Source organism: Mesoplodon mirus, assembly GCF_964341445.2.
Source record: "Mesoplodon mirus genome assembly, chromosome: 11".
NCBI lineage: Eukaryota > Metazoa > Chordata > Mammalia > Artiodactyla > Ziphiidae > Mesoplodon > Mesoplodon mirus.
In genome coordinates, this window is record NC_138987.1 from 61,023,930 (window position 1) to 61,155,722 (window position 131,793).

The following is a 131,793-nucleotide window of genomic DNA, read 5'->3' on the forward strand; positions in this document are numbered from 1 at the left end:
AGCCGCCATGGCTCACAGGCCTAGCCGCTCTGCAACATGTGGGATCTTCCCGGGCACGAACTCGTGTCCTGTGCATCAGCAGGCGGACTCTCACCACTGCGCCACCAGGGAAGCCCTGAACCAGGCCCTTTTGGATCTGCATACCCTGGGTTCTGTCCACATAGACCCCCACCTCTGTGACTTCCTGGAGAGCCACTGCCTAGATGAGCAGATTAAACTCATCAAGAAGATGGGCGACACCTGACCACCTGATTAACCTCCACAAGTGGGCTGGTCCCCAGGCTGGCTGGGTGAGTATCTCTTCGAAAGGCTCACCATCAAGCATGACTATGAGCCTCCGGAGCCCAGTGGCCTTTGAGGAGCCCCTCTGGTATCAGGGCTTCTGCCTGAAGCCTCTCTCTGCAGCCACTAGGCAGCCTTTTAACCATCCTGGAGCTCTCTTCCAAGTCTTGGACCAAATGGAAACAATAAAGCTTTTTGCAGAAAAATGAAAAAAGTATATAGACGTTAGAATTAGTAGACAAGGATATTAAAACACTTATTATAACTTTATTCCATATGTTCAAGAAGCTAGAGAGAATTCTGGGAAGATGGTGGAGTAGGAAGGAACAGAGATCTGTCTCTCCTTCTAGACAACAATTGCATTGGCAGCATCTGTCTGATGTAACTATTTTGGAATTCTGGAGTCTACTGAAGGCTTAGAGAGTAAATTGTAGTTAATTTTGGTCATTTTAGCTCTTAACACGGTAGCAGCTACCCATCTTCCACTCCCAGTCCCATGGCAGGCAGCTGTGCACACGTTCAAGGAGCAGCTTACAGGCAGCTTGTGGGATCCAGAGTGGGCAAAAAGGGCCCCCTCCCCCAAATGTTGGTGATCTGTGCTCTGATCTCTGATTGCTGTTTCTGATCACAGAGGTGCAGACAAAGACATGGGTGACCATTGTTGTTGCACCTCCCGTCACTTTTCTCTTTTCCCTTTTTGGAAACCAAGTAAAGACAAGAACATTCAAAGGTAACTGCCTATATGGGGAAAACTAAAAAGTGACCGCACATGCTCAGAGAAAGGTACAGGCCCAGAAAAGTCTTAAGAAAACCTTAAGTTTACACCTAGGCTGATCTTGCCACAGAGAATGAATTTGGACTTCTATGGACCAAAGACTTATCATGTAAGACCTAACACTATAAAACCCTTAGAAGAAAACATAGGTGTAAATCTTGGTGACATTGGATTAGGCAATGGTTTTTTGGATTTGACACTAAATGCATAAGCAACCAAAGGAAAAAAGTAGATAGACTTCAGTAAAATTTAAAAATCTTATGCTTCAAAGGATACTATCTAGAAAGTAAGACAGAATGGGAGAAAATATTTGCAAATCATATATCTGATAAGGGTCTAGCAACCAGAATATGTAAAGAACTAATACAAGTCAACATTCAAAACACAAATAATTTAATTAAAAAATGGGCACCGGGCTTCCCTGGTGGCGCAGTGGTTGAGAGTCCACCTGCCGATGCAGGGGACATGGGTTTGTGCCCTGGTCTGGGAAGATCCCACATGCCGCGGAGCGGCTGGGCCCGTGAGCCATGGCCACTGAGCCTGTGCTTCTGGAGCCTGTGCAACTGTGCAACAGGCTGCAACAGTGAGAGGCCCACGTACCGAAAAAAAAAAATTGATGGAATGTGATGAGAAATAGATAAACCTACAGTTAAAATAGGAGATTTTAACGCCCTTCTCTCAATAATTGATAGAATAAATAGGCAACAAACTAGCACAGATAAAGAAGACCTGGGATTTCCCTGGTGGCTCAGTGGTTATTCGAGCCCTGGTCTGGGAAGATCCCACATGCTGCCGAGCAACTAAGTCCGTGTGCCGCAACTACTGAGCCTGCGCTCTAGAGCCCGTGCTCCACAACAAAAGAAGCCACCGCAGTGAGAAGCCCGCACACCCCCGCTTGCCACAATTAGAGAAAGCCCGCCCGCAGCAACGAGGACCCAACGCGGCCATAAATAAATAAATTTAAAAAAATAAAAAAAAAATAAGACTTGAACATTACAAACCAACTTAAACTAATTTACATTTATAGGATATTCCACCTACCTCCACCAGAACACACACTTTCTAGGTGCACATAGCACTTTTACCAAGATGGAGATTAATTCCCTGGTGGTCCAGTGGTTAGGACTCCGAGTTTTCACTGCCGAGGGCACAGCTTTGGTCCCTGGTCGGGGGGACTAAGATCCCTGCAAGCCGTGTGCTCCCACTTCTTTTCGTACTCTAGTCCAATTACAGTGATATTATAAGGCTGAGTAGTAAAGGCCTAGTTTCTTCAACCAGAGTTTTATGTTAGGATGCTAATTAAGACTTACTTTGGGGGCTTCCCTGGTGGTGCAGTGGTTGAGAGTCCGCCTGCCGATGCAGGGGACACGGGTTCGTGCCCCGGTCCGGGAAGATCCCACATGACGCGGAGCGGCTGGGCCCGTGAGCCATGGCTGCTGAGGCTGTGCATCCGGAGCCTGTGCTCCGCAACGGGAGAGGCCACAACAGTGAGAGGCCCGTGTACTGCAAAAAAAAAAAAAAAAAAAGACTTACTTTGAACAAAAAAAAATCATGACTAAAGTTTGAAAGTTGCTGTTTTATTCACAAATGGGATATAATCAAACTTAAAAGCTTTTGCACAGGAAAGAAAACCATAAGCGAAACAAAGAAACAACCTATGGACTGGGAGAAAATATTTGCAAACAATGCGACCAACAAGGGGTTAATTTCCAAAATATACAAACAGCTCATACAACTCAATATAAAAAAAAAAAAAAAGTCAAAACAATGGGCAGAAGACCTAAACAGACACTCCCCAAAGAAGACATACAGATGACCAATAGGCACATGAAAAGATGCTCAACATAGCTAATTATAAGAGAAATGCAAATCTACAATGAGATATCACCTCACACAGGTCAGAATGGCCACCATCGAAATGTATAAATAGGGACTTCCCTGATGGTGCAGTGGTTAAAGAATCCACCTGCCAATGCAGGGGACACGGGTTCAATCCCTGGTCCAGGAAGATCCCACATGCCGCAGAGCAACTAAGCCTGTGTGCTACAACTACTGAGCCTGTGCCCCTAGAGCCCGTGCTCCGCAACAAGAGAAGCCACCGCAATGAGAAGCCCACGCACTGCAGCGAACCCCTGCTCACAACTAGAGAAAGCGCGTGTGCAGCAACGAAGACCCAACACAGCCAAAAATAAATAAATTAATTAATTTATTAAAAAGAAAAAGTACAAATAAATGCTGGAGAGGGTGTGGAGAAAAGGGAACCCTCCTACACTGTTGGTGGGAACGTAAATTGGTGCAGCCACTATGGAAAACAGTATGGAGGTTCCTTAAAAAACTAAAAATAGAGTCACCATATGATCTGGCAATCCCACTCCTGGGCATATATCCAGAAAAGATGAAAACTCTAATTCAAAAAGATACATGCACCCCAGTGTTCATAGCAGCACTATTTGCAATAGCTAAGACATGGAAGCAACCTAAATGTCCGTTGGCAATGAATGGATAAAGAAGATGTGGTATATATATATATATATATATATATACATATATATACACACAATGGAATATTACTCAGCCACAAAAAAGAATGAAATATTGCCATTTGCAGCAACGTGGATGGACTTGGAGATTATCATACTGAGTGAAGTAAGCCAGACAGAAAAAGACAAATATTATACGTTGTCACTTACATGTGGAATCTAAAAAACAGTACAAATGAATTTATTTACAAAACAGAAACAGACTCACAGACATAGAAAAAAAACTTACGGTTACCAACAGAGAAGAGGGGGAGGGATAAATTAGGAATATGGGATTAATAGATACACACCACTATATATAAGAATAAACAACAAGGATTTACTGTATAGCACAGGGAACTATATTCAATATCTTATAATAATCTATAATGGAAGAATCTGAAAAAAATATGTATAACTAAATCACTTTGCTGTATACCTGAAATTACCACAATATTGTAAATTAACTATACTTCAATTAAAAAATATAGTTTCTTAAAACAACAACAATAACAAAAAGTTGCTGCTTTATTCAATAGTGCTTTAAGTGGGAGAAGATTTTAGAACCAACTCACTTTCTGGAGGCAAGTGTGGAGGGATTTGGTGGGGAGGATAGAATAACAGTCAGGAGTCTCAATAAGGCTATTATATATTGAGACCCAGGTCGTTTTTTTTTTTTTTAATACTTATTTATTTTGGCTGCTCCAGGTCTTAGTTGTGGCATGCATGCGGGATCTAGTTTCCCGATCAGGGATCAAACCGGGGCCCTCTGCATTGGGAGCTTGGAGTCTTACCCACTAGACCATCAGGGAAGTCCTGAGACCCACGTAATTTTCAATTAAGGCAATGGCATTGGGAATGAAGGGAGGGGGATGAACTGAAAATAATTATAAAGTAAAACTAGTGGGGAATGGCTTTGAAGAAGGGAAACTGTGACACGATTAGGATGATATTAAGATTTCTTTCTTAAAAAATACTCTTAACATAAAATTTACCATCTTAACCATTTTTTAAATGTACAGTTCAGTGGTATTATATTCTTGTCATTGTGCATCCATCACCACCATCCATCTCCAGAACTTTTTCATATTCTCCAGCTAAAATTCTGTACACATTAAACACTAATTCTCCCTCCCCTTCTCCCCCGACCTTTGACAACCAGTTTTATTTTGTTTTTATGAATTTGACTAATCTAGGTACCTCATATAAGTGAAATCATACATATTTGTCTTTTTGTAACTGGCTTATTTCACTTAGCTTAATGTCCTCAAGGTTTACTCATATAGCATGTGCCAGACTTTCCTTCCTTTTAAGGCTGAATAATAGTCCATTATATGTATATACCACATCTTGTTTATTCATTCATCTCCGAGGGACACTTTGGTTGTTTGTACATGTTGGCTATTGGGCATAATGCTGCATGGATGTACAGATGTCTCTGAGGTCCTGATTTCGACTGGAGTATATACCCAGAGTGGAATTGCTAGTACTATCACATAGTAATTCCATTTTTGATTTTTTTGAGAATTGTCATACCATTTTCTTTAGCAGCCGCACTACTTTATATTCCTGTCAACAGTGCACAGGGGTTCCAATTTCCTCGCATTCTCACCAACACTCTTTTTTTTTTTTTTTTTTTGATAGTAGACATTCTAATGCTTGTGAGGTGGTCTCTCACAGTTTTGATTTGCATTTCCTTAATGATTAGTGATGTTGAGCATCTTTTCATGTGCTATTGGCTATTTGAATAACCTCTTTGGAGAAATGTCCATTCAAGTCCTTTGTTCATTGAGTTGAAGTTACTGTATTTATATATTCTGGATATTAACCCATTATTAACCCCAAAATTGTCATTTGCAAATCCTTTTTCCCAATTTGTGAGGTGCCTTTTTACTCTGTTGATTTGTGTCCTTTGATGCAGAGACATCTTAAATTGTGATGAAATCTAATTTATCTATTTCTTTTGTTGCCTGTGCTTTTGTTGTTATATAAATCATTGTCAAATCCAAGGACATGAAGATTTCCCCCTATGTTTTCTTATGAGAGTTTTATGATTTTAGGTCTTACATGTAGGTCTTTGATCCATTTGTAGTTTTTTATTTTTTATTTATTTATTTTTTGGCTGCATGGCGAGGCTTGTGGGAACTTAGTTCCCCGACCAGGGGTCGAACCTAGGTCCACAGCAGTGAAAGCATCGAGTCTTAACCACTGGACTGCCAGGGAATTCCCTGTAGTTAATTTTTGTACAGTAAGTCCCCTACATACGAATGAGTTCTGTTCTGAGAGTGCGTTCATAAGTCCAACAAAGTTAGTCTAGGTACCCAACTAACACAATCTGCTATATAGTACTGTACTGTAGTAGATTTATAATACTTTTCACACACATAATACATAAAAAATGAACAAACACAAAAACCAAAGAAAACATTTTTAATCTTACAGTACATTACCTTGGACAACAGCTGGCATACAGGGGCTGGCATCAAGTGAACAGGAAAGAAGGGTTACTGACTGGAGGAGGGAGAGGAGGTGGGAGATGGTAGAGCTGAAGGATCGTCAGCAATAGGAGACGGGCAAGCTACAATTTCACTCATGCCTGACGCTGATGGAACACATGTTTGCCTCTTTGAAAGTTTGTACATAGGGGACTTACTGTATATGGTGTAAGATAAGGGTACAACTTCATTTTTTGCATGTGGATATTTAGTTTTCCCAACACAATTTGTTGCAAAGACCAAGTTCCTTTTTTTAAAAAAAATTTTAAATATTTAATTTATATTTATTTATAATTTTAAAAAATATTTATTTATTTGGCTGTTCTGGGTCTTAGTTGCGGCCTATGGGATCCAGTTCCCTGACCAGGGATCGAACCCGGGCCCCCAGCATTGGGAGTGTGGACTCTTAACCACTGGACCACCAGGGAAATCCCTATTTATTTATTTTTGGCTGTACCACGTGACTTGCAGGATGTTAGTTCCCTAGCCAGGGATTGAACCCGGGCTCTCGGCAGTGAGGGTGCAGAGTCCTAACCTCTGGACCCAGGGAATTCCTTTTTTTTTTTTTTTTAATGTGACTGAATGGATAGCTGTGTCGTTCATTAGCTGTGTTAGCAGGAAATACATATGGGAAATTTTTGACAGGATAGATAATAGAACTAATTTTGGGTATCTTGAAACTGAAAATGAACTTGCTAAGTCAGAAAACTAATTTGAAGAAAGACAAATGCGGCCATGCATGAAGAGTATCCACTGGAATTAGCAACTAGGTGAACTGGACAAGACACATTTGCTGGAGAGGTAGAGTTAAACAGCAGACTACAGGGACTTCCCGGGTGGCACAGTGGTTAAGAATCCACCTGCCAATGCAGGGGAAATGGGTTCGAGCCCTGGTCCGGGAAGATCCCACATGCTGCGGAGCAACTAAGCCCATGAGCCACAACTACTGAGCCTGCGATCTAGAGCCTGTGAGCCACAACAACTGAGCCCATATGCCACAACTACTGAAGCCCGTGTGCCTAGAGCCTGTGCTCCACAACAACAGAAGCCACTGCAATGAGAAGCCTGCACACCACAATGAAGAGTAGCCCCTGCTCACTGCAACTAGAGAAAGCCCACGTGCAGCAACGAAGACCCAACGTGGCCAAATAAATAAATAAATATAAATAAAATCCTTAAAAAAAAAGAAAAATAGGAAATATTAAAAAAAAAAAGGAAGACTACAACGGACCAGGAAGAGAAAGAATAGAACTACATCTATCATCAGAGATGAATCTTGGAAAGTAAGTTGAAATGAAAGGCAATTTGCATGAAGATATGTAATGCACAATATAATTTTTTTTTTTTTTCGGTACGCGGGCCTCTCCTGTTGCGGAGCACAGGCTCCGGACGCGCAGGCTCAGCGGCCATGGCTCACGGGCCCAGCCGCTCGCGGCATGTGGGATCTTCCCAGACCGGGGCACGAACTCGCATCCCCTGCATCGGCAGGCGGACTCTCAACCACTGCACCACCAGGGAAGCCCTGCACAATATAATTTTATTTAAAGTTTTAAAACTAGCAGAACACTAACTTTTTGGGTATATTATAAATATGTATTAAGAGTAGGAACTCATGTACAGGAATTATAAAATATCAGTTTTTAAAAAATTAATTAATTATTGGTCGTGTTGGGTCTTCGTTGCTGCACGCGGGCTTTTCTCTAGTTGCGGCGAGTGGGGACTTCTCTTTGTTGTGGTGCGTGGGCTTCTCATTGCGGTGGCTTCTCTTGTGGAGCACGGGCTCTAGGCGCGTGGGCTTCAGTAGTTGTGGTGCACGGGCTTAGTTGCTCCACAGCATGTGGGATCTTCCTGGACCAGGGCTCGAACCCGTGTCCCCTGCATTGGCAGGTGGATTCCCAACCACTGCACCACCAGTTCTTGATAGTGTTTACCTTTAAGGGAGGGAAATAGGACTGAGGAAGAATATACAGGGGCCCCCAACTGTATCTGTAATGTTTCTTAAAAAGGAAACAGCTGTGTAGTAGGTACACATAACCTTTCATCTGCATGTTTTATGTATTTCCCAATTAAAAAAATCAATTTTGGGGACTTCCCTGTCAGTCCAGTGGTTAAGACTCTGAGCTCCCAATGCAGGGGGCATGGGTTCGGTCCCTGTTTGGGGAACTAAGATCCCATGTGCCTAAAAAAAAAACAAACCAAAAACTCCAAAAATCAAAGCCAAAACAAACCAAAAAAACTCCCAATAATCAATAATCACTTTTTAAGCGAATGGTAGAAACGTGAAAGTTTAGCTAAGTAACTAAACTGGCCCTTTAGAAGGCTTATTTTTTTTTCTTTTAAATCAGAAGGGTCATTTAGCAAATAACCTATGCCCATTTCAAATTCTTATCAAATGCTTCTAACCATCCTACATGTGTTTGGGGAGTATTAGGTCTATTGTTACAGATGGAGACAGAGATTACTTGAGATATTTTTATGTGGCCTATTGAGTATTTGAACACACATATTTAATCAGTTTGAGAACTAGGAAGGAGTAATTCCTCTTTAAAAGGTTTATTCAAACTATACATTCCCTAATTTGAGAACTAAAAATTTAATCTTTCTGTGGCAGAGGAAGTTAGTTGTACATTTTAAGTGTGGTGGATAAAAGATGGTTGAAAGAAAGGAATTACAGGCATACTTCGTTTTATTGCTCTTTGCAGACACTGTTTTTTTACAAATTGAAGGTTTGTGGCAACCCTGCGTCGAGTAAGTCTATTGGTGCCATTTTTCCAACAGCATTTGCTCCCTTCATGTCTGTGTCACATTTTGGTAATTCTCACAATATTTCAAACTTTTAAATTATTATTGTATTTGTTATGGTGTTCTGTGATCTCTGATGTTACTATTGTAGTTGTTTCAGGGCACCATGAACCATGGCCATATAAGACGGTGAACTTAATTGATAAATGTGTTGACTGCTTTACCAACCAGCCATCTCTCTTTTTCTCTCTCTCTCTCTCTCTCCCCTCAGGGCTCCCTATTTCCTGAGGCACAACAATACTGAACTTAGGGCTAATAAATAACCAAACAGTGGCCTCTAAATGTTCAAGTGAAAGGAAGAGTCCCACATCTCTATTTATTTATTTTTTAAAATTTAATTTTTGGCTGCATTGTGTCTTCATTGCTGTGCGCGGGCTTCTCATTGCGGTGGCTTCTCGTTGTGGAGAACGGGCTCTAGGCGCGTGGGCTTCAGTAGTTGTGGCTCATGGGCTCTAGAGTGCAGGCTCAGTAGTTGTGGCGCACAAGCTTAGTTGCTCTGCGGCATGTGGGATCTTCCTGGACCAGGGATCGAACCCATGTCCCCTGCACTGGCAGGCGGATTCTTAACCACCGTGCCACCATGGAAGCCCACATCTCTCTTTTTAAATCAAGAGCTAGAAATGATTAAACTTAGTGAAGAAGCCATGTCAAAAGCAGAGATAGGTCAAAAGCTAGGCCTAAATTACACTAAACAGTTGGCCAAGTTGTGAATGCAATGAAAAAGTTCTTAAAGTAAATTAGTGCTGCTCCAGTAACACACAAAAGAAAGCGAAACTATCTTATTGCTGATATGGAGAATTTTTAGTGGCTTGGACAGAAGACCAAACCAGCCACAACATTCCTTTAAACCAAAGCCTAATCCAGAGCAAGGCCCCAACTCTCTTAGATTTGATGAAGGTGCAGAGGTGAAGAAGCTGCAGAAGAAAAATGTGACGTTGGTGGAGGTTGGTTCATGAGGTTTAAGGAAGCAAGCCATCTCCATGACATAAAAGGGCAAGGTGAAGCAGCATGTGCTGATGTAGAAGCTGCAGAAAGTTATCCAAAGATCTAGCTCAGGTAATTAATGAAGGTGGCTATACTAAACAGATTTTCAGTGTAGACAAAACAGCTTTATAATGGAAAAAGATACCATGCAGGACTTTCATAGGTAGAGAGAAGTCAATGCCTGGCTTCAAAGTTTCAAAGGACAGGCTGACTCTCTTGTTAGGGGATAATGCAGCTGGTGACTTTTAAGTTGAAGCCAATGCTCATTTATCATCCATCCCAGAAATCCTAGGGCTCTTAAAAATTATGCTAAGTCTACTCTGCCTGTGCTCTGTAACTGGGACAACAGAGCCTGGATGACAGCACATCTGTTTACAACATGGTTTACTGAATATTTTAAGCCCACTGTTGAGACTTACTGCCAGAAAAAAAGATTCCTTTCAAAATACTACTGCTCATTGACAATGCACCTGGTCACCCAAGAGCTCTGACAGATGTACAGTGAAGTTAATGTTGTTTTCACACCTAACACATCCATTCTGCAGTCCAGGCATCAAGGAGTAATTTCAAGTCTTATGACTTAAGAAATACATTTTGTAAGGCTTATAGCTGCCATAGTGATTCCTCTGGTGGATCTGGGCAAAGTAAATTGAAAACCTTCTGGAAAAGGTTCACCATTCCAGATGCCACGAAGAACATTAGTGATTCATGAGAAGAGGTCAAAACATCAATATTAACAAGAGTTTGGAAGTTCATTCCAACACTCACGAATGACTTTAAGGGGTTCAAGATTTCAGTGGAGGAAGTAAATGCAGATGTGGAAACAGCAAGAGAACTAGAATAAGAAATGGAGCCTGAAGATGTACCTGAATTGCTGCAATCTCATGATAGAACGTGAATGGATGAGTTGCTTCTTATGGATGAGCAAAGTAGTTTCTTGAAATGGAATCTACTCTTGCTGAAGACACTGTGAAGATTTTGAAATGACAACAAAGAATTTAGAATACTACATAAACTTAGTTGATATAGCAGCAGCAGCGTTTGAGAAGATTGACTCCAATTTTGACATAAGTTCTGTGGGTGAAAATGCTATCAAAACAGCATTGCAGAGAAATTGTTTGTAAAGGGAAAAGTCAATTGATGTGGCAAACTTCATTGTTGTCTTATTTAAGAAAGTTACCCCAGGGAGTTCCCTGGTGGTCCAGTGGTTAGGACTTCACACTCTCACTGCTGAGGACCGGGGTTCTATCCCTGGTCAGGGAACTAAGATCCCGCAAGCCGTGTGGTGTGGCCAGAAAGTTACCCCAACCTTCAGAAATCCCCGCCTGATCAGTCAGTAGCCTTCAACATCAAGACCCTCCCCCAGAAAAAAGAAAAATTATGACTTGCTTGCTCAGATGATAGTTAGAGTTTTTTAGCAATGAAGTATTCTTCAAGTAATGTATGTACACTATTTTAATTATTTATTTTTTGTCCATGCTGCACGGCACGTGGGATCTTATTTCCCTGACCAGGGATCGAACCTGTGCCCCCTGCAGTGGAAGCGTGGAGTCTTAACCACTGGCCTGCTGGGGAAGTTCCTGTACAGTAAGTCCCCTACATACAAACCTTCAAGTTGAGAACTTTCAAAGACGCAAACATGCGTTCACTTGTCCAGTCACGTGTTAGTTCATGTGTCTGGTATACGTTGTCACGTGCGTTCATCCAAAAGTGGTTGTGCTTCTGTGTACTTTACTGTACAGTACTGTATACAGTGCAGTAGTACAGTATCTTTACCAAGCCCAGGATGTGAAGAAGCAAGCGTAAAAGCAGTGATGTAGCTGGTACTGCTAACAAGCGCCAAGTGGTAACAACGGAATTGGAGGCCCAGAGAAGGACCAAGAGACAAGAGGAAGAAGTAACTGAAGAACCGAAGAGATTCACGACACAGGAAATGGCAAGGGGATTTTCTTTACTTGAGGCAGCACTGTTAGTTTTTGAGGCACAGGACCTGAACGTAGAACGGTACATGAAGGCTGCAGCAGCCGTTCAGAAAGCAATCCAGTGCTACCGTGTCATCTATGACTAGAAAAAAAGAGCTATTACCCAGACATCACTGGATTTTTTTTCAAGGGGATAGATGGAATTGAAACCAGCAAGGAACCAGAACCTGTGCCATCAATGTCAGGTGAGTGAAACTGCAGCTTGCCCTCCTACTGCTGACGGTCCTTCAGCTCTACCATCTCCCACCTCCTCTTCGTCCTTTAGTAACTCTTCCTGCCTGTTCACTCGATGCCAGCCCCTGTATGCCAGCTGTTGTCCTGTACTGCTGTACTTTTCAAGGTACTGTACTGTAAGATTAAAAATATTTTATGTATTGTGAAAAATATTATAAACCTGTTACAGTACAGGACTACATAGCCGATTGTTAGTTGGATACCTAGGCTAATTATTGGACTTACGAACAAATTGGACTTATAAATGTGCTCTCAGAACAGAACTCGTTCATATGTAGGGGACTTGCTGTACACTGTTTTTTTAGACATAATGGTATCACACGCTAATAGACTACAATGTAGTGTATACATAACTTCTATATGCACTGGAAAACCAAAAAAAATTCATGACTCACTGTATTGTGATATTTGTTTATTGTGGTGGTCTGCAACCGAACCCACATCTCTGAGGTTTGCCAGTAATACATGGTAGAAGGGGTAGCAATAGCAAGGTCTTTGAGGTGGGAATAGAGCATTACAGTTACCAGTGGCAGTAACAACAGCCTTCAACAAGATACTTCTCTAAAAATGTAACCAAGAATTGGCAGTTTGTTAACCTGTAGAGGGAAGGGTGAGGAAATGAGTTAATATCCCTAATTTCTTCCTGAAATGAGAATTACTAGGCTGACTCAGACTTGGCAGACTTTAGCCTCATGAGACTTTGTTCATTTAATGATCTAATTTGTTCTACTCCAGTGAAATGTAAGCAGATCACCATCCTCCCCCAGACACCCATCTGTGCTTCTCCAGGGTAGCCTACCACAGCGAAAGGGCTCTGGTCTTTGTGGAAGTCATTTAACCTCTTTGGTCCTCAGCTTTTAATCACAACTGCTAAAATAATGCCTACTTTCTCAGAGATTGAGAAAATAATCAATAATAAAAAGATCTAAACTTTAGTTCCAAAAGCCTTCAGCAATGTTAGTCTAATTTATTCTTATTCTAATATTCGTTCTAAGTGTCTTACCACTTATTCATTTTAGGATTCTTGACTCTACATTTACTTGTAGGCTTCCTATTTCCAAATTTTAAGCCCTCCACTTCCCCCAAACCATTTCCTAACAACCTAAATGCAGAAATTTTATTCTTCTTAGGACTCCTATAGAGCTATCTATATTTATCACAAACTGGCTAATTGTATGTACCAGTTTGCCTGGTACAGTTCTGGTTTTCATTTATTATCCTAGCATAACTATGGCTACCCTAATCATAATTTACTTTGTAGATTAATATATGCCTGTACAGTGTATGTCTAAGAGCAGAGTGCTTGTACTGTATATCAATAGTCAAAATCTCTCCTTCATGAGGTACCTTTTCATTTGCTACAAAGTACTGTCATTTCACCCCCATCCATTATGCATTCTCTCCAACTCTGTCCCAAGCTCTTACATGACAAGATATAACCAACATGAAACGCTTGCCACAGAGGCCAGACGAGGCCCAATATGTATTCAGAAAGATTGCAAGTCAGAGAAGGGGATAATTATTAAATAAAGAAGAATCACGGACTTCCCTGGTGGCGCAGTGGTTAAGAATCCGCCTGCCAACACAGGGGACACAGGCTTGAGCCCTGGTCTGGGAAGATCCCACATGCCGCGGAGCAACTAAGCCCACGTGCCTCCATGCTCTGCAACGAGAAGCCACCACGATGAGAAGCCTGCGCACCGCAACGAAGACCCAACGCAGCCAAAAATAAATAATAAAAAATAAATAAATTTATTTAAAAAAATGAAGAAGAATCAGGATTTGCTACTAGTTAACATCTGGGAAAGAAATGAGAAACTTACAGTTGTCTCTGAGAACAAGAAGTTCCTAATAGGTAGCCTCAACAGTTATCTTCTCACAAGAGGTGAAAAGGCTGAGGTTTTAAGAGGGGAACCTGCAGTACTAAACCTTTTCATTTCTAGAGCTTTCATGTTTTTTGGGGGGAAGAGATCAAGCACCCACTGAGTTCATCCAACAAGAAGCCATAACTTTATTAATGATAGAAACAGTACAAATTTCAAACCCAGCTGCAGTTACTCTTTTGAAACACCAAAAAAAGGTCCTCTTTTCAAGATGGTTACATTGTTAACTCCTGTAAGAGAAAAGAGATCCATCAGAGGTGGTTACAGGCAAATTGAGAGAATTCAGGTCACTAAAACCTGAGGCAACTCAGAAAAGGCTTTGGAAAGAGGCTTCCTAATTGGCTGATATTAAGCACAGAAAATAAAGTCACCCACGATTGGTTAGGGCAGAGGGAGTCAAGGAATAAAGGCTTGGACACTTACCATAATAGCATTTACAATATCATTACTGTTGTTTTTCAGGGCTCGGACTGCCTTTGCTCTCGACACATTTGCTTGTGACATGACCAATTCTATGTCCTTAACTTCCACACCTGTTTCATCAACCTAAAAGAGAGAGAAAAAACACTTAATAAACTAAAGGCAAGAACAACTTCAGTAGTTCTGTCCGGCATCTCCTGAATCTAGTTCTTAATATAATTCAAAAGCTACTTAACTCAATGGAGTTCAAGAGCCTAAAATAATATAGAATCCACCCATCAATACAAACATACTATCTTGTGAGGATTAAAAGCACAAAAGATTTCCTTATATACCTCTTCCTCTTCACTCTCCTCTTGTACAGTTGGAGTCTGTGTGTTTTCTTGAATGTTTGAGACAGCTTCACCTTGAACTTTGAATTTCTCAGCAGCTGCTAACTGTGCTTGCTGAGATAAATCCTCAATCTATAGGGCAGAAAATAGATTCATGTGAGTAGACTGATCAGCAGCAAATCAAAGAAATCATTTATATCTTTTCCAAACTCCCGCTCTTAAACCCACTTCACATTAACTTACTACGTAGCTTTAAATCACGTGGCCTCACTTGGATTATATATTACTGCAGATAAAGAAATAACTTAGGTCTAAAGCAGTGGTTCTCCACTGGGGGGTGATTTTGTTCCCCAGGGGACATGTGTCAAAAGTCTGGAGATTTCGTTGGTCATCACAACTGCAAGTGATGTTGCTAAACAGACAGCCCTTCCACAACAAAGAATTATTTGACCCAAAATGTCAATAGCGCTGAGGTTGAGAAACCCTGGTCTAGAGCAACTCCCAAGAAAACTTTCCTTACCTTGGCTTCCCCAAAAACTATGTAGGTATCTGAAGCTGGGCTCTTGTATACATCTGGTTTTGTGATGACAAAAAGGATATTCTTAGATTTCCGGATAGTGACTCTAGTAACCCCTGTAACCTGTCGAAGACCCAGTTTGGACATAGCCTAAAGAATAAAAAAGAACATCAGGTTTCCAACTTCTTTAGAAGCAGCTTCAGGAAGTAAGGAACATAATAAAACTACATTCTAAGCAAAGACTTTCTGTGGGCTAAGAAAAGTTTATATAGCAATACAGAATTGATTTCCAGGCCTCCTGGGCTTTCTGCCACAGTTAACTTCTGTTAGTTCAACTAAACCTGATTCTACCACTACCAAGAGTTCCACTACAGTTTCCCCTCTCGAAAGGTGCTTCATCAGCACCTTTAATCCTTCTTTATAACTTAAACTCTTACCTTCCGTGCCTTCTTTTCACTCCGGCTCTGTTTTGCTTTACTGACTGGTTCTTCATCGATTTCAGCTGCCGCTGCCAGCTAAGAAGATCAAACAGCTATGAGTAAACTGGAATGTAAGGCCTGGATACCACAATCCCCATGTGGTTTTCCCTTTATGAAGGTTCACAGCTCCAAATACATAAGTCAGCTTCTCTGATCAACACTGGTTCTCCAATGCTTCCTTGACCCAAGTACTTACACTAGTAAGTTAAGAGAATACCCACCTGTCGCAGTAGTTAAGAATCCGCCTGCCAATGCAGGGGACACAGGTTTGAGCCTTGGTCTGGCAAGATCCCACATGCCGCGGAGCAACTAAGCCCGTGCGCCACAACTACTGAGCCTGCGCTCTAGAGCCTGTGAGCCACAACTACTGAGCCCACGTGCCACAACTACTGAAGCCCGTGCGCCTAGAGCCTACGCTCCACAAGAGAAGCCACCGCAATGAGGAGCCCACACACCGCAACAAAGAGTAACCCTCGCTTGCTGCAACTAGAGAAAGCCCACGTGCAGCAATGAAGACCCAATATAGCCAAAAATAAATAAGTAAATAAGTAAATAAGTAAATTTATTAAAAAAAAAAAAAAAGAGAATACCTACCTGGGCTTGTTGTGTGGTTGCCTGTGTAGAATCCTGTTCCTCAAGCTCTGGTACTGATTCATCACTATCAGATTCTGTTCCAGACCCTAAGAAGACAAGGAACTTTTACTATTTTATAGTAAAGATTACAAGGAAGAGGCACCTCACCATGGCCTCCCCAGACTAGAGGTCACTGGCTTATGCTAGACCTCGCAAAATTAAATGTAAACCAACTGACTTCCATGAAGCCAGGTCGTACTGATACGATAGCCCCCAACTCAGTCACAAACTAGTGTGTACACATCTATTAAAGACCCAGCCCCAGAAATGAGAGGTAATTACTAGATACAGCCGAGTGGTTTATGTAACTGCTTCCTTTCCCTCAAGGTCTTCACTTCTTGGCACAGGTAAACACCAATGACTTATGTAACGCTAAGTTCTACCCAAGAGCCCAACCGTCTTAGAAAGGTTCTGGTAAACAAGGTGCCTCCAGATATACTTAAGTGAAAAAAAAGTAAGATCACATTGTGGAGGCAGACTGGGGGCGGGGGGGAGGGGGATGATTTCCCCTCATCCTTTAAACTGGGTTGGGGGAGGCCAAAAGCAGTTGTGTACACACATTTAGCCTTATTTTCAAACCACTCACCCTAGCAGTTTGATCTAATCAACACAGCTTGAAGATTCTCAAAAATGCTGATCTACAGTTCTGTAGCCACCTCTACTAGATACTGTCCTGTGACCTCTTCCGTTTCTTCCAAAAATAATTCACATATTTAAGTTTCCCTCAATTCAAAGGCCAAGCATCAACAGACTACTAAGGGAAAAAGCATACACCTGCACCATTCCCAGGCTAGGAAAAATAGGTCTTTTAAGAAAAGGGAGTCCCTGGGCACTGGTTATTACTAAGTCTAAGATGTGAAAAGAAATTCAAGTAGTTCTAGATTTCCCAATATTTTAGCAAATCCCAGGCCCAGGGACAAAGTTAGTGACATAGTATAGAGCAAATTAAAGGTCTAGAAGGTCTTGGTTTTCAATGTCAGATCAGTTAGGTAAAAAAGATGACAGATCCAGAGTTAGTCTGAACCACATTACACAGGATGGTATACAACAGACTATCTGAGGTGAAAACCAAGATTCTGTTTCACATTCCTAGAGCTTTTGCATTTAAACTTATCTTTCTACGTCCAAACACAAGCAGATATACTGGAGAAAGCGGCGCATCCTACAGTTAGTATCGGTGGGTAGCCCCCGGAGGGTTGTGGGCAACACACCATGCACACGGCAAACCAAGGCAAATACCCTTATTATTCTTCAGAACAGGCTGCTTGGCAGAGGGGGTTGGGGCAGGGATCCCAGCAGGTTTGGGGGTGGGCATGTTGACGAGGACCGGCTGGAAAGGCACTCCCCCCGAGATTGGTTCCGGGGGAATCAGAGGCGGCAGCTCATCCTCATCAGCAGGGGCTGAGGGCTTACGGGGTGATTCCAGCACCAGCCCAGGTGAGGACGGCAGAGATTGCTGTTTAGGGAGCAGAGGGGGAACTGGGGAGGGAGCAAGAGGCAGAGAGACTGATGGGGTAGGTGCTGGAGAGACAGATGCAGATCCAGCTTTAGGAAGGACCTTCTCTGGGGCAGCTGCTGCTGAAGGGGTAGACGTCTCAGACTCAGGAGGAGCCAAGGGGCCCTTTGGGGAATGGAAAGAGTCTTTGCCCTTTAAGAGAGAAATAGGGAGGGCTTTTGGAGCCTTTGGAGAAGAACCTTTCTGAGTGCAGACTGTCAGCAGAGGAGCTGGAGCCACTGTAGGAAGGGATCCTTTAGTACCATTCTGAGCTGAGGGATCTGGGCACACAGGAGGTGAAATAGAACTCTTCTTCTGAGTGGGAGCTGTGACGACTGGTGCACTTTCTAGAGCTGGAGCATCAAGCACTGCTTTGAGAGCTGTGGGGCCTTTCTTTATTGGGGGCCCTTTAGATGCCTGAGGTGCAATGGACCCCAAGGGACATGTGACTGAAACTGGGGAAGTACAGGCCTCTTTGGGGGAGGGAGGAATCACAGCTGGGGGAGTGGGAGCCCCTTTGGAGGATGAGGTTGCTGGCCCCCCTTTGGGGGCTAGAGACTTTTGGGGGGAGGAAGGAGTTACAGCTGAGGGAGTAGGGACCTCTTTGAGGGCTGGAGTTGCTGAGGCTCTTTTTGGGGAGGAAGGAGTCACAGATGGCGGAGTAGGGTCTCCTCTGAGAGGTGGGGCAGCTGGGGCTCTTCTGGGAGATGGAGTTGCTGGGCCCCCTTTGGGGGAGGAAGGAGCCATGGCTGGGGAAGTGGGGACTTCTTTGGGGTCTGGGGTTGCTGGAGACTCTTTGGGGACCAGAGTTGCTGAGGCTCTTTCGGGGGAGGGAGAAGACACAGATGGGGGAGTAGGGTCTCCTTTGAGAGGTGAAGTAGGTGGGGCTCTTTTGAGGGATGGAGTTGCTGGGCCCCCTTTGGGGGAGGGAGGAGCCACAGCTGAGGGAGTGGGAATTCCTTTGAGTGATGGAGTTGCTGGGGCCTTTTTTGGAGAGGGAGGAGCCGCAGCTGAGGGAGTGGAGGCTCCTTTGAGTGGAGTTGCTGGGGCCTCTTTGGGGGTGTGAGGAGCCATAGCTGGGGGAGTGGAATCTCTTTTGGGAGGTGGGGAAGCTGAGGCTCTTTTGGGAGATGGAGTTGCTGGGCCTCCTTTGGGGGAGGGAGGAGTCACAGCTGGGGGAGTGGAATCCCCTTTGGGAGGTGGGGAAGCTGAGGCTCTTTTGGGAGATGGAGTTGCTGGGCCTCCTTTGGGGGAGGGAGGAGCCACAGCTGGGGGAGTGGAATCCCCTTTGGGAGGTGGGGTAGCTGAGGCTCTTTTGGGAGATGGAGTTGCTGGGTCTCCTTTGGGGGAGGGAGGAGCCACAGCTGGGGGAGTGGAATCCCCTTTGGGAGGTGGGGTAGCTGAGGCTCTTTTGGGAGATGGAGTTGCTGGGCCTCCTTTGGGGGAGGGAGGAGCCACAGCTGGGGGAGTGGAATCCCCTTTGGGAGGTGGGGTAGCTGAGGCTCTTTTGGGAGATGGAGTTGCTGGGTCTCCTTTGGGGGAGGGAGGAGCCACAGCTGGGGGAGTGGAATCCCCTTTGAGAGGTGAGATAGCTGGAGCTCTTACGGGGGCTGGAGTCCCTTTGGGGGAGGAAGGAGTCAGAGCTGAGGGAACAGGAGCCTCTTTGGGAGATGGAGTTACTGGGTCTCCTTTGGGGGAAGGAGGAGCCACAGCTGGGGGAGTGGAGCCCCCCTTTGGAGGTGGGGTAGCTGGGGCTCTTTTGGGAGATGTGGTTGCTGGGCCCCCTTTGGGAGAGGGAGGAGTTGCAGCTGACGGACTGAGGGGCTCTTTGGGAGATGGGGTTGCTGGGCCCCCTTCGGGAGAGGGAGGAACCGCAGCTGACAGAGTGAGGGGCTCTTTGGGAGATGGGGTTGCTGGGCCCCCTTTGGGGGAAGTAAGGGCTCCTTTGGGGGAGGAAGGAGTCACAGCTGGAGGAGTGGGGGTCTCTTTAGGTAATGAGGTTGCTGGTCCCCCTTTGGGGGAAGGAGGAGCCACAACTGAGGGAGTGGGGGCCTCTTTGGGAGATGGGGTAGCTGGGGACTCTCTGGGAGATGGAGTTGGTGGGGCTCCTTTGGGGGAGGAAGGAGTCACAGCTGGAGGAGTTAGGGTTTCTTTAGGGGATGGGGTTGCTGGCCCCGCTTTGGGGGAAGGAGGAGACACAGGTAGGGGAATGGGAGCCTCTTTGGGGGATGGGGGAGTAGGGGAATGCTTCTTGGCTAGTGATCCTTTATGGACATGAAAAGAAAGATTGGCCTCTGGAAGAGAGGAAGCTTCAACTGGAGAAATAGTGAATGACAGATTTCCAGCAGGAGTATCAGGGACAGCAGGTACACTTTTAGAAACAGGAGCAAGACTTAAGGTAGTAGTAGCTGAACCCTTCTTGGTTGGAGTTCTTTTGGTTTGAGGAGACACACTAGTCCCTAAAGGAGATGGGGAGTCAGTTAGGTAAGTTCCGTTGGAAGATGCAGTAACAGAAGCACCAGAGTCCTCAGTTGGGTACCCTTCAGGAGAGGAAGCCACAGGTGCCAATGCTGAAGTTTGAGAAATACCATGAACTTTCTTTGCACCTTGAGGAGTACCAGCTGGAGGAAGAGGGGGAAAAGACTCAGACTTGGGAATTTCAGGGACCTGTGCCACAGTAGCTGGAGAAGCAGAAACATTCTGGGGAGATAAAGTCACAGCTGGAGCCACAGGGCAACTTTCAGAGGTTGGAGGGACCAAAGGTAAAGTAGGAAGAGTGGAAGTACTCTTCTTGGCAGGGTGGCTTTTAGAATCTAAAGAGACAGCTCCTTCTAGAAAAGGACTGGCTACAGGTATAGGAGTGGAGGTACCTTTGGCAGTTGTAGGAGCCATCCCATCAACGGCAGTGCTTTCCAAAGGAAATGTAGTTACAGCTGGGGTAGTGAGAGAACTTTTGAGAAGCAGACTCGTTGGATCTGGGCTTGCATAAGAATCTGTCTTGATTATAGAGGTTGGGGAGTTGACCCCCAGAGACGAGGTAGTAGTACTGGCTGGCTTAACTAGAGGGAGAGGCTCTAGGAAGCTTTTCTTTGCCAAGGTGGCTTCAGGAGAAAGAGCTATCTCCAGAGAAGATGATGTACTTTGGAGAGAAGGGAGATTTTTAGGGGCGGCCAGGGCTGGTGAAACAGGGAGACTTTTGGGGTCCTCAGGGGCTGGCAGAGGTTGAGAGACTGGTATCCCCAGAGTGGTGGTTACCTGAGGAGTAGGAAGCTCTTTGGGAGCCACAGGTGCCATAACCAAGGCAGTTTGGGAAACTGAGTCCTTACTGCTCATGGGACCTGATGAAACTGGAATAGAGAAACAAGTAGCTACCTCAAAGGTAACAGGTGCTGCAGAAACTGTAGAGGAGTTAGCCATCCCAAGTGGGGTGGTTCCAACAGAAGAAACAGGAGCTTCTTTCAAGCCTGGCCCCTCTGGAGAAGAACCAAGAATCTGGGCCACCAAAGGTTGATGAGCAGCACTAGGAGAGTCTTTGAGAATCAGAGAGGCTGTAGGAGATAACAGAGAAGAGGTAGCTACATTGGAAGAGGCTATGTCAGTGATAGTAGAGAGGCCTTTGTCAGACAGAGCCAGAGGGGAAGTTGGAGCCCCCACCGGAAAAGCAGCCACAGCAGTAGGAACCACCTCATTTTTGGAAAGAAGGGGAGGAATTAGAGATCTCTGAGAAGGGTAAGAGGTACCCGTGGAAGAATGATCTACAGAAACAGTATCCTCTATGGGATCTGACAGAATATTAGAACCTGAAGGTTGAACAGGAGAACCAAGAGAAGTGAGGAAAACTGGGGGGGCATGAGGAGCCACAGGAATAGACTGAGTTGAAAGAGATAAAGCAGCAGGTGGACTAAGGGGTCCCTTTAGGCTGAGGCTTGCAGGGTTTTGTGGAGAAGTCAGAGCTGAGGAAATAGGGATGCCTTTGACCTGAGGGGAAGGGATGGCTAGGGGAGTGGCAGGTGGCGTCTGAGGACATGAGGCTAGTCCAGACTGAAGAGAGGCCAAAGGAGTTACAAGATGGGAAGGAACAGCACTGACTATACCTGGAGGGCTGGGGGTACCTTTTGGATTAGGGACTACTTGAGAGGGAGCTTGAAGAGGAGAGGGCTTTGGTTCTGAGGAAGCAACTGGAGCTGACAGAGATGTCACTGACCCTGACTCAATCACAGCAACTGAAGGAGGTGAACTAAGAGGGTTAGGTGGATAGCCAGAGCTCTTCTGAACTGAGTGGGGAGCCAAGGCCACCAGAGCCAAGGGAGCTGAAGAGGAATGAACACCTTTCAGAGTTGGAGCTATTATGGGAGAGGCCAGAGCTAAGGCAGCTGGGGAGATGGGAGGCCCTATTAGGAAAGCTGGGGTGCCAGCAGGGGGAGGGGCAGCTCCCAAAGGCAGGGCTGTCCCAGTGGATGACTCAGGAAAAGGAGCTTCAAGAGGGGTTGAGGCAATAGTAGAGGGAGAAAGGAATGAGGAAGGCTGGTTAGGGGTTGCCAGAGGGCATTGTTGGGAGGCCAGGGAACAAGGAGGGGTAGGGGTAGGGGTAGGTTTAGGCTGCCCTAAAGCAGCAGCAGTGACACTCAAGGCTGAAGACACAGGAAGCAAAGCTGGAGGAGAAAAGCAAAAAAAAAAAAAAAAAAAAAAAAGGGGGGGGGGATAAAGGAGGAAAGGGAAGGAAAAAAACAAAGGTGAGTTATACAGCCCAACTTGGTACAACATGCCTCACAGAAAACATTGGAATTTTAAATCTGAGAATGAAAGTCACCATACAGGATTAGACAAAGGTGACAAGCAACAGCAACCTTCCCCAAACATACTTCAGTGGTAAAGTAAGAATACATCCCTCTCCTCATCTCCCACATTTCCCAAGTTCTACTAAAGTAAGTGAAATATTTTAGGGTGAAGAACAGTCTAAGAGCAGCCTATTAGTCTCTAAATGGGGAGCACAGGCCCAGGAGTAAGTTGGGAACAGCATGCTTTCGACCCTTTCCCAGTTGTGCTCTTCCCTTCCCTCCTCAAACAAACCCTAAGTCTTTCTCACAGGCCATAGAATCACCACTGGAACAGGTCTACCCTGTCTACCCAAGGAGCATGAACTAACTGAAACAAATACTGAAAACTGGAACAAGGAATATAGCGGCAATAATGATGGGGAACCAGAGCTGGATGATAAAAAACGGGCCTTTAATGCTGAGGCTTCCACTAAGTCAGGAAAAATCTGACTCTTAATACTATGTATTAAATACTACTTCACTTAGCCTCCCTATACCTCATTTTACTTATCCAAGTCAAACAAAAAACCAACCACAAATGGGTGGACTCTACAGTCTCTAAGTAATGTTAGGTCTCCAAACATCAATCTAAGATGAATTAGACCATGAGAGACAGCTTAGTCACAAGGGTAGGAACTGTATTATGAAACTGTAACCCAACTTGATAAACCAGACTGTGGTTCTATTTTGAAAGTAGAGAACTGGAGTGGAGAAAATACATTGGATCCCCACCCCTTAATCCGGATGAGTATGCCATTCTGCCAAAATAGGCACTATTTGCACTAGAGTAAACCTAAGCAAAAGATTTTCTGAATGATGAAAAAATACCATGCTTACTAATCAGGAGGTAACACAGGATTAGACCAACAAATGCTCAACACCTAGAAGGGAGTATTATTTAAAAAAAAAAAAAAAAAGCTTATAGCATCCAAATTCACTCAACCAAAAGTATCCCAACTACAGAAAAGACAGATGGCTCAAGCAGTTTTTCCTCAAGAGTTGGTAGGTCAAATTCTTATGATTACAGTGCAAATGTTCTCAAACGTATTAATTAGAATTTGAAACTTAGAATGTTTTCATCTCGCTGGACCTCAAGATGGGATTAAGGCCCAAATTACTTGCTTTAGACACCATAATGAATCCCGAGTCAGTTTCCTCATTCATTCTAATAATTATTTAATTATAGTTATGTATTAAAAAAAACTCCAAGTGTTCATCACTGGCGCTTACTTAATATTATCATCTAACCTACTGTGCAATCTCAAAATATTCAGGAATAAGTTTAACAGCACTAAGGATTGCTTCAGAAGCAAACAGCATTAGTTTTGAAGCTTGATCTAGATTATTCTAAATTCATCTGAATTTCAGTCTCCACATTTGTAAAATCAAGTTGAGATTCTCTAAAGTTTTGTTAGCACTGAAACTACAGAATCTTTTAGAGACCAGTCCTTTATTTTTACCTTCCTTAAGTCCCTTGCAGTTCAAGGATTTCATACAGCTTACTTCCCAGCTCAGAGGTCCCCTCCTTTTTCTTTGCTAGCAGCTGTATTAATCCCTTCAGCTGCTAAAATCAGACAGGTGGGGAGGGAGAACCTTAATGCTTTCAACTATAAACAACTCTTTTAATTCCAGAAGGATATAAAAATTGCCGTTAAGTCACAGGTGGAGTTTAAAAAAAAATAATGAATTTACCATAAAGGGGGAAAAAAAAAGATGAGGATGGAGGTCACAGCCTGAAAATTCCCTTTAGTTCTGCACAACTAATCAGCAAGAAGACTACCATAAAAAAGTTTTTTTCCCTACCCCTTCTCAAGTTTTATAGAAATGTATTTTAATCAGAATTCAAAACCTGCCTTACACTATGTTCTACATTCATTAATTTCCAAAGCTGAAGAGCAAAGAGCACTATTTCAATTCTGGGTTCCAGATAAGCTGTTGATGCAGGCACTGTTCCAGCATGCTAGAAACATCTCAGCACCAATCCATAAACCAAGTTAACCAATCTAGGAGGGCCCTGGGGCCCAGTAGGACACATTTACCATCAGCAAACAACTTATCCAGGCATGTGATGATGGCACAATGCCAAGCACTGCCATCTAAAACCTTGATGCAACCTGCTGGCTGGAACTTCACAAAAGCTCAGGTCTCCTGGACCTGCCAGTGTGTCACCTAGTTCCAACAGGTAAGAATCAGAGTCCCTTTCCTGCTCAGTTTTCCTATGTGAGGGGAGGGTTCCACAACAGAGCTACCTTTGAGGCAGCTGTCATAACCTACAAAGCAAGCCATGGAGCTTTTAATGTTCCCGAATCTTAAATATACGGTTTTTATTCCACTCTCTCAGCAAGTTCTTTCAGGGAAACTACTATTATGGACTCTGCTCCCTGGTAAAGCTACAGCCCCATCTTCTTTAATGAGAGTCAACACTGAAAAACACAAGTATATTCTATTTGTCCCTTAACCCACCAAATGGTTTTAGGGTCGATCTTACAATCTTAATCAAGGGCAAGGGGTCTAGGGAACCTACCTGTCTCAGCCTGGGGCTGTGGCAACTCCTGCTCTGTAGCAGGGACGGTTTCTGTGGCTTCACCGGGCATTTCTGAAGGGAATAAAAAGGAGGCCTGAAATGACTCGGATCCGTTCTGCTGCCTAACCCAGAGTCAAGCTTCAAACTGCGGAGGGCTGTTAGAAAACCATAAGCGTGGGACAACCCTCCCCAAAGCTGCTGGAATACGTGAAAAACACGACGTAACCCTCACATTTTTGATCAGCAGAACCACCACCTTTTACCGGTCCTCTTCACTCTGCAGAGAGCGGATTTCCCAGTGCCCAGGGATTCGTTTTATTCCACATTCCAAATCCCACACAGAAGCAATTACCACTGCGTTCTCCACCCGAGGGAGAGGCTCGCGGTCTGGCTCCTGAGCACGGGATGGGAGACTTCAGACGCTACCTTGAACAGCCGTCCCCCCTCGCCGCCCCGCCCCCCCCCCCGGCCCCGCTTCCAGGACTAGGACCTCAAGGACTGCCGTTTGCCGACTTTCGGGACCCAAGAGGGGAAACAGGGTGTCCTAGGTCCCAACACTCGCTTGTCACAATAAGGGTGTGGGTGGGTGTGTGTGTGTGCGCGCGCGCGTGCGGGGGGGGGGCTGTTCCAAGGCTGTGACCCCTTAACCTACTCTAGGTTCTCCTGAAGCGCTTCCCAACACCAGACGCAACCCACTTCCAAACCCGACGCCGCAACGGCTCCCATCTCCCCAGCCCTGGACTCGCGGCCTACGGCCTTTCTGCCCTGCTTTCGCCAGGACACCAACAGCAGACCCCATTTTGTCCGGAGGCCCCAAGGCCACACTGCCCAGGGCTGAGCAGGAACCCGGTGGCCCCATAAAACCTCCAATTCTCCTTAGTTCCCAGTCCTCGGGGAGGCTCAGCCCGCAAGAAAGGCGGATGGCTACGGATAAAAAGTCGTGACGAAGACAGCACTTACTGTGCGGGGAACGCGGAACCAAGATGGCGGCAGAAAGAGAGCCAGCGAGAGCGTGACCCACGCCTGTTGCAGAACGAAGCCTGGCGGAGGGGGCGGGACCAGGATCCGATTCCGGGTCAGGAGCTGCCGGCAGTCACTTCCTTTAACCAGTGAGCCGTCCGGGTGTTTCCAGTCTGGGGTGGTGACGAGGTCTAAATAAGGGTATGAATTTAGAACAGGACTCGCTGGCCTGGCAGGAACTCTCTTCTCTGAGCCATGCAGTCCTAAGATAGCCGACCCCTTCCCGTCCCCCAAGTCGAGGCATTTTTGATACGCGAAGGGCAATTGTAGGAGAAGCAAACTCTGCTCCCCCGTCGGCAAAGTAGCCACAGCAGTATTACTGCTACTTTCTGACTTCCTTTTCTCAAATAATTCAGGAAAATATGGTGTTAAGTAATGCTGAATGCCACAGAGATTGTATTCACACCATTGGAAGATAGCTGTGGCCCAGGTTAATCCTCAGTTTTATTTTTGGAATACATAATTTAGACATTATTATAAAGGTGTAAATTCCCCTATTCAGAAAAAAGAACATAGGCACATATACAATTCTTTTTGCTTCTGTTTTGGACATTATATCCTGAAACTCATCCGTTCTAGAGGCCCAGGATCCCACGCTTTATACAGTAGGATTTTTGAAAAGTAGAATGTAACAGTGTTTTGTTAATGAAAAGGCTAGGGATCCTGGCTCCCATATCCTTTCTCCAAAAGGACTCAACGCATACATTACCTAAACCAGCTAACACTATTTGAGCTAGTGGCTTTAAGACAATGGTTGGCTGCCTTTTAAGATAAGCAATGCTTTGAAAGCTACTTTAAAATTTCTGATATTTTACCATAGTGAAGTGAGGATTAGGATTAGTGAATTAGGATTAAATGAGATAGTGGAGTTTACCAGGAATGAAAATTTCTGAAATTGTCTTTAGATAGGAGTGGCAATATTATGGAGTGAATAAGAACATGGATTTTGAAGCCAGACTCCTTTGTTTGAATCTCAGCTAGGTTACCTAATGGCGGCCTTCGGCAATTTAATTAACACATATATGCCTCAGTTTCCTTATCTATGAAATGGGGATAATAGTAGCTGCTTCATAGGATCGTTAGGAAGATTAAATTATGTACATTACTTAAAAAGTGTTAAAATTGTTAATAGAATTTCTACCTAATAGTGATCTGGGAGACTTGTCAATGCAGTCCATTTACCTTCAGAAGGGCCAGCAATAGCCAACCATCTCCTTAGACAAACAAAACTACATTTTGACCATTCCCCTTTCTTTCCCAGCAAGCCCACTGACTTTTCTAACTCTGTTAATGATTAGCTAAGGAAGGACATATTTTCTTTCTTTGGGTTTCTTTATAAACTGGGCAAGTTTGCAGACGGAAACCAGTTCTGTGCTCTTTGTTTCTACAATTCTCATTTATGGATGAGAAGGCAAATCAGCTAGGGAAGTCAAGTCTTTATGTTTCTGTCGTCTTCAAGAACCAAACGCTCTTTTACACAAGCACAATATATTCTATAATTTATTTTATGGGCAATTATACCGGCTTTTATCAAGGGCTCTAATATTAAAGCATTAAAATGTTTTAATGCTAGACATATTGGAAGCCTAAAACATCTCTTGCTGAAAGCATAATCAGTCTTTCTACTCATTCTAAGATGGACTAATGAGTCTTTAGTAATTGAAAAAAAATTTTTATTTACTTGGCTGCGCTGGGTCTGCGAACTCGTAGTTGCAGTATGTGGCATCCAGTTCCCTGAACAGGGATCGAACCGGGGTCCCCTACATTGGGAGCGCAGAGTCAGCCACTGGACCACCAGAGGAGTCCCAAGTCTTTAGTAATTTTGTATTCAGGAGTTTTAATTGGACCAGTCACTGTTTTCCAAAAAGACTGAACAACACATAGTAAACAGAAGCTCAGATGAGGAATTTTACACAAGTCTTTAATATTTTTTCTTAAAAAATTAGAAAAGAGAAAGAAAGGCATTTCAGTGTGTTAACTGTATTATAGAATCTGTTTTATATAAATCAGAAAAAAAAAGGACTGTGGCAATGGAGAAAACAATGTTATAGGTAGTGCAAAGGAAGGAAAATTTTCATAACTCACGGAAAGCACCAGCCTGATAGCTTGCTTCTCAGTGTTTCTCAAAAGACAGAATGTAAACCAGAATGACTGTTTTGTTAGGTTGGTTGTAAAACCAGGCAAAAGAAATCTGACACTTCAGAATCTATCACACAAAATCAAATACAGAAGAAATGAAACCTTTAAAATTAAATTTAAGTGTCTGGAGATATAGAGAGTCCAAGTGTTTTGACAAGTACAAAAGGTTTTATGCTGGTGAAGTTGGTTATTTTTTCTAAAAACTAAAACTAAAGTTTTAGTAGGTGTAGATACTCATTTTAAAATGATTCTTTAAAAGACAAGCAGCGGGGTGTGGCCTGACCAATAAAAATATCAGTAAGCAAAATTAGGGAATGACTGAATACACACTCCAGGTATAATTGACTTAAGTGTCAATTATTGACTTAAGTGTCTAAGACTTAAGAACATTCACCTAGAAATATGGAGGCTGAATCTGGTGAACTGACATCAAAGTCTTGGGCATATTACTGCTCACTTACCTCTACATATGGCAACTGGTAGAAGTGAGTACCTATATCAGAAATCTTAGAATTATAATATTAAATTTTACAAATTAATCTGCAATCCACTTATATCCTCCCATTACTGCTCCTTCCAGGAACCTGAATATTCTCCTCTGGTGGTCTCAGGAATCTTTTCAACATAATTATTTTTCAAGAAAAGAAAATTTTGCTTTGAGCATTAAGACACATACACAGTTCTGCTATATTTATTAAATGGCTCTTGAAGTATTTGATTCTTGGTTGAAGGGAGAAGGTATCCACATTGGTAAAAAGGGAGTTGTTATCTTCAGAAGTCTTTTTGTAAATCTAAAATAGAACAGATTTTTATCAAGGATAGTAAAGGAAAACAAAACAAAGCCCATTTATTTCACATACTGATTTGCTTAATGCTTCCATTAAATTCACATCATGCATAAAGATTTGCTTTCACATTTGCTGAAGCCCACATTATAGGCTGAGCTAGTACAGAACAAGAATACAAAGGACTTAATATGACCAGTTGGAATGGCAGCTTCATTGAGGCTTTCCAAGTTCAGAGTCATCACTGTTCATTCAACAAGCACATATCTGAGTGGCTACTATGAGTAGAGCATTATCTTAGGCACTACTTTTTAACCACCACACATTTTATTAAAAAATGAAGTGGAAAGGGAGTTTGTATTTTTATAACACTGCCAGTTTTCTATGGTATCCATCAATCTCTTGAATATTCACTGTTGGTTTTTTTCCTTTTGGCTTACACATATGCTCAGGCGTCTCCTATTCAAAGAATTCTTCCTTTGACACTGCTATCCTCCTAGCACCTCCTTCTCGCTCTTATATCCAACAGGAGTTTATCAGTTCCCTACTGCATTTGACGCTTGATAACCTCCTTGAAACTCTCCTTTCCCTTGGCTTCTGTGACACTTTTACTTAGATCTTTCAACTTCCAAAAAATCATTACCAAGTTTCAAGGATGGCTCCAGTATTTGTACTTTTTGGAGATCTCCAATTCTACTATCCTAATACTAATAGCTCAATCGATCTCTTGGGCTCTAGTCTATCCCCTGCTTCTCCCCAAATATACTGTTGCTAGATTTATCTTTCTATTATAGATAAAACTACAAATCATGGCACTCCCTTTCTCAAAAACCTTTAATAGCTTCCCTGTCCCATCTGAATTAAGCTCAAACTCCCAAGACTGGAATTCGAGGCCATCTATACTCTGGCTTCAGTCTGCTTCTTTGGCTTTCTCTCCCATCACTTCCTGACGCATCTTTTACCAGATAAGCGGTACTACTTGATGGCCTCTAGAGTGACTTGATGCTTTCCTGCTTCTATGCCTTTGTTCCTGCTGTTCCTTCAAGAATGAACAACCTGTCTCCTTTCTCCACTCCTGTACCTTTACCTCATCAAATCTCTGCTTGTGGAAATCCTACTCATACCTCAAGGTATGATATATTAGCATTGGGGATTAGAATTCGTACAGCAGCTCACTGAAAAAGAGTTCAAAAACCACCATTTTCATATAAAATCTTCTCAAGTTCTCTCAGTCAGATGAGATCTCTTAGCATTTTGTACTTCTTTGTTTTGTACCAGTTAGTACTCCTTAAGGGCAGGGGAGCCATGATGTGGAATTCATCTTTGTATAATTCATTTTTTTTTTCCCTCATAGTACCTGACACATAGAAGGTGTTAAAATGAGTATGTGCTGAATTGAATTAAGGGACCTCAGTTTTCAAAACACTAAGGATAGTGAGATAAACTAGTAACTTTTTTTGAGAGGGGAAAGATTACAGCTCTAAAAATTGTTCACTTGCTGGATGTTTTAAACTACCTGTACTAAGACCTAAATAGCTATAAGGGAAACGTATAGAATCTTACCACTCTTCTTGAGAAGTTCTCCTTTTCGAGATTTATCCAGGTTTTCAAGAAACTGCTCAAAAACTTTTACAAAAGGAGCTAGACTGGTCTTCTTGTAATCTAAATTATGAAGACCATGAATTACAATTAGCATTTCGGCAGCAAGAATAACATGAAAGTATAAGTCTCTTGTAAAAATTCTGTAGAATAGCGCTGTCCAATAGAAATATAATAAGAGGGCTTCCCTGGTGGCACAGTGGTTGAGAGTCCGCCTGCCGATGCAGGGGACACGGGTTCGTGCCCTGGTCCGGGAAGATCCCACATGCCGCAGAGCGGCTGGGCCCATGAGCCATGGCTGCTGAGCCTGTGCGTCCGGAGCCTGTGCTCCGCAACGGGAGAGGCCACAACAGTGAGAGGCCTGCGTACCACAAAAAAAAAAAAGAAAAAAAAAAGAAAAAGAAATATAATAAGAAATGTAGAAATGTGTAATTTAAAACATTCTAGTAGCCATATTAAAAGGTGAAATTAATTTTAATAATGTATTTTATTTAACCCATTATATCTAAAATATCATTTCAACATGTGATATAGATTGAAATATTTTACATTCTTTCACACTGTCTTTGAAATCTAGTATTTTGTACTTAAAGTACATCTCAATTTAAGACCATACTTCATTCAGATTTCTTTTGCTTTTTTTTTTTTAATTTTATTTATTTATTTATGGCTGTGTTGGGTCTTCGTTTCTGTGCGAGGGCTTTCTCTAGTTGCGGCAAGTGGGGGCCACTCCTCATCGCGGTGCGTGGGCCTCTCATTATCGCGGCCTCTCTTGTTGCGGAGCACAGGCTCCAGACACGCAGGCTCAGTAATTGTGGCTCACGGGGCTAGCTGCTCCGCGGCATGTGGGATCTTCCCAGACCAGGGCTCGAACCCATGTCCCCTGCATTGGCAGGCAGATTCTCAACCACTGCACCACCAGGGAAGCCCACATCTCAATTTAGATACTATATTATCATTGGAAATACTTGATCTAGATTTAAATTATAAAATATATAGATAAAAAACTCATATAACTAGTTTTTCCAAACATACTTAAAAGTTCTCCAATTGAATCGATTATCAGTTTTTAAGTTTAAATTAATTAAAATTAAAAAAAAATCTGTGGCTAATAGCCACATGTGGCTAATGTATTAGACAGTGCTGCTCTAAAACATCCAAACCACGTGTACACATCTACTCTAGCAGTCATAGCATCATCTACTGCTATGTGTTAAGTCCCATCAAACATTCCTTTCTTTAGAAATTGTGGCTTCAATAATAAATAGCTTTACCAACAGAGCAAAACATTAAAAATGTGAAGTCAGGGCCATGCCTTCTGAAAACAATCAGAAGTTGATAGTCACATGCATTAGGTACAGGTATTCTTTGATCTATAAAACAGTCTTAAAAATGTACATAAAAATTTGAATACAGAATCTTAATCATCCATTTAATTAAACAATCTATAATTAATACCCAAAGGAGGCAAAAATCTAATTGAGGTCAAAATGAGATTTGGATTTTGTCTGCATGGAATTAAGAGTCCTCATAATAGTTTACTAGAAAGAGTAAAAAAAAGAAACTAGGGACTTCGCCCTTGGTCCAGTGGTTAAGACTCCACACTTCCACTGCAGGTGGTGTAGGTTCGATGCCTGGTCGGGGACTAAGATCCCGCATGGCATGTGGCCAAAAAATTAAACAAACAAACAAAAAATCTTAAAACAAAAAAAAGAAACTATACTTAAAAATTTTTTTAGTAAATGTTATCTGACTTACTTGGGACTGGAAAAGGAATCTTTTTTTTTTTTTTTTTTTTTTTTTTTTTTTTAAATTAATTAATTAATTTATTTTTGTGGTACGTGGGCCTCTCACTGTTGTGGCCTCTCCCGTTGCGGAGCACAGGCTCCGGACGTGCAGGCTCAGCGACCATGGCTCACGGGCCCAGCCGCTCAGCGGCATGTGGGATCTTCCCAGACCGGGGCACGAACCCGCATCCCCTGCATCGGCAGGCGGGCTCCCAACCACTGTGCCACCAGGGAAGCCCCTGGAAAAGGAATCTTGATGAGAGTATTAAGGATGAATACTTGTGGCAATTATGAAAGTAAATTATAATTTTGTTCTAAATTTTTAATATATAAATTTTCTTAAGATAAATAAACTTATACCAAAGAAACAATTTAGTTTGGGTTCAACCACATTGTACTTTGAAACTTTAATTCAAGATTGTAAGCTCCTTGGATGAAGACCTCTATATTTGTTTCACCACTGTGGAATATATAAGCTCTCCATATAATTATTAAACAAATACTCACAAATTAAACAAATATTTACAGCTGCCTATTATACAATATATTGAGTACTATGCTAAATTATAAAAAAGTATAAGCCATACTACTTGGTCTCAAGAAGTGTTTATTTTTAAATTTTTATTTATTTATTTATTTGGGCCATGCGGTGCGGCTTGCAGGATCTTAGTTCCCCGACCAGGGATGGAACCCGGGGCCCAGTGGAGGCTCGGAGTCCTAACCACTGGACTGCCAGGAAATTCCCTCAAGAAGTTTTGGAATGAACTGGAAAAACAACTCCTATATGTTGTGATAGAAAACAATATATAATTAAAGGCCAAACAGGCATATGGATAATTATGAGTCCAAAGAATTGACCAGGGCTTCCCTGGGGGCGCAGTGGTTGAGAATCCACCTGCCAATGCAGGGGACATGGGTTCAAGCCCTGGTCCAGGAACATCCCTCATGCTGCGGAGCAACAAAGCCTGTGCGCCACAACTACTGAACCCGCGTGCCACAACTACTGAAGCCCACGCGCCTAGAGCCTGTGCTCCGCAACAAGAGAAGCCACCGCAATGAGAAGCCTGTGCACCCCTACGAAGAGTAGCCCCTGCTCGCCGCAGCTAGAGAAACACCACACGCAGCAACGAAGACCCAACACAGCCAAAAATAAATAAATAAATAAATTTAAAAAAAAAAAAGAAAAAAAGAGTTGACCAATCAAAGTTGACTGAGGTGGCTATGAACTAGGTCTTAGAAAAAAGATTTAATTAGATAGAGAGGAGAGTGGAGAACATTCCAGGATTTGCGAAGTAGAAGGGAAGGAGCAAATGGTACTAATCTGAAAATGGACAAAGCTTAGAATCACAGAAACTAAAGAAATAATAAGAAACTTACATATCACCTATTCCAGCCTCCCACTACCTCTAGAGCATCCCTGATTTACTGAATACTTTATGAATACTTGAAATGATAGGCAGTGCAGTTTATGTTTGAACACTTGTATTTATTACAAAGCTTCTCGTTATAGGGAGCCAAAACTTGCTTGCTTAAAACCTCTGAACAAAGGAGAAAGACGTCCACAAAGAGATAATATTAAATTTAAAAAGTTGTGTTACGTAATATATGCACTTGGTTAAAAAAAGTAAAATAGTCCTAACAGGTTTATAGTGGAAAAGATAGCAGCCTCCTGCCCTAATTCTGACCTCCCCATCTTCTTGAATGGCAACTACTTTTTTCTTTCCTAGCATTCACTTCTAAAAATGAATACTTCCATTGTTATTTAGAAATCTAAGGCCATTCTTCCTAGCTTTATGGCTTTTTTGTTGGGGAGGGATAGTAGGAAGGGGTCTGAAAGCTCTTAAGATCTTCTCTTAATTCTCAGTGTTAAATTTCAAGATGATGTGCCTTGGTGTAGGCACATCATTCTTATTATGCTGAGCCCTTTCAACAAAGGACTCATTTCTGGGATGTTGTCCTATATAATTTTGACAATTTTTTCCTCCCTGTTTTATTTATTCTTTTTCTGTCAGATATTAGACCTCCTGAACCAGTCTTTAATTTTATCTTTTTCCTCCTTAAAAAAGCTAACTTGTCTTTTTTGTATTACTTTCTGGGAAATCTCAACTTTTCTCTTCCAGCTCTTCCACTGAATTTTTTATTCAAATGGTGATTTTTTTGATTTTTAAGACCTCTTTCTTGTTCTCTGAGTGTTTCTTTTTCATAGCATTCTGGTCTTGTTTCATGGATACACTATCTTCTCTTATTCTCTGAGGATATCTTTTTTCTTTTTAATATAAATTTATTTATTTTATTTATTTTTATTTTTGGCTGTGTTGGGTCTTTGTTGTTGTGCATGGGCCCTAGGTGCGCAGGGCCCTAGGTGTGCAGGTTTCAATAGATGTGGCCCGCAGGCTCAGCAGCCATGGCCCGCAGGCTCTAGAGCACAGGCTCAGTAGCTGTGGTGCATGGGCTTAGTTGCTCCGTGGCATGTGGGATCTTCCCGGACCAGGGCTCGAACCCACGTCCCCTGCACTGGCAGGAGGATTCTTAACCACCACTCCACTAGGGAAGACCAGATATTGGTTTTTTTAAAAAAGGTTTACTTTGTTCCTTGCATTGTCTGTTTTCCCTGAGTTCTTTTTTCCAGTTTATTATTATCCAGTTTATTTATGTTGGAGACTTTTTTCCAATATTTTAAACAGAATGCTTGTAATCATTCTACACATAATGATGGTGGAAGGTACCTGTTTACGTATTATGTTAGAGCTAGAATATATGAAGTGATATTCGAACTTGGATTCTGAAAGAAGGGTAGCAACATTTGACTAAAAAGGTCAGAGATGAGAGATCTGCACTGCCCATTACAGTAGTCACCAGCCACATGAGGCTATTTAAATTAAAGTTAAATGAAATTAAAAATCCAGTTTCTCACATTTCAAGTGCTCAAAAGCCACATATGGCTAGTGATTACCATTTGGGCCATGCATAACATTTCCATCATCACAGAAAGTGCTCTTGGACTCTACTGCTATAGTGTCTCTTGGGTATTGGTATAAGAAGATTTGACTTTCACTAACAGGAAGTTTTATATTCCCAGCTCCTTCAAATTCTTGAATATACAATTCAATCACAGTTTAGATATGTATTTAACAGAACACTCATCTAGATATAAAAACAAAGTAGAGAACAAAATATTGCATATATAGTAGTTGTTAAATAAATAGTTGTTGAATATAAGACTGTGAGATTCACTACTGGGCATATACCCAGAGAAAACCATAATTCAAAAAGACACATGCACCCCAATGTTCATTGCAGCACTATTTACAATAGCCAGGTCATGGAAGCAACCTAAATGCCCATCGACAGATGAATGAATAAAGACGTGGTACATATATACAATGGAATATTACTCAGCCATAAAAGAAACGGAATTGGGTCATTTGTAGAGACGTGGATGGATCTAAAGACTGTCATACAGAGTGAAGTAAGTCAGAAAGAGAAAAACAAATATCGTATATTAATGCATATATGTGGAACCTAGAAAAATGGTACAGATGAACTGGTGTGCAGGGCAGAAATAGAGACACAGATGTAGAGAACAAACGTATGGACACCAAGGGGCGGAAGTGGCAGGGGGTGGTGGTGGTGGTGGGATGAATTGGGAGATTGGGATTAACATATATACACTAATATGTATAAAATGAATAACTAATAAGAACCTGCTGTTTAAAAAAAAAAAAAAGACTGTGAGATTCAAACAACTATCAAAACCAACTGACAATTTAATCTTACAATACAGATCCTAGCATTCAGATGTTACTTGTGAATATTTGTTGACTCAAATTGGATTCAACAGCACCATTTGGGCAATTGATGAGGGACAGAAACATTGCTATAATATTATTTGTTACTGAGCTGGTTTCAGGATAAACATTGATCTATTCTGGTCTGAATCCAAGGCGAGTTAATTACTGGAGTCACAGAAAGATGTCTATATAGAAAGATTATGTTAAAGTGAGACTTCAATATATTAACCTACCTCTGGTTCTATGTTTGATATCAGATTCAGCTCCGTTCTCTTTTTCTTCTTCTTTAGTAGAAATAACATCCAATTCATGGCAAATGGAACTACAGATAGTAGAATAAGATTTTTAAAGTTGGTTCTTGGTCAACATTACCCAGTGTATGAAAGCACATGAATCTCACAAGATTTTCTGTGAAAAAATTATGTGGCCGACTAAATTTGGGATATTCTAAAAACCATAATCTCTTCTTGGAGTTTTCCATGCACATTAGCATATTAAAGACCAGGAAATTTTGCAGTAAAGAACTTTTAATCTGCTTAAGTCAGCATTTCCCAAACTTATTTGAACTCTTTTTTTGCATAATAGCAGCTGAAAAACTTGTGTTCTATGGAACTCATTAGGAAATGTTGCTCTGCTAGGGCATCATCATACAGCCTCAGAGAAGCTGCCTCTCTTGAAGGGATCTAATCCAACATACGTCACATTTAGAACAACAATCAGAAACAAAAAAGGAGTGATCAGTGATCTGGAACATACCTTATGGTTGGAACAGTAAATGGATCAAACTGATCCACTTTCTGTAAATCAATAGGCACAGAAATGCGACCTGTGAGAACCAAAAGTTATAAACTGAAGACTTTGGAATACAGATCATTATAAACTGTCTCCTATGAGTTATTTTTGGCTAAAATTTTAATCTAAGACTTAGAAAGAGGGTTAGACTCATCTGTTAAGAACAGTATTTAGGCACATTAGGTGTGCCTTATATTTCTCTTAACAAAACACCAAAAAATAGATGTGAAAGACTGTTGAGCTATTACCTAGTTGCTGTTATTTCTACTTTTATTTCTATCTTCCTCTTCCCTAAATCCTCCTATATTTAAGTACAACAGTCTCAAATTTAGAGTCCTCAAAATGGAATAGAATAGATGGAAATAGTTCATTTCATCACCTTGAGTTATTTGCTGAAATTGAAAAGACACCTATGTGTTGGCAGGTCTGAAAAGGGGCTGTATAAATGTATACACTACAGAGTCACTGTAGATTATTAAAGGAAACAAGGCAATTTGGGAGTATTTAAAAAAAATTATTTATGGGACTTCCCTGGTGGCACGGTGGTTAAGAATCCTCCTGTCAGTGCAGGGGACACGGGTTCGAGCCCTGGTCCAGGAAGATCCCATATGCCGTGGAGCAACTAAGCCCATGTGCCACAACTACTGAGCCTGTGTGCCACAACTACTAAAGCCCCCGCACCTAGAGCCCATGGTCTGCAAGGGAAGCCACCGCAATGAGAAGCCCGTGCACCGAAGAGTAGCCTCTGCTCGCCGCAACTAGAGAAAGCCACGTGCAGCAACGAAGACCCAATGCAACCAAAAATAAATAAAATAAATAAATTTAGTGCGCGCTTTGGCAGCACATATACTAAAATTGGAACGATAGAGAGATTAGCATAGCCCCTGCACAAGGATGATACGCAAATTCGTGAAGCGTTCCATATTTTTAGACGCAGATGTAGAGAATGGACTTGAGGACACGGGGAGGGGGAAGGGTAAGCTAGGATGAAGTGAGAGAGTGGCCAGGACATACATACACTACCAAAGGTAAAATAGATAGCTAGTGGGAAGCAGCCACATAGCACAGGGAGATCAGCTCGTGCTTTGTGACCACCTAGAGGGGTGGGATAGGGAGGATGGGAGGGAGATGCAAGAGGGAAGAGATATGGGGATATATGTATATGTATAGCTGATTCACTTTGTTATAAAGCAGAAACTAACACACCATTGTAAAGCAATTATACTCCAATAAAGATGTTAAAAAAATATTAATTAATTTAAAAAATCATTTATTTATTTGGCTGCACCGGGTCTTAGTTGCAGCACGTGGGATCTTCGATCTTCGTTATGGCATGCGGGATCTTTAGTTGCAGTATGTGGACTCTTAGTTGTGGCATGTGGGATCTAGTTCCCTGACCAGGGATCAAACCCAGGCCCCCTACATTGGGAGCGTGGAGTCTTAGCCACTGGACCACCAGGGAAGTCCCAATTTGGGAGTATTGAATATACGACAGACACTTTTCTTTTTTTTTCTTTTTTTTTCAGGGCTTCAAATGCTTGACTATCTATCTATCTATCTATCTATCTATCTATTTATTTATTTATGGCTGTGTTGGGTCTTCATTTCTGTGCGAGGGCTTTCTCTAGTTGTGGCAAGCGGGGGCCACTCTTCATCGCGGTGCGCGGGCCTCTCACTATCGCGGCCTCTCTCGTTGCGGAGCAAAGGCTCCAGACGCGCAGGCTCAGTAGTTGTGGCTCACGGGCCTAGTCGCTCCGCGGCATGTGGGATCTTCCCGGACTGGGGCACGAACCCGTGTCCCCTGCATTAGCAGGCAGACTCTCAACCACTGCGCCACCAGGGAAGCCCCAACAGATGCTTTTCTAAGCACTTTGTATTTTAGATCTTCACCATAACCCACTGAGGTAGGTACTATTATTATCTCCATTTTACAAATGCTGAAACCAAGAGTAATTTGCTTAACATCCCATAGCAAATGGCAGAGTTGGATTGTTGACACTAAAAAGGACTAGATACTTCTTTAATTGTGTCCCGTTTGGATGGGGCAAAGTTTATTCCAATATAGCCACTGCCATATTTATTTTAAAGTCAGTTTCAGTCCATCAAATCTTATCTAAGAGAAATGTGAAAGAGGAAAGCTAAATCTATTGAAAAAGAACTGAGGGAGGCAGCATAGTGGAAAAAGCATGGAACTTTGAGTTTTAAGAACTGAACTCTATTACTAGCTCTGACACAATACGTCTGTTGCTGGCTGCGCTGCGAGGCTTGCAGGATCTTAGTTCCCTGACCAGGGATCGAACCCAGGCCCCATGAGTGACAGCGACAAGTCCTAACCACTGGACCACCAGGGTATTCCCCACAATTTGTTTTAAGACTGTGGACAAGTCACTTTAACCTCTTGGGCCATTGTTTTCTCATCTGTACAATGAGAGCTACTGTTCTGTGACTTCTAAGTTCCTCTCCAACTCTACTTCTAACAATAAACCTCAGAAACCCAACTAAAAATTATTTACATAGTGGAAACTCATCAGGCAGCTACTAATCAACAATTGAAAAGTCAGTGAACGCGGGCATTAGCTGACAGAACAATTCTTCAACCTTTACTATTTCAGACATTCACACCCAGTGATATGCTTTCTAAAACAAAAAATAACTTTGATTTTTCTTTTATTTTCCTTACTTTCTTTACATAGTACCTGTTTTAGGATGAACACTAAAAGGGCTCTTCAGTAAATGATTGATTCCTTTGCTAACATTGATATCCAGTCGTGGAAAACAGTACTGGAGCATGATCTCCCACTCCAGCCAGGGTCCACATTTGTCATTTTTGCTGTTATTCTAAAAGCAGATGCAAATTCAGCATGAGGATCAGTAGGAATTTTTGAGGATTTCTTTAAAGTGGTTAAAAAGTGATCTTCAACCATCTTTAACTTAGTAGGCAAAACAATCAGAATTTAATTAAAAACTGCATTATTGTATTTGTAATACAGATTTCAATGGAATATACCTGACATCTGCTGGCTGCTTTCTTCAAATGCTCCCAGCGCTGAAGTGAATTGTGATGCTTTTGGAAGGTTTGTTGAAGTTCATCATGCATTGGTGATGGGTCATTAAGGAACACACTCATTTAGGGCACATCAATGAACAACTTATTTTCAGTATGTATTACCACAAGGATATCTAAAGTTCACATAGAAAGTAATTATTGTTTTCTAAAATGCAAATATTAAACACATATCCTTAGAGAAATTCCCCTGTTAAACTACATTAGATATAAAAAAGAATGCCAAAATAACTGTAAAGTTTAAGGTAAAACTGGTCCCTGGTCTGTACATATTTTGAGGATGATCCCACATCCTTTAAGTAGTCATTAATTTTAGGAGGATCAACTTCCAAAATGAGGAAATTTATTTACAAAACAGCCTCTCTTCTTATTGTATTCCAGACTAGAAATTAAAAAGCGCAGAAACACAGGAGATGTTTTGTGTAAAAACATTAGACTCATAAGCATGTGAGAATATGTAGGCAGAACACATTTATAGTATCATACATCAATACAAGTAGCTCACAGAGAAATGGTCTTGGGAAAGGATATTTTCAGGAACAAGGGCTAAAATCTTATCCCAGCTTTCTTTATTCTCAAGAATATCTTGATCGACCAAGGCATAGTCTTCAAAGTATTTTTTTATTATGTTTATAGATTTTCTGTAGGAGTAACAATAACAAAGCCCAACACTATTAGCAACACATATGCCACATGGCTTCTGTCCACTTGGAAGGCTAGTACTTATTTTCACTGAACTTCTAAAACTTAACTAGGTAAAACTGGAATTACATCTCTTCACAGGATTATAAGAGTTAAATGAGACACTCTGAGGGGGAAAGAACCTAGCATAGTACTTGGTTTAGACTAGATATTCAAGAAATGTTTACTTTTTAAACTCCACAATTTAGAAGGTAATAGCATCATTAGTATGTAACAAGGGTGGAAAGCAACCAAGTTAGGACAGCATAATAATACATCAGTAGTAGGATGCGGGATACAGTCTATAGTTTCTACTCTGAATTGCTTGCTTTAACATCTCAACACTTATATAGTGCTTAGCAGGTTGAAAACAGACTTCACATATACTGTTTATTTATTTACCCGCGCCCCCTGCAGTGGAAGCGCAGAGTCTTAACCACTGGACCGCCAGGGAAGTCCCTCTACTGTTTCATTTTATCTTTGCCACAATTCTGTGAGATAGATGGAGCAGACGTTGTTCTCCCTATACTGATAAGAAACAGAGGCTCTAATATTTATCAAGGTTGTATTAAACTGGTAGAATAGGGATTCTTACTCCTAATGCAAATCCTCTTTCCATTATCTTGGAGAAGTAGTGAATTCAGTGGAATCAAGCAGACCAGGACATGAATCCTGAATTTAATAATTACTTGTGTGAAGCCAAGCAAATTATACAATCTCTCCAAATCTCACTTCTCTCATCTGTAAATGGAGATACCATCATGTATCTAATGATGTCGTTGTGAAGACCAATGAGAATATTTGTGAAGCACCTATCATGAATACTGGAGCATATAAAATAGACACTCAATTAACTCTAGCTATTATTATTGTAAAATGCTACCCCAGCAGAGAAAATTAATCAGGTAATTCTAAAAGCACATGCAGGTAAATCAGACACAACTTAAACTTTATGGAGTCTTTTCCAACAGACCTGACGAAAGGATGAATTTTTTCACTTAGGTGAACTTTCTTTTTAACATCTTGACCACCCTGAAAAACAAACCATCAAAAAAACACTTCGTGTATATTATGTAACATAAATGAAATAATTAAAACTTTCTTTAACGTGTTCTAAAGATATTGATTAAATTCTGTCAAAGTATAGAACCTTGGATGCCATTTTATATAGTCTCAATACATGTAACTTTCTGGGTTAACTTTACTTGACATACTTGAACCAGAAAAGTAAACTAATCTTCCTTATGCCACAAAGGAGGATGCTTAACAGCAAAATATGAATCATCTTAAAAAACGTAGCTACAATGATTTTTTTTTTTTTTCCGGTACGTGGGCCTCTCACTGTTGTGGCCTCTCCCGTTGCGGAGCACAGGCTCCGGACGCGCAGGCTCAGCGGCCATGGCTCACGGGCCCAGCCGCTCTGCGGCATGTGGGATCTTCCTGGACCGGGGCACGAACCCGTGTCCCCTGTATCGGCAGGCGGACTCTCAACCACTGCGCCACCAGGGAAGCCCATAGCTACTATGACTTTAATTGATCTACTGGTAAAATCATCTACTCTGAAATACAAATTCTTAAAAGATAGTTTAATTTTGTTACTAAACATACCAGGCTTGGTAATATGTAGCAAACAAAGAAATGTAAATATCATTAAGAAGACCTTACCTTTACAACACTCAAATATTCAACTATCCCAGAACGTACTGCAGAGGACAGTTTTCTAACTGATTCATCACAGACCCAGCAATGAACACCTCTCCTTCCAGAATATACCCAGAGACGATGTTTAAATCCAAAGTCCTCTGAGGAGGGGAGAAAAAATAGGTTTTAAAACAAATCTATGAATTCCTGGTTCTTGCTTACTTCTTTAGCATCATTTTTTTAACCTCTTACCCACAGGTACTCATCTTAACTATATTACAGTTGACCCTTGAACAAAGTGGGGATTGGGGTGCCAGCGCTCCCGTTGAAAATTCATGTATAACTTATAGTGGGCCCTTCATAGAAACAGTTCCTCTGCATCAGTTCCTCTGTGTTTACGGTTCTACATCTGCAGATTTAACCAACTACAGATCATATAGTACTGTAGAATTTACTATTGAAAAAAAATCTGTATAAGTGGACATGCGCTGTTCAAACCCATGTTGTTCAAGGGTCAACTGTACGTTATTTGTATTGGGTTGGCCAAAAAGTTCGTTCGGGTCTTTTGTAACCTCTTACAGAAAACTCTGAATGAACTTTTTGGCCAACCCAATAGTTTCCCATGCCCCCCATGCTCTTGCCTTCAGTTCTTTACCTATCCTGGTCTCTCTGCTAAGAATGTCTTCATGCCCCAGTACTTCCATTTCTCTCCCTGACCAACTGCCATTTATCTCTAAAGACCCAGTCTAGGGATATTAAGAGAGTTAATAAATTTAAAGTGTTTGGAACAGTGCCTGGTACATCATAAGCCCCCTATATAAGAGTTAGCTATTATTAATATCATTATCATCATCATCCTCATCATCACCTCTTCTAGGAAGCCTTTTCTCATCTAATCTCTTCCCATTCCTGTATGCACTCCTGCTGTTCCATATCCCCATAGCATCCCGTGCATATTAATGCATATGTAATCCTGAATTTTCTTGTTTCCTCCTTAGACTGCATAACCTACCTGAGGTAAGAATTATTATCTTTCATAGCTCCCTCATCTAGCACAGTACCTAGCTTGCAAGAGTTGCTCAATAGATGACTGAATTGGGAAAAAAATTAAATGATTTGATCAATAGTTTTATCAAAGTTTTAACTACAACTTTATTCTAATCTTTTATTTTCCCTACCATATGTTTCAAAGAAACATGTTAGGAATTTATGAGATTTGACTATAAAATGGTGTAGATAGGTTAATATTCAGAGGAAAACAGATTCTCGCGTTTGACCCCACTCAGATACTGTTAATACTTGCCCTTCAATGCTCGGTCAATGATGTGTATGGCCATCGTCATGAGGGTCCAGCACTTAGAACATATGTCTGCAGAACTGGAGTAGAATCATCATTACTCATTGTCAGTGATACCACCCACCTACCATCAAAACATGTGGAACTCACCTACAACATCTCCTCACATCATCATAGTCTGTCATGTCAATGTCAAACACCAGTTCTTTTTCCTGAGCCTGGAAAGCTCCTAGCTTCACTGTATTGTGTTGATTGGGCTACAAGTACAGAATAACAATCAGTTTCTGTAAGAGCTGCCATGCTGCCAGATATGCTCATTTTCTACCTACACAGTAAAAGTGGCCAAAGAGAAGTAAAGAAACCATATAATGCCAAGTCTATGTCAGCTGAAGCTCACTGACTCGATCCTGTACATCCAGAACTGATGACAGTGTAACTTTCATCTACTTAAAACAAGATGAGATAAATACATATTACCATATTTTTTCTAGTTCTATTGAGATATAATTGATATATATGACATTGTATAATAAACATTTGTTGATCAATAGAAATCATAACAATGAGTTTTAAGGTTTCTGATAAGGAAAAGTACATACAAATAATTAATGCCCTACTGCAAGGTATTTTAAGGACCTTTAATTGTTACTGGACATATAAGTAATAGAAATGTATTTGAAAATTTTCAATAATTCAAAAAGATCTCTCAATTAGTCTGGTTCAAGCTGTAAGTAATCTCCTTTGAGGCGATGGACTACCTGGTAAAGAAGGTGGACTGAATACAAATACTAATTTGGCTTCCTCTAAACCTGTGCACAAATAAAAGTTTTTTTTTTTTTTAAAGAAAGGCACAAGTCTTTTATTCATTCACTTACTTTTTAATTCTTACTGAAGTATAGTTGATTTAAAATGTGTTAGTTTCTGCTGTACAGCAAAGTCAATCAGTTTTACATATACATATATCCACTTTTAAAAATTTATTTATTTATTTAATTTATTTATTTTTGGCTGTGTTGGGTCTTCGTTGCTGCGTGAGGGCTTTCTCTAGCTGTGGTGAGCGGGGGCTACTCTTCGTTGCAGTGCACAGGCTTCTTATCGTGGTGGCTTCTCTAGTTGTGGAGCACAGGCTCTAGGCGCGTGGGCTTCAGTAGTTGCGGCTCGCGGGCTCAGTAGTTGTGGCTCACAGGCTCTAGAGCACAGGCTCAGTAGTTGTGGCACACAGGCTTAGTTGCTCCACGGCATGTGGGATCTTCCCGGACCAGGGATTGAACCCGTGTCCCCTGCACTGTCAGGTGGATTTTCAACCACTGCGTACCATGGAAGCCCCTATCCACTCTTTTTTATCTTTTTTTTTTGGCATGTGGGGTCTTAGTTCCCCGACCAGGGATGGAACTTGAGCCCCCTGCAGTGGAAGTGCAGAGTCTTAACCACTGGGCCGCCAGGGAAGTCCCTATCCACTCTTTAGATTCTTTTCCTATATAGGTCATTACAGAGTATTGAGTAGAGTTCCCTGTGCTATATAGTAGGTCCTTATTAGTTATCTATTTTATATGTAGTAGTGCGTATATGTCAATTCCAATCTCCCAATTTATCCCTCCATGCTCCTTTCCCCCCTGGTAACCGTAAGTTTGTTTTCTACATCTATGACTCTATTTCCTTTTTTTTTCTGGCTGCGCCCCACAGCATATGGAATCTTAGTTCCCCGACCAGGGATCAAACCCTCATCCCCTGCGTTGGAAGTGCAGAGTCTTAACATCTGGACTGCCAGTGAAGTCCCTGTGACTGTATTTCTGTTTTGTAAGTAAGTTCATTGGTGTAAGTCTTTTAAAAAAGAACCAGAGAGGGGCCTGGTGCTGACCCGAGCAGCCCCTTTCCCTGCCTGACCTGCATGACCAGGCCCCTCCCCAGGAGGCACAGCTGGCTGAGGGATGGGCACTGGATACCTCAGGGCTAGGGGCACAGCCTGTACTCCCACCCTTAAGTTCCCCAACTGCACCTTTGTTGAATTGTGGTAGCTAGGAGGATCTTGGGGTGAAGGATGATGTCTTGGCAGCTGAAGCTGGGGCAAGAACCCTGGGCTCAGGTAAGGAGCAGGGGGAAGAAAATATTCTGGTCTTAAGGCCAGCTCTGTCCTCAGTAGGCTCTGGCTTCCTGCCCTGGCTTCCCTCTGATGCTATAAATTTTCTGGTTCCCCTGGGTCTGGGGACAGTGTTGCCTTCCATGTCTAGAGAAACTGTTGTAACCAACCTCTTCTAACACAATAAAGAGGTGTCCTGGGGGAAAAAAAAAAAAAAAAAAAAAAAGAACCAGAGAGGAGACAATACCACAATTTTTATAAGGAGAACCAAAAAACTGAATCTTCAGCTCTCAGTAAAGGATAAGAAGGAACCCAATTTACACCTCAGAATCCCCAAAAGTCTCAGGAATAGGTGACAACAGGCATCTCTGGAGGTGAGATTAAAAACAAGAGGATTGATTTAAAATCTACTTATGAAGCAGTTAGTTCCCCACAGTGCTACACTTACTCTGTGGAGCTAGGTGACTGTGCTTCCATTTCCCTGGCAAAGATACCTGAATTATTATCTGCAGAGCATAAAACAGAGGGTCTCTGGGCTGGGGAGGGGGCAACAGGCACAGTTGAAGAAGGATGTGTTGTACAGATATTCAGAGGATTAATTAGACCTTTACATGGGGAATGCTGAGACGCAGCCCTCTCCTCTGTACCCTTCCACTAACACCCCAGGCAGGAGACGGGAAGATTCCTTTCTGAAAACTCTGTCCAAGTGTGTCAGGCACTGTTATTAGGCTCTAGGAATAGATTAGTGATCAACTGGAGTTTTCATTCTAGCAAAGATCTAGAGAAATTGACATCAGAGATTTGCCCCAATAAAACAGCCCAGCCAGATCACTCTGTAGTAAAGAAATCTCAGCCACGTATAGAGTCTCCAATCAGCTTTTTAGTACTCTATTCTTAAATATAAGCAACAAGCAAGAAACTACCAGACATATGAGGAAAACCTCTGATATGAAAGAGTGGAAAAAAACAGAAAAAATGCACTTTTAGAGAAAAGAGCCTGTGGAACAGAAAAAATTTTTAAAAACTATCATTGATATCCTCAGTGAGAGAAGATGTATCAATGAAAAAAGTACAGGATGTACTAAAAAAAAGTTCTTGGAAATGAAAATGTAATAGCAGAAATTAAAAACTTTTAAGGAAATTGCCCAGAAAGTAGAGAAAAAGGAGACTAAAAAATAGGAAGAAAGGGCTTCCCTGGTGGCGCAGTGGTTGAGAGTCTGCCTGCCGATGCAGGGGACACGGGTTCGTGCCCCGGTCCGGGAAGATCCCACGTGCCGCGGAGCGGCTGGGCTTGTGAGCCATGGCTGCTGAGCCTGTGCATCCGGAGCCTGTGTTCCACAATGGGGGAGGCCACAACAGTGAGAGGCCCGCGTACCGCAAAAAAAAAAAAAAAAAAAAAAGAGACATGTACCACAATGTTCACTGCAGCACTGTTTACAATAGCCAGGACTTGGAACCAACCTAAATGTCCATCGACAGATGAATGGATAAAGAAGATGTGGCACATATACAAAATGGAATATTACTCAGTCATAAAAAGAAACAAAATTGAGTTATTTGTAGTCAGGTGGATGGACCTAGAGTCTGTCATACAGAGTGAAGTAAGTCAGAAAGAGAAAAACAAATACCATATGCTAACGCATATATATGGAATCTTAAAAAAAAAAAAAATGGTGCTGATGAACCTAGTTGCAGGGCAGGAATAAAGATGCAGACATAGAGAATGGAGTTGAGGACACAGGGTGGGAGGGGGAAGCTGGGGCAAAGTGAGAGTAGCACTGACATATATACACTACCGAATGTAAAATAGTTAGCTAGTGGGAAGCAGCAGCATAGCACAGAGAGATCAGCTCGGTGCTTTGCGATGACCTAGAGGGGTGGGAGAGGGAGGCTCAAGAGGGAGGGGATATGGGGACATATGTATGCATATGGCTGATTTACTTTCTTGTACAACAGAAACTAACACAGTATTGTGAAGCAATTATACTCCAATAAAGATCTATTAAAGAAAAAAAAAAAAAAAGGAAAATTTCCCAGGATTGAAGGATACGAGCTCATGATCATATGGGTCCATCAGGTATCTAGCACAATAGATGAAAAAAGATGTACACCAAGGTACACCATTAGGGACAGAGGGCATAGATAGAAAATCCTAAGAGTGGGGCTTCCCTGGTGGCGCAGTGGTTAAGAATCCTCCAGCCAATGAAGGGGACACGTGTTCGAGCCCTGGTACGGGAAGATCCCACATGCCGTGGAGCAACTAAGCCCGTGCGTCACAACTACTGAGCCTGCGCTCCAGAGCTCGCGAGCCACAACTACTGAAGCCCACGTGCCTAGAGCCCGTGCTCCGCAACAAGAGAAGCCACCTCAATGAGAAGCCGGCGCCCCGCAACGAAGAGTAGACCCCGCTTGCCGCAACTAGAGAAAGCCCGCACACAGCAACGAGGACCCAATGCAGCCAAAAATAAATAAAATAGATACAACTTTAAAGAAATAAAAAATGTTTTTTTTTTCTTTAAAAAGAAAATCCTAAGAGCTTCCAGGTCCAACACAATGGAACAGGAATCAGAATGGCATTAGTCTTCTTAACATGGAAGCTGGAAGATAATGTAGCAATGTCTTCAAAATTCTGAGGGAAAATGATTTACAAACTCAATCATTAGTTAAGCATAAAGATAGAATGAAGACATTTTCCAGATACAGAAGGTATGAAATATTTTGTCTTCCATGCACCTTTTCTTTGGAAGCTCCTGGAGGATGTGCTCCACCAAAACAAGGGAGTAAACCAAAAAGAGAACATAGGATCTAGGCAACAAGGATCACAGGAGAGAGGTGAAAGGAAACCAGGGTGATTACAAGATCATATTTAGGGGCTTCCCTGGTGGCACAGTGGTTGAGAGTCCGCCTGCCGATGCAGCGGACACCGGTTCGTGCCCCGGTCTGGGAAGATCTCACATGCCGCGGAGCGGCTGGGCCCATGAGCCATGGCCGCTGAGCCTGTGCATCTGGAGCCTGTGCTCTGCAACGGGAGAGGCCACAACAGTGAGAGGCCCGCGTACAGCAAAAAAAAAAAATCATATTTACCCGTCAGGCTTAGAGAGGAATCAATCCAGATTGGAGTTAAGAAGGCTGCAGGAGAAATTTCTTCAGGATGAAACTGACAAAATACTTGATGGATCTGAGTACATTGGGAGATTTATATAATTAGCAGTTTGGGGTTGAATTAGTGATCTAATCCTAATTTTTAACAAACATACTAAGAGCACGTGGTAATAGGAAGGTTCTCTGTGTGGTGAGGGTAGGGGCTGAGACTAAAAAAACCCTAAACTCTCATCTGCCAGAGTGGAAGGTCAGTAGATAATGCTTAAAATGGAAAAACAGAAGAAATATAATCATGTTATTTAGAGACAAGGAGGCAAATACCTTAACAATCAGCAAAAAGAAAATGCTTGCCTCTGGGGAGCAAAAACTAGGGGGAAAAGTAGGAGACCTTAAAAAAAAAAAGCCTAATTAATAGTAGTTGATTCTGTAAACTACGTGCATATATAACTGATAAAAATCACAAACAAAACACACAAAAAAGGTGTATAGATGCCTCTGTCTTGGTCCAATTAAAAAAATGACACTATCCCCCCCTTGCGGGAGAAGGAGCAGAGTGACAACTTGACCCTTCTACAGAGCCTACAGCTTTAACCTCCACCTCTGAAGAGGAGTCAACTGTTCCAAAGCGTTTTCCCTGCCTGCCTTCTCTTACCGCTTCTTCTCCCCTTCCCCTGGGATTTAGAGTCAGAAAACCTGGATTCAGGTCCCACCTCCCTCATTTAGAAGTTGTGTGACCTAGGGCAAATGATCAAAGTTCTCCTTTGCAAAAAGAATAATGAGGATTGATATGAAAAACAAGTTATACAACACATGAAAAAGCTCCATACAAAAGCTATTATTTCATGTGTATATTTTCCCCACCATGTGTGTATTTTTAAGGAGAGGAAGAAGGGCAATTTTGGTATGTTCATTCATTAACAGATAATTACTGTGTACTCTCTGCCTAGCAGTATTCTAGGCACTTAGAATGTATCAGTGAGGTGAGCGGGTAGGAGGAACGGCAGGCTGCAGAGGCCTCACTGAGTAAGGACTTGAAGGAGGTGAGGGAATGAACCAAGAAGATATTTGGGGAAATGGGTTCTAGGCAGTGGAAACTGCTTGAGCACGGGCCAGTGTGGCAGGTGAGGAGTGACTGAGCAGGAGAGAGGGGCTCTTACTTGGAGTGAAATGGGGAGCCACTGGAGAATGGTTTTGAGCAGAGGAATCATGACAATCTTACTTGTTTTAAAAGGATCCTTCTGGCTGCTGTGTTGAGAATAGAGTCTAGAGTCTACAGGAGCAAAGTGTTAGAAAGTTTTTACAGTAATTTAGATTAGAGACGGTGATGACGATGGTAGCGGCATTAGTAGCAGTGGTTGGAGTTTAGATATTATTATGGTAGCGCTAAAGAGATTTCCTAGTGAAACAGATACAGGTGTGAGAGAAATAGAGAAATCAAGAATTATTCTCTCCAATGCCCTCTGTGCTCAACCACGCTGACTTCCTAGTCTTTTAGCCAGATACTCTTTTTTTTTTTTGTCCTAGTGAGAATACAACCAATTCACTTCCAAACAATTTCCAGTCAGTAAAGCATCAAAGGACAATTTGTGGCTCTTCAACTAAAATAAGCTCTAAAAATTTATCTCAAAATGCTAGGGGCACCAATCCATTCTACATAAAAAATCGATTTCTTACTCTGTGGGAATATACCGCGCCTATATCAATCTTGTACGGATTCATTTTCTGCATCTCCTTTTCCAGATCACTCTGGTTGTTGAAGGATTGGTAACGAATGTAAATATCATCTTTCAATGTGAAGGAAAATTCACGGTGTTGAAAGTAATTCTTTACCACTGCAAAATAAATGTACACTTTAAAAGTTAATTTGGTACATTACCCAGCTCAGAGCATTAAAACATTAACCAATGATAAGATATTTTTAATGAGTCCTCTGTGCTCAGCACTGTCCTACATGTTAAAAAAAAAAAAAAAGACAAGAACTAGTTCCTAATTTGAAGGGGTTTACCATCTTGCATCTAACAGGGAAAAGTAAAAATGAGGAAAAAGATGCAGAAATATTTTCAATATATAATACCGCCTCTCTTTCCTCGGTGGGCACTAGTAAATTCCTGGGAAGAGTTAAGTACCTCTCCTCTTTTAGGAGATGCCCCTCTGTCCCTGAGCAGATCACGCCTCTGCAGCTTCATGCTATGACCCGGTAACCCCCCTTGGCTAAACACCAAACCGAAAGTGAGTCCGACCACTTGAGTCTGACCAAGGAGTGATAGGAGCAGCGGCTCTGCCTTACAATGCGTAGCGTAGGCTGGTCATTACAACCTCTCTCGGCCCATTTACACCTCAGAGGTGAGGGGGAGGGCTCAAGATAACGCACGACGGTGCCCGGCACAACGCCTGGCGCACAGGAGGCACTTCATATTGTCATTCCAAGGTACCCTCCTGAAACCTCCTCACGTTCCCCTCCCAACCCACTACCCACCCCGCTCCCCGCCTCCATCACCTCCGCCATAGTTGAGCCAACGATAGTACTGGGCGTAGGGAAAGAGCCTCCGGTAATAAAGCTTAAGCAGCTCGGGCAGCTCGGCGGGGTCAAACGCCTCCATGAAGCGCGGAACTGAACCCAGGGAGGACTGCCGCGAGAAATGGCGGGAACCACACAGCCGGAGCTCCCGCCACTGCGCAGGCGCATCGTGGCCGCGGCCGGCGTTCTGCAGGGGCCACTGGGAATTGTAGTTCCCATTTGGAGGTCTGACTGAGCGTGGGAGGCGCTCCCGCGGTCTCCGCCCGCGCGCTTCGACACTATGTCCACTGCTCAGGTGGGCAGAAAGAGGCTGCGCCCATTCCAGGGATATTTTCTGCCGAAAGGTGAGCCTTGGGGCATATAGATTTAGGTTATTAAGATGGAGTAAAAGAGATGTTCTCTGCTAACTTTATGACTGTTTTAGAAACAACACATTTAAACAATGTTAACCAATATCTTTTTTAAGATTAAAAAATTTTTTATTTATCTTTGGCTGACTTGGGTGTTCGTTGCTGCGCATGGGCTTTCTCTAGTTGTGAGAATGGGGGCTACTCTTCGTTGCGGTGCGCGGGCTTCTCATTGCAGTGGCTTCTCTTGTTGTGGAGCATGGGCTCTACGCGTGCAGGCTTCAGTAGTTGTGGTACATGGGCTCAGTAGTTGTGGCTTGTGGGCTGTAGAGCGCAGGCTCAGTAGTTGTGGCGCACGGGCTTAGTTGCTCCGCGGCATGTGGGAATCTTCCCGGACCAGGGCTCGAACCTGTGACCCCTGCGTTGGCAGGCGGATTCTTAACCACTGTGCCACCAGGGAAACCCAACCAATATCTTTTTTTTTTTTTTTTTTTTTTTTTTTTGTTTTGCGGTACGCGGGCCTCTCGCTGTTGTGGCCTCTCCCGTTGCGGAGCACAGGCTCCGGACGCGCAGGCTCAGCGGCCATGGCTCACGGGCCCAGCCGCTCCGCGGCATGTGGGATCTTCCCAGACTGGGGCACGAACCTGTGTCCCCTGCATCGGCAGGTGGACTCTCAACCACTGCGCCACCAGGGAAGCCCCAACCAATATCTTTTAAAGAGGGTTTGGAAATTAGTTCTTTGTAGAATTACTAGGTCCAATATGTGGAAATAAATGATGACCAACCAAATGAGAAAAGCAAAAGCTTTTATTCAAGAGCTTGCTATATTTAGAAAGGGAGTCAGCCACCATCACTTGTATTTTGGCAGAGACCCGTAGGCAGGCAGAGGAGTGGGAAAGCTTAATAGTGAAAAAAGGGAAGGTTTCAGGTATGTCCTGATTAAAGCCTGTTTTCATGGGTAAGTTGTAGGTGGGCTAACTCAAGAGAGGGGCATCCTATGTGATTGGTTAGGGGTGCATATGTGGCTTTCTCTGGTTGGTCCTAAGTGTTAATCAAGTCCTGGCTATTTTGAGCGGATTGTTATATGGTTTATTTGGCTTCCTGGACTATCACTAGACACCACAGTCTGACTTCCTACAAGTCTGACTTAAAGCAGTCTGGCTTCCTGGGCTGTTTATTATAGATAAGGGGGTTGGTTTCCTGGGTAGGCTTCGGGAAGGTTGTGGGTCAGAGTTCTGTTTTTAAATATGGTCTGGTCATTGTTTGTTTGTATATTCAGTCTCTCAAATAGAACACCCAGGAATACTAAAATCTGAATCAGAGGAAGCTTGCAGAAGCATGGAGAGCTTTACAAGTATGAAAGGAGCCTGTTTGCTATCGATGTGCAGTTCTGCCAATAAGTCTTACCAGGTAAAGATACATCTCATTTCAAAGGTGGACTGGGGTGGGCAGTCTGATAATCACATCAGTGTTGTGTCACTTGAAAACTATCATTTTCATGAATTTTATTTTTACAATAATAGTAGGAAAGCAATGAGGGAATAGACTCTCTAGTAGGTTATTATTAGCCCAATCTTGAAAGTGATCATGGTCCCTTAGCTTCTGTGGGCAAAGTGGTAAAAAATAGGCTCTGGACAGATCATATTTATTTGAATATTTCTAGAAATGTGACATCCTGCACAAATCTTATTTGATTTTCACAATCTCCGTGCATCCTGTTTTGAGTAGAGTGAATTTTATTGCTGGGAAGGTCTTCACTATAATAACAGTAACAAGAGTGCCAGTAGAGTTCTCTTTTCCAGAACGACATGCCCTGGGCTTTTTAATGGAGGTTTCTCAGTTTCTTTACTGGAGATTCCTTATTGCTCCCTTTAGGAACTGACTTCTTTGAGCTATTTGGGAGTCCCCTATTTAAATTTCAGGACCATTAAGGAGGGCACACTGTAAGGAGCTAAGACATAAGGGGAGAAAGTAAAGGAAGTTTATTTATTGAGTTCCTATTGTATGCTTGATTTATTTAACATAAGTTTTCCTCACCAAGCAAAAGGGCATAATAATAGCTAACGTTTATATAGCATTTGCTATGCTGTCAAGGATGTATGTGATAGGTACTAATATTATCCCTATTTTACAGATGGGGACATATGCTGAGAATTAAAGTAATTTGTCCCAGGTCACGAACCTAGTAAGTAGGAGAGCCAGACATCCTGACTCCAGAGTCTGTGTGATTAACTCCTAATCTACAAGCTATGTGTCTACAAGGGATTGTTGTAAGGGTTAAATGAGATAAAGTAAGAGGTGCCTGGCCCAGCTCATAGCCCAGAACCACTCAAAGTGAGAAAGCTATTATTTTGTGAAAGTGCTCTGGTATAGAGGCTTTTATCCCAAGGGCCACGGGGAGGCAGTATTGCCATTCAGTTGGTTTCCCCTTGTGCTTTCATCCTCATAGGTGCAAAACCCCTTTGTCCTTCAAGCCTTATGCTATCTACCATCCCCTTTACATTTACTATTTATGTCTACTATCAACCTCTTTGGGTAATCTGTCAGCCCTAGGTCTCTCTCTTCAAGTTCTTTGCAGATGTAGAACCTACTTCATGGACTTGCAGTCCAGCTCCTGTTGTTATTCTGGATGTTTTCAGCATGTAAAAGGATAATCTGTTTGGGAAAGATATAGTTCATTCAGTCATTCTTTAACTTATTCATTTATTCCACAAAGAGTTATTGAAAATTTGTGTTGGACATTTAGCTAGGCTCTGTGGAGAAAAAGGGATATGGGTTCTACATCCGAGAAAGTTATAGTCTAGTAGGGGCAATGGACCCAAATCAAGAAGTATAATGACATGTTATAGATGAATTTATAAACCAAGCTGTCTATTGGCATCAGCATTTTTTTAAACATCTTTATTGGAACATAATTACTTTACAATGTTGTGTTAGTTTCTGCTATATAACAAAGTGAATCAGCTATACGTATACATATATCCCCATATCACCTCCCTCTTGAGCCTCCCTCCCACGCTCCCTATCCCACTCCTCTAGGTGGTCACAAAGCACGGAGATGATCTCCCTGTGCTATGCAGCTGCTTCCCACTAGCTATCTATTTTACATTTGGTAGTGTATATATGTCCATGCCACTCTCTCACTTCGTCCCAGCTTACCCTTCCCCCTCCCCGTGTCCTCAAGTCCGTTCTCTACGTCTGCATCTTTATTCCTGTCCTGCCCTTAGGTTCTTCAGAACCATTTTTTTTTAGATTCCATATATATGTGTTAGCATATGGTATTTGTTTTTCTCTTTCTGACTTACTTCACTGTATATGACAGACGCTAGATCCATCCATCTCACTTCAAATAAATCAATTTCATTTCTTTTTATGGCTGAGTAATATTCCATTGTATACATGTGCCACATCTTCTTTATCCATTCATCTGTTGATGGACGTTTAGGTTGGTTCCATGTCCTGGCTCTTGTAAATAGTGCTGCAATGAACATTGTGGTACATCTCTCTCTTTTTTTTTTTTTATTGTTGAATTTTATTTTATTTATTTTTTATATAGTAGGCTCTTATTAGTTATCCATTTTATACATATTAGTGTATACATGTCAATCCCAATCTCCCAATTCATCACACCACCCCCCACCCTTACCACTTTCCCCCTTAGTGTCCATACGTTTGTTCTCTGCATCTGTGTCTCTATTTCTGCCCTGCAAACTGGTTCATCTGTATCATTTTTCTGGGTTCCACATATATGCATTAATATACGATATTTGTTTTTCTCTTTCTGACTTACTTCACTCTGTATGACAGTCTCTAGATCCATCCACGCCTCTACAAATGACCCAATTTTGTTCCCTTTTATGGCTGAGTAATATTCCATTGTATATATGTACCACATCTTCTTTATCCATTCGTCTGTCGATGGACATTTAGGTTGGTTCCATGTCCTGGCTATTGTAAATAATGCTGCAGTGAACATTGTGGTACATGACTCTTTTTGAATTATGGTTTTCCCAGGGTATATGCCCAGTAGTGGGATTGCTGAGTTGTATGGTAATTCTATTTTTAGTTTTTTAAGGAACCTCCATACTGTTCTCCATAGTGGCTGTATCAATTTACATTCCCACCAACAGTGCAAGAGGGTTCCCTTTTCTCCACACCCTCTCCACCATTTATTGTTTGTAGATTTTTTGATGATAGCCGTTCTGACCTGTGTGAGTTGATACCTCATTGTAGTTTTGATTTGCATTTCTCTAATGATTAGTGATGTTGAGCATCTTTTCATGTGTTTGTTGGCAATCTGTATATCTTCTTTGGAGAAATGTCTATTTAGGTCTTCTGCCCATTTTTGGATTGGGTTCTTTGTTTTTTTGATATTGAGCTGCATGAGCTGCTTGTATATTTTGGAGATTAATCCTTTGTCAGTTGCTTTGTTTGCAAATATTTTCTCCCATTCTGAGGGTTGTCTTTTTGTCTTGTTTATGGTTTCCTTTGTTGTGCAAAAGCTTTTAAGTTTCATTAGGTCCCATTTGTTTATTTTTTTATTTTTATTTTTTTTGTGGTACGTGGGCCTCTCACTGTTGTGGCCTCTCCCGTTGCAGAGCACAGGCTCCGGACGCGCAGGTTCAGTGGCCATGGCTCACGGACCCCGCCACTCCGCGGCATGTGGGATCCTCCTGGACCAGGGCACGAACCCGTGTCCCCTGCACTGACAGGCGGACTCTCAACCACTGCGCCACCAGGGAAGCCCCTATTTTTGTTTTTATTTCCATTTCTCTAGGAGGTGGGTTGAAAATGATCTTGTTGTGATTTATGTCATAGGGTGTTCTGCCTATGTTTTCCTCTAAGAGTTTTATAGTGTTTGGCCTTACATTTAGGTCTTTAATCCATCTGGAGTTTATTTTCATGTATGGTGTTAGGGAGTGTTCTAATTTCATTCTTTTACATGTAGCTGTCCAGTTTTCCCAGCACCACTTATTGAAGAGGCTGTCTTTTCTCCATTGTATATTCTTGCCTCCTTTATCAAAGATAAGGTGACCATATGTGCATGGGTTTATCTCTGGGTTTTCTATCCTGTTCCATTGATCTATATTTCTGTTTTTGTGCCAGTACCATACTGTCTTGATTATTGTAGCTTTGTAGTATAGTCTGAAGCCAGGGCACCTGATTCCTCCAGCTCCGTTTTTCTTTCTCAAGATTGTTTTGGCTATTCGGGGTCTTTTGTGTTTCCATACAAATTGTGAAATTTTTTGTTCTAGTTCTGTGAAAAATGCCATTGGTAGTTTGATTAGGGATTGCATTGAATCTGTAGATTGCTTTGGGTAGTATAGTCATTTTCACAATGTTGATTCTTCCAATTCAGGAACATGGTATATCTCTCCATCTGTTTGTATCGTCTTTAATTTCTTTCATCAGTGTCTTATAGTTTTCTGCATACAGGTCTTTTGTCTCCTTAGGTAGGTTTATTCCTAGGTATTTTATTCTTTTTGTTGCAGTGGTAAATGGGAGTGTTTCCTTAATTTCTCTTTCAGATTTTTCATCATTAGTGTATAGGAATGCAGGAGATTTCCATGCATTAATTTTGTATCCTGCTACTTTACCAAATTCATTGATTAGCTCTAGTAGTTTTCTGGTAGCATCTTTAGGATTCTCTATGTATAGTATCATGTCATCTGCAAACAGTGACAGTTTTACTTCTTTCTGATTTGGATTCCTTTTATTTCTTTTTTCTTTTTTTTTTTTTTTATGCGATAGGCGGGCCTCTCACTGTTGTGGCCTCTCCCGTTGTGGAGCACAGGTTCTGGATGTGCAGGCTCAGCGACCATGGCTCACGGGCCCAGCCGCCCCGCAGCATGTGGGATCCTCCCGGTCCGGGGCACGAACCCGTGTCCCCTGTACTGGCAGGCGGACTCTCAACCACTGCGCCACCAGGGAAGCCCCCTTTTATTTCTTCTCTGATTGCTGTGGCTAAAACTTCCAAAACTATGTTGAATAATAATGGTGAGAGTGGGCAACCTTGTCTTGTTCCTGATCTTAGTGGAAATGGTTTCAGTTTTTCACCATGGAGAACGATGTTGGCTGTGAGATTGTCATATATAGCCTTTATTATTTTAAAGTAAGTTCCCTCTATGCCTCCTTTCTGGAGTGTTTTTATCATAAATGGGTGTTGAATTTTGTCAAAAGCTTTTTCTGCATCTATTGAGATTATCATATGGTTTTTATCCTTCAGTTTGTTAATATGGTGTATCACATTGATTGATTTGCGTATATTGAAGAATCCTTGCATTCCTGGGATAAACCCCACTTGATCATGGTGTATGATCCTTTTAATGTGGCATCAGCATTTTTTTAAAGACTTGGACAATATTGGTACAGGCAGCAAAGGCACAGAAGCGGAAATGGCATGGTGCTTTCAGGAACCTGCCAGTAATAGTTCCATATGGTCAGAACTCAGACTTCAAGGGAAGGCATAGTGAGAAATGGGACTAAGAGGCAAGCTATGGCCAGAGCATTGCATGCCAAGCTAAAGAGTGTGGAAATAAAAGTTATTCATCTTCCCCCTGGTCAGGGAAATTCTGCATGCCATGAGGTGTGGCCAAAAAAAAAAAAAAAAGAAAAGAAAAAAGTTATTCGTCTTCCATTTTAATTCAGTTTTGGTTAAAATTATAATAAAATATTGATCATATCTGTATTTGATGAGAAGCCTTGGGAGTGAATAATATTGTTGAAACAAATTGAAAATTTGAAGTACTCCTGTGCTAGTTATTTTCCTCCTCAATAAAATAAAAGAAGATTAATGTTCTGTTGACAGAAGAGCATCATAAACAAAGGGAGACTATCTAGGTGGAGCCAAGGTCATATTTCAGTTTATGATAGGTTTTATCACTTGTTATCATCAACTACTGAAAAGTAATAAAGAGTACCCTCATATTTATTTAAATGACAAAGTTTTAGTTTAATCTCACAGGAATGATTCTTTTAACCACAAAGCAAATGATGACTTCAAAGCTGATAAAACATGTGTTATAGGATATTGCAATTGTTTTTTAATCTATATGATGGATATAATATATGAAATTGAATTTTTCACCTAAGCTATAAATGACCCTAGCAGATTTTTGATAAATAACCTGCCAATATACATATTGTATAGGTATTCTTGTTAATCATAAAGCTATATACTGTTGGGACCTAGCTTCCTCCTTGTAGACTGCTTAAAATAAAGGATGGCAGATTCAGATCAAAACACAGTGTCAAACCTTGTTCCTCCACAGGAATTTGGATTTGTCTGAAGACAGTGGGGAGTCTTGGAAGGCTTTTAAGCAGGGGAGAAACATAATCAGAATTGTGTTTTAGAAATAAACTCTGGAGCCCTATAAAGGGCAAATAGAAGGGGAAAGAGCAAACAGAGGCAGAGCAATCCCAAGAAACTGTTGCTGGAATCCAGGGCACAAGTACTTGTGGCCTGAAGTAAGGCAGTAAAGTAGAGATGGATGTGATTGTGTGGACGTAAGTGACTTAAGAAATATTACTAAGAATTAGTATTGATTGGATGTGGGGGATGAGGAAGTGGTCTAGGATGATTTCCCAGGTTTCAGGATTGGGCAACTGGTTGGAAGGGATTGTTTGGCACCTAGTGGGCAATCATTAAATGTGTTGAGTATTTGTTGAATACATGTAGGGATAGGAAATAATGTGAAAATAAGGAGGAGGATCAGATTGCACTGAATCATCATTATTTCAGTTTTGAAAAGTTGAGTTTGAGTTGCTACTGTGATACTCCCTAAGCTCTCTATGCTTTTCTTTCATAGCCCTCATCACAGTGTGTAATTATATATTTATTTGTGAGAATATTATATTTAATGGCTTTTTCCTACTAAAATAATAAGTTCTAAGATTTCAAATCTCATGTCTATTTTACTCACCTCTTTTATCTCCAGTAACTAGCATTGGACCTAGCACATAGTAGGGACTCTATGTTTATGGAATAAATGGATGAATTCAAGTGGAAGATGCCCAGCAGGTAGTTGGATATGAGGAGCTAGATGTCAGGAGAGGTCTTGACCGAAGGCAGAGATTTGCAAGTCATTAGAACTCGGATCAGGGTTGAAGCTGATGATGACTGAGGTCCCCAAACAAGGAGGGTGTGTACAGTGAGAAGAGAGGAAGGGACAGGATAGAACTCTTAAAGATATTGACTTTAAAAATTGGGTAGAGGAAGAGAAACCAGCAAAGGACAATGAGAACAAATAGGAATAGAAGCAGGAGAGCTAGGAGAGTGTGATTTCATAGGAGCCAAGAGAGGAGAGAGTTGTGAAAGGGTGCCGAAGAATTCTGATACCAGTTCCATTGTGGGGCATGGGTGTGTTTCCCCACACATCCAAACCAACTCTTTGGATTCCAGCCTAGGTGTCCTATAGTTCAACTCAATTCTGACACTATCTATCCAGAGATAGTGTCAGATTCCACAGGTTAAGGGTTCAGTCCCACAAGACTCCCCCGCCCACTTCAGATGCCAGTTGCAAGCCCAGGTTGTTACCTGTGCTTCTGACTGACTGGCTTTAAATCGAAGGTTCCCACAACTCCCTCCTTGGGTTTGATTAATTTGCTAGAGTGGATTAGGACACGAAGCAGCTGCAGCTCTTTTTTTTTTTTTTAACATCTTTATTGGAGTATAATTGCTTTACAATGGTGTGTTAGTTTCTGCTGTACAACAAAGTGAATCAGCTATACATATACATATATCCCCACATCTCCTCCCTCTTGCGTCTCCCTCCCACCCTCCCTATCCCACCCCCCTAGTTGGACACAAAGCACGGAGCTGATCTCCTTGTGCTATGCGGCTGCTTCCCACTAGCTATCTATTTTACATTTGGTAGTGTATATATGTCCATGCCACTCTCTCACTTCGTCCCAGCTTCCCCTTCCCCCTCCCTGTGTCCTCAAGTCCATTCTCTATGTCTGCATCTTTATTCCTGTCCAGCTGCAGCTCTTTTGGAAAGGTGTCTCACAGCATTAAGGCTGAGAGCCCCAGTTTGCAGAAGCTGATCTCAGGTTGGCAATCTAAAAGGGGACTCTGTTTCCCCGCTCCCTGACTCCAGCAGAGGCTCCAACTTACTCAGAGGATGGGGGCTTTCTACTTTTAATTTTGGCTGTAACAGATCTGATTCTCCAGTTGAGCAAGAATGACACTGGTGAGAACTGTGGGCTTGGCACAGAGGAGTGGAGCAGCCTGGACTCTGACCACAAGAGGGCGGTGTTGTGAAGGAGGTGAGGAAGCGGGGGGTGGGCAGCTTGGGGGAAAAGAAAGGAACCCTGCCCAGTGGGGATTCATGAAGTCCTCTGAAGTCTCCAGGACGGGACTCTTCCTGAGCAAATGGTGTGTGTGTGTGTGTGTGTGTGTGTGTGTGTGTGTGTGTGTGTGTGTGTGTGTGTGTGTGTGTGTGTGTGTGTGTGTGTGTTGGGTTGGGGGATAAGATCTGTTTGGAGAAAGGTTTTTTAAATAAATTTATTTATTTATTTATTTTTGGCCGTGTTGGGTCAGGTCTTCGTTGCTGCGTGGACTTTCTCTAGTTGCGGCGAGCGGTGGCTTCTCTTGTTGCAGAGCACGGGCTCTAGGCGTGCGGGCTTCAGTAGTTGCGGCACACGGGCTTAGTTGCTCTGCAGCATGTGGGATCTTCCCGGACCAGGGCTTGAACCCATGTCCCCTGCATTGGCAGGCGGATTCTTAACCACTGCACCACCAGGGAAGTCCTGAGAAAGATGTTTTTAAAAAAATTTTTTTAAGTTAAAAAAAATTTTTTTTGAAGATCTTGATTATGGTTTTTAATTTTCTTAAAAGACCCTTCAACTTTGATTTCTGAAAGAAATTTCATTGCCATTGTGTTCTCTGCTTTTCTGATCTTTATTCTTTTGGAGTTTGAGAAAGTATTGTTTAGAAGTTGAGAGTGATTTTATACTTATAAATAGGACCCCCTGGGTATGCTCTGTAAATTGGAATTCTTGGCAATGTGGAAAACCAGCTCTTTTATTATAATGCTGGGAGCTGTGGGGTAAGTTTGTGAACTGTTGCGTAAGCAAGAGTGGCCTTATATAATTAAGTCCTGGGAACTGTGTTGCTGAAGCTCTGTGGTCTAGTTTGTGTCCTGCCCTAACCCTACCCCCATCTCCTACTGCGAGCAAGCTCTTTGCAGTGGGAGTGGCGAAATTGTTTTTTCTTTCTTTTTTTTACCCACGTGACCAGTAAACAAGGGTTTAATAGTCCCATTATTCCTTCTCACTTGTTACATTTCTAATCCTGTGGAGAACAGAGAAGAAATAAAATTCCAAAGGTAGGTGAAATCTGATGTACATTCCCAAACAAGAATTCCTCAGGTAACATTTTTCCTTTCTCTTTGTGAAATCTCATATACTGATATGAAATGAAGTATGATATATATATGTGTGTATATATACTTTTACTATATTTCATATATATCATATTTCATATATGTGTGTATATATATATAAATATAAATATAAATATATTTATGCCATTACAAGGCGTCAGCTGCTGGAGTATTTGCTAATTTTTTCCCACTTGGCAGAGGGATTGAGTCAGCTTTTGGGATGAGACTGAGGTTGGGAAATCTGTTAAGTTTTATGCTTGGACAATGTAGCATCTTCAAAAAGAGTTTGAGGTAACTTACCGTAAAAGACATATATACAAAAAAGTTATTAAAATGCAAATGGAAACATAAAAAGAAATAGAAAATCAAAGTGATGAAAGAGAGGAGAGAAGAAAAAAATGCTGTCTACAAGGACTAATAGAATTACTATGATTGAACATTAAATTTGGCCTTAAACTTCTAAGGTAATATGCAGAACTATATAATTTAAAAATAATCAATGGTATACTATTTACTTAGAAAAGACAAAATCTTTCCTGGTACTAAATGCATCACAGGATTTATCATGTGGGATCTTGTACAGTGTATAGATGCACAGTGTTCTTGATAAGAATTTTATAACAAACACAGAAGTGATTTTCTTCACACTGTTTCTTTTCTTCTCTTTTTAATAAAAGCAGTATTTTTATTTTTCTAATTTGAGTTGAGAACACACAGGTGGATGGTTCAATGAATTTTCACAAAATTAATACTTCTGTTAACAGCCACAAAGGTCAAGTAATAGAACATTATGAGCACTGTAAACAACCCACTAATACCTTTCTCAATCGTGGACCCCTTCCTCCTCCCCAAAGGTAACCAGTGATCTTTTGTAGCAACCTAGATTAGTTTTGTCTCTTTAAAACTTTGTGTAGATGGAATAATATAGTATGTGTTCTTTTGTATCACAATATTATGTTTATGAGATTCATTCATGTAATTGTGTGTAGCTGTAGTTTGTTTTTGTCACCGTATAGCATTCCATTACATGAACATATCTCAACTTATTTATCCATTCTACTCTTTGTGCATGTTTGGGTTGTTTCCAGCTTTTGGCTATCACAAATATTGCTGCTGCAAACCCTTCTTATGGTGCACATATTTTGTTGTTGTTAAATACCTAAAATGGAATCTATGGGTATAGAGAAGGTGGATCTTTATCTTCAGCAGATAATGACAAACTGTTTTTTTCAAATTGATTGAATAAACTTACTCTTTCAATAGCAGTGCTTGATTGTTCTTGCCAACACTTGACATTGTCAGCCTTTTTCAGTTAAAACATTATGGTTGGTGCATAGTGGCATCTAACTGTGATAAACAATTGTTGGCTTGAGTATGTCAACTGAAAGAAAACCACACAATGTAAGAGCTGTGAGTTGAATTTATTCAAGGTCTTACTGAAGACTATAGCCTGGGAGACAGCCTCTCAGAGAGCTCTGAGGAACTGTTCCAATGGGGTAGGGGGAGAAGCCAGTATATGTATGATTTTGGCTAGGGAATGTGTGCAGTCAAGCATACATCTTGGTAAAAGGTTACTACTAATCATGAGGATCAGATATCTTAGTTAATGATTTTAGTGCTTTTCTCTGTATGAGAAGATGCAAGAATCTGGGTTCATTAAAATTTTCCCCCTGAGATATCTCTATCTAAGGCATCTGTTTTTCCAAAGCATAGAGTGCCTTATCACATTTTTCATCCTGAATTCTTTTCAGGGTATACTGCTGGTCAGTGACTGCAGAGGCTAATGACTTGATCCTTGTAGAACTGGATGGTGGGCAACATTCTTTGTTTTAAAGTAACACCTAGTCTGTATGCCCAATGTGAGAACAAAGAATGTCACGATGGATCTATCGGTCCATGAATCCATGTGCTCTTTATAGACTCACTCTTAGGATCAGTGACTAGACTGTTTGGAGCTTATAGACAAGCCCAGGTCTGAAGATTTAAAAGAAGGGAATAAAAGCTATTCTTTACTTTGCCATGTGCTATAGTGTGGAGAGAGAAGTCCTCTGCTTGAGACTGAAGAAAGTCAGGGTGAACCAGTATGGCCCAATGTCGTGATAAAAAGCAGATAGAAATGACTAAGGATGTTGCTATACCTGGAGTTGCACATATTGTGAAAAAGTGGGGCTTCCCTGGTGGCGCAGTGGTTGAGAGTCCGCCTGCCGATGCAGGGGACACGGGTTCGTGCCCCGGTCTGGGAAGATCCCACATGCCACGGAGCGGCTGGGCCCGTGAGCCATGGCCGCTGAGCCTGTGCGTCCGGAGCCTGTGCTCCACAACGGGAGAGGCCACAACAGTGAGAGGCCCACATACAGCCAAAAAAAAAAAAAAAGAAAAAATGGAAGTGGTAGGGCTCAGGGAGAAAGGCCCAGAATGGCAATAATAAAACAACAACCACCAAAATAATACTAATAATATCTAAAAATTACATAGTGCTTTACATGCATTAACTCATTTAACTCTCCCAACAAATCACTGAAGGGTTCTTTTCCCATTTTGAAGATGAGCACACAGGTAGAGAGGTTAATTCACTTGCCCAAGGCCACACAACAAGTAAATGGTAAAGCCTGATTTGAACCCAAGTAATCTGGCTTCAGAATCCATGCTCATATTTCTATGTTATCCACAAAGTCAGGGTTGGGGGTAGGGGAACTCATGCAGAGAGATTCTTGGAAAGGAATAAAAGGAAAAGTAAGCAGGGAATTAGCCAAGTAGTCTCATTGGTATCATAACAGACTCCAGAAAAAGTGTTCTGAGAAATGGAATATGTTCTGCAATGTTGCTGAAGAGGAAAATCATGGAAGCCTGAAACACCTCCAGGTTTGGATATGAGAGTCTTCAGCACACCCCAAGCACAATGACTAGGTGGGGAAGCCCAGTTTAGCAGAGAGCCTAAAGCACTGAGGATTGCCAATCTCCCTAGGACCTTCCCTTGGTTTTCCCTTTCATTTTCACACCTGTGTCAGGTCTTTTTGGTTGCTCTACTGAGAGACAGATGACATAGTATCATGGCTAGTTTCTGTTGGGTTTCCAGGTTGTAGAGAAACCAATTAGGGGCAGTAGTCAATATTAACATTTCTAATATCTGTACCAATGGCTCGTGACCCTATGTTCACTCCAGATTCCAAGACAACCAGAGAGGTCAATTCATGGGGCCCCAAACCTTCCTCCCTGGGGCCCTGTCACTGACCAAGACCTGGGCTGGTGAGGATGGGATCTGGAGACTGATGATGGGGAGGGAGGAACAAAGAAGGGACACCCTGGTGGGTGCTTAGGAAGAGATTAAGCCATCTCTGCTTCCTCCTGGAGCCCCTGGACACTTCCTACTTCTCCACACCTTTTTTTTTTTTTTTTTTTTTTTTTATGGTACGCGGGCCTCCCACTGTTGTGGCCCCTCCCGTTGCGGAGCACAGGCTTCGGACGCACAGGCTCAGCGGCCATGGCTCACGGGCCCAGCTGCTCCGCGGCATGTGGGATCCTCCCAGACCGGGGCACGAACCCGTATCTCCTGCATCGGCAGGCGGACTCTCAACCACTGCACCACCAGGGAAGCCCCTCCACACCTTTTTATACCTTTCTTTCCTCTTCCCCTAGACTCTACTTTTTCTCCCATACTTACATTGCCCCATCCACAAAAATAAATACCCTTCCCTTGGAGAAGAGCTCACTCTGCTAAGTGGGGAGAGCAGAAAGGGAATCTCAGGCTGGGGGATGGCCAGATGACCTCTATAGTTCATTGTAGATAGTCTCAGCCCTGGTCCGGAAAGATCCCACATGCCACAGAGTAACTAAGCCCGTGTGCCACAACTACTGAGCCTGTGCTCTAGAGCCCGTGAGCCACAACTACTGAAGCCCGCGCTCCTAGAGCCTGTGCTCCACAACAAGAGAAGCCACTGTAATGAGAAGCCCTCGCACCACAATGAAGAGTAGCCCCCACTCACTGCAACTTGAGAAAGCCCACGTGCAGCAATGAAGATCCAACACAGCCATAAATAAATAAATAAATAAATAAAATTAAAAGAAAAAAACCAAAAAAATAATATGAATTGTTCTGATTTATGGATATGGGATATCTTTCCATTTGTTTGTGTCTTCTACAGTTTCTTTAGTCAAGTCTTGTAGTTTTCATTGTATAGTTCTTTCACCTCCTTGGTTAAATTATTCCTAAGTATTTTATTGTTTTTGATACTATGGTAAATAGAATTTTTCTTTTTCTTTTTCAGATAGTTCATTGTTAGTGTATAGAAATGCAACTGATTTTTTCTGTGTTCCTTTTTTTTAATCCTGAAACTTCACTGAATTTTTTCATTAGTTCTAACAGATTTTTGTGGAGTGTTTAGCATTTTCTATATACAAGACTATATTATCTGCAAATGGAGAGAATTTTACTTCTTCCTTTCTGATTTGGATGCCTTTTATTCTTTCTCATTCCTGATTGCTCTAGCTAGGGCTTCTAGTACTACATTGAATAGGAGTGGTGAGAGTGGGCACCTTGTCTTGTTCCTGATTTTAGAGGAAAAAGCCTTCAGTCTTTAACCATTGAGTATGATGTTAGCTGTGGGCTTGTCATATATGGCCTTTATTATGTTGAAGCATGTTCCTTCTATACCCAATTTGTTGAGAGTTTTCATCCTGCAAGGATGTTGAATTTTGTCAAATGCTTTTCTCCATCTATTGAGATGATCATATGATTTTAATCTTTCATTCTGTTAATGTGCTATATCACATTTATTGATACATTCTTGTGTATATTCAACCATCCTTGCATCTCAGGGATTTTAAACTGGGAATTTTCCTAGGACTATCCCATCTAATTACTAGATCCTAGGACATCTGCCTCTTGCATATTTCAAATACCTGTTTCATGTTCAACTCTTCTGCCTCCTGTCTGTCTTTGCTCAGATGTTGCTTTCTCAGTGAGGCCTACTCTGATCACCATATTTAATGCTGCAAACTGCCCCCCTTCAGCCCTCTTGATCCCCCTTACTCTGCTGTTTTTCTTTTTTTTTTGGTTGTGAGGTGTGGCATGTGGGATCTTAGTTCCCCGACCTGGGATCGAACCCATGCCCCCTGAAGTGGAAGCGTGGAGTCTTAACCACTGGACCGCCAGGGAAGTCCCTGCTTTTTTTCTTTTTTCCAAAGTGCATACCCTCTTATAACATATTTATTATGTCTATTTTATTTATTTAAAAACTTTATTGAGGTATAATTCACACATACAATTCACCCATTTACAGTATACAATTCATTAGCTCTTTGTATATTCACAGAATTGTGTGACCATCACTACAATCAATTTTAGAACATTTTCATTACTCCCAAAAGAATTCCCTTACACTTTAGCAGTCACCCTCCCTATTTTCCCCCAACTCCCCCAATCCAGTCCTAGGCAACCACTCACCTACTTTTTGTTTCTATAGGTTTGCCTATGCTGGAAATTTCATATAAATTGAATCATACAATATGTGATCTTTTTCAACTAAGCATAATGTTTTCAAGATTCCAGTGCAGCTATACCATTTTACGTTGCCATCAGCAGTATGTGAGTGGTCAGCACTTAACAGTGCCTGGCACGTAGTGGGTGCTCAAAAAATGTTAATTGAATGCATAAATGATAAAATTCAGGACACAATCTACATTCTTTTTTATTTTTTATTTTTGGCTGCGTTGGGTCTTCGTTGCTGCACGCAGGCTTTCTCTAGTTGCAGAGAGCAGGGGCTACTCTTCCTTACAATGCATGGGCTTCTCATTGCGGTGGCTTCTCTTGTTGCGGAGCACGGGCTCTAGGCACGTGAGCTTCACTAGTTGCAGCACATGGGCTCAGTAGTTGTGGCTCGTGGGCTCTAGAGCGCAGACTCAGTACTTGTGGCACACGGGCTTAGTTGCTCCATGGCATGTGGGATCTTCCCGGACCAGGGATCGAACCCGTGTTCCCTGCATTGGCACGCGGACTCTCAACCACTGTGCCACCAGGGAAGTCCTACATTCTTTAGTATGCCAACCAAGGGCTTTCATGATCAGGCCCCTACCTGTCTTTCCAGCAGCATCACCTTTTGCTACTCCATGGCATATAGCCTTATAAACCTCTGTGCCGTCTCCCATCCTGTTCCTGCTGCCTGAGGTATGCTTCTCTTCATTCTGCTTAGTGCACTGAGCTTCTGTTCACCTCTAACGCTACCTCTTCCGTGACACCTTAGGCAAAAATAAGCACTTTCTCTTGTTGTCCTTTCCACATTTTCTTAATAATTTATTTCTGTTTTTATATCCCCCAGCAGTTCTGTGAGCTCCTTAAGGGTAGGCACTAGGTTACGCTCATCTCTGTATTCTCAGCACTTACCCAGAACTTGGTGCAGATTTGATATTTCATAACTGCTTGTTTCAGTGAACGAGCAGAGGAAATAGCAAGAGCAAAGCTCTAGAGGCCAAAATACACTGGCAGGTTTGAGAAACAGTGAGTTTTCTAACTAGACTGCAAGCTGACATTTGTGAGATGGACTATAGTGGAGGGCCTAGAATCATCTGGTGAGGAGTTTATCCTGTATTTGGTGGACCACTGGGGACTGCTGAAAGGGAATGGCATGACAGGGCTTGAGAAAAATTCATCCAGCAGTGGTGTGTAGAATGAACTGGAAATGGGGAGATAATTTAGGAGGCTTTAGGCCAGGTAAGAAGAGTGAAGGTAAAAACCAAGGTAGAATGTAAGGAAGGGCAGAGATGTAAGAGATAATATTAAAGAATCTCTAGGGTTTGGAACGTGACTGAATATGAAGAGTGAGGAAGATGGAGGAGCCAAAGAGTAGTCAAAGGCTTTGTACCAGGTGCCAGGCAGAATGGTCAGGGTGAGGAAGCACAGTCTTGGCTTACACTTGCTTCTCTGTGTCTTCGTGACGTTAGACACTTTCTAAATATCTATAGAGAAGGAAAAAATTTGTAGAAACACTTACTATGTATTATATTATAGTTGCTACTTTCAAGAAAAAGAAAAATAATGCAGCAAATAAAATGGTGATGCACAACCATAGTTGATCAATTGGGTACAGTGGCACTGTTTTCTGAATATATATTAAAAACAAACAGGCTCTTCCAGAAGTGGTAACTGTTTATTTAGTTCACCTATATACTGGACCAAAGCCCTGAAGTAGGTGCTGTGTATAAAGATGAATCGATCACAGAACAACCCCAGGAGTACCAGTCCAGTTGGAGAGATGAGCTACACAGGAGAGGTATGAATAGATTGTTATGGGAGAGCAGACCTGCTGTTGATAATTCAGAGATGGCTTTATGTGGAGGAAGTGTGATTTGCTGAGTCTTGCAGGACAGGTAGTATACTGACATGCATAGATGAGCAAGAAGGGCATTTCAGGCAAAGGGAATGGTGAGACCACAGATCTGAAGCATGGAAAGAGCAGAGCATGAATAAATGGAGAGCAGCAGGCTGTTTGGTTTGGATGGAACACAGGCCATGTGAGTGGGAGGAGCGGGAGATAAGGTTGAGGCCCAATCATGGATTAAGATGATTTACATTTTATTTAGTAGGTTGGATGCTTTTCAGGTAGTGACATCACCAAAGCTGTGCTTTAGGCAAATTAACCAGACAGCACCATGTGGAGGAGAGGGGAAGGGACTGACACTGTGGGGATGATGGTGAGAAGGCTTCTATGATAGGCCAAGCAAGAGGTACTGAATGTTGAAGCCTTGAACAATGGATGTGGCCATAGGAATGAAGGGGAGGGGACAGGTGCCCCAGATACTAGAGAGCTAGACTCTACAGCCTCGTCTCCTGAGGGAATGCATGGGGCAAGGAAGAGGAAGTGTCAGATCCTTAAGACTAAAAAGTAATGCAAATAGAAATTGGGAATACTGGAGGAGACACAGTTTTAGGAGAAAATATGATGTGTTCTATCTCGGATATATTGAGTTTCTGGCTACACAGGTGTCTGGAGAGTACTTAAGGAAATTAGAAATACAGGACAGAACCTCAGAAAATGGTCAGGTCAAGGGATATAGATATTTGAAATAGTCAAGGCATCTGCAGGTATTTGATTAATGTTCATTTTTGGCTCACATTTTGGGATTCTGCCTGGCCTGGCATATTTCTTCTGCAGGTTTAGTCTTCTTGCTCTGTGATGGTTGAATAGTAATACCTAGAGAGGCTGTGGGTTCCAAGCTTCTTCCTAATGGGGGAAATGGATTTTCATCTTTGACTGGCATCAGGAAATTACCCTTTTAGTCAGTAAACAAGCAGGATGAAGCTCTGTTACTACAGTGCACCAGAGAATGACAGTTGGGCAGAACAGAGGCAGCTGGCTAGAGAACACAGAGCTCTCAGATTGGAGAGAGCAGAAAGCTTGGGGGAGGGGAGAGAATAGGGAGGTGGGGGGAGGGGGAAAAGGAGAGAAAGAGAAGAGGAGGGAGGGAGTATTAAATGTCTCTATCCACTGTTTTCTCCCCTTCACTGCCTCCTCTGATTTTATTCCCCTATACCCTTAACAGTTCTGGACCCAATTACAACAAGCAATTCTCTGCAACACCAGCTAGGTGTCCCACAATTCAACTCAGTTCTGACACTAACTACCAGGAGACAACATCAGATTCCACAGGTCAAGTGTTCAGTCCTACAAACTACCCTCTTCACCCCTCACTTCAGACACGAGTTGCAAGCCCAGATTATCATCTGTGCTTCTGACGGACTGGCTATAGATTGGAGGATCCAACAACCCCATCCTTGGTTTTGATTAATTTGCTAGAGTGACTAACAGAACTCACAGAAACATTTTACTTATCTGATTCCTAGTTTATTAAAAAAGCATACAACTCAGGAGCAGCCAGATGGAAGAGATGCTTAGGGCAAGTTACTGGGAAAGGGCGCAGAGCTTCCATGCCCTCTCCAAGTACACCACTTTCCCTGAATCTCCATATGTTCACCTGGAAGCTCTCTGGACCCTGTTCTTTTAGGTTTTGATGAGGCTTCATTACTTAGGCATAATCAATTTAAATCATTAGCCATTAGTGATTAAACTCAATCTCCAGCCCCTCTCCTCTCCCTGGAGGTGGGACTGAAAGTTCTAACCAGTTCGGCCCAATGTGGGACTCTACTGGCAGTCTTTGCTCAAGGACCCTCATCAGCCTAGCTGAGACTTTCTCAGGGCTGAACTGTAGTTAAAGTTTCTTCCTTTTAATTCCTTCTTTCTTCTCTCTCTTCTTTCAGAGGTGTCAGACATGTATTGGCACCTATTCCTGCACTTTCCCCGTTTATTCTCTATAAGTTGTTTCCCTCAGTGAGTCCCTTGCATGTCTAGTTCTGTCTTGGCATCTGAACCGACACGCAGGGATATTGACAGGACCTGCCTTATGGGGCTGTTGTGAGAATTCAATAAGTTAATATATGTGAAATGCTTAGAACAGGGCCTGATACACAGCAAGTGCTATGCAAGCATTAGCTGCTTTTGTTTTTATTTTATTATGCTTTAGATCTCAAGTTATATTTTACTCTCACTAGGAGACTTCTCAGATCTCCCTGGACTGGCTTGGAAGCCTCTCCTGAGTGCTCCAACAGCATCCTGCCCTTACTTCTGTTGTGGTTGGCCCTCCATATCTACAAGTTTTGCACCTGCAGATTCAACTATCCACAGATCAAAAATATTAGAAAAAAAAATTTCCATAAAGTTCCAAAAGGCAAAACTTGAATTTGCTGCATGCCAGCAACTATTTACATAGCATTTACATTGTTTTTATAACTAATTATCATTACATAGCATTTACATTGTGTTTACAACTATTCCATAGCACTTAGATTGAATTAAGTATTATAAGTAATCTAGAGATGATTTAAAGTGTACGGGAGGATGTTCATAGGTTATACGCAAATACTATGCCATTTTACATAAGGGATGTAAACATCTTCAGATTTTGGTATCTGTGAAGGGTCCTGTAACCAGTCCTCTGTGGATACCAAGGGACGACTGTATATTGCATTGTTTTCTTGTCAGTCTTTACACTTAGAGTGTGAATTCAATGAATAATGGAACCTTGTTTTGTTCACTTATGTGTATCAGTGCCTAACATCATGTCTGACTCATAGTAGATGTTGAATTGATGTTTGTTGAATGAAAATGATGGTTCAGTGGAGGCTTAACAGATGAGTATTATTTGTCAAGTGGATGAGAGCTGGGAAAGAAGGAATTGTAGAGAGAGTTGTATACTGAGGCATGAAAAGCCTGTACTGTGTGGAGTACTGCAAGGGGCTTGTTATGACTATAAGAGTAGGGTGCAAAAGAGGTGTGGTAAAAGAGAAAGCTAAGAAGGAAATCAAGGGCCAGAGCACTGGGAAGACCTTAAAGCCAAGCTAAGGTAGGCATTGTGTAGGCCTTATGATGTCCTAGTGGGCCCACACCCATCTTTGACCTCTACCTATGACTTTATGAGTCATATGTTAGTTCAGCCAACAACTATAGATTGCCCCAAATGGTGGATGTTTCTCTAGAACTACATATAGAAAGGTAGGCATCTCTGAACACTCATTTCAATAATGCATCTGATTGGTCTATATTTACAAACTGCTTTGGCTGCAATGTCTCACCCAAACTGCTGGGTCTCTTAACTAATCTCTTTGCCTTCATCACACCCCTCCCTGTTTAATCCATCTTCCTCTCCCACTGTGAGACAGATCTTTCTAAAGCTAAATCTGGACATCTTAGTCTTCAGTTTAATACCTTCTAATGGCACACCCTTGTTGCCTATAAGATAACCTCCAGATTCCTTAGTGTGACCCACAGGACCCTTCCTAGCCTGGCCCTTCACTACCTCATCTTCCATTTCTTCCTCCGTGTGCTCTCTGCATCACCTGAACTTCTCATAGGTATCAGGAAGTTTTATGCTGCTCACCACTCCATTCATGTACACACTATTGCTGCCTGGAATGTCCTTTTATCCTTGTCCACTTTTTTTTTTTTTTAGAATTTTATTAATTTTTTTATACAGCAGGTTCTTATTAGTTATCCATTTTATACATATTAGTGTATATATGTCAATGCCAATCCCTCAATTCATCACACCACCACCACCCCGCCACCCACCTTGTCCACTTTTTGAACTAACTATTTTGTTGGAAGTAGCTCCAAAATCACTGCCTCTGTGAATCTGTTTCTAACTTTGCAGTCAGTGGGTCACCCTCCTTTATAGTCTCATATGTATTAGTTAATACAGAGTCCCAGTGCTTAGTGTAATGCCTGGCACATAGTCAATACTCAGTAAATACTAGTTAAAGAAAAAAGGAAGGAATAAAATGAAAGCTCTTCTTTTTCTTTTCTTTTTTAAAAAAATTATTTATTTTTGGCTGCGTTGGGTCTTCATTTCTGCGCGTGGGCTTTCTCTAGTTGTGGCAAGAGAGGGCTACTCTTGATTGCAGTGCGCAGGCTTCTCATTGCAGCGGCTTCTCTTGTTGCGGAGCATGGGCTCTAGGCGTGCGGGCTTCAGTAGTTGTGGCACGCAGGCTCAGTAGTTGTGGTGCACAGGCTTAGTTGCTCCGCAGCATGTGGGATCTTCCTGGACCAGGGCTTGAACCCGTGTCCCTGCATTGGCAGGCGGATTCTTAGCCACTGCGCCACCAGGGAAGTCCCTCTTCTTTTTCTTTCGAAGGAGGTCCCCTCACCATGTGGCTGTACCTGGCGGTCCTTGTGGGCCTGTACTACCTCCTGCGCTGGTACCGGGAGAGGCAGGTGGTGAGCCACCTCCAGGACAAGTTCATCTTCATCACGGGCTGTGACTCGGGCTTTGGGAACCTGCTGGCCAGGCAGCTGGACCTGCGAGGCTTGAGGGTTCTGGCTGCGTGTTTGACGGAGCAGGGGGCCGAGCAGCTGAGGAACCAGACATCAGACAGGTTGGAGACGGTGATCCTGGACGTCACCAAGACTGAGAGCATCGCTGCGGCCACTGAGTGGGTGAAGGAGCGTGTTGGGGACAGAGGTATGGAGAAGTATTTTCTTCTTTCATTTACTTAGGAATGAAGATGTTAACGTTTTATGTGTATATATATTATACATATATATAATCTCAAAAGCAGGGCTTGAAAAGCTGGCTTTGTCATTTGAAGGACAGTTGTGATCTTCTGCAGTGTTTCATTTCCTTAACAATGTTACATTGAAAAATGAACCCAGTAGATTTGAGGCTGTTATCTCACCTTGCAAGTGGAGTATTATAACCGCAATTCTTTATGTCTGAAGAATTTTCAAGGTGTTCTTAAGAATCTGATTCTTCTTCCCTTGGCTACTATCTAAAATATAGACATCCCTGGAAGTCAGCCTTTGGTCTTCTTCTTTTTTTTTTTTTTTTTTTTTTTTTTTTTTGCGGTACGCGGGCCTCTCACTCTTGTGGCCTCTCCCGTTGTGGAGCACAGGCTCTGGACACGCAGGCTCAGCGGCCATGGCTCACAGGCCCAGCCGCTCCGCGGCATGTGGGATCTTCCCGGACCGGGGCACGAACCCGTGTCCCCTGCATCGGCAGGCAGACTCTCAACCACTGCGCCACCAGGGAAGCCCTATTTTACTTTTTGTAATTAATAGACTGTATTTCTTAGAGCAGTTATAGGTTTATAGAAAAGTTGAAAAGTACAGAGTTCCCATATACAACCCCCCTCTTACAGTTTCTCCTGTTATTAATATCTTGCGTTGGTGTAGTGCATTTATTACATTGATACATTATCATTAACTAAAGTCCTTAGTTTACATTAGGATCCACTTTGTGTTGTACGGTTCTATGGGTTTTGCCAAGTGTAAAATATCCTGTGTCTACCGTTATAGTACAATATAATGTAGAATAATTTCAGTGCCCTAAAAATCCTCTGTGTTCCACCTATTCATCTCCTCTGCTCTCCCCACCTCCCCCCAAACCCTGCAACTACACAGCTTTTTACTGTTTCCATAGTTTTGCCTTTTTCCAAATGTCATGTAGTTGGAATCATATTGTATGAAGTCTTTTAAACTGGCTTCTTTCATTTAACAATATGCATTTAATGTCCCTCCATGTTTTTCTGTGGCTTGATAGCTCATTTCATTTTATCACTGAATAATATTCCATTGTATGTACCACAGTTTATCCATTCACTTACTGAAGGACATCATTGTTGGTTTTAATTTTTGGCAATTATGGATAAATCCTCTTTTCTAAGTTTCATTTTCTCTGGATATTATACAAATCCTCTTTGATCCCTTTCTTTTTCCTCCACTTGTTTTATGATTCAATAGATCCTGATAATTGGACCTCTTAAATATATATTCATCCTAGGAGTTGCAAACTAGTAATAAAATTGTTTTGTTTGGATTGAAGAATGTTTATTTTTTTTAAATTTACTTTAAATTAGAAAATTGACTTTAAAATATTATTCCTACCTGAGGATGTTCTTGACTCTAGAGTCAGGAGTTATAGGTAGTTATAGCCTCTGTGCTGTGCACAGTGGTTTATTTCTACTGTATTGTTACTATTATTTTTATTGTTTTCCCATCTGTTAGAGAGTGTGCTCCTTGAGGACATGGACCTCTCTTACCCATTATTGTATTTCCAGTTTCTGACATATTGTCTGGTACATGTTAAGGGCTCAACAAATGTTGAATGGACCCTAGTTACCCATAGTTTAACCTATTACCTTTTTGTCCTTGATTTCTAAATTATTTCTTCCCTGAATTCCCCACTACTTGCTGGCTTTCTCATCTGGAAATTCTGCTGGAACCTCAAACTCACCAAATCTAAAGGAGGAAGGACTCTTATTATCTCATCTCCACCAAATCTTCTTTTCTTTTTGGTCCTTGGGGCCGATTCTTCCCTCCTCCCCCCAGCACCAGAGCTCAAGATAGGCAGTTTTACTTTCAGTCCTTTGGAAGTCCTTTCTATCTCTATCCCTAAAGTGATAGTGTAGCCATTTAGGATTCCAGTTTAATGCAGAAAGTGTCTTTTATTAGACTCCCTACCTTAGGTGGGCTCTGGACTTCATGTCTTCTTATTGTATATGTTTTTTATTTTATTATTATTTTTTTTATTTTTAAAAATTTTTTTGTCGTACGCGGGCCTCTCACTGTTGGGTCCTCTCCCGTTGTGGAGCACAGGCTCCGGACACGCAGGCTCAGCGGCCATGGCTCGTGGGCCCAGCCGCTCCACGGCATGTGGGATCCTCGCGGACCGGGGAACGAACCCGTGTCCCCTGCATCGGCAGGCAGACTCTCAACCACTGCACCACCAGGGAAGCCCTGTATATGTTTTTTGATGCTATAAATACTAAAGTTCAAATTCACACTGGTTGGCAAATTCCCTCGAATCAAAAGCTAGCATCAGGGTTCTGTTTATCCTCTGGATTTGTGCCTTCTCTTAGTTTTTGGCCTGAATTTCCTTTACCTTCTTAGTGATAGATGTGTTTAAGAAGATTGAAAAAATATGTTTTGTCTAGCATTTTTTTTTTTTTTTTGTGGGTATGCGGGCCCCTCACTGTTGTGGCCTCTCCCGTTGTGGAGCACAGGCTCCAGACGTGCAGGCCCAGCGGCCATGGCTCACGGGCCCAGCCGCTCCGCGGCATGTGGGATCCTCCCGGACCGGGGCACGAACCCATGTCCCCTGCATCGGCAGGCGGACTCTCAACCACTGCGCCACCAGGGATGCCCTGTCTAGCATTTTTAGTTGTCTTCAGCAGGAAGATTGATCAAGGTAGAAGTCTGTCGTTTTTGTGTGAAACTGAACTCCTGCTTTGATTTTTATTGTTTCAGGGCTCTGGGGTCTGGTCAACAACGCAGGCACTTTTCACCCACATGGCTACACTGAGTGGCTGAAGATTGAGGCCTGTATGAATACCCTCAAAGTGAACCTCATTGGTTTGATAGAGGTGACCTTGAGCATGCTTCCCTTGGTAAGGAGAGCACAGGGAAGGATTGTCAATGTCTCCAGCATTCTGGGAAGAATTGCTTTCTTTGGAGGAGTCTACAGTTCCACCAAGTACGGAGTGGAAGCCTTTTCAGATATTCTGAGGTAACTCTCAAGTTAAAACAAAAGCAACTACTGAGCACTTAAATATGTCTTAGACACCATGCTAGTCAATTTCACCTACATTATCTTTTTTTTTTAATTTTTAAAATTAAAAAAAATTTCTGGGCTTCCCAGGTGGCGCAGTGGTTGAGAGTCTGCCTGCCGATGCAGGGGACACGGGTTCGTGCCCCGGTCCGGGAAGATCCCACATGCCGCGGAGCAGCTGGGCCCGTGAGCCATGGCCGCTGAGCCTGCGCGTCTGAAGCCTGTGCTCCGCAACGGGAGAGGCCACAACAGTGAGAGGCCCACGTACTGCACAAAAAAAAAACAAAAAAAATTTTTATTTTTGGCCGCGTTGGGTCTTCGTTGCTGCGCACAGGCTTTCTCTAGTTGCGGCGAGTGGGAGCTACTCTTCATTGCGGCGCGCGGGCTTCTCATTACTAGGGCTTCTCTTGCTGCGGAGCACAGGCTCTAGGCACACAGGCTTCAGTAGTTGTGGCACGTGGGCTCAGTAGTTGTGGCACATGGGCTCAGTAGTTGTGGCTTGCGGGCTCTAGAGCGCAGGCTCAATAGTTGTGGCGCACGGGCTTAGTTGCTCTGTGGCATGTGGTATTTTCCCGGACCAGGGCTCGAACCCGTGTCCCCTGCATTGGCAGGCGGATTCTTAACCACTGCGCCACCAGGGAAGCCCTCATCTGCATTATCTTATTTCATCACTTCCAAAATCTGATGTGTAGGTATTATTACTAGTCTGTTTCATACAGGAAACTGAGGCTCAGATTTTGGTATCTTTCTCAAAGCTCAGCTGCAACGACCATGATTTGGCAGACCTGTGTTTTGACCCTAAGTCTCTGTCTACTGTCACCACATCACATTTTAACTCTCAAGACTTATCCTTAAGAAAATTTCATTTCTGGAGAGAGGATGACTGTCTTCTTTCCTCCTTAAAGTAAACCTGTCCTCGTTTCTTCACAGTGACTCTTTCTGGTGCTCATCTGCTTCTAACTAACTTTTTCCATCCCTTTACTCTGTATATCTTTTCTTTATCTAATAGCTTCTTTTCTTTCTTATAGCTTCAGTTTGCCACAATCCCTAATCGCCCTGCCTCTACCTCCTGGTTTTTTAAAATACATCATTTCAGCTTCATGCCCCTCTATCAGTTGCTCCTTCTTTTTATAGTCCCCCTTATATTTTAATTTCTGAGACAGAGATTCCTACTGGCTGAGTTCATTTTTTGTGTGCCGGGTGACACCGCATCATGTGATATTTTTTGCACTTATTATGTGTCAGGCACTGTTGTGAGTACTTTCCATCTAATAAATCATTTAATTTTCATGGCAACCCAATGAGGAAGGAATTATTTTTATTTATTTATTTATTTATTTATTTTGCGGTATGCGGGCCTCTCACTGTTGTGGCCTCTCCCGTTGCGGAGCACAGGCTCCAGACGCACAGGCCCAGTGGCCATGGCTCACGGGCCCAGCCGCTCCGTGGCATGTGGGATCTTCCCGGACCGGGGCACCAACCCGCGTCCCCTGCATCGGCAAGTGGACTCTCAACCACTGCGCCACCAGCTAAGCCCAGGAAGGAATTATTTTATCTTTATTGTATTGACTATATCTATGGAAACTGAGGCACAGAAGTTCAGTAGTTTGCCAAGGCCATATAGGTAATAACAGGCAGAGTCACTGTCTAGTCCTGAGAGGGGCTCCCCTCCCATCAAGTACCATTCCTGATCCAGTCAGCTATAGACATGAGGGTGCAGTCACATGGTACAAAATAGTGCTGCACAGACTCTCCTTTAGCAGGGGCTGACTCTAGGGCAGTTTCACTTGGAAATGAGCTATAAATATTATAGGCACCATGTATTAGCTTCCTATGGCTGCTGTAATAAATTACCACAAGTAATTTATGGTGTGTGGTGTCCTACAACAACACATATTTATTCCCTCACAGTTCTGGAGTCTAGACGTCTGAAATCAGTATCACTGGGCTAAAATCAGTTGTTGACAGGGCCATGTTCCTTCCGGAGGCTCTAGGAGCGAACTCATTATTTGCCTCTTCCAGCTTCTGGTGGCCGCCAGCATTCCTTGGCTTGTGGCCACATCACTCCAATCTCTGCTTTCATGATCACGCTGCCTTCCCTTCCTCTGTTGGTCTTCAAATCTACCTCTGCCTCTCTTATAAGGATAGTTGTGATTGCATTTAGGATGCACCCAGATAATCTGGCACAGTTTTCCTATCTCAAGATCCTTAACTCAATCAAACTTGCAAAATCTTTGCCACATAAGGTAACATTTACAGGTTCCGGGGATTAGGACCTGATATCTTTGGGGGCCATTATTTAGCCTACCACATGCCATGACTGGTATATATCTAATACATTGTGCATATATTATCTGCTTAGGAAGGGAATAGGGAAATAACAGTGGACACTACATGAATTGTTACTATGTGGCAGGCACCTTGCCTGGCTTTCTGCCTACCCAACATCCTGTCTATTTCCACAGGGCTGCTGCCTGCTGATTTACTACCACTCATGACTCTTGGACTCCTTGACTCATTCCCAGACCAAGAACAAAGATATGCCCTTCCAACCTTTAAATCACTAATTCCTTTAGAAAATTCCAGTTTGCCTTAATTGTGCTAAGGATTAAACAGGAAAAGGAAGTTTTGTCCCACACTTGAACTGGAGTTTTAGAGGGGCTCGAGATATTGTGGTGTGTTGGGAATCTGTGAGAAAGCTTCAAAGGGAAGTGCAATGTAGAGGACTGAAGCACCCCTGGCTTGCGTAGCGCCTCCTTCTTCCCCAGCACACACAGGCACCTGGAGAATCATTTTCTGTAGCTCTGACTTGGAAAGTTTTAGATTTTGGTTTGATAAGGGAGGCTTCTCCTTTAGAGCCATGGTTCTTAACTTTTAGCATGCCTCAGAGCCACCTGAAGGGCTTGTTCAGACAGATTATTGGTTCTCACCCCCAGAGTTTCTGACTGTAAGTTTGGACTGGGGCTCAATAATCTGCATTTCCAACAAGCTCCCAGATGCTGATGCTGTTTATCTGGGGTCTACACTTTGAGAACCACTCATGGCTTTAGAGGCTCATGATGCTTTATGTTTTACTTTCTTATGGACCATGGTTCCAAACATTTCTCCTTGACATCAGCTTGGACTTCATCTTCTCGAGTAAGGCTGCTTGAACCTCTAGATCAGGGAGCACCCCTCATCACTGTCCCTGGAGTACTGAGAGAATACCTCTCACATGGTGCACCATGTCATCTTACTTTACTTGGTGAAGGCAGCACTTAGCACAGTGCCTGGTACATACACAGCTCCTGATAAGTATTTTTGGAACTGTTTTTTGAACTAACCCAAATATTCTGGAATGACCAATGGCCTGTAATTTTAGTGCCCACATCATATTCCACTAATGGTCTCTTGCAATCTTTGAACACACTGTAATTTTGCACAGCCCCCTGCTCTGTGTGTGCAGTTTCTGCTGCCTGGTATTCCATTCCACCTCTTTCCTCACTGGGAAATTTCCTCTTTATCCTTCGAGGCTCAACTGAAACATTTTCTCCTCACTGAAGCCTTCTCTGACTCCCTCAGAAAATCTACATCCTCCTCTCTACTTATGTAGCTCCTTGAATACCTCTCCTTTAAATTCTTTTGAATTGTATTGCAATTATTTGCTTACTTGTCAGACTCACCCACTGTGAGCTTTTTGGGGTGGTGAACAGAGTCTTAATTTACTGAGATTGTGCATGTAAAACACTTAGCATAGTAGATGCCATAAAAATGCTAATTTTCTTTATTATTCCTTGTATTTTTCATATTTCCAGTGTATAGCACATGGTAGAAACTTAATAACTCTGTTAAATGAGTGGGTGTGGGATTGAATGGTTATGGTAGTTTGTATAATCATGTCCCAATTGTTGCATCTAGGGATGTTTAAAATTTTAATTTTTTCCTTTCCATTTCTTTATTCTTTAAAATATTCAGTAAAGGTGTTTTTACAACTATTTTTTGTTTTGTTTTGTTTTTTCCCTGAGAACACTGAAATTGCGGTATCTTTCAATCAGAGGAGTTAACTTGAGGATTTTTTTTTCCTAGGCGTGAGCTTCAACATTTTGGGGTGAAAATCAGCATAGTTGAACCTGGCTACTTCAGAACAGGAATGACAGATATGCAGAAGTCCTCAGAGGCAATGAAACAAGTCTGGAAAGAAGTCCCTGTGCATATTAAGGAGTCCTATGGACAGAAGTTTTTTGATACCTGTGAGCTTTTCTTTTGATGGTATAATGGATAACCTTGCATGAGAAGGACAAAGAGGGTTGGTGGAGAGTGATTGGTAGATCTTCTGAGAAAAAAGCTCCTTAAACAAAGCCTTCCCAAGACAAGAGGGGTTCAGGAAGGTCCCAGTGCCTTCATGGTTGGCTTGGTGATGGCTGTTGTAGCTGAGGAAGAGGCCATATAGGCAGCCTAGGGCCAGGGCCTGCCCTGCCTTGTCACCTGTGAGCCTGGCCACCTGAGCACCAGGGAGATATTACATGGTTAGAGGCATGGAGCCTCTGGGTCTTGGGAGGGGATGCTCCTCCACAGTTGTCAGGACTGGTGTGGGGGGCCTGCTTAACTAAAGTTCAGCCTTCAATATTATCTACCCTTTGGGTAACAGCCTAGCCACAAACTCCACATTTTATTGTGAGGGGAGGGAGGGTATATATAGGTGGGGAGAGGTAAGTGAGTTAGGACCGGATTTGCAGGGCCCTATTGGCCATTCCCAGAGGCTAGACCTCATGTGCAGGCCCTGGGAGCCTTGTAGGAGTGAGATGGTTTAATTTCGTGTAAGAATGTCATTCTGATGATCTGGAGGAGGAGGCAGTTTTGGGGGAACAAGGAAGGCAGTCCTCTAAGTAGAATTAAGTCATGCACACTGTGTGGACCTGCACCTTCCTAGGGGGAAGGGATGCTTTTTCTTCACACAGAGAAGTGTGAGCAGCTCTCTTTTCCCTTTCACAAAAAGGCCCCGTGGTGGGTAGCAGTAGCCCTGTCCCTGGCTTTGGGTGATATTGCGGTACAGAGAAAAGAAGAAGGGGGATGTGCAGACAGAAGAGTCCCGACCTACAACCCTGTCTTCTGGGTGCATCAGCCCTAAGAGGGTCACCATCAACAGAGGGGAGAGAAATTGGAACAAGGAAAAGCTGACAGAAAACTTCCTCAGCCTCTCAGAACTCAAGCTAGAGAACTACAGTTCCTAACATGTCAGGGGCACAGCCATTGTTCTAAGCTCTTCTCCACCTAAAGTTTTAAACTATTAGGGAATTCGTTTCCCCTTGCGAGTACATGTAGTTTGGCAATAGAAATCAAAGGAAAATAGAATTTACTAAGAAGTGACCATATGTAAATGGAGGGATATATGTATTTCATGATTTAAGGAGTTGAAATTGTTCATATACTTGTCCATGGATCAGAATAATCTAGATCAGTGCTGTCCAACAGATATATGAGAGCCACATATGTAATCTTAAGTTTTTTAGTAGCTACTTTTTAAAAAAGGAAAAGAAACAGGTTAAATAAATTTTAATAATACATTTTATTTAAGACCGGTATATCCAAAATACTATCATGTCAACCTTTCTTATCAATATAAAAGCTATTAATAAGATATTTTATATTCTTTTTCCTATTAGTCTTTGAAAATTGGTGTGTATTTTACACTTATAGCACATCTCAACTTGCATGCTAAATTTTCCTAGGAGGTACTTCTTCTGTATTTGGATTAATACAATTTATGGTTACCAGCAGCATTATTCATAAGAGCCCCAGAGTGAAAACAATTCAAATGTCCATCGACTGTTGAACGGGTAAACAAAATGTGGTGTAGCCCTACAATGGAATATTACTTGGCAATTAAAAGAAATGAAGTACTGATCCATGCTATGACAGGATGAACCTTGAGAACATTTTGCCCCTGAAAGAAGCCAGTCACAAAAGACCACAATGTATGATTCTATTTACATGAAGTGTCCAGAAAAGGCAAGCCATAGAGACAGAAAGTAGATTGGTGGTTGCCTAGGGCTGGGTGGGTTGGCAGGAAATGGGAGTGATTGCTAATGGGTATGGGTTTTCTTTTGGGGATGATGAAAATGTCCTAAACTTAGATTGTGATGATGGTTGCACAACTCTGGATATACTAAAAGTCATTGATTTGTATACTTTAAATGGATGGTTTTTATGAATGTGAATGATCTCAATAAAGATGTTAAAAAAATTTCCAGTTGAAAAAGTAGATTCACATACCTATATCGTTCCAAACATATTTAAAAGTTTTCCAATAACAGAATTGAGTTTTAAAATTAAAATTAATTAAATTTAAACATTCGGTTTTCAGGGAATTCCCTGGCAGTCCAGTGGTTAGGACTTGGCGCTTTCACTGCTGGGGCCCGGCTTCAGTCGCTGGTTGGGGAACTAAGATACTGTGAGCTGTGCTGCGCAGCAACACCTCCCACCTGCCCCAAAATTCAGTTTTCAGTCACGCTAGCTGTATTTTAAGTGCTCATTAGCTACATGTGGCTAGTGGCTGTTATATTGGGAAGCACAGGTCTGATTGGCCTAATCCTTGTGGCAATTAAATGTAGTTAGACTTCTGTGACTGCATGCAACAGGATCTTAAAAATATAAGCAATAAGATTGCTGACCACCATTTTTCTTTTTGTATACAGATCACGATCTCCTGAAACAAGGGTTGTTGAGTTGTAGCACAAACCTGAACCTGGTTACTGACTGTATGGAACATGCCGTGACATCTGTGCATCCCCGCACTCGATACTCAGCTGGCTGGGATGCTCAATTTTTCTTCATCCCTCTATCTTATTTACCTACATCACTGGCAGACTACATATTGACTAGATCTTGGCCCAAACCAGCCCAGGCAGTCTAAAGAAAACTGGTTGGTGGATCTTGAAATGAAGAAGACAAAAATCTGAAATTGATTGTTAGTGTCCCAATAATCTTTATGTATCATCTATACTTTTTGTAACAATAAGCTTTCTTGCCTAAACTCATTTATCTGGCACCATCAGAGAACCAATAGGTTTTTATTCCAGATATCCAAAGCTTACTCCTTTAGGTGATGAATCTTTACTATTTTAACCATTTTTTGTTGATAGTATTTCCAAAATGCATCAATCTTCCTTGCCCTATTAAACAGAGTAGACCGGAAACAATTTAGCTTGTTTTGATGTTATTTTTTAATGTAAATGAATAGCTGTTCTGTGCTGTGATAAACTATTGCTCAGGGACTGTTGATAAATGTGGGTCTGTTTATCCTTAACTTGAAATGGGTCTATACTTTGGTACTTTTTTTTTTTTTTTTTTTTTGCGGTACGCGGGCCTCTCACTGTTGTGGCCTCTCCCGTTGCGGAGCACAGGCTCCAGACGCACAGGCTCTGGACGCACAGGCTCCGGACACTCAGGCTCAGCGGCCATGGCTCACGGGCCCAGCCGCTCCGCGACATGTGGGATCTTCCCAGACCAGGGCACGAACCCGCGTCCCCTGCATCGGCAGGCGGACTCTCAACCACTGTGCCACCAGGGAAGCCCTATACTTTGGTACTTTTAATAAATGTTTAATTTTGTTTTCTCCTCCCTATTTGCCAGCTGTTTTGGGATATATTTCTTCCTTATTTAAAAAGAAATGATTTTTAATTTTTAAATCAAAATAATATACACATACATAGTTAAAAATTCAGTTAATACTCAAAAGTTTAAAAATGAAAACACAACAAACAGTTCGCCACCTTCACTGCTGTTCCTCAGAGGTGAATGCTTTTGACTTTTAGCTATTTTTTCTGGTATTTACTGCTATATTTCTGAATAATATACTTCATACTGTTTTTCGTGATTTATTAATTTTAGATATTCTCAGTTAATTTCCTGTTAGGGTAAATGAGAATTTAGCTTTTTACACCACTTTCCTGACCATTTCCTTTATCTCCATATTTCTAATATAATTTTTATCACATTTCAGTTAAATTAATAGTGTTTGCATTATTAGCATGTGAATTTTTTTGTTTTTCTTGGAGTTAATTATTACCTTTCTTTTTCTTTTTCTTTCTTTTTTTTTTTTTTGAGCCATGCTGAGGCTTGTGGGATCTAAGTTCCCTGACCAGGGATTGAACCCAAGCCACGGCAGTGAAAGCCTGGAATCCTAACCACCACAGAACTCCCTACTTTGCTTTTTTATTTGCATAATTTTTTATTCACTTTAATTTTTTTGCCTGTTTTCTCTGATTTCAGAATACTTTCAGTAGTATTCTTTAGATAGTTAAATAGATCATAGAATTATCTATTCCATTTCAACTGATCCAATACAGGATCACACTTTGATTTAATTTTCATGTCCCTATACTCTAATTTATAATAATTTCTTAACGTTTTTTAAAAACTTTTTATTTTATATTGGAGTATAGCCGATTAACAATGTTATGATAGTTTCAGGTGCACAGCAAAGTGACTCAGCCATACTTATACATGTATCCATTCTCCCCCAAACTCCCCTCCCGTCCAGGCTGCCACATAACATTGAGCAGAGTTCCCTGTGCCATACAGTAGGTCCTCGTTGGTTATCCATTTTAAATATAGCAGTGTTTACATATTGATCCCAAACTCCCTAACTATCCCTTCCCCCAACCCTTCCCCCCTGGTTTCCTTTGCTGTGTAAAAGCTTGTAAATTTGATTAGGTCCCATTTGTTTATTTTTGCTTTTATTTCTATTGCCTGGGAGACTTACCTAAGAAAACGTTGCTATGATTTATGTCAGAGAATGTTTTGCCTATGTTCTCTTCTAGGAGTTTTATGGTATCATTTATAGTCTTTTTTTCTAGTTACTTTAAAATTTATTTTTATTTTTGGCTGCATTGGGTCTTCTTTGTTGCACAGGGGCTTTCTCTAGTTGCAGTGAGCGGGGGCTACTCTTCGTCACAGTGTGCAGTCTTGTCATTGCAGTGGCTTCTCGGTGCCATTGCAGAGCATGAGCTCTAGGCGTGTGGGCTTCAGTAGTTGCAGCATGTGGGTTCAGTTGTTGTGGCTCGTGGGCTCTAGAGCGCAGGCTCAGTAGTTGTGGCTCACGGGCCTAGTTGCTCTGCAGCATGTGGGATCTTCCAGGACCAGGGCTCAAACCTGTCTCCCCTGCGTTGGCAGGCAGATTTTTAACAACTGCGCCACCAGGGAAGTCCCTATAGTCCTATATTTAAGCCTTGAAGCTATTTTGAGTTTGTTTTTGCGTATGGTGTGAGGCAGTGTTCGAACTTCATTGATTTACATGCAGCTGTCCAACTTTCCCATCACTACTTGCTGAAGAGACTGTCTTTTCTCCATTGTATATTCTTGCTACCTTGTCGGAGATTAATTGACCATAGGTGTATGGGTTTATTTCTGGGATCTCTATTTTGTTCCATTGATCCATATGTCTGTTTTTGTGCCAATACCATGCTATTTTGATTACTGTAGCTTTGTAGTATTGTCTGAAGTCTGGGAGGGTTATGCCTCCAGCTTTGTTCTTTTTTTAAAAAAATAAATTTATTTATTTTATTTTTGGCTGCATTGGGTCTTCATTGCTGCATGCGGGCTTTCTCTAGTTGTGGCGAACGGGGGCTACTCTTTGTTGTGGTGCACGGGCTTTTCATAGCCGTGGCTTCTCTTGTTGCGGAGCCCAGGCTCTAGATGCGTGGGCTTCAGTAGTTGAGGCTCACAGGCTCTAGAGTGCAGGCTTAGTAGTTGTGGTGCACGGGATTAGTTGCTCCGTAGCATGTGGGATCTTCCTGGACCAGGGCTTGAACCCATGTCTCCTGCGTCAGCACGTGGGTTCTTAACTACTGCACCACCAGGGAAGCCCCACCCAGGCACTTCTTTTTTTTGTTTGTTTGTGGTACATAGGCCTCTCACTGTTGTGGCCTCTCCCATTGCGGAGCACAGGCTCCGGATGCGCAGGATCAGCAGCCATGGCTCATGGGCCCAGCCGCTCTGCGGCATGTGGGATCCTCCCAGACCGGGGCATGAACCCACATCCCCTGCATCGGCAGGCGGACTCTCAACCACTGCGCCACCAGGGAAGCCCAGGCACTTCTTTTTATCTAAAGTCCATACGTTATCAAGAAAATAGACATTGGAGATCATCTGAAGCATAGTGTCACCATCAAAGTTTTGGCGACAAACTTCCAATAGGCCTGACCCAAATATCTTGGAAAAGCTGTCTCATCAGATGTCATCTGCTTCAATTCCAGGAAATCTTTACTTTTAGGTCACTGGATGATGTACAGGTCCAGTCAGTGTTTGGTGCTTTCTTTCTTTCTTTTTTTAAAATAAATTTTTATTGGAGTATAGTTGCTTTACAATGTTATGTTAGTTTCTGCTATATAGCAAAGTGAATCAGCTGTACGTATACATACATCCCCTCTTTTTTGGATTTCCTTCCCATTTAGGTCACCACAGAGCACTGAGTAGAGTTCCCTGTGCTATACAGTAGGTTCTCATTAGTCGGTGCTTTCTTTAAGTGTGTCACATAAATCCAAGAGTCTTTTCCTTGGGGTTCAGTGGCAGAAGAGTTGGTTAGCAGTACCTGATAGGGGCCTCTCCAACAAGGTTGAAGAGAGTTCTTCTGGAGATGTCTTTTGTTATAGATGAAATCTCCATTTTGCAACTTGTGATGCTTAAGGTCTTCATCTCCTGAGAGTCCACTGTGAAAAGACTCCTCTAACAAAACATGGCTATTTTTAATAGAAACAATTAGGCATTTGCAATACTGGAGTTTCTCTCCTTTTATCAGCTGTGGGTCAAAAGAAGCAGGAGCCAGGCCTCCCTGGTGGCGCAGTGATTGAGAGTCCGCCTGCTGATGCAGGGGACACAGGTTCGTGCCCCAGTCCGGGAAGATCCCACATGCCGCGGAGCAGCTGGACCCGTGAGCCATGGCCACTGAGCCTGCGCGTCCGGAGCCTGTGCTCCACAACGGGAGAGGCCACAACAGTGAGAGGCCCGCGTACCACAAAAAAAAAAAAAAAAAGAGAGAAGCAGGAGCCAAGTGTGTTGGGCATCCTGTACTATCTCAAAGGGTGAGACTTTATGAGTTCCAAAAGTGGTAGATCTGAAATAAGAAGGACCAGTGTCAATGCTTTTGGCTAAGGTATTTGGAGGGCCTCTACAAATTTTGCCAAATAAGTCTTAATGATGTTGTTGGTGCATTCAACTAAACCAGAGGATTGAGGGTGGTAAACACAGTAAAAATGTTGTAAAACTGGCCAAAGAGTGCAAACTTGTCAAAGTATCTGCCCAGTAAAATAGGTTCCTCAATCAAGTTTGAGAGGAGTTCCCCAGGTCGGGGTAATCTTTTCCAAATGGAATTTAGCCACAGAAGAGGCAGTAGCCTGCTTGCAAGGGAAGGCTTCGAAGTGCAGGGTGAAAACATACAGATCATGACTAAAACATATTTATATCCATAGACACAGGAAGTTGTAGGAAATCCATTTGCCTACAAATGTAGGAAAATCCATCAAAAGAAGTTACAGTGGGCCTCCCTGGTGGCGCAGTGGTTGAGAGTCCGCCTGCCGATGCAGGGGATACGGGTTCGTGCCCCGGTCTGGGAGGATCCCATATGCCGCGGAGCGGCTGGGCCTGTGAGCCATGGCCGCTGGGCCTGCGCATCCGGAGCCTGTGCTCCGCAACGGGAGAGGCCACAACAGTGAGAGGCCCGCGTACCACAAAAAGAAAAAAAAAAAAAAAAAAAAAAAAAAAAAAAAAGAAGTTACAGTAGCATACCTAGCACAATATTTGCCATTGTCACCTTTTAAATAAGAACCAGCAGTGAACCGCAAGAAGTCAGTGTTACCTAAAGGAACTTCCTTTAGATCGTCACAAAGAGTGAGAAGATGATCTGTCAGCATTAAGAAATTGTGAGAGGGACTTCCCTGGTGGCCCAGTGGTTAAGAATCCACCTACCAATGCAGGGGACAAGGGTTCAAGCCCTGGTCCAGGAAGATCCCACATGCCGCGGAGCAACTAAGCCCGTGCACCACAACTACTGATCCTGCGCTCTACAGCCCACGTGCCGCAACTGCTGAAGCCCGCGCACCTAGAGCCCACGCTCTGCAACAAGAGAAGCCACCGCAATGAGAAGCCCGCACACCGCAACGAAGAGTAGCCCCTGCTCGCTGCAACTAGAGAACGCCCAGCAACGAAGACCCAAGGCAGCCAAAAATAAAATATAAATAAATAGATAAATTTAAAAAAAAAAGAAATTGTGAGGGACTTTGTTGGCAATGGAGGGAAGAAGAGTAGCAGGGTTAATGGGTGAAGGGGGATGAAAACATACAAACTTCCAATTCTAAAATACGTAAGTCATGGGGATATAATACACAGCATGGCAACTATATTAATACTGTATTGCCTATTGAAAATTGCTAAGAGTAAATCTTTAAAGTTCTCATGACGAGAGAAAAATTCTGTAACTGTGTGGTGATGGATGTTAACTAGACTTATTGTGGTGATCATTTCACAATATATACAAATATGGAATCATTATGTATGTTGTACAACTGAAACTATTATAATGTTGTATGTCAATTATACCTCAATTTAAAAAAAAAAGAATAACAAGCATAAATTGAGTTCTGCTGATATGTGGACATGGGGATGTTTTTAATTCTTCCCTGAGAGTCATTAAATTTATATAATTTTTATTGAAACAACAATAAAATGAGTAGCAGGGTTAAGATTACTACAACATAAAAGAGTAATGTGAGGGGCGGTTAACAAAAAGACTTCATAAGAGTTGTGGTGGCTGACTTAGAAATGTTGTGTGTGATGAGAATTCAGGAGAGCTTCTACTGTATTAGGTACAAAAATGGTTAAAGGGGATCCCATAATGATTTTTCTGATAGTCTTAACCAAAAGGGCAGTGACTGTAGTGGCTCTAGGGCAAGGGGGTAGGGGGGAATCTCTGTGCCACAGGGTTCAGTTTCTGGCTATAATACACTAGTGGGTCAATGGTGGTCCATTGGGTGAGTACCTCAAGGGCATTTCCCTCCTTTTCAAATACAAAAAGGAAAAAAAGAATCTGATCATTGGTAGGACTAAGGGCACTGGGTTCATCAAACTCCTTTAAGGACTTGAAAACTATGTTGTCCATAAAATTGGGTCAGAGTTGTTATTGTTTAGTAAAACATACAGAGGTTTGACCATAAAAGAGAAATTTGGAATCCAATTTTGGCAATAACCAACTAGCTAGAGAAAACCTCACTTAGTTTTGGGTTTGGGGAAATTTAGGACACCACAAAGTCTATCTGGATCTAGGTGTAGCCCTTGTTCTGATATCAGATGACCTATTGCAGGGGTTTCCAAGCCCTGGGCCATGGACTGGTACCTGTCCGTGGCCTGTTAGGAACCGGGCTGCACAGCAGGAGGTGAGTGGTGGGCAAGCGAGCGAAGCTTCTTGTGCTGCTCCCCATCACCGCCCCCGTCGCTCGTATCACTGCCTGAACCATCCCCTCCCCACGCCCCCACCCCGTCCGTGGAAAAATTGCCTTCCATGAAACCAGTCCCTGGTGCCAAAAAGGTTGTGGACTGTTGCCCTATCAAACCAGGGTTTGGGCAAACAGAAAAATTTCTTTGATGATCTTATGGTTTTTTAAAGTTAAAAGCTTTAGCAAGTAGATACTTTCGTCCTGTGAGGAAGCTTGAGAAGGTGAGCAAAGAAATCAAATCCTCCACGTATTGCAACAAAGTAGAACCTCCAGGGAATTTTATATCATCCAGATCAGCTTTCAGGATTTGGAAGAAATAAGGACTCACAGTAAAACCCTAAGGCATTCCTGTCCAAGTGAATTGTTTTTCTTCCCAAATGAAGGGGAAAAGGTATTGGCTACCTTCATCAACTGGAATACTGAAGAATGCACTGCATAAATAATTTACAGAAAAGAATTTACTTTCGGTGGGAATGGATGCTAGTAACATAAGAACATTAGGAACAACAGGGTGTCAAGGGATAACAATGTTGTTTATTGCTCGGAGGTCCTGGACAAACCTCCACCAGCGGCCCTTAGATTTTCTTACTGGTAAAATGGGAGTGTTACAGGGGCTAGTAGAAGGGATAATGAGGCCTTGAGCTGTGTAATCTTCTATTATGGGCTTTATGCCTTGAAGGGCTTTCTTTACTTACAGGGTATTGATTAATATTGGGAAGAGGTTTTGAGGGACCTAAATGAATTTTCATGGGAGATGCACTATAAATTTTGCCAGCATCATTTGGAGATTTTGTCTATAAGAAGGATGGTAGCTAATTCAATAGGAACAAACAATCAGTTTTTCCAGAATCAGCTCTAGTAACATCAGAGATGGAACAAATAAAAGGAACCTCTTAGCCTATTCATTGGAGATCTTCACTATTTGAACTGTTTTAGCTCTCTGAGGCAGGGGCTGCTTTATAGTAGTGGGGCTGAGCACCAAGAGTGGCTCCAGTGTCAGTTAGAACTGGAAAAGATTCATCCCCAATCTGGAGAAATGTTTCTCAAAGTTGATTAGGTGGGAGGATTGGGGAGAGTCCCAACTACAGTTCCTTGGAGCCCCATGATTAAGAGTTGGGAGGAAGTTGGAAAGGCTGGTTAGACGGCTGAAGGCACCTAAAGTACTTAATTTTGGAGCAATCTCTTTCCCAGTGTCCTGGATCTTTGCAATAATAGCAGAAACTAGGAGGGTGTTGGTTTCATTTAGGAGCCTTCATTTTCCAGAATTGTAAATGAAGAATTTTGGTGGTCTTCCTTAGAGATGACTCATCTAGAGAGTATAAGGGAGCTGGTTTGACAGATTAACCAAATCTGGAGTGGAGATAGTTTCTGATTCCATCCTGGTCCTTTTTACTAAAAGGGAAAGCTCCCGGTTCATCCCATTAATAAACATAGAGTTAAAAGCTACCTGGGTATTATCAACATCTGAAGGAAGACCAGAATTTTCTTCAAAAACAATCTGAAGTTGATTACAATAGTTATGAACAGGTTCATCAGATTTTTGTGTGCAAGCCTGAATTTGGTTCCAATCAACAGGCTTTGGAAAATCCCTAGGAATTTCCTGATGAAGTCACCTAGTGATTGCCTGAGCCTGACCATATAAAAAACAGGCTGGTCTCCTAGATGTAATTCTAGAGAACTTACAGGACTTTCCCAGTTAGTTTTCATCTAATGGTGGGCCTGGCCTTCACCGACAAGCATATGAACTAGTTGATGTAAGTCAGAGAAACCAAGCTGATATGGTTGAATGACTATATTAAATTCCTCAGCAAATCTGTAAGGATTTTCAGTTACTTTGGGAAAATCTTTGACTATGGTTTACGGTTCAACTTTAGTTCAGGGAATATAAGAAATTAATGGTTTACCCTCTGGATCCTCAGAAGGCTTAATTTAATTAATTAATTAATCATTTGGCTGCGTCAGGTCTTAGTTGCAGCATGTGGGATCTTCGTTGTGGTATGCGGGATCTTTCATTATGGCTCACAGGCTCTTCCTTGTGGCGCACAGGCTTCTCTCTAGTTGTTGTCATGCGGGCTCCAGAGCGCAAGGGCTCAGTAGCTGCGGCATGCAGGCTCTCTAGTTGTGGCACATGAGCTCTAGAGCACACAGACTCAGTGGTCGAGGCATGGGGGCTTAGTTGCCCCACAGCATGTGGGATCTTAGGTCGCCGACCAGGGATCGAACCCACATCCCCTGCACTGGAAGGTGGATTCTTAACCACTGGACCACCAAGGAAGACCCAGAAGGCTTAATTTTAAAGGGACAGGTTCTGACAAGTTCAGAGGAAAAGGGAGTGGGGAGAGTTTCAGAGAAAAGGGGAAGTTTGGCAAGAGAATTAGTATGGGAGATTTGAGAGTATAGAGGAGGCATAGGCAACATAGAAAGGAAGGAGGAAGATGGTGCCAGAGGCAGAGTCTGAGACAAAGTAGCCAAAGAAGAGCCTTAGCCTTCAGGACTCATTTTATCTTTCTCTAATCATTTGTTTGCCTCCGTAAATCTTAAAATCTTACTTTGCAGAAAGGTAGCTTTAGACACACACACACACACACACACACACACACACAAGGGAATACTACTCAGCTGTAAAAAGGAATGAAATTTTTCCATTTGCAACAACATGGATGGACTTGGAGGGTATTATGCTAAGTGAAGTAAGACAGAGAAAGACAAATACTGTATGATATCACTTATATGTGGATCTAAAAAATAAAATAAACTAGTAAATATAACAGAAAGGAAACAGACTCACAGATATAGAGAACAAACTAGTGGTTACCAGTGGGGAGAGTGGAGGGGGAGGGGCAGAATAGGGGTAAGTGATGAGGAGGTACAAACTACTGTGTATTGATATAAAATAAATAAACTACAAGAATATATTGTACAAGGACTTCCCTGGTGGTCCAGGGGTAAAGAATCTGTCTTCCAATGCAGGGGACGTGGGTTCAATCCTTGGTCGGGGAACTAAGATCCCACATGCCATGGGGCAACTAAGCCCGCGTACCACAACTACTGAGCCCACACACCTCAACTAGAGAGCCCGTGTGCCACAAATTACAGAGCCCATGCACTCTGGAGCCCATGCGCCACAACTAGAGAGAGAAACCCACATGCAGCAACAAAAAGCTCCTGCATGCTGCAACGAAGATCCCACGTGCCACAATGAAGACCTGATGTAGCCAAAATAAAAAACATAATAAAAAAAGAATATATTGTACAACACAGGGAATATAGCCAATATTTTATAAAAACTATAAATGGAATATAACCTTTAAAAATTGTGAATCAGTATGCTGTGCTTCTGCAACTTATATAATATTGTATATCAACTATATATCAATAAAAAAAGAAATTAAAAAAACTTGTCTGCATTGAGAGGGCCAAAGTAAGGTGATCGTCAGGCCTAGACTCAGACTGTGAGGTCTCTAAGGGCCATGGAACACACACACACACACACACACACACACACACACACACACACCAGGAAGGACACCCTTCCTCCTGTAATGTCCCTCCAACACCCTCTACTAGCCTCAATTGACAGTACTTAATTTAAGAAACTTCTTGAGGGACTTCCCTGGTGGTCCAGTGGTTAGGACTCCATGCTTCCACTGCAGGGGGCCCAGGTTTGATCCCTGGTCGGGGAACTAGATCCCGCATGCATGCTGCAACTAACAGTCCGCATGCCGCAAATAAGCAGTCCACATGCCACAACTAAGAGTCCTCATGCTTTAATGAAGGTCCCATGTGCCACAACTAAGACCCAGAGCAATGCTGGAGAGGGTGTGGAGAAAAGGGAACCCTCTTGCACTGTTGTTGGGAATGTAAATTGATACAGCCACTATGGAGAACAGTATGGAGGTTCCTTAAAAAACTACAAATAGAACTACCATGTGACCCAGCAATCCCACTACTAGGCATATACCCTGAGAAAACCATAATTCAAAAAGAGACATGTACCACAATATTCATTGCAGCACTATTTACAATAGCCAGGACATGGAAGCAACCTAAATGTCCATCGACAGGTGAATGGATAAAGAAGATGTGGCACATACATACAATGGAATATTACTCAGCCATAAAAAGAAACGAAACTGAGTTATTTGTAGTGAGGTGGATGGACCTAGAGTCTGTCATACCGAGTGAAGTAGAAAAACAAATACCGCATGCTAACGCATCTATATGAAATCTAGAAAAATGGTACTGATGGGGCTTCCCTGGTGGCGCAGTGGTTGAGAGTCTGCCTGCCGATGCAGGGGACACGGGTTCGTGCCCCGGTCCAGGAAGATCCCACATGCCGCAGAGCGGCTGGGCCCGTGAGCCATGGCCGCTGAGCCTGCACGTCCGGAGCCTGTGCTCCACAACGGGAGAAGCCAACACAATGAGAGGCCCGCGTACCGCAAAAAAAAAAAAAAAAAAAAGAAAAAAAAGAAAAATGGTACTGATGGACCTAGTGGCATGACAGGAATAAAGACGCAGACATAGAGAATGGACTTGAGGACACGGGGGGTGAGGAAGGGTAAGCTGGGACAAAGTGAGAGAGTGGCATGGACATATATACACTACCAAATGTAAAATAGATAGCTAGTGGGAAGCAGCTGCACAGCACAGGGAGATCAGCTCGGTGCTTTGTGACCACCTAGCGGGGTGGAATAGGGAGGGTGGGAGGGAGGCTCAAGAGGGAGGGGATATGGGGATATATGCATACATATAGCTGATTCACTTTGTTATACAGCGGAAACTAACAACATTATAAAGCAATTATACTCCAATAAAGATGTAAAAAAAAAAAAAGACCTGGAGCAACCTAAATAAATAAATAAATAAACATTTTTAAAAAATGGAACTGCTTGAACAGTCCAGTCCATTGTCACAGAGCAGGTTCTGAAGAATGAATTTGGAGCTAAGAGACAAATTGATAATTGGCACAGATGGTCAATTGTTCCAATACCAGTTAGTGAAAATCCATTCTTTTCTAAGTAATTTAAAACATCATCCCTTGTGGTACATATATACAATGGAATATTACTCAGCCATAAAAGGGAATGAAATTGGGTCATTTGTAGAGACATGGATGGACCTAGAGACTGTCATACAGAGTGGAGTAAGTCAGAAAGAGAAAAACAAATATCATATATTAACGCATATATGTGGAATCTGAAAAAATTGGTATAGACGATCTTATTTACAAAGCAGAAATAGAGACACAGATGTAGAGAACAAACATATGGATACCAAGGGGGAAAGGGGGAGGTGGGATGAATTGGGAGATTGGGATTGACATACATATACTATTGATACTATGTATAAAATAGATAACTAATGAGAACCTACTGTATAACACGGGGAACTCTACTCAATGCTCTGTGGTGACCTAAAAAGGAAGGAAATCCAAAAAAGAGGGGATATATGTATACGTATTGCTGATTCACTTTGCTGTACAGTAGAAACTAACACAATATTGGAAAGCAACTATACTCCAATAAAAATGTTTAATAAAATAAAATAAAACATCATCCTTATATTTTCATATATTCATGATTCTGTTTGGGGATTCTGTATTCTACAAAACTATTTGTAAGTCTCTGTGTTAAGACCACACAGTTTTATCACTATGGCAAAACAAGTTTTGACACTCGGTAAGGCACATTTCCCCTCATTATTCTTTTTCAAATATTTTTATGATATTCCCAAGCATTTTTCTTCCAGGTGTACTTCATTACCAATTTGTCAAATCCAATTGGTTTACATTAAATTCATTTGTTAACTTGGATAGATTTACAATATCAGCCTTCCTGTCTAGGTGCTTAAGAAAAATATAATTCCTTAAAAAATATTTAATGTGTGGTAAAATGGTGCAGCCACTGTGGAAAACAGTATGGCTCAAAAAATTAAACAAAATCACCATATGATCCAGCAATTCCACTTCTAGGTATACACCCAAAAGAATTGAAAGCCAGGACTCAAATAGCTGTTTGTTCACTCATGTTCATAGCAGCATTACTCACGATAGCCAAAAGGCAGAAACAACCTAAATATCCATAGATGGATGAATGGATAAACAAATGTGGTACATACATACCATGGAATATTATTCAGTCTCAAAAAGGGATGAAACTCTGATATATGCTATAATGTGGATGAACCTCAAAGACACTGTGCTAAGTGAAATGAGCCAGTCACAAAAGGACAAAGATCGTATGACTCCACCTATATGAGGTACCTAAAATACGCAAATTCATAGAGACAGAAAGTAGAATAGTGGTTACCAGGGCCTGGAGGAGGGGGAAATGGAAAGTTCGTGTTTAATGGGTACAGAGTTTCAGGTGGGGAAAATGAAAAAGTTCTGGAGATGGATGGGGGTGATGGTTGCACAACAATGTGAATAGACTTAATGCTCACTTAAAATGATTTAAATGGTAAACTTTATGTTATATATGTTTTACTACAATAAAAATAAATAAAAATAAAATGTGTGCATTTAATTTACTTTATTAATTATGAAATGATATACAGGGAATATGAATATATAGAAAAACATGAAAAAAGTTATCCATAATTCTATCAATTAGAGATAATCATGATTAAATGTTGATGTGTTTCCTTCTAGTTTTTAAATAATGTTTGTATATACATCTTTCAGGTTATACTGAATATGCAGCTTTGTATCCTGCCTTTTTAATTTAACCGAAACCTTTCTCTTATGCCGTTAAACTTCTTCAAAATGTCATTATAATGGTTATGTAGTAGCACATCTTTCAGCAGCAAAGTTTGTTTAAGGATTCCTATATTATGAAACATTTAGTTAAGTTCTAACTTTTCAATTTTGTAAATTTTGCTGCTACAAATGTCTTTGTGTGAGAGTTTTTCTGCATTTGTTTTTTTTCCTTAGTGTAGGTGCCAAGAAGTGGAATTGCTAATTCAAAGGATATAAATTTTTGAAGACCCTTGATAAATTTGAAAATTATTCTCTACAAGTATTGTAGTTATCTTTACCCTCAGCAGTGTTTGAACATGTTCATTTTCCCCAAACTTACCAGCATTTAGAATTTGTCTTTCTAAAAAGTTTGTATTTGTTACTACAAAAAATGAAAAATGTTATTTCAGTATTTAAATTCACATTTCTTTGTTCACTAGTGAGGCAGAACATTTCATTTCTTTGTTATTTCTTGTTCATGATTTTTGTGTTCAATTATTTTCGTATTGATATATATGAGCTTTTTATGTATTTTCTAAATTAAAGATAAGTGTTTAGAGCCCTTCATATTCTTGCAATATATCACCCTGCCCCTTTGCTTTCTCCACCACCCACCCCCACCCCAGGATTAACCTAAATCCAACAATATGATGTTATGTCCTCCACTCTGTCCCCAGTTCCTTTGACCCTACCAACTGTTAGGAGGGAAAAATTCTCCCCTCTTCTCCCTTAGTTCTTTTGACTGGTTGAATAATTTAAATGACATAAGACAGATTAACAGAAGAAAAAAAATTAAATTAATTATATACGAGGACTCCAGGCAAACATGGGAGATTCCAAAGACAGGCAAAATGAGGTATATATGTCATTCAGGAGTAAGGAGAAGCGGGTAGGGGTCTGGGACTTCAAAGGGAAGGAAGGCAATTCACAGGAAGATGAAAAAGAGCAAATGTTTGGTAAACAAATATTTGCTATGCCATGGAGAGACAATAGGACAGAGAGGACTTTGGTCTCCAGGCCCTGCAGAGTTCCCCCTAACATACCTAGCCCACATTCTTTGTGGGTATCTCTGGTGATAGTGCTCTCCCTGGACTAGGCCCTGTATCCAAATTCTGTAGGCAGTTAAGGAGGAGGTAAAAAGAAGGACTTCCTGAGTCTTCTGTTTCTTAAATATAATTAGCCTAAAATAATCCTCATGCCCAAAGGACACATTGGGGTGACAGATTTTGCTCCCCTACCCAATGAAGCAAACCCTCAAATATGGGTAAACCAATGGCCACTTCTCTGCTCTTACATCCCTACTGCTGAGCACTACAGTTAACCAATTCCACAGCTTTTGTGAAGGTTGGTGCCACTACATGGTCACTAATCAATTTCCCCTCATGCTCCCCAACCTCTAGTCTCTCTTCACCTCCCTTAATTGCATTTATCCACTCATATTTCCTTTTCTCTCAGGAGATGACCTTGCCTTTTACTTATATGAGAAATTAGAGACCTCAGGTTAATCTCTTTCAGTGCCCTGCCCCATTCCACTCCGCCAATTTATCCACATCCCAGTTAATCCTTATCATTTTGCCCATAGTACAAAGAACAGATTTTCCTTTCTTCCAACTCAGGCTATGGATCCTATTTCCTTTCACTCTTCGCAATCACCTTGCCCCATCAACTATTTCCACTCTCATTGATTTTTTTGCTAAATCTTTATTCTCACCCTTGATCCACCACTCCCTCTTCCTCTACTCTCAGCCTTCAAATCTTTCACTTCTCCACCCTTCCTCCCCACCTCAGGTCGAGCTACCATATGATCCTACAGAGAAGATCCTACAGACATCCAGAGAGGGAAACATGATTCTTGTAAAGGGTCAGGAGTCAGAATGGCATCAGATTCCTCAATAGCAATGATGAAAGCTAGAAGAGAAGGGAGCTATGCCTTAAAATTTCAGAAAGAAAGGGCTTTCCGTTCTGGGGTTCCACACCCAGACAATATCAATTAAATATGAATGATGAGGGGGAAGGGAGAAGGGAAGAAGGTCAATTTAGTGGTAAAAGATCAAAAAGTAAGCCAATAAAGATAATTATTAACTCTAGAGAAAATAAAATATTGTGCAGGGAATCAAAAACAATTATTTACAAAGTCAGCATAATGCCAACACTGAGTAACAATCTGGCCAAATTTCTGCAAGGATGAGGGTGATTGGAATGTACCTGGGGGTGGGATGGGAGTGGTGAAACAGGTTAAAGTCTTATCTCCCCATAGAGAAATCAATGGAAAATACACAAATCAGAAACAAGCAACAGGGCTTCCCTGGTGGCGCAGTGGTTGAGAGTCCGCCTGCCGATGCAGGGGACACGAGTTCGTGCCCCAGTCTGGGAAGATCCCACATGCCGTGGAGCGGCTGGGCCCGTGAGCCATGGCCGCTGAGCCTGTGCGTCCGCAGCCTGTGCTCCACAACGGGAGAGGCCACAACAGTGAGAGGCCCGCATACCGCAAAAAAAAAAAAAAAAAAAAAAAGCAACATAAGCATGTTATTTAGATATATAGAGGTAAATACCAAAATAATTGACTGGAAGAATCTAAAGGGTGTCCTCATTTCCTCTTCATAGCAACTATTTGACTGCTGTGCCCATATAATTTTTGTAAAATTACCAGTTTTGTAAAGTTAAAAACCACAATTTAAAAAGGAACAAGATAAGGAGAAGGGCACTCATTTCTGTAAGCAGTCATCTGTTGCAAAGACTAGAGCTGTGGTTTTGGAGAAATATCAAAAGGATAAGGAAGGAAATAAAAAGCACAAGAATCTCACTACCCAAAGATAATTGCTGTTAGGATTTCAGCTAAAATTCAGTGTATTTTCTCCGAACCGAGCATTTAACCTAGCACATTTCTGTTGCACCCCAAGATTCAATTGAATGGAACAAGCATGAGCTGAGCACCTACTATGTGCCAGGTATTGTGTTAGGTGCTAAGAACATAGAGACAAAGATACACAGTCCCTGTCCTTTAATTCTGTTACAGGTTAGACTTAGAGGTAAAAGGAACATGGAGTTTTCATTGCCTCAAGAAGTCCCCCTCTTTAATTTCTTATTAACAAACCAACACTGAACTTATTAAACAATCTCTGTGGCTCCAAAAGTTCTAAAAGGAGAATAAACTTTGCCAAGGCCAGTAATATACCTTCAAAATGAAACACACTACAGACTAATCAGGAATTTACCAAATTTAATTCTTATATACTTACTACCAGCACAAAACGTCAAGTATAGTAAGTGCTTGCAGCCCTTACTTTGCCTGACATAACTAAGAGTAATCACTTATCTTCACTGTGGTTTTGTCACCAGCAAAGCCCATTAACAGTTCTCAGGAAATAAAGAATTTGGGTAACAAAATAAAGTCTAACTTTTTTTTTCTTTTCCTTTGAGTGCGTCTTGTTTTACTCGCTCATAGGGTGCCGCGTGCAGAGGCCTTGCAGCCAGCACTTCAGACCAGAGTTCCTAGTGCGTAATGGCTGCGCCTGACACCTCAGCTCGGTAGACCGTGTGGAGAAGCGCTGCACAGGACACTGCAGTTCAAGATGGCAGCCGTGCACCGTGTGCAGAGATGCTGCCCCAGGCACAGTGATCTGGAGCATGAGCAGCACAGCTGTGCCGTCAAGCAAAAACTCTGCCCCTGGACTTCCCTGGTGGCTCAGTGGTTAAGAATCCGCCTGCCAATTCAGGGGACATATGTTCAATCCCTGGTCCGGGAAGATCCCACATGCCGCGGAGCAACTTAAGCCCGTGCGCCACAACTACGGAGCCTGCGCTGTAGAGCCCGTGAGCCACAACTACTGAGCCTGTGCGCCACAACTACTAAAGCCCGCGTGCCTAGAGCCCGTGCTCCGCAACAAGAGAAGCCACCGCAATGAGAAGCCGGCGCACCACAATGAAGAGTAGCCCCCGCTCGCCACAACCAGAGAAAAGCCCGCGCAGCAGCGAAGACCCAACACAACCATTAAAAAGCAAAACAAAAACAACTCTGCCCCCTCCCAGCTACTAAGATCCCTAAAGAGCAGCCCCACCCACGACCTGCGGGGGAGAACCTCACTCTACAGGAAGGGCTCGCACCTGACCATTCTTTGATCAAAGAATTAAGCTTTCCTTTGCTTCTGAACTGAACTGTCTCGTTCTATTGGCTCGAAAGACACTGAGGAGAAGGACCCTTGTTGCGCCGACTGACTCGAGAGGGTCGGTAACAGTTTTGCTACATAGCTGGGGCAGTGCAGTGACCTGGTGACCCCAGGTGTTTATGTTTCCCAGCTTTATAATCCTAATAAGAAGATTAAATTCTGCACACTTTAAACCCAATTCATGTCAAGAAAGCTATAACTTCTCTTATCCCAATCTGATGAAGGAAAAAAATTAAACAAGGCAAACAAGTGAGAAAATGTTTTGCACTAGAACTGTTTGTTAGTGCTGGGCTCCAGCCTCTTTGGTCCGCTTACTCTGCAGTTGCAATCCTGTCTGAAGAGGGGAGATGGGCAGCATCCCACATGTCTCTGGAGCCTGACAGTCGGGGTTGAAACCCTTCTCTCCTCACATTGGTTTCCTCATCTGTAGAATGGGCCTGTTAATAACAGCAAGTTTTTTTAAGGAAGGTTAAATGAGTCAGTATTTGTAAGGCACATAGACCAGTGTCTGGCACCTAACAAGTGCTATGTAAGCATTTCCTGGTTAAAGGAAATATCAATAAATCCTGTTTGAATTTGCTCAAAAGTCTGTGCCCTTTACTATTCACAAAAGATTACAGACTTAAGAGTTAGCTAACCATTTCTTCCATTCTTTATGCCAGCTTCTTAACAAGCTGCTGGTTGGCTTTCTTTCCCATCTAATTCATGAGAAAGAAGCTACTCCACAATTATTATTAGATGATAAAAACATATCTTACTATATGTCAGATGCAATTTTAATCATTTCATGTACACCATCTCATTTAATCTTCACATCAACTCATTTTAGAGTTAAGGAAACCAAGGCACAGAGAAGTTAAATTACTTGCCCAAGGTTACACAGTTGGTAAGTGTTGGAGCCAGGATTCAATCCTAGACAAGCTGGCTCCAGGGACCATGCGCTTCACCACGACAGTGGGCTACCCCACAAAGAGCAAGCTCTGTTAGGAATAACATGCAACTTTATTTTTATTTATTTATTTATTTATTTATGCTGCGTCAGGTCTCAGTTGTGGCATGCGAGATCTTCGTTGAGGCATGCGGGCTTCTCTCTAGCTGTGGCGTGTGGATTTTCTCTCTCTAGCTGTGGCATGCGGGCTCCAGAGCACGTGGGCTCTACAGTTTGTGGCTCGCGGGCTCTCTCGTTGAGGTGCACGGGCTCAGTAGCTGTGGCGCGCAGGCTTAGTTGCCCCCCAGCATGTGGGATCTTAGTTCCCCGACCAGGGATCGAACCCACATCCCCTGCATTGGAAGGTGGATTCTTAACCACTGGACCACCAGGGAAGTCCCAACATGCAACCTTAATTGCTACTGATCTTCTTTTTGTCTCTGCTATGAACAGAAACCAGTTATTCCCAAAGCCTCAACAAGACTCACCTTTTCCCTATATGATAGCTTTTCCATTTGCCATACAATCACCAACTTCTTTCCTATCTGAACTTTTCTTTCCACTACCATAAAAACTAGTTTTATTCCACTGAAAGATCAGAACCTACAGATCCGGAATTCTACATTCACCAGATTCGTAGTCAAAGTATAGCTAAAGAAAAGTCAGCAGGGAGGTCAATTGGCCACTTGCCTCAGGCTGAACCCCACTGGTGGGTTCTGATGGTAAAGGATCCCTCAACCAATTCTGTATTTCAGCTTTGCTGGTCCTTATATCTAATTCCAGCCATTATTACCCAAGAAGATAACACTCTGGGTGGAGGCTGATCTACAAACCAAGAACCCAGTTTACAGGAGAAACTACTTCTGGGTATGAAAGCTATCGAGGGCATTTTCATAGCACTTACTCTGGATGAGACCAAGAACACCTGGAGTCCCTATTATTGATCAGAGTGTTGTTTAGTGAGGACAGGTTTAGAGACAAAGGAAGGAGATGATTTTAAAGAATATTTCCAACAAATTAGTACCCCGAGTGAACTTCTCTGTCTCCACACTAGAACTATGGGGTCCTGAGGATCAGCAGCAGCCCTTAGGGCTAGAACAGCCTCTCTGCTGGGTAGGGCAGCAGACCATCTGGCATGGCTCTCCTCTTTGGCTACCTTTTCCTAGGCTCCATGTTACCTATCACCCCTCTGTCACAACCCTCCCGTACTCACACTTGTTGCAGTGTAAGTGCATGCATGTAATGTACACACATCACATGTCAGGCTTGCTTTCTTGGGGACCTGTCTCGCCCAAATAAAACTCAGGAGTTTCTCATGACACTTCAGCGTGACACTAGCAAACCACTTCTTGGGTAGAGTTACTTCTAAAATGACTCCCCTCACATTTAGAGAGGGACATTATTTCTAACTTTATTTTTTAATTTTTTTATTTTTTGCGGTATGCGGGTCTCTCACTGTTGTGGCCTCTCCCGTTGCGGAGCACAGGCTCCGGACGCGCAGGCTCAGCGGCCATGGCTCACGGGCCCAGCCGCTCCACGGCATGTGGGATCTTCCCAGACCGGGACACGAACTCGTGTCCCCTGCATCGGCAGGCGGACTCTCAACCACTGCGCCACCAGGGAAGCCCATCATTTCATGACTTTTTTGACAACGTTACTAATTTCGGGAATTTATTCTCCTGTAACTACAATCCTAGTCTGGGAATCTAAACACCTGAGTTCTGTCAAGGCTATGATGCTAGGGGACCTCCCATAAGTCACTTCCTCCTCTGAGCATTAGTTACTCCTATGGAACTATCAGCAGTTTCCAAGTGCCCAGATGCATCAGAATCATCTAGGTCCTTTTTACAAATACAGATTTCTGGGCCCCACCCAAGCCTAATGAATCAGATTTTCTAACACCAAGGCCCAGGAATCTGTATTTTAATTAACCAGGTGATTATGATATACAGCCAAGTTGGGGAACTACTGAATTAGATAAACTCTAGTGTTCCTCGTAGCTCCAAAAATTTGATTTTCTGATTTCTGTTTCTTCTATCGCTATCCTGTCTCTGCTACTAGATATTGTGCTAAAACACAAAAAAACCCCACAAAATAAAGAGTGAAAAACCAAGACCATGATTTAATCATATTTGTATGCTTCCAGCACCTACACAGTACCTTGTCTATAGTAGGCACTCAGGTAATATTTGAAGAATTAATCAATGGTGATTAAACAAATGAATGTCACTTCATGTGAGTCCCAATCACCTATGAATACAGAAATCCATAAAAGAGAGAGAAAATACTATGATAAACTTTTGCGTGATATAATCTTGCACTCCCTGTTTGTCCTACTACATACTTCAGATAATGGTTTATGTGAATAAGGTTAATGCATATTTAGGGACACAAGAGGAAAGTGGTTGAGTTCTCCTGGGGGCTACATTATCCCACACAATTTCCCAGTGGTGGTGATAACTGAGGGAGGCTCATGATTCAGCAGGAACTAGTTTTCCTCTCCTTGACTCCTCCAGGTCAAGAAAAAGCCATATCCTGATTGGGTGACAGATGTTCTTGGGGCCAGGCTGCAGGTCTTTGAACCTGTAAAGGCCACCTCAGGTTTCTGTGAGGCCCCAGTGAGTGGGAAGAGGCATTCACCTTCTGTTAGAAGTTATCCATAAATTCACCAACAGCAGGTAGAGTGTCAGCCAAGCCAGGTGTCCCCAGAACATCTGATACCCCCTCATGTGACCCTACTGTGCCTTCTCCCACCCCCCTCCTCCATATACTCCACTGACCACCCCTTGGGCTTCCCCAGCTCAGACACTGTCTGCTGGCCTTGGAAGGTATCGCCTCAGGATGAAATCTGTCACAGGGGTGGGAAACTTAGCCAAGGGGAGGTAGAGGAGTTTGACATCCAGGCCAGGGTTGTAGTGGATGCGGGGGGTTCCTGGAAACAATAGCAGGCTCCATGCTGTTAGTGACCTCACTGATCCTTGGCTCTGCCAGCTACATCGTGTTCTTTAACTTGTCAGTATCTGTTTGAGGGTACAAGAGGGGGAAAAATCAAAGGCTCCATTATTCTTCATTAAAAATTGTTTCTTCTGAATTCCATCCAAGCTTCTTTTTCACCAGACCTCTGATCTAACATTTCAGGCAGATCTCACAAGCTCCAGGTTGCCCCTTAAACAAACACCCTATAAATAATCTTATTTCTCTTCGCAAATTCAATAGTTGTGAACTGAATTCCTACTATTGCATTCAACTAGCAATGAGAAGAACTGTGTCCAGTTCTGCCACTTATTAGTTGTGTGACTTTGAACTTAAACTATCATCATCTGTAAAATGGGGATAATAATACCTGCCCTAGAGAATAATAAAGATGAATAATAGCAGGGTAGACAGTGGAGGAAAGAGGATAGAAAACAGGTGAATATAAGTGCACAGAAAAATTGGAAGGAAATAAGGAAAAATACTGTCTGTCTGGTGAAATTCCTAGTCGCCAGAGGGTTTTATTTCCTCCTGTGGACTTCCTAGAGTTTCCAAATTTTCTACAAAAGCATGCAGGGAAAAGATGTTATTAAAAAATAGTAACACTGCCTTTGCTTTAGTCATAAGGTCATTATGGGGCTCAGATGAGCTAAGGCACAGACCGGTACCCTGTAAGGTTCTAGCAAATGTGAGGGGCTGTTCCGTTAGCATCGTACACACGGGTGTGGAGATGGGTCCAAGTCTGCTGTAGCTTACAACACAGGAGACAAGCCACACGGTACGCTTAGGGAGCCCTGATCTGCACCCTCACCCCAGGACTCTGGGAAGGGGGCAGCTCAGGGGGACTCATACTTCACTGAGCACCACAAGGACTCAGGAGGAAGTGGTGCCTGAGAGTCAGACTTCGTGATAAGGGATTAGAACTTGAAAACAAAGAGGGAGCGAAAGCTAGCCTGACTTTGGGGATGGTCCAGGAAGGCAGAGAAGTCATTCCTTCTGTGCAGGACACTGGTGGGCAGTTGATGAGGGCAGAACAGTGTCGTTCATGTATGCTTTAACCCCCTCTCCGACTCCAAGGAACTCCCTTTCTGTTTCATAAAGAGAAAACTACTGCAGTGAAAAGAGGCAAACTACATATTAGGGGTCCCAAAAAGAGCCACACTGACTTAAAGCCAGGCTGTCTATAGAGCAATAATGTCTTAGGAATCTGACACTCTGTGCTCCGTCCTCGGGTCTGACACAGAGTCCACCACCAGCAGGTTCCAGGCAGGGAGGCGAGTGTCAAAGGACTCATTCATGAAGCTCAGGGTTACGACTCCCTCAGAGGCAGGGAAGGCTGTGTGGGCTGATGAGGATGAGGCAAGCTGATGGGATGAGATGGCTTTGGAACTAGGCTCTGAAGGATGGGAGGACCCACACAGGCAGTGGGGTGGAAGAAGCTGCCTGAGACTTTGAAATAGTCTAAAGCACATCCTTTCCATGTTCTCTCAAATATTTATTGCGCTCCTGCTTTGTGCTGGGCACCCAGCTAGACATGGATTGAGGGAGAGAGGGGTACCCTTTAGCCCCTGTCAGTCTCCTGGACAGTGAGGAAGAACTCAGGCTTTGCATTTGGGCATCCAGGAAACGTCTGTGCTATTGTGAGAATTTAGCAAATTAAAGTCTATAAAATAGCAGGCACTAGGCTTTGGCACTCAGTATGGACCTAATGGTCCTAGTCCCTCCCTAGGAAGAAAGGGGACTAAAAGGGGAATTTTTGGTGGCTTCCCTGGCAGGGTTAAGATAAAGAAAGAAACTTGGCAGGTGGCTGTGTTGCTGCGAAGTATGCTAACAAGCCAGGCTGTGCTCTGTGAGGACCAGAACACTGTGTCCTGTTCACATGCTTATCCCAGTGACTCTGTGTGCTGCTTCTTCGGGAATGTGCCTAGGTTAGGTTGCTATTAACTAGCCATTTCCAATATGGTTCTATTTTGGGGATAGCTAAAAACCACTCCAAGATGCCTGGCCTGTTCCCAGATTCACAAGCCAGGGGCCTGTTTGATTGGCCATAACAGCTTGCTGGAGTTCGTGTCCAGTGGTGCTTGTGACCACTCCTAAATATTTCTTCAGTCTGTCTCCACAGCACCAGCGCCCCCCGCAAACACTACCCCACATACATACATACTTCCCACAATGACCAAGACCTTTCACTTCATGCCTTTGTCGGTCCTTCACTGGGTTTCTGAGGTGGCCTCCCAGCTGGTCTCACATCTCCACCCTCATCCTTCCCACGGCACACAAATCTGATCAGGTCATTTCAGAGCCATTTAATAAAAGGCTCTCCAAAGTCCTTCAGGATGAGAGTCACACTTCTTTTTTTTTGTTTGTTTGTTTGTTTTTAGAGCCACACTTCTTATTGGAGCCATCAAAGTCTTCTACTATCCGACTCATAATGTCTCCCGGCTTCATCCCCATCCCCACCTCTTTACACTTTACACTCAAGCCAGACTAGTCATAAATAACAATGATGGCTAAGATTGTTGAGCCCTTATCATATGGCTGAGCTGAGTACTTTACATCCTTGTTTAACTCTCCTAACAACCCAGGGGAGAGGAATTATAATACTTTATCGTGGAGAGACTGAAGTTTAGAGAGTTGGGTAACACGGTTAGAGGGACTACTGTCGTCTACACCTTGCATCCACACCACCTTCGAAAGCACACAAGTGCTATGCCAGGTCTCCAAAGTGTTGCTCGTGCTCTTCCCTCTGTGAAACATTTGCCATCTTTTTCCCTATTGGTGAACTCCTATTTATTCTTCAAAACTCACTAGGACACCAATGGTCACCTCTGTGAAGGCTTTTGTGACAACAGAATTAAGTCCCTGTACCGTTGCTTTGTTTTTTATAATTTATGTCATTTTGTTTGTTTGTTTGTTTGTTTATGGCTGTGTTGGGTCTTCGTTTCTGTGCGAGGGCTTTCTCCAGTTGCGGTGAGCGGGGGCCACTCTTCAACGCGGTGCACGGGTCTCTCACTGTCGCAGCCTCTCCTGTTGCGGAGCACAAGCTCCAGATGCGCAGGCTCAGTTGTTGCTTTGTTTTGTATGCATGTCCATTGTTGCACAATTTGTGTGGCGTTATACTTGCTTTCAGACCTCCCCTTCTAGATTCCTAGAGATTTTGTCTCATCTGTGCATCCCAGTAAACACTAGTAAAACTGAAGTAAAAATTAGAGTATGATCACTCGGAAAATTTTTAATCTAAAAGTAGTCAAATGCCTGCGTAAAAATTTTCCTCTGAAATCATGGAGAGAACTACAGATGAATCAGCCTATAGTATTTTATAACCCAACCCTTACTTTTCTTCTGAAGGACATCAGCTCTTCAACAGTGGTTTTCAGAGGAAGTTCGCCTTTCTACACATTCTTTTATGGACCTCACTGAAGACTCTACAGCTTCTGCCTGCATCGAGCTACTTAGAAAACGCCTTTGTGAGGTTTCCAGATGCTGGCTGAATCTGTGTTTCACACCAGCCTCATAGTGACCCCATAAATAATTTGGATCATTCTTTGCTAATGGAGAGTTTTAGGGGAAACTCACAGGGAATATATATTATCCTCCCCCCAACCCCCAAACAGCTATTCCCCTTGTTTATAGCAACAGCTACAGATTTCTCTCTGGGAATCCATGCCTCTTCCATTCTGAGTCCTTTGGTCTAGGTAGAGTGCATGACCCAGCCTGAGCCAATCAGAGCTTCACATTTCCCTGGGCACAGTGATGGGCTCAGGGTTGAATACATCCTGCAATTCCCTCTGTTCCTGCCATCATTGGCCCACCAAGTGAGAGTAAATCTTAGACCGTTTGGGGGAGCTACTGGAAAGGACTATCCTGGGAGGAGATGAGGAGATGCTGCAGCCATGTGACCCCACCAACAGGGGAGAGAGCTGTAAGCCTGAAGCCAGTACAGAAGAAGCAGACTCAAGAAATAGGGTGATTTGAAATGAAAATAGAGCTTTCCTCAGCTAGTGAAGGGTTTACCACGGCTGGATTGTAAAGGACAAGTGTCAGCTGAGTGAGCACAAGACAAAGGGCGATCACACGGATTAGCACAGCTGGTGTATTAACTCTAATTCTATCGATTTATTTAGCATTTGAAACCCTCTGTTCAAATATTTATTGCAATTCCTGGGTACTTTAAGACCTCTAACAGGCCTGAATAAATCTATAAGTACTGGAAAAAAAAAAAAAGAAATAGGGTGAAAGCAGGTCCTAAGAACATCATTTGCGGGCTGGATCAGGCAGTGCCTGAAGACCATATCCTTATACTTTTTAGTAATAAGCATCAAGAAATTCCTTTTCTGCTTAAATGATTTGGGTTGGATTTTCTGTCACTTGTAACTGAGAAAGCCCTAACTGATCCTCAGGACATTTTTTTTCCTCCTCACAGAATTCTAATATGTCCAGAACTGAAAGATTACTTTCCCCAAGGAATACTTCTCCAAATACTTCTCCCTGACTTTTCCCTAAATCAATGAATGAATGATGCCTCCACCCATCGGGTTTCTTGAACTAAACCTAGCACTCGTCCTGGATGGCTTTCTCTCCCTCCCAGTACCAGGAGGTCTAATACACACCGGGCATCTATCAGCTTCTTCCCATCTCCTCCACTTCTCTGTAGCCCAAACCACCGACATGTCTAGCCTGGAATACTGCAGCAACCGCATCAGTCTTTCCCAGTCACACATCAGGTCACATCCTTCATCCTCAGTGTGCTTTGATGCTCTAGTTTATCCTGGGTCTTTTCTGCTCCCCCGCACTGCTCCCCACCCTCTGGTATCCTTAAAATTCCTCTAAAGAGTTTCCTGCCTCAGGGCCTTCCTGAAAAAACTTTCTTGCCTATCCACTTTCCAACAATGCCTAACTTATTCTTCCCCAAAGTCAACTCAGAGAAGCCCTCCCTACACCATAATCTAAACTGGGGCCCCACTCCCAACCCTATTTTTTTTTCATGGCTTTGTGTTTCTCCCCATGGTAATTATCCACATTTGTCACTAAATGTGTGTGTTGTTATTAAGATCTATCTCCTCCACTGGGCCTTAAGCTGCAGGCAGCCAGCTGTGTGCCCTGCTGCTTTGCCCACTCTCACCCCCGGCCCTACCCCGTGCCTGGCATGTGGTAGGCTCTCAATAAAATGTGCATTAAGTGAATAAATGGCTGTTATGGTTTTTAAGTTATGGTGTCTTGGCTTTTTACTCTGTGGATGTATGTGGTCTAGGAGAGCATGTCACTAAAATAACCACCCCTGCCCCCCAGACAGTTAGATACCTGCCATTAATTTGATTGAGTGGTTATATTTAGCTCATTCAGAGTTTCTGGGTATATGTTTAAAATTCATCACTTTGGATTTTGGATGATTGCTAGTTAAGAATATCTCTTTGCAACACAAGAACTTACAGCTCACACGTACCAGTGTAATAGAGAAAAGGAGGCCATATGCTCTTTTTCTCTATTACACTGGTAATAGATAAAAACAACAAACTTTTAAATCAGATTGTTCCTACCAGGAAGCAGATAATATTCTAAGCACTTTTTATATATTAACTCATTTAATTTTTATAACCCATTACAGATGAGAAAACTGAGTAACTGGCCCAAGGCAAGCAGGAGAGATGAAACTTACACTCAGGCAGCCTAGTTTCAGAGTCTAAGAGCTTAACCACAACAGGAAAGTGCCTCTCAGGGATGTTCATGGAAGTCAAGTAAAAGAGAGGAAAAAAAATCTGGGTTAGGGAAATATATGACTAGGGCACTGAGGCCCAAATGGAGCAGGACGGGGCTGAGAGCCGGCTGCTTCACTCTGGACCAAGGGAACCTCCTGAGCCAGCAAAATGCCAGCCCCACCTTTCTGTCCCACACAAGGGCAGCTCCAACGGTGGCCCTGAGGGGCTGTTCCCCCTCTAGGCACTTGGAGGGGAGAAATGGAGAGAAGCAGGAAATCTTGTGGATGATCCTCTCCTGAAACCAACTGGCTTGGCTTTGGGATTAGATGCTCTGAGTGAATGTGGGGCCTCCTGGTCCTCAGAGTAGGCCTCTCTCTCCTACCACGAGGTACTCCACCAGGTCTTTTGGCCAATCCCTCCTCTGCTGCACCTGCAGGCGACCCCTCCTCTTGTTCCCCAATGGTGGGGTCTCTGTGCATCCCTCAAACTGGAAGAATTCCCCAAACTGTGAGTTTGGGACAAAATAGTAAACAGCTGTGATGTCCCGCCTCTACTCTCCAGAAACACCTGAGATTCACAGGAGACCCTTAGGCCAGGGAGAAAGAGAGCTCCCAGAGCCCCTTCCTTTTAAACATTCGTGTGATTTTCCTCTTTACTGAATTGACAGGTACTTAGTGCATGAGAGATGCTTCACAGATATTAATCCTCACAGCAGCCCTGTGAGGTAGGCACTATCATTAACTCCATTTTATAGATGAGAAGACTGAGGCTTAAGGCGACTAGGTAACATTCTCAAAGTCTCCTCCTAGCCTGTCAGTGGCAGAGCCAGGCTTCAAACCCAGGCAGTCTGGCTCAAGTAGCTGTGCTCTTAATAACTTCTCTGTACTCATGGCAGTGCATTTTCACCTGATTCATCTGCATACGGATGTTTGGGGGGAAGGCAGGTGCCAGGGGTGAGTGGGCAGCATCTCTCCTAACACCCCCATCTCCCCGCAGCTATGGTTTTGTCACTCCCCCAGCAGTTCTCAAATCCCAGCTCTGCCACCAGCTGTGTGGCCTTGGGCTCATAACCCCTCTGAGCCTCCATCCCATCATCTGTAAAATGAAAGTGGGTCAGTGACCCCCAAGACCTTTCCATCCCTCTCAGAGATCCCTTTCTCTCCTGGGGAACTCACAGATATGGAAGTACTCCTCTCCATAGCTCTCGCGGGTCTCCTGAGGCAGCCGCTCCCACAGCTTGCACATGCTCTTCTCCATGCCCTCAGGGTCCTTCTTGCGCAGAATGGATGTTCCCCGGCTCCATGATGCTGACTTTCACCCCGAAGTAGTGGAGCTCACGCCTGGGAAAGAAGAGCTGGACTCAGTCTGGGACTCCACGATGACAAAGGATCATCAGGGAAAGTCACCTCTGACACCTCTAGAGGAGCTGATCTCCAGAGATCAGGAACCTGAAGGTGTGCCCCCCACCCCTGCACCAGGCCCAGCACTGCTTTCATGCAAATAAGTCCTTTCCCAAGCCTGTCTCTGGACAATTCACATTAGGCCAGCCTAGCCGGGAGGAATCTAGACCAAAGCCTTGCTCTGACCAGGTCCCTCCCACTCAGCCCCACCCGCAACGCCTAGGTGGCAAAGGACTGAAGGGATCTACGCAAGGCTTCTTGGAGGGTTGCCCACAGCAAACCTGCCCCCAGACCTCTCTGTCTGCTTGGGGCACTCTCCCTCCTACTCGCACAGGCCCAAGCAGCGTGTTGCTTATTCTGAGACGGCTCAAGGGAAGGCTGCTCATCACCACCCCACCTCTTCTCATCCCTCTTCTCTGGGTCCCTGAGGAAGGCCCTTAGACCTCCAGTCTAACCTTCCTCCTGCTACTATTTTAGCATCTTCTCTCCAGACCTCCCCTGCCCACAGGGTGCCCCCACCCAGCCCTCTCTTCCTGAGGTGAAACCCCCAGAACTCCTACCCTGAGTGGTTTGGCACCTGGGCCCAGTCACCTGATGCTGTCAGAGAAGGCCTCGACGCCAAACTTAGAGACGCAGTAGCCGCCACCAATGATAGCCACATGGCCACCAGAGCTGGACATGTTGACGACCCTGCCCCGGACTTTCTTGACCATGGGCAGCATATGGAGAGTCACTTCGATCAGTCCCACCAGGTTCACGTTGATCACCTTCACAGAGTCTTCCTTGGTCAGCCATTCATTGGGACCATTGGGCAGGCCTACACCAATGTTGTTCACCAGGGCTCAGAGGCCTGGGGGCGCAGTGGAGGGAAGGAGAACTAGACAAAAATCAGCAGTGTCTCTGGAAAAGCACCAGGGTCCACGACCCCCCAGCTCAGGGTTGCTGAGGATGGTTGAGCATGTCACAAGGCACAAGACAGCCAGTCTGGCAGCGTGGGGTGGGGAGCTATGACAGCCCAAAGGAACATGGGCCTTTTACTAATGGGTTTTCCCTAAAGGGGCAGTTTTTCTGATTCACACAGTCTGCCAGCTAGCTGGACACTGTACCAGCTACAATCAAGGCTTTAGCTAATAGCATCTAAGCTATTGGCTCTGGGAGAAGAGACCTCATTTTCATACCAATGAATTAATGTTTCAATTCCTTCCCCCATCATGCTTCCCCCTCTCTGTTCACCTGAGTGTAAGAAACCAACTCCATTTCACACATTACCAAAATTACTCTGTTCATTCATTCATTCATTCATTCATCCATTCACGCATTCATTCATTTCATGCATCTGTCAGTTACAGAGGAAGGTGCTAGAGACATTAAATGAACAAAACATGGTCTTATTCCTCAATGATCTCAGAAACCAGAGAAGAAATAAATAAGACTTATAAACAAATACAGAAGACATTTAAATAAAATAATTTTGGAAGAATGTAAAAAGGGCTCCCTTTGAGATATTTAAATTGAGTTGGTATAAATGGAGAGAAATATTGCTAGGTTTTGTCATTCAGCTCTGCAGGGGCCAGGCTTGAAGAGCCTCAAGTTCTAGTCCTGGTTCTACCTCCAGCCTTGGACAAGTCACTTCCTTTCCCTGGGCCTCAGGTTCATTGTTGACTGGATTAGGACAATTGTTTCCAGCCTGTGGTTTGCAGTCCTGAGAGCTTTCAGGCTGAACCCCAGAACCTGATAAGGAAGGGAGATGCAGGAGAACTTCAATTTTCATTTGTCTTACATATTGAGGTTCCAAGTAAAATTCCACTTGGGGGAGGGGCTTGGGGTTCCTTCCCTTTCCCTCCTCTTATCTCACTGCCCCACCTTGGCCTCTGTAGCCTCAAGATACTCTTCCACACACACATGGGCAGGTCTGGATGTAAACAACAATCATGGTTCACCCCTTCCCCTAGGCCTGGGGTCCCCACACAAGCTGTGTCCCCATCCTATCTTCCTGCCTTCCTCCAAGTAGAGACCCCAGGAGACCAACTGGCTGGCAGGACTCAGAGCCTTCCCAGCTAGGGGAGACTCTTTTGTCTTACAGTGGAAGAAATGAGCTCCTGAGACCCAAAGACTGTAAAACCCGAGTGGTCTCTGCCTGTGGAGAAGAGACACACACTCGCTGCTACCTCTGATCATCCCTGGTAAATAACTCTGACTGCTGGCAAACCAGGACAACCTTAATTTTTTTTTTTCTGCAAAAAGAGCTAGAGAACTTTCAAAGCAGTGTGAACAGCTTTAGGGTCATGCCAACTTGTCATGTCCAGAGACTCTGAGGGGCAAAAAGAAAGCATGCTGGTATCCCTTCCTCCCATTTCCCAGTGCTTCTTAGACCAAAGATGTTGCCCAATGGCTCCCCGGAGATGTCCGCATACTAATCCCTGGAACCTGTGAATATGGTGGATTAAATGGGAAAGAGGAATTAAGGTAGCAGATGAAATTTAAATTGCTTAACTGACCTTAAAATGGGGAAATTATTGTGGATTAGCTTGGCAAGCCCAATATAATCACAAAGGTCCTTCTAAGTGGAGAGGGAGCCAGAAGACAGAGAACCAGAGATATGGCAGCCTGAAAAGGACTCAGCCCAACCTTGCTGGCCTTGAAGATGACGAAGGTCATGAGCCAAGGAATGCAGGCGGCCTTTAGAAGCTGGAAAAGGCAGTGAAATGCAATCTTCCCTAGAGCTCTGTTAACACTCTGATTTTAGTCCAGTGAGACTCATTTTGGACTTCTGACTTCCAGAACTATAAGATAATAAATTTGTGCTCTTTTAAGCCACTGACTTTGTGTGCATTTATTACAGCAGCAATAGGAAACTAATATACCCAGTGAGTAATTAACACAAGTGGCTCAAAGCTGAATGTAGGGCACTGGGCAGAGGCACCCTGTTGAAGAAAGAAACTGACTCTTGCTGAATTATTCATAACTTAGTTCATTTGACAAATATTTATTGAGCACCTTAAGATGCCAGACACTGTTCTAAGCACTAAAGATATATAATAAATAAAAGGAAAAAACACCTCCCCCACTAGAAGCTTTATTCTAGCAGGAGAAATAGAAAATAAATAAGAAAAATAAGTAAAATATATTGAATGTTGGATAGTGGTAAATGCCAAGGAGGAAAATAAAGCAAGAGTTATTGTCTGCCCCTCCTGGGCCCCAGAGCTCTCCTGCCCTGACTCGTGTGCACAGACCCCAGATTAGTTCCCTCAGGAGTCAGGACTTCCCCCAGGCTGCTCCTTCTACAACTGAGCCACCCGGTTCCTCCATTCCTACACCGTCATCTTGTGTGTGGGAAGATCCCTGGCTGGGTCCCCATTCAGCCCTAGTCCATCCCTAGCCCACAGCCTCCTTTCCCAATAAGAGCAGCCACCCTGACATAGGCACTTACCCTTAGGTCAACCCGGTATCCATCATGATATGTGGAAGAGGAGAGATCTCGCTCCCCACCCTACAGTCTAGCCTGACACAGTCAAGGAGAACAAATGTCCCCACTCAGGGAGTCCAACCTCATGTTCCCTCTCTCCTCCCCCAGCCTGATCCCAACAAGAAATGTGCTCACATTTTTACAGGAGCTGATAGTTAGGACTACCAAAGTCCCAGTGAGGCAACTCTATCTTTACACATTTGGACAGACGGAATGCATATTCCCTCCCTGAACTTCTAGTGCAACCTCCCCCAAACCCTGCTAACCCTCTGAGTTTCTGGGAAAGAAAACTTCCTCGGGAAATCACCTCTTCATGTGGACAGTCCAAACCCTGCAACAGGTCCAATCCCACTGAGCTACAGGCCCGGCCCCTTTCTCTACATCACCTCTCCCATCCCATCTGAACAACAGGGTCCCTGATAACTCTCAGATACCTGTGGGAGAAAGAGAGAAAAAGAAGGATAAACTGAGAAAGCCAAAGAATGCAATTCATCCCACCTTGCTCGCCCACTTGGTCCCTCACCCACTGGGCTGCTGCTTTGATGCTCTCAGTCTTGGTGACATCTAATAAGGTGGTCTGAAGCTGGTAGGAGGTATCCTGCTGAAGCTTCTGGGCCTCCTCCTCAGTGAAGCAAGCAGCCAGCACCTGCATGCCCTGATCAACCAGCTGCATGGCCAGGAGTTTCCCAAATCCCGAGTCACAGCCCATGATGAAGACGTACTTGTCCGAGAGGTTGCGGACCAGATTGCAGTTCTTGAACATACAAGTACATAAAGGAGAGGTCCATGATAGCCGCCATAGTGGAGGGGAGAGGTGATGGCCAAGAAGAATTGGGCTCAGGAGATAGCAGGAGAGGATGGTCCTCTGAGTCCCAGTCTGCTGGAGCCTGTTGAGAAGAGCTCTCCTCCCTTCTGCTGCTAGTGACAGATGCACAGCCCCTGGGTGAGACACTCTATAACTTGTATAGGTGGATGGATCATCATGCCAATTTGCCTAGATGCAAGAAATTCAAGTTCAACATGAAGCTTTGTCACTTCAGACAGCCCTGGTGGCTCCCTCTCTCTCTCCCCCAGCCCTAATGGGTGAAGATGCCAAGGATGGGAAAAACCACAGTGGGGATGTTAGTGCTGAGAAGTGGCTCACCTGGGCGGTCTGAGCAGAGGAAAGAAGGAAGGAGGACTCAGCCCAGAGGACCCTCCTGGAAATCCCCCACTTCCAGCCCAGGGATCAAAATCATTTGTCATGAATGCGGGCATGTGAAGAAATGTAACTGTTATTTTCGGTCGAAAAATTAAGACAAATTCACTAATGCAAAACAAACAAAACTGGTTTTGTGCCCTCCAAACCCCAAGAGAAATGAATTCCAGGTTGTCAGCTCTTTGGAATTCTCTGTCCTTAGGTGAGTCTCCATTACGAGAGATGATGAGAAATAAAGGGTCTGCCCCGGGGTGGATGCGCCTCCATTGTCCTGAGGCCAGAGGCAGCAGACCCCCAATTAAGGGAAACTGGTTCTGTGAGGCTCCAGCTCCCAGAAAGCAGAAACCCCTGAGGGGCGCAGGGCCTGGGTCCTGGGGAGGTGATGCTCAGGTCACCATGAGGAGTTGCCACTGCACTCCAAGCAGGCCCAGCACCCCCCTCACCCAGCAACCAGGCAAATGGAGGGAGTCAAGGACCAAGGACACATAAGCTCCCCCGGGCAGGGCCCTCAGGGAGCATTTTTCGTCCAGATACACGCTAGGCTGAGCTGAGGAGCCTGAAGGGGGGTGATGTCAGTGAAAGGAAGGGACTGTAAAGTCAACTGACACAGTGGCTAATGGAAAGCACAGAGGGAAGGGAGGTAAGGAGTCAAAATGATTCTGGTAACAGGTAGGACCACAGGTGTCAAGAAAAGTCAGGAGGAGACACTTTGGGCATAAGGAGAGAAGGCAGGAGAACAAAGAGTTCTGATATGAGCATTACTGAGACTGAGGCCGAGCTAGATGATAAGCATCATTGAGACTGAGGTCCAGCTAGATGATGAAGATGGCCCATGAATTCCCTGGGCAGCTGTGGGAAGGGCCTGGGGCCAAGTCCTTGGCCCTGAGAGGGGATGACATATGGGAAGAGCAGAGGACTGGGGTCAGGGACTTAGAAAACTCTCAGGGTCAGGACTTGGAGGGAAGGGAGAGATTCCAGGCAATGGGGCAAAGAACACACAGAAAGGTAGAAGGGAAGCCAGTAAAGAAAAGGAAGCAAGGATATGAGACAGAGGTATGAGTAGTGAGGGGCCATGCCCAGGGCTGCATAAAATATGGGGACAGAATTATGCTGGAGTTTGTGGTGGTTCTTTGGATAAACCTCTAGGGTCACCATTTCTCAGGATAGGCCTGAGAAAAGAGCCCAGGCTCATCCTGAGGGACCCGGGACCAACTGCCTACACCTTCCCCGTCTAGAGGGTCTGACACAGAAATGGGGCCACAAAGTTCTCTAGAGTGAAGGGACAAGGATGCGTCTCTCTGCTCTATGCTATCTATCTACCAAGGTTAGTCAGCTCCAGAATGTCACCACAAATCTCAGAGAGTCTGGCCATTCTATACCAAGGGTGGTGGGGGTAGGGGGGGTGGGGGTCAGTTCATGGACCCAGCCCTGGGGAGCAGACCCAAAGCCTGCAGGGTATGGAGGTAGGAGGTGGGAGGTGGAGGCGAACCTCACCTACTTCATACCCACCCCAAGACACAGCACTGCCTACAGTGGATCTGGGAGGCATCTCAGAAGTCTGTCCACCTCTTGGCTGGAAGAAGTCAGACAATGTCACTCAAGGGCTGAGCAGACCCAGGAGTGTCCCAATTCTTCAGATAGTCCCAGTTGGTGAGATCCAGGGGTTTGTCTCTAGACCTGAAAAAGAATGACTTGGAACTGTCCCAGCGCAGGCCTGGGCCTGACTCACCATCTCATGGGCCTGTCTGCTGGCTCAAGCAGCACTTCCCTGGACTCAAACTCCCAACATCAGAAAATTGCAGGCCATGGAATGGGGGTTGGGAGGGCTGCAGGACCACACAGAGGGCTCTTCTCCTAGGACTGAGAATGCTGCCCACTCTGATTAGTGGCCTCCCTATTCAGCTGGCACATGAGGCTGATCGGTCAGGCTGGTGGCTGCCTTGTGCATCCCCAACCCCTGCTCACAGGTATTTTCAGTGGAGAGAGGACCCTTTGCCTCCTCCAGGCCACTTCCATCCTGTGGGATGAGGAAACAAAGGCACACTCTGAGGAGGTGACCAGAGGCAGAGCAGGCGGGGCTGAGCCCCCTCCCAGCAGCTCACACCCTCCAAACAGTGCAGATTCCTCAGGGTGGCAGGAGGGCCATGAGCCTCAGAGCCTTGAGAGGCTGCTCAAGGACCAGGGCACAGATGTGTGCTATTGAATCCCTGTTCCTCAGCTGCAAAACTTGGTCCTTTCTTCCTAATATCCCCAGAGCCTCAGAAGAAGCCTGGAGCAGAGATGAGGAGGAGGATGAGCTACATGACCTTAGAGACTGGAGAGCTCCCTCCCTCCACCTTTTTCCCCTCCTCTTGAAGCATCATCCCTCACACAGCAACCCACCTAGACCTCCCATACACCCCAATCTTGACTTCACGGGACACTGGCCCTTGAGGAGCTCCAGTAGACCATGGCATCCATCAGGAAGGAAGGTATGTAGCTCTTGGGAAGTAGATGAGCTTGACATCCCAGTCAGGTGAGTATTGTCAGGTGAGTGTCATCAGGTGTGTGGGTGGCAGGTGGTCAGATCACGTCCACACAGTTCATGACCAAGGACAGAGATTCAACTTGCATTTTTTCAAAATATTTTCTGTTATTTTGATGTCTGTTCAAGATGAGAAAGTTTCCTTATATACTTCCATATCCCTCCTTTCCAATTCACAGCTCTAATATGGGAAGAAACATTCTAAGAAATCCTGCCCTCCCCCTGCCCCACCCCCACAAACCCATGTCCCAAACTAATCCATTCAAATTCTCCAAGAAGTGCCCGAATTCTTACCCCAGGAACAACTGTTCCATACTAAGCGACCTCTGGCTCTACGTCTGAGAATATCCAATACATAAATTGGATCTTTCTATAAACACTAGAAATCTAAACACATGAAAAACGGCTGCTCTAAAGTCAGTTTGCCATGAGTCCACAGGTGTCTATCCTCTCTGGCTTCAGTTTCCTCCCAAAATAACAAGGGGTTCAGATGAGACAGTGGTTCCCAGGTTTACCAAGCCTGGATCCTTTCCTTAGGTCACCAGTTGACCACATGGGATCCTGGGGATGGAGCTCATGTGCCAACTGTGTGGGTGAGTCAGAGCCTGAAGGATGGACCTGAGACTGGAGGAGGTGCTAATGATGGACCCAGGCTTCCAGACAAGGGTTTGCTTCTCTCCCCAAGGTCCATAGCTCACTCACATGAGGCCAGGAATGTCTTCCCATAGAGTTCCTTGACCTCTGGGATGGCCCAATCCATGCCTCCTGGAAGCCCCAGAAAACATCTCAGGGTTGCTCATGATGGTCTTGAAGTAACCGGGCTTGATCATAGCCACCTTTACTCCAAAGTAGGAGAGCTCCCTTCTCAAGGCCAAGAGGCAGAGGGACAAGACATTCAGAACCTCAGGAGACAAACAAAAAACAATAAAATCTCAACACACATTGGGGTGGAATAAGCTTGAAAACTTGAGGAGTTGTGAAGTGCAGCAGCCAGGGGTAGAAAACTCATGAAGATGGTATTGCTTCTGCATAGAGTTTGAATATTTTTCTAAAGAGTTTACATATATGGGCTTATCAGCTCTAAATCCTACCAACTGTGCTGTAGGGCACCACTTATATGGTATCTCCTCCTATTCCCCTCACATGTATTCAGTCACCAGGGTTTGCCCATTTTACTTCTTCTATACTCCTCAGTCCCCTCCCTCCCCTCTCCTGCTCTAGCCAACAACCTGGCCATCTGTCAGCTGGGTTATTGTAACTGTACTCTAAGGAGCATCTCCCTGCCTGTGGTCTCAGCTCCCCAACATTCAGAGCCATTCTCTGCTCTGTAGCCAGTGGGTTCTCTAGAGGCTGCTTTGACTATTTTAGCTCCCCTGATTAAATCCCTTCCATGGGGTTCCATAGCCAACAGCAAGATGGTCCCCAACCTGCCCAGGGCCCACATTCCTCCATAAGCCCACCCATGCCCACCTGCCCCTGGTGGACCCCACAGCATAGGCCGTCAACAATTACTCACCCTGGGCCTAGGGTGACACTATTCCCTCATCCAGAAAGCCTTCCTGCCTTACTCTGCCAGGTTGCCATGTTCCCAAGTTCAGTTCTTCAATCCTCAGCTCAGACCCTTATCTCCCGGACCCTCCCCTCATTCTGCTGACTGCCAAGGCTACCATGGCTAACTTAGGCACAAGCATCAAAAATGATAGCCATGGCATTTCTGTATCTCTTATCCCTTTCTCAGCTGTCAGACTTTTTAGGTAAAGGACCAAATCTTCTTGAACCCAAACACATTTATTGAACACTCACAGAAGTGCCCAAGAAGTATCTGTTGATTTGAGCCAAATGTTCTGCCCCCAACTCAAGGGCTCCCTGAAGTTGAATATCACAGGGGTTATGGACATGGGCTCTGTGGCCAAATAATCCAGGTTCCAATTCTACTTCAGATACTTTCTGATTGTGGGCCCTCATCCAAGGCAGGGATAGACTGAAGCAAACTCTCTAGTACTGGGGCCCATCCTGACACCCAAAACTTAGAAGGGTGCTTCCCAATGAAAGACCTAGACAGAGAGAGGGGCTGGAAGGAAGGGCCTCTAGGTCCGTGAAGAAAGGAACCCCCTATAAAAGTCCCCCCCAACCACCACAAGAAGCACAGAAGCAGGAGGAACAAGGGAGGGCCTCTGTGCCAGGCCAATACCTGAGGGAGTCTGAGAAGGCCTCCACACCATACTTGGACATGCAGTAGCCCCCACCCAAAAGACTCAACAGGCCCATGACGCTGAAGACATTGAGCACATGGCCCCTCGCCTTCCAAACTAGGGACAGCAGACTCAGGGTCACCTTGATCACCCCCAACAGGTTCACATCCAGTAACTTCATGGAGTCCTCTTTGGTCAGCCACTCATTGGGTGCTGTGGGTGTTGAGATGCCGGCGTTATTCACCAGGCCCCAGAGACCTGGGAACAGTGAGGGTGAGAGGGCAGCACTGTGCTGGGCCGATGAGTGAGGACCCAGCTGTGGCTCCAAGTCACCTTCCAACTGAGTTTTTTAATTGATTCAACAACAATGTGCCACAAGGTTTAAGGGAGAAGAGTTCAGGAGAGGAAATGTGGGCGTGGTGTCTGTAGGGTGTCAGGGTTTGGATATTCTTTGAGCTATTGGAAGGCAGAGATGGTCCTTCTCATTTCTCTGCTCCTCAGTGCCTGGCACTCAGTAGGCAATAAACTCATCTTTATTAAGTGCATAGACAGAGTTTGGGAAAGTAAAGCGCTGTTCACAAATATCATATAGGAGAGAGACAGAAACAGGTAGAGAGGTATGATAAGAAACAGAAATGAAGGGAAAACTAGAGAAAAGAAAGGAAAAGGGAAATGAATGAAAAAAGAAAAGAAATACCAAAAAGAAAAAAAAACCATGAATAATTACTTTCCGCAAGCTGGTTGAGAAAGACACTTGAAAACCCAGGGTAGGAGAATTTAGAGAACAGGGTTGCATTGGACATCAGGGAACAAGCTTTGAAACAACCTGCATCAATTCCAAGGCAACATCAAGGTTTTGAAAATCAAAACATTTTGGGAGTCTTCTCAGTAAATAAACACAAAAGAAATCTGGGTGGTATCTCTGCCCCCAATGCTCGGCTGCAGTGATGCTCTCTGTCTTGGTGACGTCCAGGATCACTGTCTCCAGCCTGTCTGACATCTGGCCCATCAGCTGCTTGGCCCCCTGCTCCATCAGACATGCAGCCAGGACCCTCAAGCCTCGCATGTGCAGCTGCCTGGCCAGCAGTTTCCCAAAGCCCGAGTCACAGCCCGTGATATAGACGAACTTGTCCCAGAGGTGGCTCACCACCTGCCTCTCCAGGTACAAGCCCAGGAGGTAGTACAGGCCCAAGAGAACTGCCAGGCACAGTCATATGGCTTGGCAGAGAACAGAGCCAGAAGGCTATAGTCGTACTAGAGTTCCAGAGCTCTCTGCCTTGGAGTCCTCAGGTATCTTCCTGTTCACACTGGAGTTCCCTCTGATCTAGATCTTATAGTTGAAACTGTCTGTGCTTATGTCAATCCCACTCAGTAAATGTTTACTTCTGTGACATTCCAAATGATTCAATAAGTCAACGTTTTTTAAGGTATATAACATTAAAACATACTGTTCAATGGCATAACATTCCCTGAAGTCTCTATAACCTCATTTTCATAATGAGGAAGGTGAAGTAAGATGACCGGGAGATACCTCCCACTCCAATTTATACTCAGCCCAGAAATCTGCATGACTTTGAACAGATGCCTTCTCCACTGAGTCCATACTCAAACCATCATGAGAAGAGTGGACACATAAAGAGTCGGGGTCTCAGGAAGCACTGGGACATCAAGGGAATTCCTGTCCTGCACAAAGTAGGTGCTCAGTAGAGATTAGCAGAAAACATAAGACTGGGGTCCAGAAGTGACTCCCACTCTCCTCCACTGGAGGGTCGGGGGAGGGGATCTGCACCAGGGAACCCGGAAGTTGGCAGGGGATGGACGGTGGTGACTCTAAAGGAGGGGACAGAGGGAGGACCACAGAGAGAGGTTTCTGGTGAGAGAGAGACTAGATGTCCCCAGGGAAGGGTCTGGGCCCTGCCTGTCCCTTAGACACCTCTCCTTGTTTGTCCATCCTGTGTAATCCTGGGAACCCAGGTCACTTGAGAAGCCCCAGAAAGACACATTAGCCCCTCACTTCTGTGGATGAAGGGATGACCTCACTTCCCTCTTCCAATCACTCCTCAGGTCACCCCACTCACCCCTTCTCCTCTGTGAGGTCACCTGACTCCTCCTCTCGTAGGCACACACCCACTGCTGCCCAAGGCCTCGGTCCCAATCACTGGGCCTGTGTAAACTGTTCAACTTTTATTTTCAGGAAAATATAATCAATGGAAATGCATGGTTTCAAGACAAAACAAAAATTGGTTTCTGTGTCCTCTGTCAGGACCCCTATTGAGGACAGCCCTTTCCAGCCAAGGTCTGCTGAGTTGGCACCTAGGCTGATGTGTCAGGCTGGTGGTCACCCTCCACACACACCCCTGTCTACAGGTATCTTTGGGGGGGAGGGACCTTTACCTCCCCCAGACCACTTTTATCCCATGGGAGGGGGAGACTGGCCAGGGCCAAGGCACACCCAGACGAGGTGGACAGGGGCAGAGGGTGGGGGGCCGAGACACTGCCAGCTGCTCACACCCTCCCCAAAGTGTGGACTTATCACAGCTGCATGTGGGTCATGAGGCACTGAGAGGCCACTCAAGGAACAGGACACATATGTGAGCTATTGACCCCTGTTCCTCAGCCACAAAACTTGTTCCTTTCTTCCTAATATCCCCAGAATCCTAAGTAATGTCCCAAGAGAAGCCTGAGGAGGAGGTGGGGACTGAAGTGGGATGGGTGTTCCCAGTGACATGAGAACCCCTCTCTCCACTTTATTTCCCTCCCTCTGATGCATCCCCTCCCCACACAGTCCCCAACTCCCCCTACCATGCACCCCAGTCTTGGGTTACAGGGCCTTAGCAGGCCGTGAGGCACCCCAATACATCATGAGATCCACCAGGAAGGTGAGCGTGTAGCTCACGGGGAGGTAGAAGAGCTTGGCGTCCCAGCCAGGGGAGTATCGGGTGCGGGGGTGGCCGGCGGTCAGGGCATGCTCCATGCAGTCGGTCACCAAGGACAGATCCTGGCTGCACTTTGTCTCCCACAAGCCAACTGATTTCATGCCTGTCCAGAATGAGAAAGAATCTAGATATATTCCCCCCTCCATCCACTCTCACTCTGGAATCAACTTATGGAGCAATGTTTCTAAGAATCCCTAGACCCACTAAATTGAATCCACCTAAATTCCCAAATGAGTGCCCCAACTCTTACCCCAGGAACACGTGGTTCCACACCAAGGCACCTTTAACTCCATTTCTGAGAATGTCTGGATTACATAAACTGCAGGTATCTACAAACCATGAATCTAAGGACATGAAAACCAGCTGTTCTAATGCCAGCTTGCCATGAGTACATGGGTATCTTCCATATTTGGCCTCAGGTTCTCCCCAAATAACTAGAAGTTCAGATGAGACAGTGGCTCCAGGTCTACCAAGCCTGGATCCTTTCCTTAGGTTACAAGTTGACCACATGGGACCCTGGGGATGGAGCTCATGTGCCCACTGTGTGGGTGAGTCAAAGTCTGGAGGATGGACCTGAGACTGTAGGAGGTGCTAATGACGGACCCAGGCTCCCAGACAAGGGTTTGCTTCTCTCTCCAAGGTCCTCAGCTCACTCACCTGAGGCCAGGAATGTCTCCGCATAGAGTTCCTTGACCTCTGGGCTGGCCTGATCCCATGCTGCCTGGAGGCCCCGAGAAATTGCCTCAGGGCTGGTCACAAAGGTCTTGAAGTAACCAGGCTCGATCATCGCTCCCGCCCTTCACCCCAAAGTAGGAGAGCTCCTTCCTGCAAGGGAGGCAGGCAGAGGGGCAAAGACTTCAGAGTTTTTATAAACCAAGACACAAACACACACACACACAAAATAAGACACCGACACAGGATTGCAGTGCGATAAGCAGGAAACTCTGGGAGGTTGTGAAGTACAGAAAAGCCAGAAGGAGAAATCTTATGATGATGTTATTCTGTATAGAGTTTGAATATTTTTCCAAATATTTTATATACACGTGCTTACGCTTCTAAATCCTACCCGTTGAGTTGCAAGGTACCACTTAAGGACTATCTCCTCATATTCCCCTCACATCCAATTGATCACCGGGCTTTTTATATTTTATCCCCTCCATACTCAATTTCCTCTCTCCCCTATCCTAACCAGTCTACCCCCTGGCCATTTATCAGCTGGGCTGGTGTAACTGGACCCTAAAATGCATCTCCCTACCTGGGATCACTCCCCTGCCCCATATTCAGAGCCATCCTCAGCCCTGCAGCCAGTAGGGTCTCTACTGCTGATATGATTAATTACTTTCCTTGATTAATTGCTTCCATGGGGTTACACTGCAAACAAGGCTCCCCCAACCTAATATCATAGCAGTAATGTAGGTGGAGCACACTGTAGCCAAATTATATTGGTGACAATTCTACCTCACTTTCTGATTGTGGGCCATCTTCCAGGGCAGAGTAAATTCATTCAAACTCTACAGTCGTCAAGTCCATCCTGACACCAAGAACTTAGAAAGGAGCTTCCCAATGAACGCCTGGCAAAAGCAAGAGAGAAAGTTCTGGGAAAAAGAACTCTAATTCTGTGATGAAAGGAACCCCCTGTAAAAGGCTCCCTCAGAAGCACAGAAGCAGAAGGACCAAGGTAGGGGGAGGGTCTCTGTCCCAGGCCATAACCTGAGGGAGTCCAAGAAGGCCTCCATGCCATATTGGAAATGCAGTAACCTCCACCCCAGAGGGACATGCGGCCCATGACACTGGAGATGTTGACCAAACGGCCCCTCGCCTTCCGCACTAGGAACAGCAGACTCAGGGTCACCTTGATCACCCCCAACAGGTACACGTCCAGTATCTTCATGAAGTCCTGGTTGGTCAGCCACACACTGGGTGCAGTGGACATGGAGATGCCGGTGTTATTCACCAGGCCCCAGAGCCCTGGGAACAGTGAGGGCGAGAGGGCAACACCATGCTGGGCCTGTGAGTGAGGACCCAGCTGTGGTTCCAAGTCACCTTCCACCCAGTGAGGACTTTAGGAGAGAGGCTGCAGGGGGAACGGCTGGAACAGAGACCAACATGCTGCCTGCGGGTCTGGGGAGATGAGACCCTGTAAGCGGTTGGAGGACAGATGGTGCGCCGCCCCCCTGACTCAGTCTTCACGCTCAGCCCACTGCCTGATGACAAGGGTTAAGCACCCCAGGTTGGATGAAGGCCGGGACTGAGGCTGAGGAAATCTAGTGGGTCCATAGTCTGGAACTCGGAGGGTGAGGTTTTGGGTTTTCACAGTCCATGTTGTCCTTGCAGACATTATCAATATTCACCTACATTTTCAGATTTTCTGACAGCTGCAGGACTGAGTGCTCGACAGCTAGTATGAGGGAAAGAGAGGGAAATATAGAGAGACAATGAGGAAGGGAGGGGAAGAGAGGAATAAAAGATAAGGGATAAAAGACAAAAACAAAAAGATGAGTAATATCTGGGTGGAGATTGGCTGGGTAAAACAGACCTGAAATCCCAGGTTTGGGAGAACATGTTGACAGGCCTGGTATTGACCTCTAGGGCCTGGCCTTGAAATACCCGCATCAATACTGAGCAATGTTCCTGCAGGAATCTGGGGAATTCCATGGGGTAGGCTTTCAGGGGGAGGCAGGGCTGCCTCTATTAACCACCCTCCCCCAAATCGGAACTTACACTTTGTCCCAGAGAAATACACCCTCTCCTCCCACCCACACAGGAGGCGACTCTGACCCCTGACTCTCAGTTCACAGTTCACCCAGCTTCATGGAAACCTCTCTGCAAGACTCAAAGACACATACCAAATACTTAAACACTTACCAACTAATAGAACTCAGGGCAGAAGAGCAAGGTCAGGGGAGTTGGGTGCAGGGTGTTGGAATTATTAACACACAGAGTTAGTCCCCCCCCCCCGCTCAGTACCAAGCCTGCCCTTGTAGGAATGTATATTCTCCCACCGTATTTGACACCAAAGACCCAATTAATATACATGGTTACAACGTAGGGAATTGGGTAGAAAGAAGTTTACCAAGACATCATTTACGTTGAATCCAATGAATAAAATGTGGGAAACAATTACATTCATGCCATGAGGTACTTTTTACTAAGTAGTGCTATTCTAAAGTATAGAACATTCTCAATCATTATTTATTATGTTTTTGAAGAAATTTTTGTTATGTGTAAATTTGTTCAACTTCTTTCAGTGGAAAATTAGGATACAAATTATGTACAAAATGTAATACCATGTACGTAAAAATGTTATCAGTACTTATGTGCGGGTGGCATGATTTGGGGTAACTTTGGTTTTTATCCATGTATTTTTCCCGTTTTTCACAATGATCATGTTTTAAATCTATACTTAGATAAAAGAAATTAAAGTTCTTTCCTTCTACCATAAAACACAGGCAGAAGTATAGGAAAACACACACACACACACACACACAAATGAAAAATAAAAGAGAGATAAAGTAACTCCATAGTAGTTTTCTGACCTTCCTTAGGAAAGTCCTGACAGCTCAGTGTCGACATCTTAAAAAAGTGTGACATTTAAACACAAGTCAGATGACTAGGGGTCACCAGCAAAACATGATCAAGTGCTGAGAACTCAGTTCAGTTCCAGCGCTGCCCCCCAGCCCCCCATGCAGCCTTCCAGCCAGAGCGCCCGTCTCCACCCGTCCTCCAAAAAGTGCACCCCGATCCCCCTGGTCACTCAGCATCAAGAAACCCAGACCTTTTGCTGAGAGAGGAGGGGACACCAAACAGGAAGTCTGCAAGGACACATTCTCATCAGGGAAAACTCTCCCCCAGGCTGCAGAGCCTCAAGGTTGCAAGGTGGGTGTGGGATGCAAGAGGCTTGGCTGGTAAGCTGGGTGAGTAGAACACAGGGAGGACTTCAAGTCCTGGAAAACACCTTGGGAATCTCCCCAGGCAGCTGTCAAGGCGTCTCCACTTCACAGAGAGGAGTTAGACTTGAGAAATCTGGGTGGTACCTCTGTCCCTCACATGTTCCTTTACCCACTTGGCCGCAGTGATGCTCTCTGTCTTCGTGACGTCCAGGATCACCGTTTCCAGCCTGTCTGACGTCTGATTCCTCAGCTGCTTGGCCCCCTGCTCCGTCAGACATGCTGCCAGCACCCTCAAGCCTCGCAGGTCCAGCTGCCTGGCCAGTGGGTTCCCAAAGCCTGAGGCACATCCCGTGATGAAGACGAACTTGTTCTGGAGGTGGCTCACCACCTGCCTCTCCCGGTACCAGCGCAAGAGGTAGTACAGGCCCACGAGGACCGCCAGGCACAGCCACATGGCTTTGCAAGGGACAGACACAGGCAGGCTGGGGTGAAACTCGAGTCTGGCTAGTGTTGAGACAGGAAGACTTAAGAACACATACAATGTTGATTGGCCAACCAGCCTCCAGGCTCTCTGGCATGGAGTCCTCAAGATTTTCCTCTTCACCCTCTTTGGTGAGTAATACTGATTATGGCCCCAGTGTTAATGCTCTTTAGTACATTTACACCATTTCTAATAGATGTCATTGTATTTCCAACACAACCCCTTGAGGATCTTTTGCAACCACCATTTCCAGGTCCTCCCACACCTCACTGTTTCCCCTGCTTACCTCTCCCCTCTCCACTCTCCACATTGGACCTTTATGTCCTTGGTCTCATGGTTCACAGCTATCTTCTTCCCTTTTTCGTGCTCAGCCTGGGACTGGGGTCTCCCTTACCTACTGGAGATTCTTACAAGGGGAATACATGTGGAATCAAGACACAAGTGGCTTCAAAACCCAGCTCTGCTGCCAACCAGCTGTGTGACCTTGGGCAGCTGGCTTAGCCTCTGAGCCTGGTCTCCTCTGCTGGCTCAGCTCACAGAATTCACTCTCGAAAGACTAAGTCCGTCTCAGCCTCTCTAGGATTAGAAGGGGAAGGCAAACGAGAATAAGGTCTCTCCTGATGAAGTGGTTCCCTGGGCCTGAAAGGTGTTCAGGAGAACAGCGGGGGTGTCTGATCTCAGAGGCAAGGAGAGGGGACAAGAAGGGAATGGGGGCGACACAGGCAATGGTGAGACATCTCCCAGATGCTGGACCAATTGTTGTAAGGACTCACACAAAGCTGGTCTAACGGTTGTTCCCCTTTCACTCTGTGAAGATGCCCTGCCCACAGCCCTGGGTGCCCGGCTACATTGCCCTCTGCCCCTCCTGTGCTGAGTGAGGCCCTGCCCTGCCCGGCACCACACCCGGAATCCAGACCATTCAGACCCTGAGAAAAGACTGATTTGAACAGGGATCATGGGGTGGGGTGTGCGAACCTCCCCCGATCAGGGAGTGCTGTAAAGCCCAATAATTGGAAAGAATCAGGTCAGTTGAATCAGGGTGACGATGGAGAAGAGGAGGGAGCTGCCCCCTCAGGAGATTTCAGAAATGACCAGAGGCTGGACCCCAGAACAGCTGTGCATGCAGGGACTTTCACCGTGAGGTGGAGGATACCATTCAGTAACGGGCGTGGACCCATCAGGGGCACAGAGCTGGTGAGTGGGACAGAGACAGAAGGAGCCTGGTTCAGGGCGCTGGGCATCTCCTGACCGTCCACATTTACCACAGCTCCGACTGGTAAGTAAGGAAATACGAGAGGCACTGGGAGGGAAGGAGAGTCTTCCCCAAGCAAACAGAGCAAACAGAGGCTCCAGTGCTCCTGGAACCCACCCCAGCAGCCAACAAAGACAGACAGGGGCACAGATTCAGCCTTTAGCGGTAACTGTCAAGTGCAGGGAGCTGACTGTCGTCCTGCAAGTGTTTGCCCCTCAGGTGGGAGTTGGCAGCAGTAATAGAGAGGCTCGTCTTGCAGAAACCAGCCTGTGCCTGCTTCCTGGGTGACCACCAGGACCCTCCTGCAGGGGCTTCCCAAAGGGTGAGGATGAAGAAGGCAAGGCTGAAGGATGGTGCCCTGGAAGCTGTGTGGAAACGGTGTCAGGAAGCCGGGGCGGCATGCAAATCCTAGGCAAACACAAACCCTGCTAAGGGAGAAGGTTTGGTTTCTTTACTTGGAAGAAACAGGAGATTTTTTTTTTCTCAGTGAGCAAAAATTCCTTCACCCATAAATTCCCAAGGGGCCATGCAGCAGCCACGTCCCAGCCGTCATGCCATCTGCTTCCCTCTTGTGAACCCTGAAAGTAATATGACTGCTTGCGGCGGTCTCAGCTGTTTCAGACTACATTCCAGGTGGAAACAACCCCAGGAAGGTACGGAGAGAGCAGTAAGAGAAAGGAGCCTGGGGTGACACTCACTCACCTGGGAGCTGCAGGGGCCAGAAGAAGAAATCTTTCAGAGGCAACCCTGTCAGGGAGACTCTCTGACAAGGATCTCTGCATCTATGGTCCAGGGAGTTGCAGCTGGCCCAGATTCCGAGGCCGCACCTGTGAGCCTGTTTGTGCTGGAGCAGGGGCTGCCACCACCTGGTGTCGCTCTGCCCAGTCTCAGTAGGACCACTGGCCAAGACAGGGCGTCCCACACCATCCCCTCTACTCATCCCACGTTGGGTTCCCTGAAGAGGGGAGAGGCGTAGGTAACCAAAGGGGGCTAGAAGGTGCCAGGAGTGAAGGCTAATTGTGCAAGCTCTTTTCCAGCCCTACATGTATGCAGTCCCCCTACTGGAGTGAGCTCCCAAAATGGACAGACAAATCCCGCCTTCAGGGGCTGAATATCTGATACTTGGAGGAGATGAGATTTTCAGTGGGGAATCACTGATCCTTTGTCAAAAACCACCGGGACAGCCAAGGGGAGGATTAGG

The 131,793-nt window shown here is 43.6% G+C and overlaps 5 protein-coding genes and 1 pseudogene across 11 annotated transcripts; 1 reads left to right on the plus strand and 5 right to left on the minus strand.

The window, feature by feature from the left end:
• Positions 1–14,060: 14,060 nt before the first annotated feature.
• NACA (nascent polypeptide associated complex subunit alpha) lies at positions 14,061–26,218 on the minus strand. 3 transcript variants are annotated; one of them, XM_082636813.1, is made up of 9 exons: positions 26,134–26,218; positions 25,174–25,245; positions 17,577–22,484; positions 16,299–16,384; positions 15,663–15,740; positions 15,229–15,375; positions 14,712–14,840; positions 14,380–14,502; positions 14,061–14,186 (listed from the first exon to the last, which is right to left on the minus strand). In XM_082636813.1, exons 2-9 carry the CDS (start codon positions 25,241–25,243, stop codon positions 14,172–14,174), a joined length of 5,556 nt encoding a protein of 1,851 aa, XP_082492939.1. In that variant the 5' UTR covers positions 25,244–25,245; positions 26,134–26,218; the 3' UTR covers positions 14,061–14,171. The 3 variants fall into 3 exon arrangements, with proteins under 3 accessions (XP_082492939.1, XP_082492940.1, XP_082492941.1); XM_082636814.1 differs by lacking the exon at positions 26,134–26,218 and adding an exon at positions 25,406–25,561; XM_082636815.1 differs by lacking the exons at positions 14,061–14,186; positions 17,577–22,484 and having other exon boundaries at positions 14,338–14,502.
• A 1,877-nt stretch (positions 26,219–28,095) lies between these two features.
• On the minus strand, positions 28,096–51,597 carry PRIM1 (DNA primase subunit 1; the record flags this gene model as incomplete). 3 transcript variants are annotated; one of them, XM_082635768.1, is made up of 13 exons in its annotated part: positions 51,446–51,597; positions 50,623–50,780; positions 43,920–44,026; positions 43,776–43,849; positions 42,497–42,633; positions 41,805–41,863; positions 40,682–40,791; positions 40,094–40,185; positions 39,783–39,924; positions 37,051–37,120; positions 36,528–36,616; positions 30,681–30,779; positions 28,096–29,123 (listed from the first exon to the last, which is right to left on the minus strand). In XM_082635768.1, the coding sequence occupies exons 1-13, from the start codon at positions 51,546–51,548 to the stop codon at positions 29,104–29,106; spliced, it is 1,260 nt and encodes a 419-aa protein (XP_082491894.1). In that variant the 5' UTR covers positions 51,549–51,597. The 3 variants fall into 3 exon arrangements, with proteins under 3 accessions (XP_082491894.1, XP_082491893.1, XP_082491895.1); XM_082635767.1 differs by lacking the exon at positions 28,096–29,123 and having other exon boundaries at positions 30,646–30,779; XM_082635769.1 differs by lacking the exons at positions 28,096–29,123; positions 30,681–30,779 and adding an exon at positions 35,680–35,955.
• Positions 51,598–53,001: 1,404 nt separating this feature from the next.
• On the plus strand, positions 53,002–85,640 carry LOC309812434 (17-beta-hydroxysteroid dehydrogenase type 6). Of its 2 annotated transcripts, none has more exons than XM_082636216.1 (5): positions 53,002–53,223; positions 73,878–74,204; positions 76,988–77,246; positions 81,354–81,517; positions 83,963–85,640. In XM_082636216.1, exons 2-5 carry the CDS (start codon positions 73,892–73,894, stop codon positions 84,178–84,180), a joined length of 954 nt encoding a protein of 317 aa, XP_082492342.1. In that variant the 5' UTR covers positions 53,002–53,223; positions 73,878–73,891; the 3' UTR covers positions 84,181–85,640. The 2 variants fall into 2 exon arrangements, with proteins under 2 accessions (XP_082492342.1, XP_082492341.1); XM_082636215.1 differs by lacking the exon at positions 53,002–53,223 and adding an exon at positions 62,056–62,141.
• A 19,653-nt stretch (positions 85,641–105,293) lies between these two features.
• On the minus strand, positions 105,294–116,934 carry SDR9C7 (short chain dehydrogenase/reductase family 9C member 7). Its single transcript, XM_082636327.1, is given in 9 exon segments — positions 105,294–105,514; positions 105,516–105,575; positions 105,579–105,604; positions 112,429–112,519; positions 112,521–112,593; positions 113,245–113,495; positions 113,499–113,503; positions 116,618–116,879; positions 116,881–116,934. Coding segments are annotated over 9 exon segments (936 nt in total). The 5' UTR covers positions 116,920–116,934; the 3' UTR covers positions 105,294–105,385.
• A 2,277-nt stretch (positions 116,935–119,211) lies between these two features.
• On the minus strand, positions 119,212–123,240 carry LOC309811957 (retinol dehydrogenase 16-like; the record flags this gene model as incomplete). The annotated part of the gene is made up of 4 exons (XM_082635320.1): positions 119,212–119,362; positions 120,544–120,705; positions 122,033–122,291; positions 122,934–123,240. Coding segments are annotated over 4 exons (879 nt in total), but the record flags the coding sequence as incomplete, so codon positions are not given.
• A 1,614-nt stretch (positions 123,241–124,854) lies between these two features.
• On the minus strand, positions 124,855–129,313 carry LOC309812533 (retinol dehydrogenase 16-like; annotated as a pseudogene). Its single transcript has 4 exons — positions 129,004–129,313; positions 126,680–126,937; positions 125,627–125,794; positions 124,855–125,072 (listed from the first exon to the last, which is right to left on the minus strand). The product of its transcript is annotated as a retinol dehydrogenase 16-like (transcript).
• Positions 129,314–131,793: the final 2,480 nt, after the last annotated feature.

What these genes read in the sequence shown, in the direction of transcription:
- LOC309812434 (XM_082636216.1), top strand. Translation starts at nt 73,892, where the DNA reads ATGTGGCTGTACCTGGCGGTCCTTGTGGGCCTGTACTACCTCCTGCGC. An exon ending in GGAGCGTGTTGGGGACAGAG is followed by an intron (nt 74,205 to 76,987) that starts GTATGGAGAAGT and finishes TTATTGTTTCAG; the next exon opens with GGCTCTGGGGTCTGGTCAAC. An exon ending in ACAGAAGTTTTTTGATACCT is followed by an intron (nt 81,518 to 83,962) that starts GTGAGCTTTTCT and finishes TTTTGTATACAG; the next exon opens with ATCACGATCTCCTGAAACAA.
- NACA (XM_082636813.1), bottom strand. Translation starts at nt 25,243, where the DNA reads ATGCCCGGTGAAGCCACAGAAACCGTCCCTGCTACAGAGCAGGAGTTG. An exon ending in ACAGCCCCAGGCTGAGACAG is followed by an intron (nt 22,485 to 25,173) that starts GTAGGTTCCCTA and finishes TTTCTCCTCCAG; the next exon opens with CTTTGCTTCCTGTGTCTTCA. An exon ending in TAGTTTTTGGGGAAGCCAAG is followed by an intron (nt 14,841 to 15,228) that starts GTAAGGAAAGTT and finishes TCTGCCCTATAG; the next exon opens with ATTGAGGATTTATCTCAGCA.